Source organism: Scomber scombrus, chromosome 23, assembly GCF_963691925.1.
Source record: "Scomber scombrus chromosome 23, fScoSco1.1, whole genome shotgun sequence".
In the NCBI taxonomy this organism is placed as follows: domain Eukaryota; kingdom Metazoa; phylum Chordata; class Actinopteri; order Scombriformes; family Scombridae; genus Scomber; species Scomber scombrus.
Window position 1 is genome coordinate 21,007,696 of NC_084992.1, and position 142,770 is coordinate 21,150,465.

At 39.6% G+C, this 142,770-nt stretch overlaps 3 protein-coding genes across 3 annotated transcripts; 2 read left to right on the forward strand and 1 right to left on the reverse strand.

The window, feature by feature from the left end:
• Positions 1-33,133: 33,133 nt before the first annotated feature.
• pde5ab (phosphodiesterase 5A, cGMP-specific, b) lies at positions 33,134-91,822 on the forward strand. Its single transcript, XM_062444846.1, has 24 exons — positions 33,134-33,198; positions 36,697-36,786; positions 36,892-37,046; positions 37,095-37,234; positions 37,556-37,729; positions 45,513-45,602; positions 47,034-47,105; positions 47,639-47,728; positions 47,823-47,960; positions 60,732-60,799; positions 67,894-68,002; positions 68,092-68,176; positions 69,616-69,791; positions 71,648-71,707; positions 73,825-73,971; positions 77,987-78,112; positions 79,007-79,101; positions 79,232-79,319; positions 82,326-82,426; positions 85,067-85,144; positions 85,500-85,563; positions 90,537-90,611; positions 91,282-91,365; positions 91,598-91,822. The coding sequence occupies exons 1-24, from the start codon at positions 33,134-33,136 to the stop codon at positions 91,715-91,717; spliced, it is 2,490 nt and encodes an 829-aa protein (XP_062300830.1). The 3' UTR covers positions 91,718-91,822.
• Positions 91,823-94,972: 3,150 nt separating this feature from the next.
• On the reverse strand, positions 94,973-98,177 carry mad2l1 (MAD2 mitotic arrest deficient-like 1 (yeast)). Its single transcript, XM_062444989.1, has 5 exons — positions 98,018-98,177; positions 96,829-96,975; positions 95,872-95,992; positions 95,400-95,503; positions 94,973-95,306 (listed from the first exon to the last, which is right to left on the reverse strand). The coding sequence occupies exons 1-5, from the start codon at positions 98,079-98,081 to the stop codon at positions 95,134-95,136; spliced, it is 609 nt and encodes a 202-aa protein (XP_062300973.1). The 5' UTR covers positions 98,082-98,177; the 3' UTR covers positions 94,973-95,133.
• Positions 98,178-129,539: 31,362 nt separating this feature from the next.
• arsj (arylsulfatase family, member J) lies at positions 129,540-141,427 on the forward strand. The gene is made up of 2 exons (XM_062444926.1): positions 129,540-129,850; positions 140,000-141,427. Exons 1-2 carry the CDS (start codon positions 129,540-129,542, stop codon positions 141,393-141,395), a joined length of 1,707 nt encoding a protein of 568 aa, XP_062300910.1. The 3' UTR covers positions 141,396-141,427.
• The last annotated feature ends 1,343 nt before the right edge of the window (positions 141,428-142,770 follow it).

The window sequence follows — 142,770 nt, forward strand, 5'->3', positions numbered from 1 at the left end:
AGTTAAAAGCAGATTTGAAAAACTGCATTTCGCTTTGTTTAGTTGAATACATAGCAAGTGGACTAATTTAATGTTAAACTCATCACAAACAACTCACTGATAAATAGATTGACACCCTATTTCAACATTTATAGTGGTATCAAGACTTTTTGCAGTGTATAATATCATTTTCCTCTCTTCCTAAGGTGGTTCTCTCTTTCTATGCTTTCTGTCTCTGTAGAAAAACTCCACACTATGACAGAATACCAACTTTTCCAGAAAGTCAGGATGCAAGTTTACCTGAAAATATGAAGAGCAATGATTTGCAAAAGACAAGAGGAGTTTGGCTAAGGTTCTATGCGGCTTCCCATTAGGTAAGAAAATCTATTATTTTGAATGAAAGAAAAGTCACTCCTGCCTATTCTACCATAAATACAAATAAATAAATAAATAAACATTCAGCCATCCTTCAGTTCAGGTAATGATTATTGTCAATTCAATGTTCAGTCATTCATTTCATTCTCTCTTCACTGATTCATTCTTGAGTCTATACAGTGTCAGAAAATAGTGAAAAATACCCATCAACATTTCCCAAGTATTTGTTCTTTATTTTTTGTGTCACACCAACTAAACCAACACCCCAAAACATCCAGCAAAACATATGAACATATGAAACAGAGAAAATAAGCCTTCATGCCCTTTGAAGACAGGTGAGACTAACCAGCAGTCTCTTTGTCTAAGCCTGGCAAGGTTGTAGGGTGTTTGGTGCAGGTACATGACAGCTAAATCCTAACCTAAATATACTACAGTGTGATTTACAGTGTTGTCAGTTTAGATTGTAGAAACTGTTCCCTGGTGGTACCTGGATAAATGTTCCCTTCATCTAATGGTCATGAGGTAGGCTTCAGAAGTCATTATGGTCTCCAATCTCAAACACCTTTTATGTTATTATAATTCATTTAAGTAATCTCTAGTTGGTTGCTTTGTGGAGCTAGTATATGCTGTTTGTTAGCTCAGGGATACAATGTACTGTATACAGTTATATGTTTGCTTTTAGTTTGGTAGGGTGAGGCGTGGTCTAGTCCTGCTAAATCACCAAACGCTTAAAAACTCATGAATGAGTTGCAAATTGAGTTTGTGAAATTTGCTTAAATGCACTCTTGGTCCCTGTAGTCAAAGGCTGGAACATGTCTTGGTAGTTCCACCCTGTCTCATAGAAATCATGCTCATATACTGTTTAAATAGGTGGCACTGTGGTGCAGTGGTTAGCATTGTCGAGGGTTCTGGGTTCGTACACAGAAAGGCTGGGGCCTCCCTGTTCTCCATATGCCTGCGTGGGTTTTCTCCAGGTGCTCCAGCTTCCTCCAACAGACAAAAAACATGCAGCTTAGGTTAATTGGTAAATCTAAATAACCTGTAGCTGTGAATTTGAGTGTGAATGGTTATCTATCTCCATGTTTGACCTGTGATTGACTGGCGGACTGACCAGGGTGAAGAACACTTCTCACCCAATTTCAACTGAGATAGGCTCCAGCTCCCAAACAACCCTGTAGAGCAGGCATGTCCAAACTATTTCATGAGTGGCTGTGGGCATGCAGGTTTTTGTTCCAACCAATCGAGAGTGCACATGATTCGACCAATCAACTGTCTTAAGACTGAGATCAATTGATTAAATGAGAGAGAGTTGGAATGAAAACTTGCAGCCACTTTACAGAATAGTTTGGATATGTGGTGGATATGTGGAAAAATGTTACATGAATGCAATCACTGACTTGATTAAGGCTGTTTTCAAATTAAAGAGCTACACTGAGGTCAGACTGAGGTGGTCAGGATTGTCCTTGTCCTCTGTGTTGCCCCAAGATGGTGCACCTTTGGTTTTGAGAGCTGGTAGCATGGGTCCCATTGCACCTTGTTTTTAAGTTTATTTTTACAGTTCAAATGAATTCTAATGTAGTAAACTGCTGACTAAGTTGTTTTCTATACCAATTGTATTAAGAGATTCCACTGCCCCCTAGTGCCCATAAAATAATGCAGCTTTAATGGCAGTGATGTAGGACACTAGCTAAGGTTAAGTCATCAAATTGTGACACCGACTTGGAGCTGCTTTAAGTTCATGGAAAAATCTAGTAAATGAAGAACTCAACAAAATCAAAACAAAAATAAGAAAGTAAGAAAAGCACGCCAACTGAGACAAAACAAAAGAAATCAGTAAGTAAACAAAAGCAGGAAATTCAGGCAGAGAGGCCCGAGAGAGGCCAGCACAGTGTTTAAAGAAGCTGAGCACTGAAGTGTGATTCAAATGCTAAGCAGGCAGAAAAAAGATCTGTATCTGTCATCCTTCCTCTCTATGAAATGGAAATGAGCCCAGAAAGATGGAAAATTCGGGGGAAAAAATCTAATTATGTGTAAGATAAAAATGTGGAAGAATGGAGCGTTTTATGCCTCCCCTTTTTCTCCGCTCTAATGAATTTCATATTCACACATCAAAACAGTAGACCAAAGTGGAAGCTTATAATGCAGGTATATGGAGCTGAAAGACTTTCGGGGAAGGGGGGATGTTTATAGAAATGAAAATAGACTCACAGAAGTGTGGACTCAAAGTGCACACACACACACAAACACACACTCACACACACACACCAAACGTGTGAGCCCAGTGCCTCTAATCAAACCAATGAATACTCTACAACATCATAAAATAAAACCATAGTCAGATATAAATCATCATTACAGATGTTAATAATGAGCAAAGAGTCAAATAAGAGATTTCAAACAGACAATCAAACATGAAAATTGCCGTTATATAATCAAGTCTAAGTTTAGCAGGTGATGTTTAGTATTATCACCATGTTACTTTAGTGTGTTGGCATGATAATGAGGGTGTTGGGAATTCATTTTGGAGATACTATATTTGGTCATAGATCGAAGTACATGGACTTTATTCCGATGGAACGAAACAAAACTGATGAGCATTGATAAAAATCAGACAAGAACTGAACTAACAAGCACTAGATAAGACTCAACAGAACAGACTAAATAAAACGGAGGATCCAACAGATACTGAACAGAAAACGTCATTACACAAAAGGCTTAAATACACAAGGGGTGATTGCAAACAGGACACAGGTGAGTAGAACAAGACAGGTAAAGTTGGAAAGACACGTTAATGCCAGAGTAAAAGTGGAGATCCCCATGATTCATCAATCGGGGGAACACAAATGTCTGACTCTGCAACATCCTCACATTGCAATCCATCTAGTAGTTTTTGAGATATTTTAGTCTGGAAAGGAAAATTGTGGCCTAAATGACCAACATCGCAATATAGAGCCCTGCCACCAACATGACTATAAACCTTAACGTCAATGGCAGTGATACAAACATTACTAGTGTGTAGTGTGTCTACTACCAGTGAATGCCTCAAACACAGACATTCGATAAGAATAAGTCACACTGATCTCCTGGAGGAAGGTTTTCTCATAACTGTTGTATATCAGCATCTGTTTAAGATGTACAGCTCCAACGGACAAAGACTTGAGTATTTAGTAGCTTGATTTGTTCATCTAACACAAATGTATTGAATGGCTTTCACTTTGCATTCCTGTTACACTCCCTAATATGACTTAGGATGAGAAATCTACAGTAACTCATTGTTTTGAGATCATTAAATTCAAGCATCTTTTGGTTGGCATGAAACGTCTGCAAGTGAACTCCATTAATGAGGTCCACTCACTTTATCCTACCATGAATAGAGAATGAAGAATGAATGACATCATTCAATGTTGGGGAAAGAGAGAAGCAACTATCCAAAAATGGCAATGGGCATCATCCATGTGCACTAAAAATAATTGAACTTGCAGGTCAAATCAAGAGGTTGTGACTGACGAACAATAAGACAAATATTAAAAGGGGCACTGAACCAACTGATCAACACTTCCTTTAGTTTTAGAAAATGATTGTTAGCTTTTTGCATGATGGTTTGAGAGATGTTGTAGACTGATGAGAGCATATGTTTAAATCAAAATGTTTGGAGTACAGCTCAGTTAAATAATTCCATTAGATACTATCACAAATCTTTCAGATTACTAATTTAATAATGCAGCTCAGTTGTCAATTATCATAAGAAAAGGGTCTCTGACTTTTAAGCATGCTGTTCAGCCCTTGATAACAAAGACCTCTTATACAGTCCAGATGGTGTTAGTGCTCATCTGTTTTCTATTAAATGTCTTACTGCTGTATTTTAAGATATTTAAGTGAGTTTTTTATTTTTATGCTAGTATGTCCCATTTCCTGTCAAAATCCAAATTCTGTATATTGATTCTAATCTCATCTCTTGTGGTCACCATGAACTCTCTTAGCATAGCATGATGCATCACAGTCAGCTGATAGCACAGTGTCCAACTGTGCTTTGTATCTTTGAGTAAACTCTGATGTTTTGACTGGCCGAGCTTCCCCGAGCTCACCTAATCCCTTAACGGGAAATGATGTTCTGGCCGGCTTGGCCATCGGCATGCTGGGTAAACAGACAGGAGATGCTCTGGTTGCCACTGGAATGACATTTTTCATACAGTAACAGGAACAAGGTGTACATTGCTTGCTTTTGTAGAATTTGTATGTATGTATTTTTTTTTTAAACTAAAGAAATAAAAAATATTTAAAGGACCAATATGTAATATATTTACTAACTCATAAAATGATTGTGATATGTTATCAGAGATTAAGGCGACGTGCTAGATTGATATTGGTTATATTGGCTTCTCTGACTATAATACAATAATAATAAAGTCAGTATGTTCTCCTTTGAGATTTCTATTCAAAGGAGGAATGTCTGTTTTTGTTTTGGACTGTATGATTCGGCCCACTGCCTATTCAACCTGATCGTGGTGTTGGCTTGTAATTTTAACACATTACATAATGCAGTGTTAAGATGTCGTGGTCATTTCATGTATGACTTTGAGATCAGGTTGATGCCCATTTCAACACCCCAGGTTGCCACATATGAAACACTTGCACACACAAACACAGTGTGCTGGAGCCATGGAAGCAAACAAACTAGATCAACTGAGATAGATTTACCTGACGTAAAAACCCACCTGAGTTTTGAGTCTGGGGGAGGGGGTATTTTCCATTTGGACTGCAGACAGCATTTTAAACACTTGCTGTCAGTGTTACATATGTCTACTTTAAAACTAAACAAGAACATTTTAATTCAATTAAAAATGTAATATTAAAAGGTATGAGCACTACATGAGACTGACATACATTTTAATTCATCAAAACTGATATTGCACAACAGACAATAAGACATAAATACATGTTTCAGCACATTTGGGGACAATGTTCCAGGTATCAACAAATTTGATCCACTTTCCAAGATCCAAGTCTTTTTTGACTTTTTTGTAGGGTTGCACAGATCCAATACAGTCATTTATAATCTACTGTATTTATTGACATGTATTTATGTTTTAACAATCTAACAACAACAAACATTCTTTATGATTATTAGAATCTGATCTGATAGTAGATCTGATGATCTGATTCTAAAGAGAAGCACCACTTCAAATAGCAGATCACACCTTTAGTGTTTGAAACGATTGAAAACAGGTTAATAGAAAGGATGGGTCAAAGAGACTGGCTGTTTTATCCTCACTGAACTAATGCAGCGTTTTGTAAAAAAGCTGAAAGAGGCGGTTGTCGGTTCTATACCCATTTTGTCTGAAAGCGTTTCCTGTCTGAGCCTTGACTGACCTTTGAAGCAAAGCTCTTTTTTTCAGCCGCTTTAATCTCACTGCTGCAGGTGGCCACACACACACAAACACACACACACACACACACACACACACACACACACACACACACACACACCTGGAGACTGACACACATCTATACAAACTTGAAAGCAGGGGTGGATGCATTCAAGGAAAATCACGTGTACACACACATGCTTATGTCCCTTTACACAAAGAGAAATGTGCATGTTCCCTATGAACCCACAATGTTACCCACAAATACACACACACACACACACACACACACACACACACACACGCATTCAAACTACAGCAAGACATTTAGTCCTTATAATCGTTTAACTTAATTTCAGCCAAAAGTTGAAAGTAGAAAAAAGTAGGAAGTTGAAATATAATCACTGGCCACAAAAACATAAAGGAAGAGAGGAATACAGACTATAAGTAGCAGGGAGAAACCACTGTGGCCAAAGGGAGAGGACCAAGACAGGGTCTATGGTATATGGGTCACTGGGGCGAGGACACAAACAGAATAATTGTGTCGTTGCCAAAATTTCTGTTTCTAACAGATGATGGCTTCCCTTGAGATAGAAATGGAATTCTCTTCAAGCAAGAGCAGCTTTCATCTTAAATCACAGAAAATAGTCCTGACAGTTGCTATGACCCATTTCTACAATGAACCAATCGGAATATGACACGAAATTTCATGGGCTACTCTGGTGATCTAAAATATAATCTGGCATTCAATGCAGTCCTCTTTTCCTTGTAGACCGGGTGTACATTCGCTTCCATGTGCTTTTTTGAGGTTTTTCTATCCATAAAATTGCCAGTGCTGCGGCTAAAGTTTGTTTAAAGTTTAAAGTTGTCTTTGGTGAATTTTTATAACATGAGAGCATTGCAGATGGATGGTTCACCACGCATTCGTCGGACCATCTGACAGATCATGCAACCAAGACTTGTCAAGACCAAGACCTCTTGACGTGTCAATGACTTGCAAGACTGCACAGTGTTCAGGTGCCTTAGCTTAACCCTAACCCATGTGTGAAGATCATGGTTATAATTTTAAATGAGCAAATATTAACTAAGTTTAGAGAACCCAGCTAACGACTGCCACGCATTCGTTGGACCATCCGACGGATAAAAACTTGGCATCATGCAGTTGGACAAAGACTGCAAGCAAGACTTGACAAGACTTTTGACATACAAAGAATTTGCAAGACTGTCGTTATTGCACAGTGTTCAGGTGCCTTACCTTAACCCTAATCCATGGGTGAAGATCATAGTTACGATTTTAAATAAGCAAACATTAACTGTTGTAACTGGATGCAAACTAAGGTCCTCCTAATGAATGCAAATCCACCACCATGACCTCAACACCCTCACTTTCCCTTTGCGACATCAAGGACACACTTCTGGAACTGGACCTAAATCAGTCACATTACCTCCTCCAATATGAACTTAACTCCAAGGATACTAGGCTGTGTGACATGAAGTCTAATTTACAGAGAAAAGTTTAGAGAACTCAGCTAAACAAACACTAAACTAGGGAGCTTGTCCCAACAGAACAATTTTGTTTTCCATGTCCTCAGCATTGACCCCCAGAGTCCTAGTTGTTTGTCTAGATACCTAATTTGAGATTGTTCCACACCTGGGACGCTAGGTGAGTGCAGTTAAGTAGTTGGCAGGAGTTCAAATACAACCCCCCAGACTATATCACACTGTCTAATCATTGTTCTCCTACAGCAAATATGGGAAATGTATTTATTTGCTAAAGTCATGCAAGACAAAATCTTGTCCAAATGAGTGAAAGACAGCAGGGAAGGATGGGGTAAGGGTCCCCTGTATGGACAGCCTCTACAGGCCTGCACAGTCTCCAAGCAGGAGAGGAGGAGGAGAAGGAGGGGTATGGAGGGAGGGGAAAAAAAGAGGGATGATTGGAGGGAGAGCGGTGTATGTATCACTGGAGAGCCTGGTGAGGTCCCTGGCGTGGGACACAGGGAGCAATTATTTTGATCCTGTCTCAGCTACTGTCACTCACTTTTTAACACTCTTTTCCCAGTCAGTTCCAAAAAAGGACACAGGCTTAAGCCAAGGAAAAGGTGGATGGAGGGGGGAGGGGGTTGAAAAACGAGGAACCCCCTTGGTAGACTCCATCAGTGCATGAGTGTGTATGTCGAAGCTGCTGTAGAGGTCGCTCAGCAGAGCCAGAAGGACTTCTTCACCAACATGGGGTGAGTACGATACTTCAGCAAAGACGGGGGCTACCGGTTTAGACTAACCGCAACCACATTTATCCACGAGCTCCCCATCGCTGGGACTTGCAGCATGTGTGTTTGTGTGTGTGTGTGTGTGTGTGTATGTGTGTCTGTGTTGTGTGTAAGGGAGAGTGATGGAAGGAAAGAGTTTTGCGTTGTTTCAAAGAGGAAGCACTGATACTTATGGACTGTAATGAATCTGACTGCTTAGACTATGTGTGTGCGTGTTTGTTTGAACAGACCTGTTACTATAACTGGATTCATAACGGAACAATCTGACTGTAATCCCTTCTGAGGGAGACTTTAACACTGCGCAGAAAAGAAAAGTGTTGCTGGCATTGAAATAAAAAACACAACTTAAGAGGACTGCCGTCTCAATTCTCAAGGGGGAATTTAAAGTCCAAGTCAGCCTCACTTGTGTCCTAACTACAGTGGCACAGCTTCATTAAAACACTGCCGGACTGAGCGTGTCAACTCCTAACTCTTTGACAAGCCCTCATCTCCTTACACTTGGCTTTGGATAGGACGATTTTTCATATGTTGCAGTTGCCCGCCCACGCTGACTAATATAAATAAACACATGCCGTCACTTCAAAAAAAAAAAAAAAAAAAAAGTCGGCGCAGATCCCAGAGTCCTGCACAGCGCAGCATCAGTCCCAATGAGGCCGTGAGACTTGTGGGCTGAATCTGAACCACATCCAGGAATTGGGGGACAGAGTTCTTGAGCGCCCAAGCCAGGAAATCCTCGCCTTTGACCCCCCCTTTTTTTGAGCGCGGACTATTGTGATTGGCTGGGCTAGCCGAGGCAAGAAGAGACTTTGGCTTGTGGACTGGTCAGTTTTTATTTTGAACTATATGTGTGTGTTTGTGTACTCTTTATCTTCTCTGCTCTTTTTCCAACCTTTTCAAGCTTTTTCTATCAAATCCAGTCAAGATTCTTTCCCTCTTGCACCCCTAAGCACACATAAACATCTGGAATTTCCAAAACCGTCTCATATTTTTCAGCTTTGAGCCTTTCGATTCTTGACATTTCTCCTCTTATCTTCTAAAGCAGCTCATCACTTCTGTGGGCTTATCAGTGACATAAGCTTTGGAGAGGTCAGCATCCCAAATTGTTTTCTACCTGAGCCCAAGGATGAGTTTGTTCTGACTATATAAGGCATCTGTCTTCTCTCTCCTGGTCTCGCTCCTTCTTCTGCAATCCAGCCTGCTTAACAATGGAAATATCTCAAGGGGCCTTTTTGCTTATTTTGTCAGCACATAGGATCAGAGATGTTTATCTGCAGAGTTCTTTGGAAATGATCTGGGAAGTAGATGGGTGGATGTAGCACATAAGGCTAGTCTAGCTTTGAGCCTTGATATGTGCATGCTTGAGGAATTATAGGTTTGGGGGGAAATAAGGCAATGTGGAAAGTGTCTTTGCTGCTAAACCTCTGGAGTGTATTATTAGTATTATTTTTATACCCTAATTAGAACATCAAAAGATTGACAGCTTAGCTGGAATTTTGCTCCATTTATGTTGACTGAAAGCTCTGCAATTATCAGCTTACAATGACAAAAACCCCACTTTAGCTCCCTGCGCGTGGTTTAAAGCTGTACTATCCACTAGGCTGCTCAGTATTGTTTATAATAACAATAGATGAATCACAAACTCCATCCAACCTCATTTCTAGCAACGGCAGGCAGCTTTTCAGCAAATGAAAAGCTGATAAACCTCTCGTACATTATCCAGAGTTGGCATCAGACCCCTCCAGATAGACAGGCTCGCTCCTTCTCTTCATGGATTGTAAAAAAAACATTATTAACATAATACATGAAGTAAAAGAGTTCAATAGAAATACCTTGGCTATAATATGACAACTGTTTTGATGATACTATGGCACTCAATTATATCTGTTCATTATTTTTTGTGCTATAGTTTAAGGGAACAATTGCTGATATTAGTTTTTATCAGTTTTATTAGGTTTTTTTTTAGTTAGCATGCCAATTGTTGGCTTGTAATGTCCTGGCTAATGTAATATTTGTTCTCTGCTCTGCTGTATAAAGTAACTCTTATAATTCTGTATTCACACAACTTAAGCAGAACTGGGGAAAAAGAGTGTTCACTTACACAGCTAGTCTTTTCATTACACCAGGTAACTAGCCTAAATTAGTTAACAATTGCTGAAATATAATAATTTTCCGTTAGCATGTCAATTGTTGGCTCGTGATGTCATATTTGCTCTTGTCTGTGGTATAAAGTAGATGTAACAATGTTGCATTCACAAACAAATACAGAAAGACTAGCTGTTAGTCTGACATAAGAGTGTTCACTTACACAGCTAGCCTTGTTATCACACCAGCTAACTAGCCTACGTTAGCTACTCTTGTGCTTGCCGTTTGTAGCAGCCGATTAGAAAATGAAAGCAGTGCCTTTTTATTTAGCAGAATTTATTGTATTGATGTTAATATTCTGCTAGCAATATGTTCTTTGTAGTTCTTTTTACCAAATGGGAGATAGTAGCTCTCAGAAATGTCTCCAACTCAAACCGATGCTATGTTTAAAGACTAGCTAAGTTAAAGACTAGCTGGAAAAGAAAATGAAGCATCTGAAGAACCAGATATTTTTCTTGGGAGTTGTTGAAAATCAAAAGAGAAGTTAAAATACAATTGAATATCAGCCCTACATTCATCAGGTGGACAGAAACAAAGCATGAAATGAATGCCGATGTTGCTCTGAGCAGGGACAAAGCCACGAATTTAAAAAATATCGTGGTCGTGAATCCAAGTGGTAGCAAGTTTTTTGGTAAGAGATAAACAGTTACTTTTGGCGTTTCAAACATTCATTCTTTTTACTCTGATCTGTTTCTGCTGTGTCTGAAGCCTTTGCTATATTTCTAACCTCTGATTGGATATAAACACTCGGACCAGTCATGTCTGTTTATAGAGGGATATATTTGCTCTCTCTTCAGTGGGAGAAAACCCTTTTGGGTGTAACGGTTTGATTAATGGCCCTGCTCTTTGGCTAGATTTGGATTAGGCCTGCGAGCCCCGCTTGGAAGTTATTACTTTATAATGGGAACATGTAAGCAAAGGCCATATGCTTTTCATCACTCCAGGAATGACAATTGCATAATGAAAAACAAAAGGAAAAAAGAAAAGATCCAAAATGTACATACAGCCTGTGATGTTTGGAGATGAACAAGTGTCTGCATAAATCTGTGTTTTGTTGTTTGATTCACATTTCCTCTGTTCTTTCTCTCAGCCTCTCTTTTCTTGCCTTCTTTTGGTGTGTCTGCAGTCATTTACGTCGAGGTTACATGAGTCATTTATTCCCTCCGGGGGTGACAGTGATGGAGCCAAGTTCCCATTGTGTTCATCCCAAATTTCCATTTCAGGATGCGTGCTATTCCAAGCCATACTTGGTTAAAAATAAACCTCAAAAAATGAGATGTGATGTCGAAGAGAAACGGTGATCCAGGGAGGGTGAGGAGGGAGGAGAATGAAGTGAACAGATGTGGAAAAGCTGTTCCATGCTTCGTTTAGCTCATCTAGATATCCACAGGATGTGGCAGACTGTGGTACAGACAATTCAGAAAGGTCTTGAAACTGATGCTCAGGGGAGCAAAGACTGAGTTTTCATGCCTCAGTTTAAGAACCAGCACTGGCTAGTTTTGACATTGGCTCCAGGAACACGTAGATGGGGCAAGCGGAGATGTCAGAAAACGAGACTTACACTGAACAGACCATTTTCTCCATGGTACCTATCACAAGCTATAATAGCAGGACAGAGCCTGACCAGCTGGCTAATGTGTAGAATCTAGGACACGTTTCCGCTGCAGAGGTGAAGTGTCAGCCAGCCGGCGCCTCCGCGTTTATATGAGCTGGGAAATTGATTCAATAAATCTGGGAATGGGGGAGAATAAACAGAATCAGGTCCGCAGGAAGAAGGTGAATAATTTGATAGTTTATTATAGCCATGACCAATGCTCTCTGTCTCTGTCGGAGACAAAGATTTACACTCTTTATTTTTTTTGTTGCAAACTCTAGACAGCTTCTGTGTAGTATATCACTGATATTAAGAGTGCTCCAGACATGTGCTAAGAAGTTCAAAAAGATAATACTGGCCTTATATAACCAATTTCGTCCAATGGTATGTTTTTACACTGTCATGTTTACGCCCAGCAGCTATTTAGCATGCTTCAAATTTTTTGCATATTTGTTAAAAAATAAAAATAGTGGGGTAAATCATGATGAATGCCTGGTATGCCACAGTGATGTGAAAGCTTCAAACTTCTTTAGTTGCATGAGAATATTTTACATAAAAGAAAATGAAAACTTTTTCATGATATTTTAACTTGTAGTAGCATGTTAATATTATACACCATAGATCAGTTCCAGTTTTTGGCCACTTGAGGGCAGAAGCCTATAGCAATTTGAAAATCGTACACATTTGGCATATTATGGCTTTGTAAATTTGGCTGGTGTGTTAGCAAACAATTGGCTGTTAACACATCCAGCAGATACAAAGCAACATTAGTATTCATTTGGATTTGTGCTTTTATTCACCTGATGAATCTAAGTCCAATAGTCGTTCACCTTTAAGCTCTATTTTGGTCTCCACCAACTTCTAATCAAAATATGTGGCTATTTAGCTTAAAAGCTCCATTATGTACATTAGCAAGTTGCAAACTTTGTCTGTCTGCTGTTGGCAGGTGAATAAGACGTTGGGTTTATGAGACCTTTTTTGCCTAAAACAGCTGTTGTTGGTGAGAGTGAAACAAAATAGCAAAGAGTTGATGTGTTAACGATGAGCTAAAAGAGGCTAAAAAGGTCTGCAGAGCTGAAAGGATTGGCAGAGTCAGTTAATAACTGTCACTAAGAGGGACTCACATTACACATCTTTGACCTATTGTTCATACATAAATATTGATTAGTGTAGCGTAGTGTCCTTGGAAGCCATACTTGTATGGCATCATAGCAGGGTGCTGGAACCAGAAAAACTAAGTGGGTTGCAGCCTTTATTAATGGTATTAATTATACCTGTGGTTTTCAACAAAATGTCTGTAATGAAAACAGAAAAAAAAACTTGATTTATTCAGTTAATTGGAACAGATTTTTGTTCATATTCATGTCATCAAAAGCCTCTTTGATTTAGTTTACTCACTCTTTGTTGATTTGTGGCTGTGCAGCATTCAAATTAGAGCAAAATGGGTCTTTTTAAAGAAAAACTGTATCTGAAAAGTGATTTACACTTTTAGTTCAGTGGTGGCCTAAAGGTTAGAGAAGTGAATGTGTGACATCAGTTCAATTCCTGGACCTGCAAGATAAATCTGGGTGGGAAAAGTGCATAAACAACACTCTCATTATCAACACTGAGGTCCCCTTGAGCAAGGCCCTTAACCCCAGATGCTCCTGTGGAACTGCTACGTGCCTGGCAGGTCAGACTGTGGTTGAACTGAGCAGCTTCCAGGTGTGAATGTGTGTAATTGTGTGAATGTGATCATTATGTTCCTGCAAAAGAGTGAAACTTCCCTGAATAATACAGGTAGAAAAAAAAATCTATCTCTGGCAACAACTACCTGTATATCTACCTCATTCATTTTAGGGTTTGGTTTTCAGTTTCTTTGAAGTTGGCATTAGATCATCTGTGAGGTACCTTGTCTTTATATATACTTCAAAATTACATGGGATTGTCTGCCTTGTGGTACATCATCAGCAAGCAAACGATATGGTTAGAAGTAATCCATATTTTAATTTGCTTACATCATCAAAGTTTACAGCATCTGCAATACCTCAAACTGAAGGAAAAACTTTACTGTGAAGTCATTCCTGTTCTTGCCCCAACCCTTTAGTTTGTGTAGACACATGTGCTAAGTAGGTGGCTTGCCGCACTAATGAGACATTACAAACATTGTTGACCAGCCCATCACTCAGGTCCAACCACACATTAGTCTGTTTATTAAGTCTGTAGCAAACCCAGAGCCAGCTGAGCCTCCCAACAATGCCGGTGTCTTTGAGAACAAAATCACAGCAGTGGTTACTCCAAAGCTTAACATTCCTACAACTTGGTAAATGGTTATGTTATAGTAGTGTTGGTGCAGTATGTAATGCAAGTATGTATCTGGTACTGTCGTCTGTGGCTGTGTGCCCACTGTTCACAAAAGTTGAGTGGACATACTCGTGAGTCAACAAGAGAACCACTCTTGAATTCAACACAACCAGGAAAAGCCATGTGTAATTTATAACTTTAAAACTCTGACAGTGTGTTTTCTTCTTTGTGGCTCCTTGCAATTTTTTGTACTCTGTTTGCTCGCTGTGGTTTTTTTTATGGAGGCAGAAGAAGAAACGATTGGTTCAGGGGTAACGCAGATCAACAAGCCAATGGATGACAATGAGCCGCTCACAGTTGGCATGGCCACAGACCATAATGTTACTAATTCTGACGGGGATGAACGCCCTATGGGTGTGGAGGCTGGGGTGGTCAATGGGTGTGTATCGCTCGTCACAGAGCTGCAATTCTAGTTCACATTCTACAGGGTTTGGCAGAATCATCCAATATCAATGTTCTTGTCTGGTAATGGAGTTGGGGTACTTAACACAATCAACAGAGGAAGGGATTGGGGTTCAGTGGGGGTCCACTGCTCATTTAAGAATAGGGCTTTTTAGTGGGTTAATCCTGCCATGCTAACTACCACAAGATAAATTCAATGTCCAAATAAATCTTATCTGTGAGATCCTAAATATTAAATGTTTGGGTATCTGTTTGTTTGATAGGTTTGTAGATTTGTCAGTCAGTATCAATGACTCCCTCCTGTTTTAGTGTTTAGCAGAACATGTGAGCAGAACATGTGGTCCTCTTGCCACTCTCTTAAGGGTTGTTTCTGCCAGCCCACCCCTTCACAGCTGAGTGCCACCCAACTCGGCGTCAGCATCCAGAACAGACCTCCCTGGGCGGTGATGATTATGATGGATGCCCAGGACCGGCTCTTCCCCAACACGTTACTTAACACCTACTGCTGGCTATTCATCAGCAGCCTGCCTGTACCAGAGCTAATCCAGTTACCAGGGCAGGCGTTGGAGCACAGGAGCCCACTGAGGGAATAGAGTGTACTGGTGTATATTTTCATCTAATAAAATGCCACTGAAGGGTGGCTGCAGTGATTTATTCTGTTTGTGACCAGTGGGGAACATATTTTGTAAGCAACATCTTTTATCTTTTTTGCCACCAAAATTATGATAATGAAATGAAAATTACACAAGTTTTGCAAAGTTAAGACATTCATCAACATTAAAATACTCTTATGAATCATTTAAATTAATATAATAATTCGTTAAAATAACTTTTTAAAAACTGCATTATGCGTTTTTGTTTTTCTATGGCCACCTGGAGCACCTGAACATCATAAACACTAACTCATATTTTAATAGTTATAACACTAAATCCACTTTTTTTTTTTTTTTAAACTAAGTACATTTTACATAAGCCTACTGTTACTTTATTATTCTATCAAATGATTGTGGTCCTCATCTATAATGTTCATTGCAAATGCAGTTCTTTTCCTTTTTCCCATGAATACTGGGTAACTTGAATTGGTATTAAAATTATATATAGTAATATTTTAATGAATGTACTTTCAGTTAGTGAACATATCGCCTGACTTACTTAGCAAGCATTTTCCAACTTGGCTGCAGTTTTTACTCCAATTTTTTTCCAACATTTTTTATGTGGTATAAGCGTCCATATCCAGGTAGACTGCACTAAGGTTAGTTAACAACCACGGTTAAAAAGTTGAAATATGACATTAAAAGCAGCGTTGTTGGATATCATAGGTATTTAAAAAAACAAGTTACAATGACAGAAATATCTGCACTGTTGCACTGGTAAATTTTCATGAGAACAGCAATTCATATACTTTTGATATACTTTGCTTTAACGTCCTGTGAACATTTATGTGTCTGAGCACAGATGGAGAAGCTAATATTGCCTTTAAAGGCAGCCCAGTGATGCCCTATATATAGATGTAGTTATTTGGCAAGTTTCATCCCCCCTGTATAGCAGTCCTTATTCAATCACCATCCATTTGATACTCTATTTCTTACACTGATGAAGATGGGTCCTCTACAGCAGTCATCTCACTTCTTCAACTGTTTCTAAGCAACTAATGACCCTCGGATGGTTTTTAATCCTTATTTGGGGGGGTTGGGAGTCGGTAAAGTTTTTTCTGAGCATTGATCATTAACCCTCCTGTTGTCCTCGAGTCAAGGAAGGAAGGGAGGAAGAGGGAAGGAAAGGAGGAAGGAAGGAAAGGAGGGAGGAAGGAAGGAAGAAGGAAGGAAAGAGGAAGGGAGGAAGGAAGAAGGAAGGAAAAGAGGGAGGAAGGAAGAAAGGGAGGAAAGGAAAGAAGGAAGGTAGGTAGGAGGGAGGGAGGAAAGAAGGATAGAGGAAAGAAGGAAGGGAGGGGGAATGAAAGAAAGAGAGAAGGAGGGAGGAAGGAAGGAAAGGAAAGAAGGAAGGGAGGAAAGGAAGGAAGGACGGAGGAAAGAATGAAGGAAGGTAAGAGGGAGGAAGGAAAGAAGGAAGAGAGGAAGGAACGGAAGAAGGACAGAGGAAAGAGGAAGGGAGGAAGGTAGGGGGAGGAAAGAAAGAGAGAAGGAGGGAGGAAAGAAGGAAGAGAGGAAGGAAAGGAAGGAAGGAAGGAGGGAAGGAAAGAAGGAAGGAAAAAAGGGATGGAGGAAGGAAAGAAGGAAGGGAGGAAAGAGAGAGGAAGGAAAGAAAGAGAGAAGGAGGGAGGAAGGACAGACAGAAGGGAGGAAAGAAGGAACAGTCAAGACAGACGGGGTAAATTTGATCCGGGAGGACGACACAAAGGTTAAAAGTTGATGTGAGGACTGACACACTTTTCTGTGGAGTGGGCACAAGGACATTTGGGTCATCCTGGTTCTTACAATTTTGTTAATGAGCAAATGTGTAATGGTATGATTTGTAGTATTATTCCTGGTTCAACTTCATGCCATCACACTTGCTAATATGATACACAGCAAAAATCATTGACAATCTTATTTGAAGTTACACAAAAAGTGGCAACAAAACAACCAAAATGTAAGCTAATGTTTATTATTGCGTCAGCTCCCAGCATGGTAGATTGGACAGTGTGTATGAATGGTTGAATGTGGCTTTTAGTGTAAAGGGATTTGATTGGTCGGAAGACTAGCAAGGTATAAGTGCAGTGTATTTACCAATTACCATTTGTATGATTTCAGACAATGGTATTGGAAAATATAATCAGGCTTTACCTCATGTCAAAGAAACAGCTTGAGCTTGAACTTTTTTCTTTGTGTTGCTGTTGCTGTTTTAGTGACCTGGTGAATTGATCATTTTCTTTGCACCTCAGGTATCTGAAGAATTTACACATTCCCCCTAGAACATATGTTGTTTAGCATTCATAAGGTCAGGCAAGAAGAGTGTTTAAATGTTGTCTGTGTAGGTGTAAGCATGTGTACCTGCTAGAGGCATAAATATTAGATTCGTGTGTGGTAATATGTACGTCATGTTTGCAGAGACATACGGCAGATGACAACTACAGGCATATGAAAGCTGTAAAGTAATACAATGCAGTTTCAACTATAGGGATTATAACTATTGGGATATCAAGCTATTGAACAACTTTTACAATTCAAGGAATCAAAGATACTTTTCTCGAATTCAAGATTTCAGGAAGGTAGTAGATTCTGAGAAACCTGAGTAGTCATACCAAGATTAGGTTGCTACATTTATGAACGCATCCAATAAAAGAATAATCAGATCTCTTGATGTCTGTCTGCCTTTCCTTATGGAAAGCAAACCGCATCATTGATTAGAGAGCCTGTACTTTAACCTAAACTTCAGATGTTTCATAACTGCAACATCCAGTGGGTTCTTGTCAATCTCCAAACAAGAGGTTTAGCCAAAATACCTTGAATGTAGCTGACCACAAAAACATGTACTGACCTGTTTATGGTGTATGTCACCTGACATGCTGTATGTACCTGCAATGTGCCATCTAGTCTTTTTAAATACTACCGGGGTGTGCCAAAGTCTGACATTTTCAAATCCTTCACACGAAGAATTCAAAGCTAGATTATGTATATTTTCAAATTCTCTTAGATATGACAAGCTGAATTCACCACCAGTAAGAAGTCCTATGCTTATTTCAATACATGTACGATCGGGGGTTTTGTTGCTACATGTTGGTTAAACTTCCAATATGACCAGTAGCTCATGTGGCTCATGTTGCTGATGGCTATATTGCCATGTGACTGACATTGCTGACTTCCTGACTCATGTCCACTTTTGCTACTGTTGCACTATATTTCAACATTAACCAGCATCCTGCTACTGCCACTTGTAGCCAATTACATTCAAGATAGATTTACAAATGTATGTGTTTATTATATTTATGGGTATTCGCTATTGTTTTGCTATTCATTCATTCATTCATTCATTTTCCATACCGCTTATCCTAGAGGGTCGTGGGGGGGGGGGAGCTGCCATTGGGCGAGAGGCAGGACAGGTCGCCAGTCCATCACAGGGCCAACATATAGAGACAAGCAACCTACGGGTAATTTAGAGTCACCAATTAACCTAAGCTGTTTTTTGTCTGTGGGAGGAAGCTGGAGAACCCATAGAGAACCCACACAGAAGGGCCACAGGTTTGAAACTAGAATGTTCTTGTTTTGCTATATTATTTAGTAAATCCAGTTGATATTTGTATCTTGTTTGGTACTTTTTTATAGTTTTTTTTTAACTTTCAGCCGATTTTGTAACTTTGGGTTTGCAATTTCCTGTAATCATACTATATAGTCTATAAACTACAAAAATATCTTGAATCTTGAGGAATACTGCAGGGTTTTTGGCAGAGGATATTTTGATCAATTTAAATCTTTACTTTCTGAGAAAAAGGCTTTCATGTTATTCATAAGGTATTTCAGTAGGACGCTAACTATATTAGAGGTAAGAAAATGAGCTGAATCTCTGAAGCTATACAAAAACTTATCTTAAATTTGTGGTTAAATCTGGACTTTTCAATTCTACACATTTCAAATGTAAGTTTTCATCATAAATTATTTTCACCAGCAGGTTATCTATCAAAATCAATGATTCGATAACTATGGTATCTCTATTTTGACTTGAAGCGAGGTAACTACTCCTGCACTTTGCCTCGTGCTGTAATTATTGACTAGGTAGAGTATGTGTGTAAGCAGTTTTTACTGATCTGGCCTGTCTAAGTGCATCACCGGACACACTGTGTGTGTGTGTGTTTGTGTGTGTGTGTGTGTGTGCGTGTGTGTGTGTGTGTAGTAGTCAAACACCATCTGAGCGAAACCCTGAGGCGTCACACAACCACTCATATAAACACACACCGACACTCACACAGGCACACATGCAGCTTAATGAGTGTGTTTCCATTCAACAACATTAAATTCCCCCCTAGTGTTTCCACAGGGAGATTTTTCCATGTACACGCACACACACATGGAAACAAACACACCTGAATTAGACAGGTAGAAGGAAAAAAGGAACTGTTTTTCATATAATAATACAACATAATTATGTTGCCATGCAGCATTGTTCTCACTTTTTAAACGGTAGAAAGGTATTTTTCGGTTTCCATCGATCTTTTTCCCGCAGAAGATTAATTCTGATGTGGGACCGCCAGCTTCTCTTAACCACTAGCCAAGTAGCTTTCACCACTCTGTGTGATTTAAATTCTTTTTGATGAGTCAGGCTTGGTCTCAGACTGTGCTGCGGCCTCAGATGAATCAGCATTTTCTTTTTAGGTCAGTTTAAAGAATCATTAGTTGAATTTTATACCTTTCTTACATAGCTGAGAGGACAGAAAGTTGAGGAATAAAGCTTAGGGGTCTAAACTCCTAGACCACAATGGCTTCCCAGTATGTTAATTTCAAGTTCATTTTCTTCTCTTTGACATGTAATATAAATTATAATTAAGGTCAGTTGCAGGAATTCAGTGTAATAATGCCATCTTTCTTTCAAATACAACGATGAGGATTTGGAAAAAATGTAACCATCCTGGTGAAAACTGGTGCAGTTTATGTGTCTGTCAGCCCATTTGTCTTAGTGTTATTTTTTATGCTACCACTAGGGGGAAGCAGTCAGAAATGTTAAAATGTTACACATAGTGACTTTAATGTTATGAGGACTTATTTATCAGTATTCAGACCAGTTCTTATGGTACTTTGGGTGGAGCTGCAATGGAGATTCTACAATGAGCTGATGAATGATGCTTCTTACTTTGTTGGGAAAGTTTTGTAATGACATATTCTATCATAAAGCTATGTATAGTATTTGAAAATACTACTATAATAATACTATTGGTTGGTGTTATCATTATATTATCAGACTTGTTAAAAGGATTCTGTAAAGACACAAATGAGCTACAGCATTTATTCATGGCCAACTGTGCCAACAAATAGTGTTGAGGTTTGATAACATTTTTTGTGAATACGAATCCAGTATTAAATTCAGTCCTTTTGAATTTCCCCCTTAAGGAGAGTAATCAGTTTTAGGTTTCTACATTTGCAACTAACTAAAATGATTAAATGACTAAAATGATTTAAAGTTCAAAGATATGTAACCACCTTAAGTTATCTGAGAAGGTTGAAACACTTCAAGGTATTACACTTTTGACAATTGGTTACATGCATTTCTCAAAATGATTCACACAGTCAGCATAACAACAGTCAATATGGACTAAGATGTAAAAAAAATTTCATTGCTTTGCCACAAAATACATTCACTGACCACATCTTTAACCCTCCTGTTGTCCTCAGGTCAAGGAAGGAAATGAGGAAGGAGGAAAAGAGGAAGGAAGTAAGGAGAGAAGGATGGAAGGAAGGAGAGAAGGAAGGGAGTAAGGAAGGAGAGAAGGAAGGGAGGAAGGAAAGGAGGCAGGAAAGGAGGAAGGAAGGCAGGCAGGCAGGCAGGAAGGAAGGAAGGGAGGAAAGGAATAAGGACAAAAAGAGGAAGGACATTAGGAGAGAAGGAAGGGAGAAAGGAAAGGAGGAAGAAAGGAAGGAATGAAGGAAGGAAAGAAGGAAGGAAGGGGGGAAAGGACTAAGGAGGGAGGGAGGAAAAGAGGGAGGAAGGAAGGTAGGAAGGAAGGAAGGACGGAAGGAAAGGAGGAAGGAGGGAGGGAGGAAGGAAAGGAGGAAGGAAGGATGGAAGGAGGAGGGAGCAAAGAAAGAGGGGAGGATGGGAAGAAGGAAGGAAAAATTAAAGAAAGAGGGAAGAAGGAACAGTCAAAGGGGATGGGGTAAATTTGACCCGGGAGGACGACACAAGGGTTAAATTGGTTCCTCACTCACGCTCAACTATGACCAGAATTCTATGTATTTACAGTCCATTTTGTACATATTTATATACCGTTGTAAAAACTGTTAAAGGTAAAGCTAAATAAAAAATACATTCAAAACCAAACAGAAATGACTATATCATTTACTATATTTTTGCAAATTACACTGTAATATTCTACATTTCATTATATTTACATCTAAAGTAAAAATAGAAAAAAACAAGGAAAGCTGATTCCCATTTTATCTTAGCATCTATCCAATTGATTATGATTGTACATTTCATGCCATCTATATAAGCAGCTCCATACCACCAGATGATCTGATGTTCCTCTTGGATTGTGTGAAGAGTTTTTTTAAAAAGTGAACTCAGTATAGAGAAATGTGTAAAAAAAAACAAAACTAAACTGATAAGATAAAAATGTGGATATGACAGACGTGATAAGAAATAAAACTGTGTAACAAGATCACCTAAATCATTTCTCTAGACATGACTCACCACTCTCACAGCCTGGCTCCAGATCTTTGAATGACTGCCCACATCTTAGATTTTATCAGCTTCTTTTTTTTGCCTCTTTGGTCCTGAGTACAGACGGCTGCTTGATTTTAGCCATTATGGAATTAATGTTGATTAACTAGAGATGATATAATTAAAAAGGGTTCCATTAGAGATAGCATTCATGGGCATCGGAGTTTAGCGAATCCAGAGATTGTATTTACTGGGGACCCAATTTGGAAACCAACCCTACAAATAAGTGCTGTCCACCAAACCAATTGCCACTCACTTACCACTAAGATGATCATACATGCCTGTTAACTCATTTCAAAGTCAGCTTTTAGGCTATATTTTGGGCCAACATCTCTCAGATACTGTAAGTTTTTAAAGGCCTCAGCCACAGCATACCACCTCTTAGCAGCATACCTTCGGTATATGCTCACTCCGATACACAGCTGTCAAGATGAATCATGGGTCTCCACTCCTTCCCTCATCTTCTCCCACAACAACACACCGCTGTGCTACATTATCCTCGGAAAAAACAAACCGTCATACAAGTATGTTCCCGCTACAGTAGGGTGGGAATCGTTCGACATCGCCTTTTGGCGATCACCTAACAAAATGCAAAGTTCAAAATGTGGTCAGATAAACACTGCAGTACAATATAAGGTGAAATCTATACCTTGCAGACTGATAGATGTCTTCCAGATGGGAACATGTACTGTAAAGTTGATTTTGATAACTAATGGGGGCCATTATGGCTATGGAAACTACCATAAATCTGGACGGTAATTGAGATCAGGACAACTATCTTTCATGCAAGATAGATGAACGGGGGAACTGAAAGCATTCCCAGGCATGAAGCAAAAAGCCAAATTCCTCTGGGAGACAAACGATAGGAAAGATAGCATTGTTGTTTCACATATTTGTGGTTCAAACACAGATACATATGTATCATCTGTGGTTCAGACTTTATACCGTAAACTTATTAGATCCAGGACTCCACGAGGAACATGTCAGGTTTATGGCAAAAAAAAACAACAAAACATTTCATCAGTTCAGTTTCAATAGTTCAAGCCAACTAAGACTGAGGTCAAAATAAGCAAAAGTGTCCAAACTCATTTATTTAACCAAAAGCATTAACTTTTTTTTTTTATTGTATAAAACCTGTGGTAAGAAATTGGAATGAAGTTGGCTTAAAAGTTCTAACACAGAATTGGGTGATAATTCATTCCTTGTTTTATAAACAATCAAACCTGACCAGCTCAATTCTGACCGGGGGAGGAGAAAGATTCTATTGTTGAGGGGAAGAGAACAGGAGGGTAAAGGTTTAAGGCTAAAAGGCAGGTACACGAGTAAATGCTGCATCAATGATGCTGACCTCTCCAAGGTTCCACTCGAGATGACCATAATGTTTGTTCTCTCTTACACACTCCTGGAACACACAGACTCTTTTACCTGATTTCAAAGTAATGAGAAGTGCTGTACTGTATGTTCCCTGAGCTGGGATCTCACATCATTACTATTTAAAGTCTTCAAGGTGACGCAAATTTTCTTTCCAGCTGGAACACTGAATTTATTCTTTTTTCATTGCCTTGTCTGATTTTCCAGAAAGGACGTTGGCAATGTACTGTTTCACACACAATGTGCTTGAAACCAAGCTGTGGGTTTTCCTTACACGGCCGTGATTTTCTCTTCAGTTTTTGAAACACAGACTTGCGATATGGGGATATGCAGCTAAGATGGCAAATCCTTTCTCATCAAAAAACCCTGTGACTCTGCCCTCATCTGCATAACGCTCATCAAGAAGCTAAGAGGCCATGCAAATGGATGATAATGGTTCAGCCGGGTGGTTGTCATCATGCACCATTTATGCTCTGTGGGGGCGGAGAGGCAATCAATTATGGCATCACTCAAAAACTCTGATGACTGAGAAAAGGATGCAAAAGTCACAGCTAAGATACTTTGTGGCTGTTCTCAAAGTTAGTCTCTATCTGCCTCTATACACATCTTTCACATTCATACCTTCACCGAAGCTTTATATGAGGTTTAAGATGATGAAATACTGAAAACCCAAACACTAGATATCGTATGCCTGCTGCACCAGTCTATGAAATAGACATATATTCTAGATGTCTTGTGCAGTACTTAATATACAATACCCCAGAATATTAGTCGACACTTCAAGATGAAAATAACTGGATCTGAGGCGGAAATTTGATGCCCCAACAAATGTTGCCAGATTGCTGCTTCCTTATTGAATAAGATGGATCACTGGAGTACTGTGTTGATTCAACAGCTTTTCATAAATCATAAATCATGATATAAAAGACAGTATAGAAGGAAATTAATTTCGTTCTCCACCTCATTCACCTCACAATATTCACAAATTCATCTCCAATCATACTTTCAATATATTAATCTAACACATCTTAACTGTGCACAATGATCTCTGACTTTTAGGAAAATTACATTTAACATATTTTTCATTTGTAACATTTCTTAAAATAAAGAATGAGTTCTCAGTTTTGGCTTTTGCCAGATTTCTTCTGCACATGACTGTGTGTATGTATCCTGGACATGGTATTAGAACTCCTCAACCTCAACATTTACTTTTTGGAAATAATTTTCTTTGTTACAAAAAGAATCAAATTGCCTGATTATGGACATGTTGTCAAGCAGGTCCTACAAATTAAATGTTATTTGATAACAATAACTTCTGTGGATGCGGGGTTGGTGATACAGGTATTAGTTCTGGCGTAGACATTGTGATACATGGTGTATGGGAAAGAGGAATATTAAATAATCAGAAATAAAAATACAAATAAATCTCTATATGGAGGTGAGATTCAGTTCATAATAGAGAAGAAGGGCCTGGATTGTCTTCAAACTCTGAATCGAGTTATCAGTCCTTGTATAGGTCCAAAAAAAGCTCCCAATGGACTGAACAAAATATGCGGTCTCCAGTCCTTCAGGTCCGGTGATACAACAGTTTTCCAGTGTCTTAATATAATTCTCGAGAATGTGACCAAATCCACCACAATAACAGAAATAGTAACCATAGTAACTGTTTTTTTAAAAACTGCCTCGGCTTGTGGTCGTAACAGGAAATGAACAGCAGTCTCCTGTTTGTCCACCTGACCCACCATCTCCAAATGAGGAAATCTATCAACTTTTATATACATCATGTACATCATAAATGATGATTACACGAGATAAAGTCATGGGCTAAATAAAGACTGAACTGTGCCACTGCTCTGGGTGATAATTACTATGGCTGCTAGATTTCACGTGTCACTCAAAGGTAACTATTATTGGACAATGACATTACAACCTGAGGACAGTCTCCTTCAATCTAACTCCTGCTAACAAGATGACCTGCTAAAGGTTTATATTTCTATAATACAGAAGATATGAGCTGAGTAATAGAACTGTATTACATTTTTCAAGTGACTGGCCCAATCCCTCATGTTACTGGGGTTTTTGAGCCTATCCCAGCATGCAATGGATTAAAACCAGGGCAGCAAATGCTAATCCAAAATGTATTCAAACCAGTAAATTATTCTAATTATAGTACCACTGAACATTCCCACTTCCATAATGGTATTTTTGAAAGTATTCAAACGGTTCACCTCATAATAAAGAGGTTTATATTTCAGCACGAACAGATTGATTTTCTCATGTTTTCTTTTAGCTGCTCAGGAAATTACATATTAGTGTAAAACTCTGCTTTCCTCTTATACATTCGGACTCTTCCAGACTGTGCTTCGTGTATAAAATAAACCGAGAAAGTTTTTTTTTTTTTTTTGGGAAAGCAACTTGCTGCAGTTTAAGAAAAACTAAATGGTACTTCACCTCAGAATGGAGGTTTTAAGGCTTAAGGACAGATTATGTCACTTTGTTCAACTGCTGTCACTTTGCTTATATGCACCTGAAGACATTCCAGCGATTTCCCAGAAAACACACATTTTCCCTTTGAGCCCGGCAGAACGGCTCTGTCGCTCCCGCTCTCCTCCTGTGAGATTTATTCCTGTTGTCCCTGCGTTGTACTGACGCTGTGCAGACACAGGTCTGTGTTTTCTCAAACATTTACTGGATGGAGGGAAGCCATTAAACATAGCTCTGCTCACAAACAGCCCTGTTTTCAGGATCCACAGTGGTGCTGAAAAGAGGGCTTTTATCTCCTCAACTGAATATTTTTGAGGCATAATGCTCCTGACAGGGCTGACCATGCTGCATTGTGCTGCAGTTAAAGCTCTGTGGCTGCAACTTGAATCCAAAAAAGTACCAGACGGGCGTCGTAGACTGAAAGTGTTGGTTTCATCAGTACATTTTTAGATGGATTTTTTATCAACATGTGAAGGAGCATGACCATAAGTTCAAACATCCTCTGACAACATCCAACTACTGACGCAGACTGAGCTGAGTCTTGCTCAGGTATGGCTGATGGCCCAGACAGCTTTTTATTTCCTTCATGTTTCAGCCTTGTTTACTGAGCGGCTCCAGACAGAGAGAGAGAAACCTGAGGGTAAAGTCCACTGACACACAGCAAAGAATGAGCAGAAATATGCCCATCCTTTATTTCTGCCCATTTTCACTGTGTGTGTGTGTGTGTGTGTGTGTGTGTCTGTGTGTACACGCACGCAATTATAACTATCCCTGATTCATGTGTGTGTCTTTGCATGCCTGTCTGCATTTGATATAGTACCGTAGGCACATTATTATGTTACATAATGCATGAATGTGTGTGATATATGTCTCTATATATATACACATTCGATACAGTATTTTGTGGTTTGATTATAATATTGAGCAAATGATGTGTGTGTATATATGTGAATTGTGTGTGTATACTATATGATTAGGATTCCTGTGTGTGTGTGTGTGTGTGTGTGTGTGTGTGTGTGTGTATTTATATGTAAACTATTTTGCCTTTGATATGCAAGTAGTAGTAGTAGTTTTTTAATTGGAAAATACGTACATGCATATAATTTGATACAGTATCTTTTTGTGTGTGTGTGTGTGTGGGTGTGTGGGTGTGTGTGTGGCCCCTGTGTATGGACATTTTCAGGGCTAGTTGGTTTATCTGAGAACATTTCAGAGAGACTTGTTTACAACAGTGACCTGCTTGTGTCATCCAGCAGAAGGTTTCACTGTGTGTTGTGTGACGAGGGAGCGACAGCTTCAACCATCAACCTTTTATACTTGCAGTCGGGAGAGTGAGGTAACCTTGGCGATGAGGCCGATATTGTCCTTTAAAGTATAATTCTGGTTCAGGGGGTTTCATTTTAGAGTTTTGTCCATCATTTTTGTTGATATCTGGTAAACCCAGAAAAAGTTGACTTCTTCTAAAAAGATAATCAGGTTTTAAACAATCCTAATGGTTTCAAACAATTCATATATACACACATAATAAATATTGTATCTAGCCTGAAAATTGTGATTTTAGGTATTTAACACTGGCACAACATCACACCATTTTTAATTCCTAATGTTAAGCAGTAACACAGTACTTTGTAACATACTACAATAATGTATGTAATGCTTTATTATGTTTATCAGTAAACAATAGTACACTATTTTAAATTCAGTGATTACATTACTGCAGATGGAAATGAGCTGGTAGCTAAATCTGGTACAAAGCATTTTTTCTCTTTTTTTAGGTTCATGTATTTTGTACATGGTCCCTGGTATGTGCTAGCTTGTTATGGGTGCTAGCGGTGTAGGGATACAGTTAACCGCCACCTAAAGAGGACTAATGCAACTCCAAAGTTGTCTTATTTACATGCTGTTTCTTCTTAGCTTTGCTTGCTAATGTTAGCCACCAGAAAGGCTACATTCAGGAAAAGCAGCTTCACCGAGAGGATAACGCTTCACCCAGTCACCGCTAAGGTTAACGGTTAAGCTAACGTCACCTTAGCTGTTGATGGTCACCGTGGAACTCCGGGAGCTTGTTAAACCACAACGTCTCCAAGTGTTAATTACAGAAGATAAATGAGTCATTTTTTTTGTCAGTGATTATATTTTTCAAGGAATTCGTCTAACTCTCAATTCCTTAGATATCATTGTTGCCTTCCGGACACACCCATTGCACTTTTTATACCACCACACAAACATGGAGACAACACCTGTCCGTACTGCCTCTTTCTCACACACATGCACACACTCCCTGACTAGTCTGTCAGAGAAAACCTTTCAGTCACGTCAACTCAGATTTGACCACAGGGGACAAAGACTTTCTGCTTTTTGCGCAGCGCCTGCAGACATAGTGCTTGTTCCAATTCTGTACCATCACCGTTTTTTTTACAAGTCTGCTACGACATTGCTGTTATACTATGTTTTTATCCTTTGTGGTCATTGTTTAGACAGAGGTGGAGGTGCACAGCTGAAGAGGGGAAAACCTGAGTGGTACAGACAAGTTGTGACCAGCTCATCTTTGAAACACATTAAAAAGGAACTTTAGGAGTGAAAGAGCCTGAGGGACGTTACTTTGTGTGAAGATGTGTGAGTGTTACAGGGATGTAGTGGCAAGTAAACACACTTGAACTTACCTCTATTCAACGTTTCATTTGTGGAAGAAATCCCATTCTAAAGCTGGTGTAAATCTATAGGTAAAATCACTATTTACAATAGACCATTCTAACAGTTGAACTAATATAGGTTACAGTAAATTAATGGTATATGGTGGCATTATAGTTTTTAGCCAACTAAGGTGGACAATGTTTATAGTCTGTTTTTTCCACTTGTCTTTACAAATATTGGATTGATTGCCATTAACAGGCGTTCATTAATTCATAATAATTGACTTTGTAAAAGTCTTTCTCTAGTGCCAGGTTGACATTTTTGGTTATAATTGAAATATCTGGACCGCTGTCGAGTGCCATTAGCAAGACAAAATGTTCAGTTCTCCGTTGAAATATGTCAACATCTACTAGATGGGTTGGCACCACATTTTGTATGGACGTATGTGGTTGCCAGGCAATGAATCCCAATGACTTTCATGATCTCGAAACTTCTATTCTAGTGCCACCACAAAGCTGAAATTTTTTGGTCCAGATTGAAATGTCTCAACAAATGTCAAATGGATTACCATGAAATATGGTATAGACATACCTCCACATTATGAATTCCCCGTCACCTTTTGTTTAGCACTATCATCAGGTCAATATTTCAATTTGCCAGATACTTGAATACAAAACTAATGACACTCCCATCAGTCTCTGCGGCACTTTGTGCTAATTAGCAAATGCTAATATGCTAACGTATAAAGTAAAATGGTGACCATGGAGAACATTACACCAGCTTAAAGTCAATATGTAACATTAAATTGTGAGCACATTAGCATTTACTTCAAATCACTGCTTTTCCCAAGTACATCCTCACAGAGGTACTAGCGTAAATGTAGAATTTTAAATATTTGGAGGTTGTTTTTAGCAAGTAAAGGAAGTCCACTAAACCTGAATTAGTTTACATCTTCTCGGCAGCCATGTTTTTTGCCTCCCTTTGTACATACTTTGTATCTGTTTTCCCTGAAAAATTTCAAGAGCTGTTGATGAGTACTTAGGAGTAGATAACATACGGTCCTGGAAAAGCACTGTAGAAGAGAAAATGTCATAAAAAATAATGTTTCCAGTCATTTACAGTATGTAGGCCTAGAGGCTGAGCAATGCAAGAAAGCTACATAGACATGTTGGGGTGATCTCTTGGCATCGGACAAGGCAAAAGCTTTAGATTTTCATCAAAAAGGCTGCTTCAGATGGGTTAAAAAGAGCATACACAGCACAGAAAATGTTGGATAAAATACAATTTGAGGAAACAATACAATATGAAGAAACCACTCGGCTCTGCTGTATCTGATTGGCTTTCTGTGCAGCGATGGTGGTGGGAGGTATAGAGGGGGTTGGGATGCTACTGGTGTCTACCCCCCCCCCCCCCCCCCCCCCCCCCCCCCCCCTCTTCCCCTTGGGATGACCAGCCACCATCTGCTGGTAAGATAACACCACTGGCGGGGGCCAAGTGTCCAGCTGGGTGGACACTGGAGACTAGCGCAGCCAGAGCAGACACCGAGGCTGAAAGCCATTAGACTTCATCAATAAAACCCTGAGCTCCTCCAGTTATTTGATTCACTGGGTAATTGAAAAGTTAATTACTGCTCGGGTTTATTGTGAATTGTTTATTTGAATTAGCAGCTACACGGGGAAGATAAGGTCAAGAGATGACTGAATGAGTGAAGAATCAGGGTTTAAATTTCACTTATGAAATATTTTCCCACACCGAAGAATTCCTTCAATTTCCTTTATTTAGTTCCACCTCTCAAGTTTAACGACGGCTGATGGAGATAAAAATTGTATTGACATAATCTTTAAAAGATTTTGTTGTCATGCTTGATGTCAAGTGGAAAAGTCTTTGAAACAGCAGCTAATATTTGCCTTGTTTGTGTCTACTTTATTGGAGTGTGAGAAAATGAATCCATCTGCATCTTTCCGGGAATTGATAACTTGCAGATGGGGCTGAAAGGCTAACACCGCAGCCATCATAAATCAGCATAGTATAAACTTAATATCTGAACAGAAATAAATGAAAAACCTCTGTTATGGCTTATTCCATTCAGGATGATAAATGTGGGTCAAGGTGTAAAAGCCAAAATAAATCAATACAAATAAACAGTCTCTGCAGTGAGTTTATAATATTTTAGGACTGGTATGTTTATCCTCCATATATTACTACGATATTAAAATGTGTTTTGCATCATAGGATATGAATCTGTGGGGATTTAATTTCTCATAGTACAACACCAGATTTCCTCAACAGAAAGTTACATAGTGGTTAGTTGAGGTGATCTTTTTATACATAACTTTCTTTGGGTCATTGTTAATGGCTTTTATCCAAAGTGCTTAACAATATTTCTCATTCCCATTTACCCATTAACACTCATATTCACATACCCACTCACACACCAATGGCTGAAAGCTACCATTTAAGAGGCTGGCAGTATCAGTATCTTGCCCAACAACACTTCGACTGACAGGAGGAGTTGGGGATCGAACCACCAACCCTCTGATTAGTAGACAACCTGCTCCACAGTACCTCTCGAACTTCAGCCGTATAGTAGAAGCCACTTCTAAAATACATCAGGGCTACCAAAGAGAGCAGTACAATATATAGATACCTAATACCAAATCGTAACGTCTCTGAAACATTCCTATACCTATTGTGGTTTCTTAATACCAGGGACATATTACTGTAATGAGGCCCCAGACTACTGGTACCCAACACAAACCCTTCCTGAAACTTGGTAATATCAGGAGACCAGGAGACTAGATATTGTATTCTTATCTACAGCAACAATTTCATGTTTGTTTGTTTGCTTGTTTGTCCTTTTTTACCTTACCAGCTGTTCCATATCACTTGAACATATCATCGTAGGGAGGTAGGGGTTTTTTGATGTGTTTGAAGATCCAAAGTTTCTTAAGAATTTTACTTGACAACATATGGTCTTCATAGAAGTACAGCATAGACCCATAACAAGTTCTAAAAGTAATATGTAAAGTAATCTTCAGAATCTTAGGTTGTGTTCTTGGTAATCTACCAAATTAAGGTAGATTGAAGTATCCCAAATGACCTGACATCACCCTACGTTGATCCCAAAAAACCTTAATCTTTAATATCCTGAACAAGCACAAGTTAAACGTCTGCTATCCAAACCCTGATTTTACGTCAGGTTCAAGCCATTTTGTTGTGTAAAGATTCAGATTTCGGATTCTTGTCTCAAATGTTTGTAGCCTACCAGCCGGGTTCAGTTGGGTCGGATTGTAAAAAGTTATTCCCGGTTTCGGTTCAGTTTTAGGTCCCGGCATGAGGCAGAACTCCATTTGGTCACAATTCTTACAACCGTCAGAGGTTCCAGAAATTAACAATTTAGTTTCATTAGCTCCAAGAGCATTAACAGAAAATCTCTTCATCATTCTTTGGGAATATACACTAATGTTTCTCTGAAACCTAAACAACTTCATTGAGGTTCCGGTAATGCAATGTTCTATTTAAAGAACAGAAGAACTTCTTGACAGCATGGGAAACTTCCAAAATCTTTCCTTAGGGAATGTTACTTTTATGTGGGAATGCCCTCCTAACCCTTCCCCTAAACAGTTGAATAATGTCTTCTGTGGCTGTGGACAAGCTTTTGTCATATCTAAGAAAATAACCCCCTGATGATGTCATGGTGGTGTCATCAGGTTGTCTTGGTGTAGCTTTCGGTCAGAGATTACACATTTTGACAAAAACCAGAAAGCCTGTAATAAAAATTAGGGGTTGTGAAATTTTAAAGACGTGGGCAACGACAGTCTAACAAAGAAATGTTATTGATTGCATCATGGGAAATGTAGTATCCAGTGTTTCTTAAAGTTAGACTAATTTACTCGGAGTAAAAATCAGGACATCTTTGCCTCTGCTGTGTGGATTTTTATGTCTCTTGTGAGTCCGTCAACATTACAGGAAGACAATGCTTAAATTAAATGAGTACCACTTTAATCATTCCTATTCAAAATTGTACTATTTTTTTGTTGATGTACCAGGACACCTTAGAAAAGCAATACTGAATGGATTCTGGTCAACTGAAGTAAATTATACATCTAATTTGTATTTAATCACATTTGCTTTCACCTCTTCATCTACTATGTTCCCTAAATATGTATTGACACCATTAATGTAGATATTTACTTAAATAAAGCAATTTGAATTGGAAAAATAGATCTTTAAACAACAACAACAACAACTATACATTATCAGACTACTTCCATATACACCAAGCCATGTGTTTAGTTTTGAATAATGGTGCCTATAGTGTTTTTATAACATACAATATTCTCATAATATTTAGAAATATGGGTGTGTAAATGGTTTTGTAGGCTTTGTTTGGACTGTCCTTTATCATAAGGGTGCAAGGGTGAGAGAGGGGGGAAGCCTTTTGCTCTCTCTCTCTCTCTCTCTCTCTCTCTCTCTCTCTCTCTCTCTCTCTCTCACTGTCTCTCTCTCTCCCTCCCTCTCTCTTTTGAATCCTCCTCTAGTCGCTTCACCAACTAGGAAGCGCACAGTCACCGCTTTATGGACCGAGCAACCGGCTCCCGTGCAGCTCTCTCTTTGAGCGGCTCCCTCCTTCTTTCTTTATCTCTCTCTCTCTCTCTCCCTCTCTCTCTTTCTCTTTCCGTATCCATTTTTTTTGCACACCGGCTCTTCCGTGAATAGATGTAGACAATAACCGGAGCTCACAGTAGGAGACTGTTGTCGCCTTTTGCGCCATGGAGGACTGCTGTTCCCCGGGAAGCGAGAGGATGGAAGCGTGGCTGGACGACCACTTGGAGTTCACCCGCTCCTACTTTATCAGGAAGGCTTCAAGGTAAAATAGGGGGGGAGGAGGAGAAGGGGAGAGAGAGAGAGAGAGTGCGCGCGAGAGAGAGTGCCACTCAGTGCGCCACACTGATTGACTTTGCCTCCAAACAAACTCACTTTGCTTTTGTGTGCAGACTCGCAGCCAATCAGGAGCGCTTTAATTTCCTCTGCTAGTTTAGACTGTTTTCATTATAGGTATCACTTTACTTCTCTATGTAACCCCGCACTGATGTTATCTTACTGCAAACATCCTGTCCAGTGGAAGTGAATGTGGCTCTCTCAGCTCCACCTCAGATTTGGAAACCTTGTGCCACCCCCCCCCCCACTTTCCCCCTCCCCTCTTTGCTCAGGTAGTCTACCTGCAGGGTTGTGGATGTCAGACAGCTGCTGTAATGCACTCTGCTGATGGACTTCATTTCACCGTCCACCTCGCAATCAGTAATGGCTCGGGGAGTTGCACACAGCCCTGCAATCATTAACTTTTACTGCTGTCATTTATTCTGTTTAATTCTCAGTGTGTGTACTGTCGAATAGGTCCTAGGTGATAATTATACAAGTCGTCCACATAGTTGCCTGTGCCATGAATGTGGCTGCAGCCTCCTCACACACACACACACACACACACACACAGTGTTTTAGACGTTAGAGAGTTTGGCGAAGAGCAAATTAGCCGTTTAATTTCTAATGCAAACACAGATTCCAAATCAGTTTTCTCAGGCTGGCACAGCAACATAAGGCCTTTCTTTTCTTTCTTTTTTTTTTTACAGCAGGGATATCTGGGCTTTTCATCAGCCTGGCAGCACTTCAACTGAACACTCTAGGTCTGTTTGCTTTAGTGACAAACCCCTTCAGAGCCATTTATCCACTTCAACCACCATGGCAACTTCGCAAAGTTTTCTTTTCATCCAGCGATAGCAAAACAATCCATCTCCAACTCATCTCCATCTTCTGATATTTTTTCCCCATACTGAGTATTGTCAGAAGACATATTTCCTCCCGCACTGTTTTCCTCTCCTGCTGTTTTTTTGACCGCATTACAAAAACAAAAAAAAAAAGTGAGTGATTGGCTTGACGCAAGAGGTTTGCACACCTCAGCCATTCTGCCCGTTCTGGTTGAGAGGCATTTCTTAGAGAGGTATTGATTCAGCCACACCTCCCCTGGATACATTAGGGTTGGCTCTGTGGGGAGGCAGGGCACTCAATGGGAGATGGAGTAACCTAACTGGGTCTGACACACTGCAGTCTCTCATGCTTTGGCGAGATAACAGCCCATTCTCTTTGGCGAGTTTTTATTTGCCTGGCTCGGAGCCCAGGATACCATGGTGAATGTCATGGCCAGCGCCTTTTACCGTCTCCTCCAGGTTTTGGTCTTCAGCTCAGGTGAAAAGAGCCTTTGACTGGCATGAAAACAACCATAACAAGTCACCTTGCGGTCGATCAGCGTGTTAGAAAGCTTCTGTGTGTGTGTGTGTGTGTGTGTGTCTGTGTGCGTGTGTGTGTTCGCGTTGCAAGGGTTGATTAGACAATGTGTTGGCTGATTAGAGAGCTTCTCCATAATCACATCCAATTTAGGGCTCACACGCAAACATACACTCAGTCTGACACGCAAACACACACACATTAGATTTGTCCCAGTAAATACCCAATTTGGACAGTTTAAAGAGCTACAGCACACACACACACACACACATACACACACACACACACACACAGACAGGCAGAACTGAAAACAGATATCCACTGTGCCTGTAATCACCTTCATTACCTTTGCTCACTTGTATTTTATCTTCATGCATTCCACACTCTCCTGTCATGTACGTTATGCTTAGTTCAACTTGTTTGCTGGATTCTTGCTGTTGTCATAGGTATGAGGTGTTTTCTATTTGCAGCTGGAAGAGATGAATTTCACGAGGTTTCGTTTTTTTACTCGCAGAATGTTCTCTTGAGATTTAAGAAAAACATGTTCTCTGACGCAAAAAATATGCAGAAAAAAAGGGAATACATTTCCCAAAAAAGGAAAGGATTATTTGGCAGACAGGATGAGTAGATACAGTTACAATTTACCTTCAACTCAAGCAACGAGGACCAACGTTCCAATTCACCCCAGGTTTTTTTTGCCAATCATTTTAAAGAAGAAAGACTAGCCTCAAACTATCTTAATTTGACTTCCCTAATCTTTTCTGCATTTTATGTAATTTAATGATTCTATTCACACGATGGGTATTGAATGAAATACTCAGTTGGTATCAGTATCACTTTCACTTCATGATAGTTTTTTTGTGTTACTGTTAGAATACATTTTAGCATGTCAAAGATGAATATTTCAGTGTATTTGTATCTCAACAGGAGACACTTTTGTTGCTTCCTACTTTTGGTCCCAGTCAGATTGATGTCTGTGAAGCACCTGACTGGACTCAAGAGAAAAAAATAGTAATTGCCACTTGTGGCCACTGTCACCACAGTTCAGTAAATGATGTTAATTCTGACCTCAACAAAAATGGTTTCAAAACCAAATCTAATATAAAAGTTGTGACAGTGAGAAGTTTAGTAGCTATCCTTCTTCAGATACACAACACCTCGTTGGTCTTTGGTTGGGTAGGAACCAGTTCTCTGTACAGTAATGTTATCTTGTTATTTGGTCAAAGTGTAACAACATTAGCTTCGTATCCAGGTAATCCTGTTGTCACATGACATGGCTCTGTGTGTATGTTGCTCAGTTGGTCCATCACTTTGGTCCAGACTGAAATATCTCAACTTGTACCAGGTGGATTGGCAGCAGGTTTTGTACAGACATTGATCTTCCCCAGAAGATAATGTATATTCTAATTACTTTTCTTTTAGCACCTTCATGAAGTTGTTTTTTTTAATTGACAGACATTATATTGACATATATTAAATGGTTGCTGTGAAGTTTGGTATTCAAGACATTCATTGTGCCCATAGGATGTAATATGAAAGATTTCCCTGACTTTTCAGACTAAGTTAAAAAGAACCCAGTCCACAATTCACTGGTCAGGTTGATGTAGACATTTGAGAGATACAATTATACATAAGAATGGGATTGAGACCCTCAATATCAAAATTTATAATCTAAAAAAACTGTCAAAGAGAGACTGGTTTTATAAGCCAGTAGGTAAGGTGTCAGGTCAAGTCCACCTCTCAGCTAGTAAAGCCCTTGTTCCTCTTGTGTTTGTTCTCCTTTTCTTTGCACAAATAGTAAAGAACAGACAAAATGTTGTGCTGTCAAAGGATTTTGTACTCTGCCTGTTGTCCAGTGTTCAGTCACTCAATGTCCTCATTTTTGACTGTCAGTGTATGTTGTTGGAAATAGTCACTATGTACGAGGTTTAGGTTTTTAGGTTTCAGACAGGAAGGTATCTCAGGTGACCATGTCGGACACCTCTATCTCTGGTCATCTGTAACTCTTCCCCTAACAGCTTCACAGATACAGCATGTTGTACTTCGTTAAAGAGAGACTGATTTGATTTCTTCTCCGTTTCAACAGGGAGATGGTGAATGCCTGGTTCGCTGAGCGCGTCCACACCATCCAGCCATCTGCCTCCAAAGAAAATCCTCCACAGCAGCGGTCACACCAGTCCTCCACAGACACCGGGCCCCCATCTGTCTCCTCCTCTACCATCCTCCCACCTAACCTCAACGTCTTGGACAACCGCAGCCCTTCCCCGGCCACGGTTTCCAGCCCGGCCCCCGGCACCCCAACTCGCAAAATCTCAGCATCGGAGTTCGACCGCCCGCTCAGACCAATCGTGGTTAAAGACTCTGAGGGCTCTCTAACTTTCCTGAGCGACTCCGACCGTGAAACTGTCCCTCTCCGGGGCTCTGTGATGGGTGAGGGTGGTGTTGGTGGGGTAGGTGGGAATGGAGGTGGGTGCGGCGGGGCAGGTGGTGGCAACGACCGCTGCGCCAGGCTGCTGGAGCTGGTGAAGGACGTGTCGAGTCATCTGGATGTGACAGCACTCTGCCACAAGATCTTCCTCCACATCAACGAGCTGATCGCTGCAGACCGCTACTCACTGTTCCTGGTAGGAATAGGTGGAAAAGGGCGAGGGGTTAAAACTATAACTCTAACTGGTTTAACTGGAGCACTGAGATCAGCCATGTGAAAAGTACCATGTGAAAAGCTCCAGTTAATTACAGTTCCAACAATACCAAAAAGGGGCAAGGGTACAAAACCCCCTAGTTGATTTTGTAAAAATAAGTCTTTCTTTTTCTGGCTGTTTTTATAGTGTAAGCCCAGAGTAAGGGGGCAGACTCATACAATATAACATGTTATTTCTTTCTTATTCATCCATTTCCCTGTTTTAAATAAGTGGTGTGACCATATCCTGTGTGTGTGGTCTCAGGTGGGCGAGGACAGCTCGAACAGGAAGTTCTTGGTCAGCCGTCTGTTCGATGTGGCTGAAGGATCCACACTAGAGGAATCATCTAGTAACTGCATCCGCCTGGAGTGGAACAAGGGCATCGTGGGACACGTCGCCGCCACGGGACAGCCGCTAAATATCAAGAACGCTTATGAGGTGAAGACTCAACCCGTTTTGTTTTTTTCTAACATTAGCAGGGTTGACGTTGGTGCTGCCGAGGCCAGTAATGAGGTGGTTTGCTGTGTGTGGTGAAACAGGCTTATGTTGGCTTTGGGGGTTTATTTGATGGTTCTTGCTGACAGGGCAAAGACCTGAGGGGGATCAAAGAAGGGCAAGTAGGTCAAAGTGCTCCTCTGGAGGGTTCATCTTAGCCCCCGCCACCCAGACACACAAACACACACACACATACACTCCTGATTGGTCTCAGTTTCAGTGTATTGACCGTCTGAGTGATCTGGTTTCAACACAATATCACTCTCCCACTTCAATCAATGATCAGACCAATTTAACTTTCAAAATCTGTCACCAACAATATGTTTTACCTTTTGTAACATAAAACAGATTCAAATAAGATTATGCTTTAAAATAATAGTTTGGCATTCGTGGAAATAGGTCTCTTCCCTGTCTTGCTGAGACTAAGTTGAAAAGTTTGACCCACTCTCACGTCTTTGTGTTAAATTTGGAGCTAAAGACAGGAGACGATTAGCCTAGCTTAGCATAAAAACTGGACGCAGGGAGAATATTCACAGTTTGTGCAAAATTTTTAAAAATGTAGCTACCAACACCTGGAATGCTTAGGAATTAGACGTTATATCTGGTTTTTTTTGTTCACAAACAGAAATGTGTTTGAAACAGGGAGTTATGGCCTATGGCTAAGCTAGGCTAATTGCCTACTGACACCAGCTCTAAAGACATGAGAGTGGGTCAATCAATCTTCTCATCTCACTCTCAGAAGAAAGTGAATATACATACTTTATTTATTAATGTTGTAAATTAAATAAACATCTGATCAGAAAAATGTAATACACTTTTTTTTTTTTTAAATCTGTTCTCATATACCACCATTAAGATTAGATAAATTAGAATTATAACATTTATATCCAAACACATTATATTTAATATATCAATCACAATAAACTGGACAAATTTAATGGATGGCTTTAGCCTGAAGCAAATTTTCCCCCAATTCTTGGCACCGTGACTTCTGCAGGTTGACCTTTAACCCCTCCAACTGCCCCCTGAACTATAATTTGTATGAATTTTCACATTATTTTCCCTTGATTACATATTTTAGTTTAAATATAGTGAAATGTGTGTGCATGTAAGGACAGGGTGGAATTTTACTGAACATTGCTTCACTATTATGTATGTCTAAGCATGTGAGTGCATGTGCCTGTGCTTTTCCGACTGCACACTAACCCGCCTGAAGAATTTTGAGTGTCCTCAGAATGAAGCGGATCTGTGCGTAATGAGAGAGATAGAGGGAGAGAGAGAGAGAGAGAGAGACAGGGAGGCAGAGGGTTGAAAGGAGGCACGAAATAGAGAGAGGGAGTAGTTATGTGGTCATAATTAAATGCATGTGTGGTCATATCAGTTTGACTTTAGTACGTGTGTGTGTGTGTGTGTGTGTGTGTGTGTGTTTGGCGCACACGTGCACGCTTTCAAAAAAATGTCCTCCTCTACTATTAATTTTTACCTGAATGTCAGCAGAGGTATCTGCCAAAAGCATAGTCTGATATTCTTTATGATTATAATACGTGACAGTTTCAAGATTTCAGACAATGGAATTATCCAGTTTCACTTTTTCCAGTGGAAATCAACTCTTTGTCTTTCGGAACGTGTCCTTTTCTTGATTTCCTGTCTTGTTTCAAGTCGTGGCAGCCGTCCTTGAAAGCAGTGAAGTTCTGGTGAAAACAAGTGGAGTGACCTCACCGCTTCTGCAGGGTTTTTGTCGTAAACAAATAAAATGAGATTTTAAGATTGCGGGGACGCAGGAACATTTTCTTACTCACTCAGCCGTGCAGATAGTTTGTAGTTTTATTAGTCCAGGCTTTGAGATATCTGTCTCTCAGATATCTGCCTCTGCTCCATCATAAAAGAGGTGAGTGGAATTTTTTTTTTTTGTGGTGCTCATGTTACTGAAAAATTCCACTGTAAAATTTTTCATCCGTTTTTTTAATCTTCAGAGAGTCTTTTCAGAATCTGTGTCCCTGTTACTCTAAATAATCCACCGTGCACAATGTCACAGATTTTCATAGGGGATACTTCAACAAAGAAATAGTACTCAGACTGGTAGCTAGCAGGGAGCTCAGTTGTTAAGTATGTTGAAGTTGTTGAAATATTCCATTAAACTGTATAGTAGTTAGTAGTTTATTGCGAAAAAACCCAAGAAATCCATCATATGTCATATTTATATACATACAAGCTCATGATTTAATTGATTATTAGCTGACATTAACGTTAGCTTCAGTCAAACCTACTATATTTAAGTTTATATTTTATTCTGCCATAAATCAATAACATACTTGCCCAAAACTGGCCAAGTATGTAGCAGTTCAATTATCGCTATATTATAATTTGAATGCCACAATTTTTATTGGTTAATTTGAAGTAAACTACTGATATAGTGTCTCAATAAATGTGAGCTAAATTTGTCGATGTGTGTATTGAAAAATGGCCAAATTTAAAAATGAACTTCTGTCTGACTGGTTTGAAACAATAATGTGATTCTTGGAGGATATCACCAACAAATCAAGTGTTTGTGACATCATTGCTATAAATGTATCTTGTCAACCAGGAACAGAAGCCTGCAGTCGAATTTATTGAAAATTATTGAAGTTCGATATTTCTCTTGAATCCTTCAGCCCTGATCTGGATGTTCCAGGTTTTGCTTCACCGCCATGATAAAAGCCTGATAATGAAACTTCATTGTCTTTCTAGGACCACAATCACAAAACAGCATTATCAGCGTCTGACATCATTTTCTGTGTGTGTTTGTGTGTGTAAGATTTGCTGCTGTTTACCCTCCTCCTCTGATAGCTCTGTCATCTGGTTGCCAGCCAACCAGAAGATGATGATGATGATGTGTGAGAGAGAGCGAGAGAGAGAGAGAGAACGAGATGTATCGGAGGAGACGGGGCGAGAAAATGACAAATAGAGAACGAGAGTGGATGATGGGATGGTCCACCTGTGTCCAATTAGTTCTCTCTCTGTGCGTGTGTGTGCTGTATATGTGTGTCACCTTCAAAGTGAGTGCACTTGAAGGTTCAATGTGTTATTGAGTGTGTGTGTGCACTCGTGTGTTTCATGTGTGTAATTAATGCCTGTAAGCATGTATGAATATGTGTAATGAAAAAAGTGTGTGTACATGTGTGTTTGATTGTAGGTGAGTGAATACTTGGAATACTTGTGTAGGAGTGTGTGTGTGTGTACTTGGCAATGAGTCACCTTGTTGGTGTGTGTACGATGATTGTGTACATGTGTGTAAGCACATAAAAATGTGTTTGTCAATCAATATTAGTGTGTGTGTTTAGGTGTGTGCACATGACTCAGTGATTGTCAAACTTATTCATGTCGTTGACCTTTAAACTGATAAGATTAGACCCCAATTTGATAAGATTGCTTTTAATAGAAAGTGACCCATGACCTAAATAGTCATATATTCTGTCACAGTGTTACTTTTTGCTGGGGACCCCCTGGAACCCCCTCAAAGACCCTTGGGGGCTCCCGGACCCCACTTTGAGAACCACTGTCGTAGATTATCTGAGTGTACAGTAGAGTACACTGCAGGCTGTATTAGTGTAAGTTGTGTGTGTGTGTGTGTCACTGTAGAACCTGATACTGCTTCCAGGAAGTCCATCTGCGTCATCTGAGGGACTCCCCATCTCTCCGATTGGATCTTTAACTTCCCATTAGTCGGCTCAGGATTACAGTTGATTCAGCAGCGGGATGGGAAACAAACCCCCCTCTGCCTGTTTACATTAGTTCAGCCCTCCACTGGCTGAACCGACTAAGTGTCTGGCAGCGGCTTGGGCCAAACCAATCCACAGAAAAGCTTGGGGTGGGGGGGCGATGTTCTTATCAATGCCTTCACTGTGTGGTATCCAAAATGCAATCTTGAGGAAAAAAATATTCCCCGAGGGACTTGTCTATCATTGCCTAAATTTTATTATGATTTCAGCTGATCCCACCGCATATTTTCTTGGATTTTGAGATATACGCGAGAATGTCAACTTTGCGGGTAGATGGTTTCCTCGCTCTGGAGTGAAGGATGTTTTGGCTTGTGTCAGAGTGAGTCATAGTGAAATGTCATGGTGATGGTTTGGTAGCCAGGTGTTCGCTGATGCTTCAATGGGGCGTTTTAGCTAAAAAAGTATGTCGAAGAGAAAGTTGCCCAGAATATGTTGATTTAAAATGACTCATTCATACTGTAAATCTTCTAATTAAAGGTGGTATTTTTTAATAATGACCCAGTCTTAATCAGCAACAACTCATCATTTTGTGAGGTTGAAAAACTGTTGGAATATTTCAAATCTGGCTTTTCTCCAATGTCGTTTGTGATTTATTTGCTATTCTACGAGAATCTGGGCACGTCTGTTTACGAGTGGTCCCGATGACTCTAAATTGTGCTTGGAAGTCAGAATTTTGAAGTTCCCAGTGAGAAATTTCAACCGGAATGCCCCCTGAAGTCAGATTTCAGACTTGGAAGATATGAAGAACCTCACCAGCCCCGACCTCAAAATCCAGGCTGGCTGCCCCACACATCAACCTTCTAATTTCTATTAATCGTTACCCAGTCCTGTGTTAGACCTTTTTTAGCCAACTTCATTCAACTTTACACTTATTTTTTGGAAATGATGATCAACAGGCTTCATTTAAATGAGAACATACCACGTTTTTGAGTTTTTAAAAAAAAGCAGAAATTATGAATTTTTTAAGCTAAATTTAACATCAGAGGAAAATATGTTGATGGATTATCACAAACTGGTACATGCACGCCCGCCGATAGGGGGGGACAAACGGGTCTGTTGTCCCGGGCCCAGGGTAGGGGGGGGGGCAAGAACTGGGCCCACATTCAATTATGGAATAATTTTTCAAAATAGGCCTATTTGTGGAAAAAATGTGTAATATTTGAGTTACATAAAAGCTTTAAATTGTTTTCTTCCTAATTGCTCTTGAAATAGTGGTCAAGAACCCCCCCACCCCCAACACAAAAATGGTTTGGCCACTGATCAAAATCTGTGTCATTTGAAGTTCAGTACGCTAAAAATGTCCGGTCAGCCCAAGTCCGGTGCTCAGAAAAGAAAAGAAAAGAGAAGAAGAAAATAGAGGCCTTAGAGATTTTCTAAACAAATATTTTAAAAAAGCTGGTGACGGTGAAGCTGGAACTAGTAAAGTCAACGTAGAGCAAGGTAAGAAACAGCGCAGCCAACGTTTACCGGCAGCCTCGTAACGTAACCTAGCATGTCAGCTCTAATGCTAACGTCCATTAGCTTGTATAAAAGACTGATTTTTTAAAAGATTTTGTTGGCAAAGATGCTTTTATATAGCAGCGTATATGGCATGTGCTCTAACCACTCGACCACCTGCACATGAAATATTTTTTATTAAAAAAATACCTATATAATATCATTTTTATTTTACCATTATTGTGTTCCAGAACTCTCTTTGAAAAAAGGCATGAATCATGTCATGACATGTCAACATTGTTGTTCAATACACACATCTAGAATATGTCTGCCTCTTTGGGGTTTTTATTACATTTTTTGTTGACTGATTTACATTTCTGATTTACATGTGGGTATTGGGGTAGGATTTTCATTTTGTCTATATATTACCCAACATATCTATAGATTACCCAACATGTCTATAGATTACCCAACATGTCTATGGTGAACCTACAGTATGTTGACCAAAAATGTCAGCTTTTTTTTCTTTAAAAAAATAAAACTTGAGTTGAGAGGCATATTTCTGCTGGAATGTGAATTTTTTGTAGGCTATTATATTTAGTTTCATATACATCACATGTTGATTATAATGAGTATCAGTAGTTGCTAAAGCTTCTTTTTTTAGCTGTAGTTTTACAAACTACATTTCTCCAGGGGTAGAAATGTAGTTTGTTCAAACTACTGCCAGACTGAACTACATGTAGTTTTACAAGCTATGCTTGCAAAGTAGCTTCCCCAACACTGAGGAGAGGAAGAGCAGAGGAGAGAAGAGGAGAGGAAGAGCAAGGGAGAAGGAGAGATCCGGGTGCGTGGGGGCCCATCTAGGATTATCTCGTCCCGGGCCCAGGCAAGACTGTCAGCTGGCCTGGGTACATGTCACAAAGTTTACTCAGGATACTGTTCTGAAACCATTTCATAACACACGTGTTGTCATCGTAGGTCAAAATTGACCCCGTCTGGTTGGATATTTATAAAGCATTAAGTATGAACGATCACCCAATTCGATGAAAGTAGTGATGATTATACTTGAAGCCATCCATGTGATTTTCAGGAAATTAGATAAAATATATAGAAACTTTTTTTTGTTAAACGGGTCAAATTTGACCCGAGGACAACAGGAGGGTTAATGACAACCTTTTTAGATTTGATTGTTTTTACTGTCATATTTTAACACGGTAGCTTCTATATTTCAGTAGATTTTGTAAACAATTGTCTTGTGTTTCTGCATGTGCTGGTCCAGTATCATCTTGTGTTGCAGCTTTAACATCACATTCTAATAATACTATAAGTAATATTCTCTCCACTATCTCTGTGACTGCCACATGACCGCCTCTTATATTAGTCATGAAGCGCTTTTTCTTTAGAACTATGTTTTTTAGGATCTAACTTTTTTTTCTCTTTTGATTATGCCAATGATACAATCTCACAAACATTGAACAGGTGACATTCATCAAGCTAAAATGAGCAAGGAATATTAATAAAGTTTGTGCAGAGAGTTTGTTGAGTTTGATTTGGAACACTCATGAACAAACCTCACAAAAAAAAGAGGGAGAAAGTTTTAGGATAAGAACACCGCAATGTCCTTGCATGAGGTCCAATGTTTGTTGTTCTTGATTTATGAATATGATATTTATCTAAGAGAGAAAAAAAAATGTTTTATACAGTCATCAACCATTCTGCTGTCAGTTAAAACAAATACAAGCTGTATTAAGTGTCCTGAAGCTACTAAAAAATGAACAAAAAAACAATTTTTTCAAACTTTTCTGTTGTAAGTGTAATATTTCACATGTAAAACAGGGTCAACTTTCAACTTTAAAATAGACCTAAAAATCCTGCTGTGATAGAAACATAAGGAACATTTCTCCTGTCGTACAGATCCTGTTTTGTTTTGAGTGAAACTGGTGCAGTGTTCCTCTTCTAGTGATGGCTTTATACACACACACACACACACAAACGCGGCCCCCTTGAGTCTAGAGGATAATGGTAATGGACATAGAGAAGCCTGGTGTTTAAAGGTCAGCTGGCGGGGGGAAAGAGTCCTCTAAACAAAACATCCCTTCATCCAGAGATCCTTAACATGACTTTAGAAGACACGTCTCTCTCTCTTAAAGGAAGGTGTTTGTCCTCCTTGTGATGGCTACCACACAAAAACGATCTATGTTACACTTCTATTTTGTAGAGGAGTGTAATTTTTGTGTTGCGTAATGCATCTACTACAGAATATCACTTTTTTATGCAAATTGGAGCTGCGGTTGTCGTGAGTGTAGGTGGTTGAACTAGTGGAATACTGATGAGGTCTGAACTGAAGCCGCAGAAGGTTCATATTTTATCCAAATGTGTAGTCTCTCTTAGATAGAGTAATATAGAGTTACTGCAGGATTAGGGTCAGGGTTAGGTGATTATTAAAAGCTGATATCGGTCACAATATGTAAACAGTTTTATTTATTTAGAGATGGGATTGAATTCTGTACATATGCTCTGTCTCCCTCCAGGACCCCAGATTCAACGCTGAGGTAGACCTGATCACCGGTTACAAGACCCAGAGTATCCTTTGTCTGCCCATAAAGAACCACAGAGAGGAGGTAAGACGACACACACTGGAACATTACACACACACACACACACACACACACACACACACACACACACACACACACACACACACACACACACACACACACATATAGCTAGTGTTTAACTTACAGCTGTTAACCATAAACCACAAGCTGTAAAACAGTTATAAAAGGACTATTAGTGTTAAATAATACAAGCTTTACCCTTTTCTAAACTCAATGTCCACTTACTGGCTTTTACCTGTAACTTTCAACTGCTTTTCTTCTTCAGTGGATTGAGTTCACTTGGTAGTGATGGAGATGGGTTCATTGTGATCATGTATGTACTGTAAGTATTGAACACGAACATGAATTGAAACATGTATATGTCAACTGACCCATTTCCATGACAACTGAGCGAATTCCTTACACTGAGGAACACATGACATGCTGTTGAAAGCTCTGGAAAAAAAAAATATATATATTTTTTTTGGCAAACTACAATTCCCAAGGTATAGAATGAGAAGATATAGAAATCTTTTAAAAAATGTGGGCATTTTTGGAAATATTCTTGTTCTGTTTCTGCTGATCGATATCACTTGTACCAATATTGATCTTTAGAATGTACTGTCTGGCTGACTGCAGATAAGCATATTTCCTAAACTGTGTTAAACTGTTGTATTGTCCTTTAGCAAATTACACATTTGGCCATCACATTCATATCCAGTGTGGTGGAGACTTTATTGCAAAAGTCTTTACACCACTTTAGATCACTTCCAGTGACTTTCAGTAATCCTATTTAGTCAAAGAGGCCTTGCTGACAAACATTAACATAGGATTTATGATATTTTCCTCTAAAGGTCTCACTGAGAAACATCAGAGCACTGCCGTTAGGTTATCTACTCCAATTCTAGCTGTGTGATATTTTGTTGATAGTCTGGCTAAATATAATAATCTTACTTCATTTCTACCTCAGGTGTCAGCCGTTACTGCCATCTTCACTGCCAATTACATTTGTCTCCCTTTTCCACTGTGAAGCAGTAAGAAGGCGTAGAACTTGACTATAAGCTTCGGCACATGACTAGATTATTGCTACAGGGGTAAACATTAGCTGCTGGGCCCCTAGTTAACCCTTCTCCTATTAAATCCCTTGCCTTATGGCCTGTGAGGTGTACATCATTTTTTATGTGCAAGAGTTGAGAATGGTAACTCATTTGTAAAATATTATTTTGACACACAAAAGCCTCCAACTGGCTGCATCCCACTGCTTCACCTTTTCTAACAGCTCAATGTCTTTTTGCAATTCTCAACACTTTGAATTGATTGATTGATTGATTGATTGATTGATTTAGATTGATCTTACACACACTTTGTTAAAAGCATACTGGGGCATACATAAACCAGAATGAATGATGCTTTTGATCAACTCTCTCATTATTTTATCCATCTTACCCGTCGCAGGTAGTTGGAGTGGCTCAGGCTATCAACAAGAAATGTGGTGAGAACGATGCCTTCACTGAACAGGATGAAAAGGTCAGTAAAATTCATTATTTCACTTTTTTTTTTTTACTTGTGTCATCACACTGCAAGTTATTCTAATCAAACTAAACTTATTAGAAATGATCATGGAGTGAAAATTGGTTTTCAGTCAATGTATCAGGATTCACTCACTATTGTAGAAGCAGCTCGATTCATTGGCACAATTTTAATTTTGCCTTTAAATGCTGATAAAGAACTACTTGTTTACAGTGTATAAACACCATCTTTGGTACTGTGTCTAAACTCCGCATCACTCGGCGGTTACTCTGAACTCTGAAAGTGTCGGACAGACTGGACTCTGTTACCAAACTTGGGTCTGAAGCCCCAGATACACTAAACTTTCCGCCTTAACCCCGATCCATCTTTGTCCATCTCTACGTTTCCACTTCATATCATCTGTCATCTTTCCATCTTAAATTCCTTTCCCCTTTCTGTTCCTCACTGATTTATCTTTTTTCCATGCATCATTAAAGTCTTTCCTTCCTCTCACTGTGGTGCTCAGATGTTCTGTTCCTTTTTCTCAACAGGATTTCTCAGCCTACTTGGCCTTTTCGGGCATTGTCCTGCACAACGCCCAGCTCTACGAGACGTCACAGCTGGAGAACAGACGCAATCAGGTGGGTGTGAGAATATATCAACGTAAATGTGTGTATGTATAGATATGATGTGTTTTTATGAGTCCCGTGTATGTGTGTGTGTGTGTGTTTGCAGGTGCTCTTGGATCTGGCCAGTCTGATCTTTGAGGAGCAGCAGTGTCTGGAGGTTTTACTGAAAAAGATCGCAGGAACCATCCTCTCCTTCATGCAGGCCCAGGCGTGTACTGTCTTCGTCGCTGACGAAAACTCCATGGTCAGCGCACACACACACACACATGCGTACACACACACAAACACACACACTCAAATACAACTTTCTCATACTAGTGTTTGTAATACACGTCACGCATTTGGTCTCCAAACCATACAAATGATATTTGTTCGGCACCAGTGATATATGTCTGGATTATTTTGAACACATGGTGTGTTCAGGTGGCAGTCTTTACCTTGTAAATGATGCCATTTTCAGGTACACCACCAATATTTGCCTTTAAATACCCCACAAGGGGTTTCCATACCTGAGCACAACATGACGGATAACTTGCAATAAACCCTAAATCAACATCATACTAAATACATCAACATAACATCTAGTCCTCAGCAGAACAACATGTTGTGGCTGCAAACGAGAGCAAACAGTGGAGTTTATGTCTGGTGAAGCCCATGTGACAGATTTACAAATGAACGTGCAAACACTTGGTCACATGATCTGTTTTATTAAAGGCTGCAGAAGCCTTTGCAGGTCAAACAGTCACAATGAAGGACACTGACTGGTTAAAATATTATCTCCACTGCAGGTTCAAAATTGAAGCATGTCTCCTTCAGTCAGTATAAAAGCACAGTTTTAACCCAGGTTAATATTATGAATCACATAGTTTACTGTTGTATGAATATGTAATGTCTTTTAATTCATTTGGAACCAATTATAGGATGTAGATAGTCTTCATTTGATATTTTAAAGGCAAAGCTTGTTAGCTGAACATGCTAAAATGTAGGCATGCAAAAGTCAACATATAAAAAAATGAATGAATACTTACACTAAATAGATCTAAATAGAACTTTGTCCCTACACACTCACACAAACGTCCTGGTGTGTTTTCAGAAAATTGCTGTGCAGTAGTATAAAGTAATACCTACAGCTGAAGCATTAATTGATTTTATATCAAAATCCTGATTTGATAGAGTACAACTGTGGTTTTAATTATAACATATTTAATCAGTCGAATGCAAATTTTAGATGCAATTCTACACAATTAAGGCAATGTCATCGTAGTAATATATAATGGAGTTTGCCAAACCCTACGGCTGATTTACCTTTTTGCCATTTTTTCACCTCTGGTAATAGCAACACATTTAAAAGAAAAGTAGAAGTGATGTCTTATCTCTTCCGATATATATGTTAGATTTTAACAAAGTCAAAGTTACAGGCACAGTTCCTTTATTTACTCTCCTACAGAAAATATGGGCTGATATGAGTAAATACTGAATAATTAATGACTTAGTAGCATAAACAAAGACAAATAGCATGGGGTGAACATTTCTTGAAGCCACTGTATGCATACATTGTGCAGCAAGACAATGAGCTGTCAGCCAAAATGAAAAAGTGACAAATGCATGAACAGAGCGAGTGAGTCTGAGTGAGCCAAGAGAAAAAGGGACGGCAAAGTGAAACGAGACAGTGCGAAGGAAGTGAATGATAATGATGTGGAGGATTTATGGAGGTAAACAAAAGAGACAGCAGGGTAGAGAAGATGCCTCTCAAGCTTTACTGTGGCACTGAAACAGTATTGTCATTTATTTGCTACCATAGAGTTGTTAGAATCACCAACATAAAACTTGCTTGCTCTTTCATCTAACGCTAGCTAGTCATTAGCAGGGGATTTTTAAAGGCTAAGTTTATTAATTGATTATAGTATTTACAAAAAACAATGCATAGGAGTATAAAATATAAATGCACCTGCAGTTTCTGTACCTTACCAAAGTTCAAATGATGTGTTAAAAAACACAGAAATCAAGGTTTCACATACAACAGTTTTGTAATTAGCTTAGCTTAATTTATTAGCTTATTAGCTTAGTTTAATTTCTTTATTTCCTTGACATTTTGTTCTTGGCATATTAACAATTTCCCCCTTAGCTGCCTCGTCTCAAAGACTTAAAATGACCTCAAGGACCATTCTTGAAGAGGGGCCTGTGTCAAATCCAGTTTGAGCCATTATTGCAGCTAATTTGGGGTTCTGCTGTGTATATTCCTACATTAATGGCAGTTTTTAATCCTGTCACTAGCTAGTATTCCAGTATAGATGTGTGGGAGGTTAATAAGTCCATGTTCTGTTTACAGCTCACATATTTGTATATTTTTCAATCATTCTGCGCACACAAGAATGTTTGTTCCACCTCTTGTGACCTTTTAGACCCTAAGCATAATCTGCTACTTACTGTAATCTCCAGAGAAACGTTTCAGCTGTGTGTTATAAAATATTTCAAAGTTGAACAAAAGTTCTTCTGGCGACAACAAAAGTGACAAAATCTTTAAATTAACAGTTTTCTTATACACAACAGAATTCACTGGCTGTTGTTGTGTAATAATATCTTGAATGTGGATACAGTTCATTAGCAGCCATGTGCTTCTTGACATTAGCCTGGCAGGCAGCTTGCTAGCTTGCGTTAGCTAACTCGCCACATGACAGAAACAGACCGCTCAAGACACTAATTAGTCCGCTTCAGTGTCTTTAACTCTTGTAATTAAAGATAAGTTGAAGCCAGTAAACACCAAGCAAGCGCACTAATGAGTGTGAAGAGTTAGCTAACCACTTGCAGTTACAGAAGTCCTGTAAACTTTAGCAAGCGTGTGTAAACTGTAGTGATTCATGTCATACTTTATGAGAGTTTATGTTGTGACCATAGACTGTATATAAAATGGACGTAACATCCGTGACCTCACCCATTGGTTTGTGGACTGCTGCTTGGAAGCGAATAGTTTCGGATCTGGGCAGCGTCATTTTGAAAATTTCCGGTGCATGCCAGGTAAAAAAACAAAACAGGGATTCTACTTATATGGGCACCAAAACGGTCGCCCCCTGGTGGCCTTTTGATAGAATGCAGTTTTAAGTTACTTCCGCATTCGCATCATTTCAGAGGACCAGAACTCCCCGCCTGGTTGTGACTCAAGACAGTTAATATACCCAGTTACCTTACTTTTTACACATATTGTAGTAACTCATTTTTCATGTTGTAGTCATTTGACACATAGCAAAAACATAGGTGCATATCAAACTTATCGAATTCATTGATTTTTATTTATTGGTCAGCCCTACATACATTACACATACATAAATGAATATTTTAGTTTGTGCTGTGAATACATTTAAAGACAACTTTGACAAAATATAGAATAGCCTATATCATTACTAGTGCCTTGTAAATCTTTGTAAAGCCACAGAATTCCATAAAAAATGACAAAATCAAGTACCGAACATATATATGTTATAATAGTTATCTGCTTTATAGTAAAGCTTTCGACAAGACAGGGAGTATTTGTTCTGAAGGTAACTACAATGTAATAATAACAGCTTTTCAAATACCTTTTAACATATCGGTACGACAATGGAAGACAGTTTTGTTTCACTTATGGCTGAAAAATGAAATGAGCAGCTTTCAGGAGCATTTTGAGGTATGTCAGATTGACACTTCAGCGAGTGGAAATGCAGCATTTCTGCTCCGCAAATCAACAAGTTTTATACACAGAGCAGACGGGACAGTGGCTGGCCGTGTTTTAAGGTAAATACAGTCCGTGCTTCTTACTGACAGTCTCTTTCACTTTACTGACTCGCACACAAGCGCACTGTTAGAGGGGCATTAACATTTGTTTTGGCTTGCCCTCCTAAGGGGCGTACAGTACCTGAAAAACACACACACACACACTTCACATTCACACACGGGAAAACAAGCGCACAGGAAAAGGAAGCTAATTAACTGTCATATACCGACGGAGATTGATAGAGGAGCTTGGTTACAGTACCCCCCACATCTCGATAGATGCAAGGCAACTAAAAGCCAACTCACGCCTCAGATCACCTCCAATCTAAAATTTAGATTAAACCACAATGTAAGCATTTAAATCCAGTATATACAAAAACAGTACCTAGCTCTCTTAAAACATTTTTCCTGTCCTGTAACCTGAGAATACTGAAGTTAGTAGCACCTTGAAACAAATCTGATTGCTCTGTTTTGGAGTCTGTTAAGGAGTTAATCGGAGTCTGCTTTATTGGTACATAAGTAATAACTAATTGGTTTAGAATTTGGAGAAATTGGCAAAATAGGGTATTAGAGTTGATGAAAGGAGATTTACATTTGTACAGGATTTCCAGGTTTAGACTATGACTCAACACCTTATGCTAGTACTTACTTTTACTGTGATTAGATACAAGAAATCTCTAATCACTGGAGCACTTATACTGTAGTACTCAACTGGGACATGCTTCAGTGTAAAAGTTCATTCTTTACTCTGGGAACCCTAATTTGACAAAATAATTTTATCGTTGTAGTGTAATTTAGGTATAATCACATTACATGTTCTATCCTCTCAGTTTGTATTAAACCATTCATTGGCACCATCAGAACTGCTATTGTAAGGTAACTCATGAGTAGCTATTGCATGCACAGGTTCAGTTTCCTGTCTTGGTAGCATCAACAGCACTGATTAAATCAGTTACACTCTCCCCACAAACAACTTGGACTTCTTACTTCAGTAAACAAGGTACTTTACAATGCTAAGCTGCTAGAGCTGGCAGCATTAGTGCCATTTAGTGATGTGACTGAGTTACGTTATGACCAACAGGGATGAAGATGGAGGAATACCAACCTTTGATGAACAGCCAATACAGTCATTGTACTACTCCTTGGAGACGAGTACTTAACAAATGTATTCAACAGTTCAAACAAAGATAAAAACCGTCCTTGGTGAAAGCTCTGTTCTATTGGACGTTAATGCCGTTAACTGGTGGAAAGCCAACATGGAACGATTCCTGAGGTTGACCATATTTGTGCATCACCGATACCAGGTATCAGTGCCATCAGAGAGTGTGTTTTGTGCAGCCTACAACACACCCCTGACAATGTAGATAAGCTAATTTTCCTAAATACAAACCAGTAGACCAGTAGTGTTTTTCCACACTCAGAACTCACTCCTGATAGATATGTTCATTTTATCAAATACAAACCAGTTGGATTTAAGTTTTTTATTGAGCGGTTGGAAGTATTTTTTATTTTTCTTTAATACAGCACTTTATGTTTATTTAAAAATTGGTTTGGTTTGTTTTGGTCTGTCTTGTTAGTCTAGAAATGGCAGTAATTGCGCCCCATTTGACATTGTTGTGTTTGGCGGCCCCATTTGTTGAATAAAGACAGGCAGACATGAGCAGCTGTTTCGAATAAAGTCCTGTTGTTTTATTATTTACACGCATCAGTTATCACTGCTAGAATTATTTAAATACAACTTGTCTTATAAATTATTATTGATTAATATATTATTGATTATTACGTGTTCAACTATCGATTAAGGCAACTGCACAAATTGGCAACACTACCACCTACTAGCTTTTTTCCCCTGAGTTTTCCACTGCAAGTTACAGACTTCATCAGCATATCATGGCAACTCCAAGTTGGTTTTCCAATTTCTCCAAGGTGCTCGTTGAAATGGTTCAGTTTCCTTAGTAGCTGATGATGAAGCTGAACACAAAAAGCTAGTAAGTGGACTTTGAGTTACATAAACACTTTAAGTTGTTTGGGAGTGATGTACATCTAACTTACTGCAAGTCATTTTGGTAAACACTTACACAACTGATTTGACTAATTAGGTCGCCTTTAACCAAAAGAGAAGATTTGCAGTGGTTTGCAGTGTTATTTGATTGGAGACCCTACCCTACAGAAATGAGAGTAGCCCTTTGAGAACAGCTCAAATTGAATCTAGCTCCCAACATTTGTATACAGATATAAAAAATAATAAGGCTCCACACTTACTTCAAATGAGAAATTGTATAATTAGCATCATAGGAAGGTTTGAAATGAACTTTTCCTTTAGGAAAGGAAAGTGCTACTTTATCACAGAGGTCACAAAACAGAAAAGCGCTCCCTCAGGCTTTCTCTGTTCTTTGCTGTATTTATGGAGCGAGTGGAGTGGGACTGCAGGGCGGTCGAGATGACGGCAGCAGAGCTCTGCCATATTTTGGACCGCAAACAGCAGTGGTTTTGAAAGGAAGGTGATTATTTAGGGTGATTCTGAGAGGGAAAAATACACATGTAATGAGACTGCCCACCCAGAAAATAGAGGGGTTCTTCAAAGACCTCCTTGGTAAGGACACATTTAAATATATGAACACTCTAGTTTTCCTGTAGAAAAAAACCTCCAAAACAACAACAAAAGTAAAAGTAAAAACTGGTTAAGGTTCATATCAGTTTGGAGATGTGAAAGTCGGGGAATTGCACTCCTGAACACACAAAACATCTGCGCATCTGCTTGATTACACCAACAGCTGGATAATTGAGTAAAAAAAATCTTGCAGAGGATTAATCATGTTGCTGAGACCTTTAGGAGTGTGGTTATGTAAACATTTTACAGATCAATTCAAGATTTCTTGTAAAACACATTATATGTGAAGGAAAATAACTGCTGAAAACATGAACTGTGAACTATATAGTAATGAATTGAGGACTGTTAAACTGCGTTTCACCTTTTCTGCGTTCAGGATTTTTTGAGCGGGCCTGAAATGTTGGCTCCATGATGTAACAGGGTCATACTAGCATAACAGCTTCCCTAACACTATATCAGAATCTACAGCACCTTAGCGTCAGCTGGGTGTGTAGTCTGTTGTCCTTGCACATGCAGTTCTTTCATTGCAAGCTTAGCGTTAGCATATGCTCCAGTCACAACAGTAGATGTAAACTCTTGGCAGATAGAAATGAGGTTTTATAGGGAAAGATTTGCATGCAGTACATTTTCTGCCGCTAATGGTTAATTCAGGTTTGTTAAAACTTATTTTTATTTTTACAGTTTGGGTATCATTTCTATTGGTTCAGTCAGAGACACTTGCGTCAAAGAATCGACTATTTGTAGCAAATGACTGTAGCGCGGGAGGTAGAGTGGTCCGCCAATGGCAAGATCGGAGATTTGATTCCCAGCTCCCCCAGCCCACACGTCGATGTGTCCTTGGGCAAGATACTTAACAACCAAAATTGCTCCCAAAGGATGTGCCAATGGTGTATGAATGTGTGTGAATGGGTGAATGTGACATGTAGTGTAAAAGTGCTTTGAGTAGTCAAAACTAGAAAAGCCCTATATAAGTACAGTCCATTTACCATTTACCATTATTGGACGCCACTCGTCAGTTGGTAGCCAAGCAGGAACTTGCAACAAATGAGCAAGTGATTGTGAAGCATGAATAAGGCAGTCAAGTCAGCTAATTCAACTGTGAACAGGGAAGGAAAAGGAGAGAAAAAACAGTGCATACAGCTACGGTAAGTATAATAAGTCAAACTAGGACATCGGTCTGTAAACTATTAGGGATGTTTATAACAGAGAGTTTGGGTGTTTGATTAAAAACCTGTCTGATCATCGGACTCCTCATATTTCTTGGCCTATTTCTTGACCAGTGAAGTCACCACATACCCAGATATCTGCAATTAACTTGAAGATAGAGATGAAAGCTATGAAAATAAAGAAGGTCCAGAACAGCTGCCAGATGGACTCGAAGGTTAGACAGTTTAGTCAAATACTGCTTTAGATTGTCAGTATTTGTTAAAGGACATGGTTGTCCTACCACTAAGATATAGAGGACTGTCATCTACTTCTTGATGTGACTCCAGTTACTTGTTTATTTTGATGAAATATTGATGGCGGGGTTTTTTAAGGTCCATGAACGTTCCATTAATTACAACAGACAGTTCAATTCCAGGCACTTCTTTAAAGACCACAATGTGTTCAATATTATAATATTCTCTTTTTTCATTATTGTTTTAAACTACTAGGATGAATAATGACATCAAGATGAATATATTTTGGACACACTGCACACACACATACTTGAACATAAAAACAAGCCATTCTTAACTGTAGTTTGACTAACAATTTGACACATTTATTACTGACAGCTATGAGGCTTTTAAAAGAAAAAGATTCATAAAACAAAATCTGCTGTTTGGACTGTCAACTTACCCCAAATACATGAATAGTGTGTTATTATAAGTAAGCCACAGCTGTCAACTCCAGCGAACTTTATCGCCCATTTAGCAGCTGATATGCGCGTTTGGGGATCAACATGCTTTGAAATTGTTTTGTTTAGTTGTGTCATTATCAATCAAATATCCAAACATGTGTAACCGTCTGTGGATTTTCCAACTTAAACAATAACTTTTTTTTCTTTTTTTTTTTCTAGCATGACTAAGATTTTCCAATACGCAGGATTCAGTGTCACTGTATCCGCACTTACCTACATCACTGTTGGCTCTCCAGATTGCACCCAGTCGTTTCCGTCCTCACCACCAATCCTAGCAACAAGAGTTACATTTTTATAATTCATTCCGCTGGGCTGAAGGCTGACTGCACCGAATGTCAAGTTATTGTAAATATCGGTTTCACAAAGTATCGACCGTATAGCCAATTCGCCATTCAATATTTGTGTTTCGGTCTGGGTTAACTGGATGGGGAAAGGCTATGCTGTTGAAGTGGTTTGGATTAGGTTACAAAACATTGGTCTTTAAGTTTCCTGGGTATTTATCGTAACCAGGTTAGCTCCATTGAGATGACGGCTTTTTTTCAACACTGTGCAGGCCATGAAAGCAGCTTTCATAAAGCTGCAGAACAACTTTAAACAAGTGATAATTCAAAAAAACAGTTCCTACATCTTAAGTAGTAGCTGCAGCTGTAGCCCCGCAGATAGTTTTGGTTTTATTTGTCAGTGTTTTGAGATATGTGTCTGAGATTTTGCACCTGTGCTTTCCCTGCTATGACAAAATGAATCCATTTCATTTGGACATATTAAAGAAACATGACTTGAAGCAAGATTTATTCAGAGAGCATAATGGCATGTGAAGTACGAGATGGGGAAGAAAAGCCTTCCAAAGGGGTGATAGGAGAAGGTTTTGGGAATACCTCACTGTAAAGACTTACCACTGGAACTACTTTTCTTATGAGAAAATAGTGCCAATAAAAACTGCTGACAGAGATTATTCAGTGTAATGGAGGACACTGTTTCTGCAAAGGCACGTTGCTGCTAAATTTATCTGCTTATTATCCACGTACAACATATCCAATGAAATGCCTGAGACAGATGCACTGGCACAACATTTTGGTGCAGACCATCATGATTCCCAGATGTTGAATCCTACTGGGTTTGGTGATTTCCTGTCTTTTTTCCTCTGGTGGCACCGTGAGATTGTTGCTGAGATGCATCACTATTGAATGGATTCAATGGATTGGCAATTTGGGGTTAAGTAACTGATTTTCTGATTAGCGGATGGCCGCTCTACCTCCCCTGCCCCAACATTATGATATGACGATTACTTAATTTCTCAGGTAGCACCTTCATCGGGTCAAAATGTTTATACTTCTGCTTGATTTGTTTGTGTTTAGTGCTGATTAGCAATGTTAGCATGCTAAAACTAAACTAAGCTAGTGAGCATGGTAAACCTGCTAAATATCAGCATGTTAACATTGTTATTGTAAGATTGACATTAGCATTTGCTCAGTGTTTTAGTACTGCTGCACATAGCTGTTAGCATGGCTGTGGAATGTGGTGCAAATCTTAGATTTAGCACAAATTCACAGAAAGATGGAAGTAGACACAGAGGTTGTCAGACAAATACAGATAGAACTGGAGTGTAAGGAAGACGCTGAGCCTTCATTGTTTGGAGGCGGAGGCAGAAATCTCAGTGAGAGGTATCAGAAAACCAGGAAGAATGTAATTTGTAACTCGGGTGTTATCAAGATGTTTTATTTCTTGTATGCACAAAGCTGAATAAGCCCTGTTACAACACAGTTCATAAGACTGCGTCTGTGTGTGTGTATGTGTGATTGCCCCTTCCATGACCTCAGGGTTGCCAGACCAGCTGTCTCTCTTTCTTTTATACCCCTCCCCCTTTCTCTCTCTCTCTCTCTCTCCTCTCTCTTTTCCTTACTAAACATTTACTCTGAGATTAGAGACTTTTACTGGTCTTATCTGCCAAACAGCCCTTTGTATACAGGTGTCAGCATTTAATGTCTGTAGTTTCTCAAGTGGGACCCACAGGCCTGTGGATTTTAACATAACCTCTCCTGTAGGAAAGGCGCTTTCCTGTAGTAATTCTAGTAAATGACAGCGCTGCTCTTAAAACACTGAGCGAATCAACAATAACACAAGAGGTTTTTAAGATGTTGGCCTGCTTTGGCTCACTTCATTTTACCGGAGTGTGTGGCATCTATTTGGAAGCGCTGCCTTTGGTTATGCTTGTGTTCAATAGATCCAGTATAGCACCAGTCAAAAGTCCAGTCTTTCTAATCTGTATCATGATGTATTTCCATATGTAAATGTAGCACAGAGCATGCCTACAGGTGTGAGTCCATGACATAATCCATGCTTTGTTTTTGAATGCATGGGTATGACGTGTGTATTTGCATGCATATTTGTGTGTGCACAGTGTGCGTTTTTTGCACGATTGTAGAAAAACACAGTTTGTCCGGGTGTCCTAGTGTGCGTGCATGAATGTGTGTGCGTGTGTGTTTTGTGTTTGTGTGTGTGTGTGAATGATATGTGATAGGGGTTTGACATCTGGCTCGCCATTGGGAGTTCTGTTTTGTTCTTCTGTGTTGTTTAACTCTCCCCCTGTAGAAATAAATCTGGAATTGGCTACAAGTCTGCAATATATTAGACAGTGTGTGTGTGTGCGTGTGTGTATGCGGGTAAACATTGTACCAGTCTTTGCAGTTTTTAAACCACCTGCTGTTTTCTATTCGCTCTCTCTCTCTCTATATGTTTTCTCCCTTTCTATCTTCCAAAACAAACCATATGACTGATTTGACTCATATTTGCATTTTCTGATCAGCAACCTCTTTGGTTAAGATGCAAAAGAACGTGGTCGTGATTAAAACAGCCACGCTAGCAGCTCTGAAACATGCGTGCAATGAAAATGTTAACATGCAGATGTTTGAAAGGTTCAAAACTTCCAGCAACACATGTATCAGAAAGAACTTCTTATTTCGAGACCAGCTCATTATGGCTGATGGCTTTCATTACAGGCAATGCACCATGGGAGTAAGTGAAGATGTTGTCCTACTCTCCTTCTACTCTACAGTTCTAAGAGGCACTCACCATGGTCCTCAAGCACAAACACAGCTGTTAGTAACATCTATATCTTAAAGGAAATTTGCTAATAAGAGTTACACACAAGTAAAACTACAGCTAATGAAATTAGTTACCAAATGCTTGGCCGTGAATCAAAGTAGGCTATTTATGGGTAGAGGGTAGATTTGGTACAACTCATCCTTTGGGGAACATGAGTTCTCATGGCAGAGAAAGAAACAGGGGGGTTGCTCAGCTGTAATTGCCTGTGTACAAAGATGTTACCAGGACAAGGGGAGGACATTTTTTATCTTCGTTTGATAACCTTAAAAGTAAAGTTAGACCTTGCTGTTGTCTTCCCTACTCACTTTAAAAAAAGACAAGAGAAAAAGATGAGAAAGAGAGAGCAGCTGTGGTCAAGAGAACGAGATGAATGAAGAAAGAGAGTGGTGGTAGTGAGAAATCAGTAATTTTATGATTGTTTCACAGCGGTTACGTTCTAGGGCACAAACACGCCCACGGCCTAACATACCTCCGCTCAACCCTGGGGGGGGGGTGCACCGCAAAACTTTGGTTTTGGTCTGAATATGGCCAGCCTGACATAGGCATGCAGCACTCTCTCATGTGCACCCCAAATGTCAGGCTGGTAAAAACGGATATGTTTTGACTGGCATTCGGCCCAAAACCATATTTTTTAGCGAGAGGTTACCTGCTAGGAAAGCATTTGGACGCGTAACCGGTGCTGTCATTTTACTGGGGAGGTCTCAAATTTCAACTTCTTTCTCCAATGACCACTACTAAACACACATCACAGTTTGTCGTGTTGTAGATTGAGAAAACGACTAGAGGTCTAGGATTTAACACAAGCTTACAGCAGGCCTCACGGACATGACCTGTGAACCATTCCTTTGTCCTTCCTGGACATGTAAGATCCTTCACTGACACTTCCAAAGATTATGAGAAGACAAGCTTGATTTATTTCATTATTCCAACACGCAGGGGAAAAAAATCCATTATCTCATGTCATCCTGCTATAAACCCTCCACCTCGCCAGCAACCCCTATTAATGTCATAACATTGCGGAGTCCTTTTTCTGTTTAAAACAGCTTTATTATCCTCACCTAAGAAAGATCAGGTTGAACTACTGCAACAGAGTGAAGGTGTGTGTATGTGCACGCAAGTGTAGGGAGCAGATTTTTCCAATACGAAGAGGGCTCGTCCATCTTTAACATCCTGTCCCCACCTCTTAAAAATGGAAAAAAGGATCCTTTGCGAGCGGTTGGGAGTTCAGGTTGAGAGAAAACAAGTCCCTATAAGGGGGGGAAAGGCAAAAGGAGCACTGGAATGTCGAAATAAACTCTCCTTCTGGCAAGGCTTGATGGATAATAGATCAACATCCCTTTTTTTTCTCATGCTGGGAGACGTGCACGGTACCACTGCTTAACTTATGCTATATGGATTTTTGTATTAAGTTGTAACGGCTTAATTAAGAGGGAATGAAGAAGTTGATATGTCCAGATAACACAATGGGTAGACCTGCAGCAAAGCACAACTACATTTTTATGAGGTTCAAAACTCGACTAAACCAAGACCCATGTGTTGTCGACTGATCCTGATGGCATTACGCCGATCACAAGTCACCCCCCCCAACATGTCCTACATCACTCAGTCATTAATATCTCAGATAAATAAACTCACTTTTATTCTTTTTACAGAACTCCTTCTCCAGTGTGTTTCACATGGAATACGAGGAGTTGGACGAGGTCCTAGACGCCCCCAAAAGGTAAGCCGATCACCCTCGACCGAAACCCGTTATTAAATTAAAAAGTCTTGCAGATTGGCCTTGAGGCGTACTCCAGCTGTTCCACCGGTTATTAGCGCTAATGTTTCCTTTCATTTGCAAACAGCCCTTTTCGTCTCCCACAGAAGCCCTTAGATGACGTTCGCGTAACCGACACTTGCGAAAGGATTCGTTACCATCTCATACGTTCAAAGAAAGAAAAGCAGAAAAAGAGAGGTTGTAAGGCAATGTTTTGGCAGTAAAGGAACTCTTCTTGTTGTGCCCATTCATTCATTTCCAATTGAAAGAGAAAGACAAGAGTTTCAAGGGGTTTCAGTCCAATACTCATAAGTTTGCCGTGCTGATTTGCGGACCCTCAGGATCTTTTTTGAAGTAATCCGCCTCCTTCACCTGCCAATTTCCCAGACATTCAATCGTTGGCTTTGGGCTCAAAGCTCTTGTTCTCATTAGCTGAGCTCGCCTGGCTTGATGCACTGTCTTTAGGGTCGATTTGACAGCTCCTCAATCACAACCTGTTTATCGTGACAAAATGGGCCCTTTTACTGTTTCGGAGGCAGTTCCAGACCTTTTCCAAGACAGTCTAAAAATTGTCCGTCACGCACAGAGTTTTTTTTTTACGTCAACATACATTCTTATTGCATGTGACAGCTCTATTAGTTGCATATGTGGAGTAGCAGTTCTTCCACAGTGGATGGAGCTGTACTGTAAAATCCTTTTTAGCCAGAAAATATGTGTTCATGTTACCTGTGTGTGCTTTACTGTATAATACAGTTAGCAATGCCACTTAAAGGGGTCATGTGAGGAATTTTGGAACATTACATTTTTACATTCCAATGAAAACATGACTTTCTGCCATTAAGAGAAACTCACTAAAACCTTTCTTCCTCTGGAAAAGCAGTGTCCTATTTCCTGTTTTGCGCCATTAAATAATGATCCACCCTGAGGTTTATTATCCACTAATCTAGGAATTGTGAATATTCTTAAGTGACGGGCATATTTCAGATGTAGTGCTTGTTAGATCATCAACAGCATCTTAAACCCCATCTTCAGAGACCCTTTCCACATTAGAAATGGGGGTAGGGGAGCACATACACAACAAAAGTCATGACTTTTCTTGTAGGATAGTCTGAATAGTAAAACAGGCTAAAACCTAAAATACACAGATTAATTAATAAAATAAAGTTACAATTAAAGCCAGATTAAAAAGGTAGGTCTTAATATCAACAGTCTCTGTCACTCTCAGGTCTTCAGAGGACCATAGTAATAAAAGGATGCCTCTCCGTGGCTTTTTGTTCAAACTTTTGGTATAATTAAAAGGCTGAAGCTTCCAGAAGACCTGAGGGTTCTAGAGGGTTCATAGGATAAAAGCAAATCAGATAAATAGGCTTTATAAACCAATAAAAGGAGCAAACAGGTAGCAGAGACTTCTTTCTGGTCTTAATCAACACACTTTCAGCTGAGTTTTGAATTAATTGTAGTTTAACTATATTCAGTAGGGTCCAAAAGTCTGAGACCAGTCTTGAACCCTACTTGATCTCATGGTCTTCATTAGCAGTTTACTCATAAATACTGTGACTATGACTTTTCTATGACCTTTTACTGCACATTAGCAGTATATAAAAGCAGGAAACAGGATCTGCTGTGTACTTCTTTAACTATATTTGCAGTAAGCAGAACATATCCCACTCATTACATATAAAAAATAGTACAATTACCTCTCCTTTTATCCTGTTTCTCCCCTTGAAATAATAATTGTGCTGATTATGAGTAATTATCAGAAACGGGAAAAGGAAAGCACAAAAGAGAAAGAAAGAAAGGACTCAACAGAAAGAGGGCAGAAGTGCAGCCAGAGCCGCCCATCAGAGAACCAAATGATTTAAGCATTAGCAGGATGAGTAGAGGGTCAGGATAAGGAGAAAAAGGGATTGGAGGAGGCTCCAGCTGCAGAGCTTCCTGACATCAACTCATGCTCCAAGCCAGGAGGAGTGAATAAGCTGTAATCTGATTTAAGATCCTGTGAGATAGAAATCCTTCCCCCCACATCTCCTGCCCCACTCGTCTCCAGGGTGGCCTGGCCTCCCCAGTTGCTACGCAGCATCTAAAATTCAATCTTAATCTCGGCCCAGGCAACAGAATTGGATTGTGTGTGTGTGTGTGTGTGTGTGTGTGTACAGTTGTGTATACTGTATGTATGTTTGTATTGTCTTCCCAATATATGAGGCCTATATAATGGTCTTTTATTAGATTTTGACCAGTCAGTATGGTCCACCTGAAATAGCAGATACTATATTCTTCAGTTTGATGGATTACTTATTTGTAGTAGATACTCTACCTGTACTAGAATGTCTTAACCTGATAGTAATGGATCTGATCCACACATTGAAAACTGGACCACTGCTTAATTACATTTGGTGAAGTTTATAAGTGGTATGTAGTTATACTCTGTGGGGAAGCAGGGATAATTATAAGACACACTTTTTTCAGCAGTAATATCTTTTGGAAATGTAAATGACTTACCTTTAATTCTTCTACAGTCTCCACTCAGGACGTACACAGTGAGGAATGGAGGACACTACTTGTTTAGTCAATGTGACATGAATAGCATCTTAGCTGCTAATGTGAAGTGTGGCAATACTGAGGTCAAAAAAATGATCAAAGTCATGTCCATGTAAGAAACGATAAGTCCATATATAGACATGATGATGCTGATAATTATGTTATTGTACGAGAAGTCGAAAACGTAAGTATTGTGACAAGACTACTCTTTGCCATTTTACAATATGCGTTATGACAAAGTAGAATTTTCTGGAAATCAGATGCTGAAATGAGGCTTACATAGTCTGTTGCAGGCCACGTTTCGGCCTTTGTTGTGGCTCAAAAACTGACACCTGCTGTATAGAAAGGTTTGGTCCCATCTAGATCCAGAGCATCTGCAGATTAATTCCATACCTGATATGTTACGATCCTCCAAAGCTAAACACAAGATGAGTAAATCCCCATTTTATTAACTTCACCTTTATCTTGATTGTACATACCTGGTGGAGATCTGCATTCTTCTAGTTGCAGTATGTCCTCGTATTGTACATTCTACTGAGAGAAGAGTCACAAACCACGTTTTCCATCAGGTGTTATTGACTCTATCTTCACACTAATTCCGGCTCCTGACAGAGATATAGCTAGGAGACATAAAGTCAATAAAATCTGATAGAAAGCGCAGGTTGTAACCATCGTTTTATTGGACTTGTCAGAACTTGTAAGGTTCCTGTTTTAGAAGGAGATTTAATAGGATTTTCTAAGGAGTGAACAGTTTGACTTCATTTAAACCGAGTACGTGGATTCTCTAAATGAAGGTATTGTTGCAGCGTGCTAGAACAGAGCTCACTATGTAAGTGGACAAACAAGATGGAAAAAAGTGAGTACTGAAAATACCAACACTGTCAGGGATGACACAAACCAGATGTCTTATCTTGTCTTGTTCACCATAGCTTCTCGTTTTTTTTATAGACTGCTCTCATGGCTGTTCTTCCCCTGGTTAGATCTAATAACTGTCTTTAAATACCACTGTGTGTATGTGCTGAGAGGGTTGTGATACGGCAAAACCGGGCAGCTGCAACTGGGCCAACGAGGGAGGGGAGGGCCCTACAGGATGTTGGCTTTGACCGGCTGGAACCGCAGGAGGTTTTTTATAGTGACATTAACCCCAGGCTACAGCTTCCCAACGACACGGTGTCTGTTTCATTGAAACAGGAAGTTCAGTCAAGCCGAACGGCAGAGTGTTTCCAGTTGACAAAAGTGGGACGATTAACTTTTTCGGGATTTAGAGTTTGATTTTGGTATCTGAATTGAAAGCCAACGTACTGCCGTCATGGTTCTTGGTGATGCCGGTAGCTATACTGTGGCCTCATTTGCGTCAATCACAGAGAGAGGGGGAGGAAATGTGGATTTTAGAGTGTTTGGGTGATTAAAGTTGAGCACAAATGCACATACTGTGCCGTATGTCCATCTGAAGTGTGTGTGTGTGTGTGTGTGTGTGTGTGTGTGTGTGTGTGCTGAATCGAGGCCAGTCTGGACAGCACATATTGTTATAATTAGCCTGAAGCCTTAAAATCATCCAGCATGAAACTTTACTCATGGATAGGATGTCGGAAACCAAGAAAAACACTAACACACACATTTATCTTTTTTCTCCCTTTTCTTCTCCCAAACACACACACACACACACACACACTGAAACACACACTTTGTATTTGTCGTTCTCTCTGTCATCCACTAACACACCCTCTTATATTCACTCCATCTCTCCCTGAGACACACACATACTGTCGCACCGCAGCACGACAGCCAAAATCCATTGGCTTTTGCCTCAACTTCATGTTATGTTTACATATCCATTTTCCATCATTTATCATGCAGTATTCTAGCTGAATCTGTGGTTGGACTTGGAGCAACTAAAGATAACAAACAGGCTTATTAAACGCTGACAGACGTGACTGACGGCTTAGCTCTCAGGCCTGAGCCAGAGTGCAGGGTGGACTCAGGTGCAGCTTCCAGAATGCAGTTCTCTCATTAACCAGCAGATGTTTTTATTATTCGGTGCTGTTAGCCTAGAGCTTTAGGAAGCAGGTTTATAGTTATAGTGATTGCTGGTGTAAAGGAACAGCTGGGCATAATAAAGGGACAGTCAAAAACGATCACTGAAAAGTCTTCACTGAAAGTTAATTCAAGTTACAAGCCACAATGAATCATACACAAACCTTTTTTTTTATCCACTCTGTACTCACTTATTCAATAAAACTTAACCGACTACAGCCACACCAGCTGCTCTGTGAAGCTGGGTTAGGCACAGCTAAATGCTAACATCATCATTCTAAGATGCTAAAAATGACAGTGTTAACATGCTGATGTTTAGAGAACATGTTCACATCTTAGTTGTGTGTGTGTGTGTGTGTGTGTAGTGTGGTAACATCTGCTAATCAGAACTAAATACAATGTACAGCTGAGGATAGTACTTTACATGTTTTGCAAGTATTTTATCATAAACTAAAGTATGGGACAAAAAATGTATCTTAATGATTGCACAAGATGAAAAGTTATGGGATCACCATCAGGTGAGAAAGGATAAGAGAGAGAAGCACATTGGAAAAAAACAATCAACATTGAATTTAGTAAGACCCGGATGGGAGGATAGCGGGTCCAGGGCATGAATCTGTCATCCAGACATCTACAACCCCAGGTTACCTGAAACCAAATCACCAAAATAATTACAATCTATCTTATGAAGACATTAATGTCTGTGCCAGTTTTATGGCAATACGTTCAATAGTCAAGAGATTTCAAATTGACTGACTGGCCGTTACCATCATCCCTACAGCTATATCACTAGCATGGCTATAAAGGTATTCCAAGAAATACTCATCTCATGACCACTTTAATGTTCACTCTTTTGAACACCTGATGTGGTCTTTTCTCTATAAATGTGTTTCTGTTCCAAATAAGTACAACTAAGAAATCAGTATAAGCAGTGATAGAGTGTAGCGATAGTCTAGATAGATGTATAATCAGTTGACAAAAAGGCTTTAATTTACAGAAACTCACCACTAAGTGAAACTTAAAGCTCCACTAATCATTATTTTTGTACTAATATTGGATTAAATCCAACTCATTTTAGCCTGTTTTAGCATTGTTTTGGTTTTACTGCCCGTGAATGATACTTTTTTCGATACCAATTTTACGAAATCCAGATTAACAAAAAGAAAATTACATTATAGTACCAATCTTTATTTTTATTTTTTAAGCTCCTTGGCATTTAACACACTCAAATCAGTTAAAGTCTGGACGTTGCACCCAGCGTGTGCTGTCACTGTAATGACATTCACACATACCAACCATCAAAACTTGCAAGCTTGCACATTGGTTAGTTTTAAAGTGAAAGTGTGTTGAGTGTCATAAGCATTTATTGTTTTATGACTTTGCTGTATGACAGCTGTTTTGTGAATATATTGTCCGGTAACGTTAGCTGAGTCTACAGCGGCTTCATCGGTAACAGGAAGTTGAAGCGAAACATGTAAACCTGATGTTAGACGAGACAAAGCTGTATTAAAATGTCAAAGATGATATTGCCTATCATTTGACATCAAAAGGCTGGTGAACGGAGGTTAAAGTAGCAAAGCAGTCTCTGTGTGACCATAACACTGAACATAACAGGAGTCCATAGCTAACGTTAGCTAACATTAGCCGGAACTCATGCTCTTGTCAGCTGTTTGCCAGCTGCCAAACCACCAGTGTTTTGATGTGAAATGATCGGCAATATCATCATCTTTGACATTTTAATACGGCTGTGTCTTGTCTAATATCAGGTTACATGTTTTGGTTCAACTTCCTGTTACTGATGAAGCTAGAGCCAGATGTTCTGGACAGCTCTACTCATGCTAGATATCGAAATTTCGATATTCACATTTTTTTTGATACTCGATAGTATTGAAGCAGTGGCAGTCGGTGCCATAAAAGTAATGAAGTTTGGTAACCCACCAAGTCATAAAAACGGCTTTAAATTTAAGTTTCTTTTTAAAATCTCCTTATTACATTATTGTTATTTAAATGTAATTAACTTTCTCTACACTCTGATAGCAACATATGTATTCTTTATGTGATGCTTATATAAGTGAAAGATATAAATCCAAGATATCATGTTTTTTAATGGCTGCTTTATCAAATTCACATATTATAAATGTCTTATTCATCAGTACATACATACTTACTCCCCCAAATTCAGACATATTTGCGATCTTTGGAAATATTGGATATACATTCAGATTTAAATTGTAGTGTGTTGGGTTAGAATAATCCATAGAAACACTCCATAGAAACATGGGTTAATGTCATCAGAAATTTGAAGTGCATCTCTCCTCAACAATCAACCATAAGTGTGTTCAGTGCTACGGCTCAAACATTATGAATTTGTGTATAAGTGGGTGTAGCAGGGTTTCAGAGGTTAATGTATGGTGTTTAGCTTTGTGCTTAATCGCATTGTTCATGGTGGATGATGAAGCTATTTGTGATGTTGTGTTTCTCCTCAGGGACTGTGATGTCAGTCAGATTGACTACATGTACGCTCAGTACGTTAAAAACACCATGCAGCCTCTCAACATCGCCGACGTCACCAAGGACCAACGCTTCCCCTGGACGGTTAGAATTCTTCTCTTCTCTTTTCCTTTCTTTTTCTTTTTTCTTTCCATTTCACAAAGTGAGTAATTATACCTCTTGTCCTCTGACAGAGTGAAAACCCAGATCATACCAGCAACCAGATAAAGAGTTTGCTCTGTACACCCATCAGGAATGGCAAGAAGGACAAAGTCATAGGTAGGATCTGTCTTTCTCTACTAAACGTGGGCTTAAACATCCTCTTTTTCATCTGTTCATGACAGTAGTTTAAAAAAGTTTCCTTCAAGGTATTTGAAGACCAGTTTCAGCCCCATATAATGGCATATGTATGGTTAAAAATTTGAGAAAGGTGAACACAGCGATGATTGATAAGTATTTACATTGCCTTTGTGGTTCTCCATTTATTTTCCAATGCAGTGATGAACATCGGCATCAGGGGCTACAGGCTTTCAAAATGTTACATCTTACATTAAGCCAGCATAGCATTACCACTTGTATTATCTGTCCATGAATAGTCCCGCCACTCCATCCATCACAGTGATTATCATCAGCATAATTAGCTGATAGCGGCTCAGTTAGTTGGATATGAAGATGACTAATGACCGTGGATGTCCCTTAGTGATCAAATAAAACAGGTCCTCCAGACTCTCCTCCAACCTTGAAGAGACCCAGTGACAAGAAGGATCAAAAAATGTATTCAATTTATTACAATGAAATGTTCTTTGTCTTTCACTTCCAAAAGATTAATTCTCACGACTCACTAATATCTGCTCCATGAATACATTAGCATTGGAGATATTATGCAATATTTTGTTCCATCTCCTTATAAGGCATTGGTTTAACAAAAACTTAAAAACAATAATTGTATCTCATTTTATGATAATGTTGCTAAGCACTCAGGGTATAAATAAGCTTCTGGGCCCCCCATTAGCCCTCCATTCTTCCATCACTACGTTTTGTTTTTCTACATGCCTCCACTAACTGTCGATCAGAGGAATAGCATGAAACTGGCATCATTACTGCATTCAGTAGGATCCAAAAGACTCAGACTTTTGGACAAATAATATTGTCAATATACAGTAGGCTTCAAAAGTAAGTGGGGAAGTGGTCTCAGACTTTTGGACCCTACTGTATGTATCCAACAAACTGGATGCTACATTCTAAGGTGGTGCCCATTCATGAAAGTGGTTGTTAGAGACTTCCTGTTGGCCCCCCTCCACACACTGATAACATAAAATAGGTTACTAATACATCTCTTTGAAACGTTTCCAATTTTCTGGGACCCAATGGATCAAATTAGGATAATACAAAGAGTCAATTTTGGGTCTTTGTCATGCTCCTTCACTTTTTACATCCGTTTCTAATGACTGTCATGTGATGCTGCAATTCCAGTTGTGGCCACTAAACGAAAATAACTTCACAGCTCGCACTATTGCTGGGGGCGCAGTGTGCTGCCTTCAAATAGGGTTGTGTTTACCATATTGTTGATGTTATAATGTGAACAGTAAAATGATTAGTCAACTCTGAGATTCCAGTCACTTTAGCATTTCCAACATTAAGACAGAAATGCTACATGAAAATTATTACAAAAAAATTAGACCATTAGTATCATTGTATGTTTTTGTGTGTGCATGTAGGTGTTTGTCAGTTGGTGAACAAGATGGATGAACCGTCGGGCAGCGTGAAAGCCTTCAACAGAAACGATGAGCAGTTCCTGGAGGCATTTGCTATCTTCTGCGGACTCGGTATCCAGAACACACAGATGTACGAAACAGTGGAGAGAGCTATGGCTAAGCAGGAGGTCACTCTGGAGGTCAGCCTCCAGATATACACGCACGCACACGCACACACACGCACACACACACACACACACACACACACACACACACACACACAGACACACACACACACACACACACACACACACACATCATAAATCATTTTGCCTGTGTGTCTGCATGTTGAAGCTGTAGAAGTCCTGAAAGTGTCTAATTTGGATATTTACTCTGTGTATGTTTGTGTGTGATTACTGAGAAGCTCTCTAATCAGCCAACACATTGTCTAATCCAGTGGTTCTCAGACTTCTTCGCTTCAAGGACCCCTAAACTGACACAAATTAGACCTCAAACCCGATTTTATAAGAATCCCATTTGATAAGATGTTTAGATGTTTTGTTACAGAAAGTGTATGAAACTCATGACCAAATTAGTCACATATTCATAGTCATTTTGCTACTTGCAGTTGGATAATAAATGATTCCCCTTTTTGCTGGGGACCTCCTGGAACCCCCTTCAAGGACCCATGGGGGAAAAAATGATATATTCAATTTGTGGCCAGCCCTTTAGTTACCACTTAATTACATTCTCCCCTCCTATGTTTTCTTTGTTTCTGTTTCACTAGTTATCCAAACAGTACATATAATCCCCTTCTGCTTCTGCTTTGAAAGATTACTCCAAATAATCAGTTTTAATTTCAGACCTTGACAGTGAGGACATATTTAAAAAGAAAAGGTATTTTTGCCAATTCTTATATCGTCAAAGGTCTGGTGTTATGGTAAAGGTTAGACTCAGGTTTAGGTTAAAGTTTGGGTAAGAGAATGCATTATGTCAACGAGGGTACTCACAAGTATAAAAGTAAATGAAAATAGAGTGTGTGTGTGTGTTTGTGTGTGTGAGAGCATCACTGATAGAGCTATTTGTGGGTGTGTGAGTGACAGTGATGAAGCGAAGCAGAGGGATTTTTCAAGCTGCTTCTTGACACTTTCCTGCTTTCAGCCTCCGTTACAGACAGTCAGCAAAGCACGCATTTATTATAACTGAGCCCACACACACACACACACAGTACACTAATACGCCCATGCAGTCTCGTGTACTCGTTCTCTTTACTCCTCTCAGCCACACACATGCTTACACTCTCTTGCCGTTTTCACCGTGTGTTTGCCATGGCAGAGCTGTCATCTTCAGGGTTTCAGAGGTGACGTCTCCTCTCGGGTGCAGCTGACGCCCGCCTCCTCTGCCACTTTACCCAGTCCGTCCAGGCCTCACTCCAACTGGTCTGGACTGTTCTACCTCTCTCCTGTTTAATCTGCCTCTGGGTCTCAGTTCAGCTGTACATGGCTGCTGAAGCACTGTTCAAAACTGTGTCATCCACTGTGTGGAGAGAGTTCCAGATGGCTCCATAGGAACGCTCAGGGAAGTGGCTGTGTGCTATGCTCTTTATGGTAGATGGACCAGATTCTGTCATGCCTAGAGCCGTGTATTGTTAAAAATAAGATGATACCAGTACCGACATCAGAACCCTTAGTACCAATAGGGTACTTAATTCAATACCCATCATACACAAACACAAATAACACTTTTTTAAGCTTGACGTTGAGTCATGATTTTAATCTATTTTTGTTTGAAGGATGAAACTACACATTTAAAAACGTTTCAGCACAGCCCTCTGCCTATAACAGGCATTTTTTCCCAGCATCCAGTTTGCTTTGTCAGCAGGTAAAGTAAAGGTGGAACTAATAACATTAATGTGGCTTCCAGTCAAGTAATTATTGCAATACAAGCATACAGTTAATTATGCTAATTACTGGTTAGTCACATCTGATACAGTATGATATTAAAAAAGTCTGTATACCTCATCTCATTTGAGGGTGTGTGTTTGTGTGTGTTGCAGGTCCTGTCATATCACGCCTCTGCCGCAGAGGAAGAATCGCGGGATCTCCAGGTAACAGCGGTAAATAACAATTTATTAATTAACAATACACACAATCACACTGGCATGCACGTTATTATCACTGGTTATTCAACACACAGCCAAAGACACACAAACAAACAAACTCAAGCAAATGTGACACGTGATATGGAGTCAGCATTGCCATTAGTCAGCTGTTGTCAGTGAGCGCAAATGAGCTCTTGCATACAGTAAATGTTTAAGTGTGTGTAAATGTGGCTTGAGGGGCATTTCTTACAGCAGCTGAAGGGTGCAAAACATGGCTTGATAGAAGAATACATTTCATGAAACCCAGTAATATAAATCTTGACATTTAATAAGTACTGATTCGTAATGTTTGTGTTTGTTTCCAGATGCAGTTTAAGTCATTTTTGTATACACATCACATGTGTTTGTACCACCTCTCAAAGTAGTTCAAACTATCAGATTTCCATCTCTTTTTTTTTTAATCACATTTTTATTTTCATTTTCATTGTTTTGCATGACAAACAACAAACATCCTTGCAATACAGATAACAGGCCTGAACCAAGGGAGAAAAATCAAAAATAAGATATAAAAAATGTTTTTTATATAAATATATATAAATAAAATAAAATAATATAAAGTAAGAACTTTACGTACTTATATATATAATTTATATACATAAAATACAAAAAATAAAACATACAATAAAATACAAAGTAAAATTTCTAAGAAAAGGGTACATACACCTTCATGTAATGAGGAAACGGTGTGTGGAGAACAAATAGGAATAAGTTGTACTTCATGCTTGGGTTGATACATGGTGAGATTCTGCTGTTATTGAGCTCAGTGGATGATCCTGTGATAAGTATGACACTAAGAAGGATTTATAATGTATACAGAGGGTTGGACTCTCTGGAATTACCAACTCTCTAGAGGTAGCGCCATTTTTCATTGATCTGATGCTGGAGGAGCCACCAGAGTCCACAAGCGCTAACACACACACACCAAAGAGCGCACAGGCTGTGGTTTTCTGACTCCTTTTAAGAAGCGCTTAAACATAGTGTGCCTTCATAGTAAGACGAAGTTGCTGCAGCATGTTTTAACCATAGATATAGCCTGACATCTATCTAGTAACAGCTGGAGGAAAATAAACACATCAGATAGGGAGCATGATGTGTGCCCCTCTTCACACACCAGCACTGAAACATGGACTATTTTGTGAGGCCGTAGTAGATGGAGAAAGTGCCTTGGACCAACTATGAGTTTCACATTATAATGTAATAAGTTATCACGGGATAATGTGAACGTTTTGTGATAGGTTTCACCATACTGATTTTTTTTTTTTTTTTCTGGCATGGTAGAAGTACACCTCCATAGAGAAGATATACGAACACAGACATAATTAAATGTTTTCTCCTCCAAATAAATTTGACTAATTTGTATAATCCTATGACATGTCTTTGGCAATAGCCCCGAGTTTATCCGGAATTACGTTAGCATGAGCTATAGCTGAGAACAGAACAACAGAATAGTGCCAGAACTATGAAAAACTGCATTAAAGTAGAATGATGTTTGAAATAAATATCAAAAGCCTACCATGATTATATTGTGTATCAGAATACAAGCATTATTTTTGATGGAAACCATTGCAAGCATCTCCAAATATGAACAAATCACTGCAGCCCCCAAACCACCCGCACCAGTCACAGCCTTTAACATCACATGACCTGTGATAAAGGTCCTATTCTGTTCTCCTCTTCTTGCGATGAAGTGGCTGAACTAATAGCATAACCTGATTAAGCGGACTCCCATGGGTGCTAGAGAGAGGATGTGTCATTCGGTATCTAGGACACAGGCTGGATTTTTTCGGGTACGTTCTACCCGAGAGACCGCTACATACTGTATGTGTGACACATCAGGGGAAGAGAGACCATTCATAATTGTGTAGTTAAAGCTTCTACTGTAACTGGAGCAGCACTTTCATGTCAGTTTTGTGATGAAAAAGTGAGCAAGAAGTAAGATCTAAAACTAATTACCATCATCAGTCCAACGAAATAATGCAGACAACACACTTTTTATATTTATGTATGTCACTACATCAGCCTCACTGCATTTCCTAATGTGTGTTTCTGTGTGTTTCTGTGTGTGTCTAAAGGTAGCCACAATCCCATCAGCCCAGTCGTTGCGTCTGATGGACTTCAGCTTCAGTGACTTTGACTTGTCGGACACTGAAACCACATTGGCTACCGTCCGTATGTTTGTGGACCTCAATCTGGTCCAGAACTTCCAGATGAAGCACACGGTACGAATTGACCCAGGATTTTGATAAAGTGGTAGTATTAAAGCAGCGATTAAACATCAACTACTATATGCAGTTGCTATACCATATCCATGTATTTGTTACTCTGTTGTTATAACTGTTTTTTATTACACTTTATTTTGGACTGTATCCTTCTAGTGTCAGACTCTGTACATACATCATTCTGCACAGATACCATCCAACTGTAAGAAAAAGAAGAAAAGCACATTTTTCAGTGGATGGGGACTAGAGAAATAGCCATTGGCTGTTACTGCAGTAAAACTTTCTAACAGTTGAATTGATGATGGAAACCTTAAAGTAATAATGTAAAAGCACACAACCATAGAGAATAACCAAATTACAAGGAAAAGTGCAGTATCTACAGGGACAGATTGAACCTTTTAAAAGCCCTGAGCACATTTTTTACAATTTTTGCTACAAACAGCTGCTTAGATTGCTTGATATGCTTCAGGTCTACTATGAGTCCTTTTATCAACGCTCATCATGATGAGAAATGAAATAACTGGAGGAAAGAAAAAGGGTGGGCGGTAAGGAAGGATGGGGTTTGGATAGAGGATGGGGGGAGTTTAAGGAAGGAGTGTAGAGGAAAAGGGGTAATGATGGGGTTATGGTAACGATGCCTCCAGAAGCTTCTTCTTTTTCTTCTGCATGATGAGCTCCTGCAAATGTATGCTTTTAATGATGAGGTCCATTATCTGTTCTGTCGACTCCTCATCTTTCTGGGTCCACATGTCTTCTTGCCTCACCAGTTCTCTCTCCGGCTCTCGAGTCCATCTGATGATGTCGTCTTTTATATTGAGCTCTTCTGTGAAATACTCCACCGTTCCCCTCAGGTGTTGGTGGTGCAAAGTCCCTTCACTGAGAGTACGCTCTTTGCGCTGCTGTTTGTAATGAAGCTTTCGTTTGTAACTCACTTCTTGGTTCAAGCGCTCCATTTTAAATGTGTATTGTTTCTCTCTCTTCTTTCTTCCATTGAGCTCCAGTCTCATAGTCTCTTCCTTTTGGGAGAGCTTCTTTCTGAAACTCTCTTCCTTCTCCAAGAGCTCATGTTTAAAGCTCCCCTCCTTCAAAGAGAGCTCTTCCTTTAACCTCTGCTCTTTTTTCATGAGCTCCACCTTGAAAAATCTTCTCCTTGGAGGCCAACTCCTGCTGGTGGCTTTGCTCCAGTGCCTCAAGTTTAGTTCTTCATTTTCCTCCCTCTCTTTAAGGAGCTGTTTGTGCCACCAGCTTGTTCATGAGCTCTTTTACTTGCAGTTCAGACATTTCAAGCCTGTGCTTCAGGTCACTTATTAGACTTAAGTCTTTTTCTTCGACAGTGTGAAGAATCTTCTTCTGCTCAGCGGTCATCTTCTTGATGATACACACAGCATTCAAATTCTTTTTTTCCAGCTTTTGCTGGTTTTCCTGGAGGCAGTCCATCTCCTTCATTAACCTCTGGATCATACGGGACTGATCCTCCATCTCCCTCCTTAAAGTCCTGATGAAAAACAAGGAGAACCAGTTTAGTCAGGTTGGCACTACTTAGTGTCTCATTTGCCCGCATTTCATGTCACAAACAGAGACCCTGTTACTTAAAATAAAGCTCTACTACATTCAGAACAGGAGATGGTACATTTTCCCCAAAAGACTGCTTCAGGACACTTTTCGCTTAGAGCTGAAAATATGAAAGCTGTGGGCTGAACAAAAAAAAAAGATAAATAGTCATTAAATTATATGATAAAGTTACAGATTACTACAGTATCCCCAATATGTTTAAACAGAAGAGGCTTTAAGATAATGAATATCATTGCAGCACAGAAACCAAAGTCAGAACAATAAACATCACAACATACTGAAGACACTTTAGTTTGTTGTGCTCATTACGTCATGGAACAAGACAAGAGCAGCTTCCTGATTTATTAATTGCAGAAAACAATCAGCTTCTCATTGTCAGCAGCAATAGACCATTAGAACATGAGTGTATTTGTGTGAGTGAATGCACTTAACAACTGAGTTAATATTTGTGTATTTGCTTGCATCCTCAACTCAAAGACCACACACACACACAGCATCACGATTCACCTAAAACACTTCCCCTCCAAAAATCCCTTTGCGCACTCTGCCTCCATTACCACCGCCTGACAGACCCAAGGCCCTCTCTCTCTCTCTCTCTCTATCTCTCTCTCTCTCTCTTTCTCTCTCATCGGCGCCGGCACCGCCCGGTCGTTGGCAGGTTTGGCTCTCCTCCTCCTCAGCGCACTCTCCACGTGAAGGGGTCCTTGTGTGTTGGTGGCTGACCTCCGGAGTGCCTGCGGAGAGAGGCCTCATAAAGAGAGGCTTTGATTGGAGGAGATTAGGGCCCTCCAGCAGCGTTGGCTGTCAGTTTTCTGACATTCACGCCATGAGCTGACCACCCCAGAGCATCACAGCTTGGGTTTTTAAACTGTGCAACATATTATTATCTAATTACAATTCTAACATATCACATGTCATGTAGTCATTCATTATAATCTCTAACGAAAGTATAATCATCCCTGTGGAGGAAAACGAGCCATAATTTTATTAACTGAATAATGGTTTCGGGTTCTTATGATGAACATGGAGCGCAGGGAAGACGAACAAAGCACAGAGAGCATTGATTCGCTGGCAGGGTGCTGAGTCTTTACTTTCACAAAGGGTAAACATCCTGACAGTCGAGTCCCTTTGCTCATCACATTTGCTTTTTTTCTCTCTGCTGCTGTTATTTTCCACCCACGTCTAATGTTTTTTTCTTCTGTTCAGTCATACAGTTGGTGTCACGCTGCTAAAAACAATGAGTTTGACTGATTTGGAAAAATTGAAAGAAAACTATTTTTATAAACCATGTTTATATTTTTTACATGCAGAAATATATAAAAAATAGTGTTGTAACTGAATGCAAGGCTGGATTACCTACCCTGGATCCAATAACAGGGCCAGATTAACCTGGTAGAAGGGCCAGGGGCAAAACCTTAATGTTGGGCCCCCCAACTACTATGCCTGTCACAATAATTATTGACGTATCATACAATACATGGACATGACCTAGATCATTTTTGCTGACCTCGATATTGCCCATTGTGTTTACATACGTTTTTGTTTACGTAAGAGAGGTGCGTAAAGGAGTGTTTAGTCAAGAAAGAGAGAGAGAGCGACCGTGTTGCCGCTAGCGACCGGAGCAGAGAGTAACTCTTCTGAAGCCAGCAGCTGTGAAAATAGCAGTCAAATCTGTGTTCAGTTTAGGTTTTTTATGAGTAAATAATAGCTGCTGATTAAAGTTAAGGGGTTAGCCCTGAATTTAGCAACAATGGGTTAGTCTAGCCTGGCCAGGCTAACTTAAGGTGGACCAACCTTTAAGGTGGACCATCTGTTCTCATTGTAGTGACAATCTCAGCTGCTGAGTCTCTTCTGAATTTTGCTGCTGTGGTGGTCCTAAATTGGTTTTATGTGTATATGAACTATTTTACTCATAAAATCACTTTTTTGTGAGCATCACGCTCACCTCAACATATGAAAATGGCTCCTGACATTTCTTAAAAACTCTGAATTCTCCTAAAACTCTTCACACCCACTATCAAACTGATGCTGGGTGGGTGGGCTATGTAAGGTGAAACTAGGAATCTTGGGACTTCCCAAATAGGCAATTATGGTATTTGAAACAATATCACCATGTTAACTGCAATTGTGGCATAAAATGGTCTTAAAATGGCAATAATATAATTTATCGCGATTATTTCTGAGAAAATATAGTGTCCAACAAAGGTAGTTATCTTGACAGGCCTACCACCTAGTACCCTCACCCAGTGCATCCAGTACCCCTCTGCTGGAATAATACCTAATTTGTGTTAATTTGATTAGGGACATACACCATGTTAGCATACTATTAAATAGAATAATAAAGCTCTTAAATACTAGCTTTGACAGCGTTGTGCTTATATTATTGACTTATATTACACATTTAGATCATTACATGTATTTCTGCACTTTCCCTTTCTTGTAGAGTTTATGCCAGTGGATTCTGAGCGTGAAGAAGAACTACAGGAAGAATGTGGCCTATCACAACTGGAGACACGCCTTCAACACCTCCCAGTGCATGTTCGCCCTCCTCAAGTCTGGACGCTTACAGGTCAGCACAGCCAATCAGTGCTTCGTAGGGTTGGGTATTGTTTAAAAAAATGACGATACCAGTACCAATCCATGTACCCAGTGATAAGTGATACTGATACCCATTCCACATTTTGTGCACTTGCTTTTATCCGGTGTAACAGGCGTGTAGTTTAATCACACTTTAGAGTGTTTAGGTGGCATCTTAGCTGCTGAACTGCTAAACGTGCTAACTCAACTTCACCACGACTTCACCACCACAGATGGGCTGTAGCTAATGTGGCAGTGGACCAATCACATGCTGCGTTAAATCAAGTTCTCTCTTTAAAAGGTTCATGTTCCACAGCTCGCTCTCACATCTTAAATGTCTGCTATTTTCATAAAGACACCATCTAGGGATATTTACAGTTTTCATTACAGTTACTGCTTACATTGGCATTATTGCGCAACAATAACATCATTTTAAAGACATAAACAATAGATAAAGCCGTGTGATGGAGGAAATCAATCTAAAAGCCGACAGCATATTTTGGAAAATGGTCAGCGGTAATGTTGAACTCACATGATTTGTAGCTCATGGGCTGAATTACACAAGACCTATAATGAAGGGTTAAAAATGTTTCGAAGGATCTCCCACACCACTAAGAGTAACCTTGTTTGGAAAATGCTGGATGCTCGTGGTTTTCCTGATATGAAGACTGTCACGGATACAAGTCTGGAGATATCAGAAGCAACCATGCTGGAGCTGTGTCCTATGCACAAACGTCATTGCTGTCCATTCCAGCCTGCGAGTCGAGCACGCACACTGCCAGTAATGTGTGCTGAGTTACAACAGCAGCAGCCATTATGTGGATTTTTTTTTCTTTCTTCCTATTGTTCGTACCTTTTCATAATCCATCCATCCATCTCCTGACAGAATAATCTGAGCGATCTGGAGGTCTTGGCTCTGATGATTGCAACTCTCAGCCATGACCTGGACCACAGAGGAGTCAACAACTCCTACATACAGAGGTACAGCAGGAGAGGATGAGTCACTGAAGCGTATGTGTGATTGTACTGTATATGCATGTGTGGGAGCACACTGCTTCCACTCTGTTGGTTTCTTATTTCCTGTGTGTGTGTGTGTGTGTGTGTTGTCCAGGAGCGACCACCCACTGGCCCAGCTCTACTGCCACTCAACGATGGAGCATCACCACTTTGACCAGTGCCTCATGATCCTCAACAGCCCTGTAGGTGTATACACACACACACACACAGACACAGACACACACATACATATTTGAAGCTTTTGAACTATCCTTCATCAGGGATTGGTCAAACTAGAGGGAACATCAGTGCTGCATGTTCTCTCTGTTGATGAACAATTTGTGTTTTTAATCGTTTTTTTTACAATAACGGAGGTCTACGGCACAGATACTTATTGTTGGTTTGGCTCTGCACATGAGATTTATAGACTATCAGTCTTATAATATTTATATTAACACTGAATCAGAGGACTTTGTAATGTGCAAGGGGCCGCTCATAGTACTGACAACAAAACCTGTTCAGCCTATTTTACTTAATTGTCTTTATAAAGAACATTTATGATATCATTCCATGATTAAGACTCAAATTGGACCACGAGTACCAAACAGTTATTACACTAAGCTGATGCCACACATGACCAGCTGTCTGCACTTTCAGTTACATGTGATTGTAACAAAAGAAGAGCTGTCACTATCATCATGGAAATGAGTATATTAACAAGTAGACAGAGGGAACAAAAACATCAGGCAAATCATCTCTTCACAGTGGGATTTTATCCTTGTCACAGTTATGCAAAACATGACATTAGTTGCCCTTTCGCAGCTGCAGCTGATTCAGTATGCAGCAGCGCTTGGCAGGCGACAGCGAGAGGCTCCGTCTCACTCCTCTCCTGGTGTCCCCACATGGCTCCCTGCCAGTCTCAGAAATGATTTTAAATCTTTAGTTTATAAAGCTCTGTGTTGTCTTGCACTTTGTACAGTAGGTCTCTGCTGAGGTCTCACCACAGCAACTTCTAGATGTCCATATTATCTCATTCATGTTCCCGATTCCAGTTTAGAGAGTTTTTAGCAACTGCCAAAAAATTCACTGTAGAAACTTAACATGTAATAACTGTGGTTTATGTCATACAAAAATGTAATAGGAACTAATAGCATGATAGCCTGCTCATATTTAATAACTATGCTAACAGCTCTGTGAGGCTCAACTTTAACTAAATATCAGCATGTTGATTTAGCCTGTTAGCAAGCTAATATTTGCTAATCAGCACTAAATGCAAAGTACAGCTCAGGCTTTGTAGGTATGTGGACATTAACATGATGATGATGCCAGAGGAAAAGTCAGGAGATTACAGTTATTACAAACCAAATGTTGTGCCAATCAATCAAGTCGATGTTGACATATCACAGCATGATAAAAAACATGAATGGAAACACTGGAAATTAAAAAAAAAAAAGTTTAAATGTCACATAAAAAGATTTTATGCTTGGATTGGGTGGTAAAGTTGATGCATCGCTCAAAACAAAATTAGATAAAGTGCGATGGACGCATATTTAGCAAAGAAATGATGATGTACATAAAGTCTGTACATAAACGTCCCCAAGCTCTCTTTAATCACTCCCACTGACGCATTTCTGATAAAACAATAGCTGATAGAAACGCACATTAATTCTATTTTTTTTTAAATTTCTGTTAAAATTTGCAAAAGATTTGGGCAAAAACCTAACAAGTGAAAAAATGAACTGCTTGTGGTGCTAGAACAAAGATTTGAGGGTGAAAAAACATACAGAAAAAGTTAGCTCGCCTGCTATGCTAACTTGGCTAACAACAACTCCTCTTAGGACATTTACTTTACGAACATTAGTGACACATATGTACATTAATTACACACATTTTGCTTGCAAAAAATATTGAGCACATTGTTGAAAACACATTTTTTATCCAGCCTTTTATCTCAAAATCTCTCTAATACGCTTCAATTTGTGTTACCCGTCATACATGCTAGACAAAAGCACTTTGCTAACGTTATGCTCCCTCTTGTGGTGAAAGTTGCGAACAAAAAACTGCAGCACAATATTTATTTGTAAACTACGTAAACAAGACATTAGAACATTGTATTGTATTTACATGTACTAATGCTGTTAGAGTTATATAACATTTTAAAATATGTTAGCGAGGAATATGTTTTTAGCATTTTGAGTGAACCCATTCTTTCATGTTGTAAAGTTCTTTATGACAAAGCATTGACAGTTAACTTTACTAGACGTATGATCATTATTGTATTTACATGTCAATTTTAAGCCTCTGATACGATACTTTAACATTTCACATCTAGCAATGCTGTTGATAGTGCAAGCTTCTACACAAACTGTGTTATCAGTGATGTATACGTCACCTAAAACTGTCATTTGACACAAAGGTCATCCTCAAACTGGATCAAAATGCAAATCACTTTAACCCAACACCGTCAGTGCTCTCTCCATATGAAAGCAGTGGCTCGATAACATGACTGTTAATCCTACAAGCCTTAATGCTGCTGCCTGCTTGCAGCAAGATCCTGGATCTTTCTGTCTTATTTATTGTGCTCGTTGTGCTCATTTTCCAGCTGCCAGCCAACCACAGAACACTGTGATGGCCCAATAAAATACAGTGACTTACAGCCTGCTCTGATCTTTATGGCCTCAAAACAAACTCTAAATACACTCCCAACTCCACAGCACCACTTACCCCCACTGCTGCTGGCCACATTCAGACACGTTCACATACATGTGAGCGCACGCACGCACACACACACATACACACACACACACACACACACACACACACATCCCCTTTAGAAAAAAAACCTTTTCACATGGAGGCTGATAAGCCTTAATGCAGGCACACACTCTATAAAGCACTTGAAACGGAAGGCACATGGAATAATATGTCAACACATATGCATATAAACACTTAAGACATGCAGTCTTGTTTAATTTATTTGTGTGTGTATGTGCTTTTGCAGGCTAGTGTTGTCATGGCAACCCCCTGGTGGTCTATCATATTGCAAACTGTGGTCAACATTAGTATCTCTATTCCTTAGAGGGTTGATGTCTCTCCCTGCAGTCTGCACATACACACACACACTGCCAAACTTTCATGTATGTACTTTAAGTGTAAATTATGAAAAATAACATACAGTGCTCTCCCTCTCTTTCTGTCTCTCTCTACAGGGAAACCAGATCCTGAGCGGTCTCTCCCTGGACGAGTACAAGACAACTCTGAAGATGATCGAGAGGGCTATTCTGGCCACTGACCTGGCCCTGTACATGAAGTAGGTACCAAACGTCAGGCCCAGATGGAAATATCCGACTGGAGTGGTCTAGAAGGAGAGGGGACTTACCGAAGGAGCGAAAGTCAATTTGGGCAGAGTGAAGGAAGAGAATGGTGGAGTGCTTTGACTCGGGGTGACTGAGTTCACAGCACTTGATTTCACCATATGGACCACAACAGTAAAGAAACACATCATCTACAAATCATCGAGAAGTGCATGTTAGGCACATGATGGTTAAAAGAATGTGTGTATGAAACCAAAACCAGCACATTGCAGAACTATATCGCTGGGTAGCTTTTAGCCAAAGTTTTTAATTGGCTTTAAAGCTACTGATTGAACTGGACCTCTGTGTTGTCAGGTAGAGTTTCCCACTAAGTTGCCCATTACAGTGTGATTTAACACTAGTAAGATAGTCAAGGCACATTACAAGTCATTCAAATTTTACATACAAGACACAAATTCGAATATAAAATGTTTTCAGGTTGTCAGTCTACGTCCCGGTCTTGTGAACAATATCTCAGGAACACCTAGAGCAGTGGTCTCCAACCCTGCTCCTGGAGCGCTACTGCCCTGCATGTTTTAGGTATCTCCTCACTCTAACTCGTTATCAAGCAGCTGAGGCTCATCAAAGGGCTTGATAACGAGTTGATTATTAGAATCAGGTGTGTTAGAGTGAGGAGATACCTAAAACATGCAGGGCAGTAGCGCTCCAGGAGCAGGGTTGGAGACCACTGACCTAGAGGAATTTCTTCAAATTTGGCCCAAATGTCCACTTGGACTCAAAGATGAACTGATTAGATTTTCTCATCAAAAGTCAATGACTGTGACCTCACACAACAGGTTTTTGCCCATAACTCAAGAATGAATATGCTAATTATGAAACAGCTTTACAAAAAAGTCTTATAGGATAAAATGATGACTTTCTACACTGTCGCCCATAAAGTTGGAATAATTTGTTTTCAGACACAATCCTCTGTTTATTCCTATTTACATTTTCATTGTGATATGATTGGAAGAGATTGATTAATAAAGTTTTGAGAATATATACACTTTATGTCAAGAATGAATCTCATTGTCACAAAAAAAAAAAGTATTCCAACTTTATGGGCGACAGTGTATATCCAAAGGGTCAAAGGTCAACTTCACTCTGACATCATAATGTTCAGCAAAAACTATTTTCTGTTTTTTATTCAACACCATAGCGGTATTTAAAATCACTCCCTATTTACTATATAGTGCTCTACGTACCCTCTGTTATCTCCACTATATAGAGCCCTCAAATATTCCACCATGGAACAAAAAAGTAGTGTCCATGGCATGTACACTACTCTCTACTAACAATCCTACAAGGCAATGCTCCACATTTTAAAGATGTGAAAACGACCATCACATGACTCTACAGCTGATAGTGACGACACAAAATGATAATGATTAGTTTGTGTTTGAAATCTTGATTTGCTGATCACTACTTTGTTCAGATACTGAATTGGTGGCACTAATCTTGGGTGTCTACATTGAAACTGTGATGATTGTAGCATCTGAAGCATCGTTTACTGCAGTGGTCTCCAACTTTGCTCCTGGAGAGCTACTGTCCTGCTTGTTTTAGGTATATCTAACACACCTGATTCTAATATTGAACTCGTTATCAAGCCTGTTGACAAGCTTCAGCTCCTTGATAATGAGTTAATCATTAGAATCAGGTGTGTCAGGAGTGGAGAGATACCTAAAACATGCAGGGCAGTAGGTCTCCAGGAGCAGGATTAGAGACCACTGGTCTACTGCTACAACTTTCTAGAACAGAATCAGATTCATTGGCCAAACGTGTGAACACATACAAGGAAAATACACTGAATACCTTTTACTGAATTCCTCCAAAGTTTTCACTATAAATATTATATGAGCCTCGACAGACATAGATGTAAACTGCAACTTGACTGGTTGACAGAAGAATACCACCTTGAGGCATTCATTTTAGTCGATGGGATGGCAGTTTGTAGGCTGGAATACCAAAACAATGAGCTGAAAGAGGCTAAAAGGTTGACCGGTGGTGATAATTCTCACTATGGGTAACACCATTCACATTACTTTTAGTTACTTGATCCATTAATAATGGGAAAAAAATATTGGTTAGGGCAGCTTTAACGTGTGTTTGTACAACAACTCTAGACTAGAGGTTTAATGGCTGTTTCTCCAGCCTGCCTCCAAGATGTAACAATGAGAGAGCACGACGGGAAATATATATCAGCTGCTTTCATTGAGGGACTATTTGTCTAAGTGTTTTTGCCATTTTTAATATGTTTCTTCATTGTATGTAACCTTACACCAATACAATTATATTCACAATGCATTATGTTGCTATTTATAGAAAATGTTAGTGGGGTCATTTTTGGTCTCAGAAAAAAAAAAAAAAATTTCACCAATAGCTGAATTGCGTGAAGAGATTTTGAATTTGTCCGATGATCAGACAGAAATAATCCCTTTCCTCTTTTTTTTAACTTTTCATTCATCGATCTCTGTTATATTTCAGCTTTTATCATCCCTCATTCTGTCTAGACAGTGGGTGGTAGAGGAGGTAAGTAGCTTATATGTATGAGGATAATTATCTGCTGTGTCATTGTGTGTGTGTGTGTGTGTTGTCAGGAGGCGCGGGGAGTTCTTTGAGCTCACCAAGAACAGCCAGTTTGTCTGGGAGGATGAACATCACCGAGACTTACTGAGGTGAGTGAAAATCTAACACTACAAGCACATCAACTATGAGACTCATGCTTTGATTTTTAAATGAATATTTCAACATTTTGAGTGATGCGCTTATTTAAAAATTATAGTATACTGTGCACTATAATATTTAACATATAACTGGTTAGCTGTCCTTTACTAAACAGCAAATAATTCATAAAGTTTTCAGAGTTTTGAAGTCAAAATTTGTCAGATGCAGTGATTTTAAACACACAAAATACACTCATTTTTGACTTTCAGCACCATTAATGGACAGCGGTTGGACGTAGCCTGATGCTGTGAGGAGCTACTGTTGATGATTACTGACCAACGTGTGTTAATGTGTCTCCCCCTGCAGGTCAATGCTGATGACTGCGTGCGACATCTCGGCCATCACCAAGCCCTGGCCGGTGCAAAAAAGGGTAAAAACAATCTTATTTGTCTGACATTTGCTTTCTCTGTCCTTCCCTCTGTCTCATATTCATAAATCAGTCAATGGCTGTATATTTTAAGCCTTTGTGCTTTTAAGTTTTTCTGTCATTGTGCCTGGGTTAATTGTTGTCACACCACTGGCACATAACACTTTGCTTACTGTCAGTCATTTGACACCCACGGAAAGAAAAAAAAGTGTTTGATTTAAAAAACAAAAGAAGCTATTAGCTATTTGTTTTGGGCCATTTTGTAGCAGCAAATAGGCCCGTCATGATAACTACTTTTGTCGGACGATATATTGTCTCAGAAATAATCGCGATAAACGTTATTATTGTCATTTTAAGAATATTTTATGCCACAATTGCAGTTAACAGGACACGACTGGTTTAAATAACATATTTACCTATTTGGGACCCCTAGTTTCACTTTAATTATTTATACCATAACCAGCATATATGTTAGGGCAAGTGTGATGCTCACAAGTAGTTTTAGAGATATTTCAATCTGGTTCAAAGTGGTGGACCTTACAATCCCCCAGAGTAATGCCATTAGCAAGGTAAAAAATATGCATTAGTGACGCTTAAATAGCAGCTAAAACTAAATCTCTACTTAATGACAGAGGACTGAAAACTGCTGCTGATTTGCTCACTGTGGGCCACAATGTTTTAATATGTTTCACTTTGGACAACAACCCAATCAGTGATGTCACAACACCTGCTGAGACATCACTGACCAGGGTGTGGTCTTAAATGCAACATGGATTTTAAAGACGTGTTTCATGTGTGAGTTCTAACTTGTTTACTCGTTCCCTCCCTCCCGCTCACTCACACACACACACGCACACACTCACACACACGCACACACATATTTGTTTCATCGTTGTCCTAAGCCATCTTTAAGCTGTGTCCCCGTTGTTTCATCTCCCCGGTGACCTTCGTTAGTCTGCACCTCGTTAGAGACCGCAGGCACAGTAGAGAGAGAGGTTCAGACAGGCACACAATCTGTATGTGTGTGTGTGTGTGTGTGTGTGTTGACAAGTGAGTGCTCATTAATAAAAACAGCTGTGCCCCTGTCCTTATATAACACCTCTAAAAACATGCAGAGCAATAAACACACACACACACACACACACACAGAAATGCAAATATGTACTCTCTCACTTACATGCATATGCTAGCACCTCATCTAGATCTCATTATCATATTGTGCCTCTCATCTGCCAGGACTGGAACATTATTTCCTCTTTTCCCTCTGCAAAGAAGTCATTTTTTTGACTTTCGCAAGATTTTTCTTTCACATCTGAGCTCAACTTTATTTTTCTGGTTTGTGACTCTTTTGGAGTTTGGCTCATTAGTTACTTTACCAAGATAAAAAGAAAAGGTTTGCCACCAATATTACATCTTTGGTAGACATTTATAATGCTAATACATTAGCGCAGAGCAGATTAAACAACCATTTGTGGTTAAGGCTGCACTAATCAATATTTTTCTGTTAACTATTACTCAATTAATTATGTGTAACGTGAATTGTGGCACTTGTAGTGACAAACCCCAACAAAATTACAAACTCGGATCTGCAGTTCCTCTCAATATTACAATATTTTAGCATCTCTCAGCTTGTTGTTGTGGTTTCTCGAGTACTAACTTCACAGTTGTAATTGAGTCTCACGGCTCTCATCAACATAATTTCCAGTTGTTTATAGCAAAAAAGACAAACTACTACTCCTGTACTCAATCTGCAAGGCATCAAACAGACAAAGTTAGCGACTAACTGGTGAAAACATTTGAGTATTTTAGATTTTTAGTTTTAACAAACCAAACTTCAGGTTTTTCTTATCTCAATCTCAAGACTCTCAGCTTCTCCTTGGTCTTGGCCTTATACGACCAATGCCCCAAACAGTTTCACTTGATTGACCATACTGATCATGAACATATGGAGCAAGCCTGTGCACCTTTGCATCCTCCAAAATCAACAGTTTGAAATACTTTCATAAATCCACTAGTGGGTCTTACTTGCAGTTGTTGGACAACTAATGAACCACTGACCACAGTTGCAGTTATTTTAACATGGAGCCACGTTAGTTAACTCGGTCTGCTATGCGGACTTTAAAAACGTTGGTGTTTTGACTGACGTGAGGGTAAGTAAATAAAGACAAAGTTATTCAGCCTCACCAGTTAACATTTGCCTCATGCCTAGTGTTGGTTTTAGTCAGCTGTAATGAGCTCTCTGGCTGGCTGAGCCGCTCTATAGTACTGAGCCTTGATTACAGTCTCAATCAGTGTGCTACACATGGCTTCAACACACACACACACACACACACACACACACACACATAGTGATACTGATTGGAGCCCGAGGCTGCAGTCAGATCTCATTTACTTCTCTGTACACAGACGGAGACCATTAACTTAGTGTGACTACCACTCTTTTGGCAGACCTCTCCCTTTTTCGTCCTACTTCTCTCTTACCCAATTTTCTTTTGTTCTTTACTTGTGTCTTTACATAAATATTTGCTTGTTTCCTTCCTTCCCTTTTCTTCAGTCACTGTCAGTCAACTGTAACGTGTTCTTCTATGCCACCCTCATATATATTCTCAGTTGATTTGACACTGTTTGACACTGTTGATTCTGGCAGTGGCAGAAGCATGTCATCAGCCCAACCCTTTTCCCAAAATCTGCCTACAAGGATGTTCATTAAAATGATACCACTAACATTTAGTGAAGGGCCACTATGAGAAAAAAGCACAAATCTATTGAGAAAACTTCGTCCACTGAAGCCTGAGCTGAATAACCAAACTGAAAGTTCAGTATGGCAGATCTACCTGACTCATCACACATACATTTACACAGCAACATGCAAATGGCTATTCTCTAAAGGTAGCATGGATGTTGCGGCAACGTAAGAAAACATTTAGTGATGAGACAGTTGTGATGTTTGATGTTTGCTGAGACGTTACTTGAGGGTAAACAATAGGGCTGGGTATCAGTACTCAATACTTTTAAGGTATCGACCGAAATAAATTGATACCAAGTAGCATCAAAACGTCTCCCGTCAAACGATACCCGAAATCGATCCTTTTTGCATCCAGAGCTAGAAAAATATGACTATTTATATGGACTTGCTCAGAGCCAATCAACACAAGCGTTCTTTGATTTAATGCGACATGTGATTGGCCCACTGCCACAGTAGCTACAACCCGTCTGTGGTGGTGAAGTCACAGTGAATTTAAGTTAGCATGCTTAGAAGTTCAGCAGCCAAGATGCCATCTAAACGCTCTAAAGTGTTTCTACACTACACGCCTGTGACACCGGATGAAAGCAAGTGCACAAAATATGTAATGGGTATCGAATGAATGAATTGCTATCAGTATCACTTTAAGGTTACTTGGATTGGTACTGGTATCATCACCTAGTAAACAAGAAAAAAATCAAACAAATTCCAATGTCCACTTCAACAGCAACCAGAAGATCAGAAATATTAGAAGATACTAAAAGCACACCTGCTGGGTGTGACACTTCTTGAGACACATATAAGAGGAGAGAACAGCTGTAAAGGAGACTGGGAAACAGGTGGACAGATCTGAAACAGGTGGTATCAGCCACCACAGATGGCACCTCCGCCATGGTAGGAAGAGATGTGTGAGGAGGGGGGTACGGAAGAAAGAAGACAACCCTGACCTCATATTTCTCCACGGCATCATCCATCAGACTGTTCTGTGTGCCATTCTGCCAAAAGACTTTACTGAAGTAATGAACACTGATGAAACTCATCAACTTCCTTAGAGCATCGTCAACCCATCTTGCATTTGATGCCAATGACATACTATTGCACTGGGACGTTTCTGGTCCATTTGAGAAGAAATCTTCTTCTTTCTTCTTGGATCAGCTCAAGAGTAAGAAAGTAAGACAGTTTTAACTTTTTTTGCAAGATGAGCTCAAAATGGATATGGTTGCTTTTTTGGGTGACATCAAATCACATTTTAAGAAGCTCACTTCAAAGCTGCAGGGCCAGAACAATTCTGATTTTGATTGATGACAGCTGTCCGCTCCTTCCAAGAGGGAACTTGACATTTTCAAAGAAGATCTTCAAGGAGAGTGTGCACACTTGCCAAAAGTACAGGGTGAGAAACATTTTTCTTCCTATGCCGACTTCACAAACCCTTCACAAGCTGATTGGAAACTTCAGTAAAGTTTGACAGCTTCAGGTTTGGACAGCATCTCCTCCTGCTAAATCAGAATCCTTTTCTCATCAGAAGTCAGGTTTTCAAAGCAGGTGACACAAGCTTTCAAGTGGACAAATTTCGGATCTTTACAGCATGAGCTCTCTAATCTGCAAGCAAATGTTGACTGACTGAATTTTGACTGTGTCTGAGACTGTTTTCTCTGGTCTACCCAAAGTAGCATTGCACATCTTGACCATGTTTGGATCGTCTTACGGCTGTGAGTCAGCTTTCTTCACTAGGAACATTATCAAAAACAAGTACCGTTCCAGGTTCACCAATCACCACCAGCACGTGTATAAGAACAGCACTAACTCATTTCAAGCACAGATTCAAACTACTGACAGGGCCCATTCCTCTCACTAAGATAGGAAGTAGAAAAAAATGTTTGTTTGAACTTTTTCTAGAGGGGGAATTTTTTATTTATTTTATTCTGGAGTTTCTGTCAGGTTGTCTTTACTTGAAATGTAGGCCTTAAGTTCATTAGGCTGGGACTACTTTCATTTATGGTAAAGATAGCTATTTGTTAACGATACAGGTTCAGTGTGTATGTTAAAAATATCCTACTTTGAGGAATTGACAATAAATATTGTTGAAACTATATGGAAATGTACGTTGTTGATTTTATTCAATGGGTGTAGGGGTGGGCTGTATTTAAGAAACCTTGTTAAATCTTTCAGTTATCTGCTTTTATGTTTTAGATGCTGTGTTGTGTAAATCATCAGATTCTTCTCTCTGATCCAGATTGCGGAGCTGGTGGCCACTGAGTTCTTTGAACAAGGGGATAAAGAGAGGCAAGAGCTGAACATTGAGCCCAGTGTAAGTGCTTGTATATCACGGGGGATTTTGTGGCATCTTAAGCTGGAAAAGCGTCATTTAGGATATGGTGTGCCCCAGGGAGCCATTTTGGGTCCTTTATAACTTATTTCTTATGTGCTTTGCTGACGATACTCAAATGTATGTTGCTGTATTCTCTGGCAATTGTAACTGTCCAAATTAATTGTTAGATATGTGATTAAGAACAACCAAGATCATTTTTATTTCCGACTGGTGAGTAGCACCAGAAGGCTATTTTTGCTTATTGTATCTAAAACTATATCATCAGTTTTTAAATTATTGTTTGACCTTGCCCAAAGGTATGCCTCAAATTTGGTTTTAAGTCATGGTCATGAAATCCCTTGAGATGAGGTGGGCGTTTCATGCTAACTGTTCAAACTATTCAAAATGTTGGTTCTAGAAGTTATGACTCTGAAATAGGTGTCATTTCCCTGCAAGTGTGTGTGCACAGCCTAGGAAATAAATGTAGACGAAACAGTCTACCAAAAGAGCTTCATATACTGTCAAATGAAATAATGAAAGCAGAAAATGTTGCCATTTGGAAGCATCTGAATGCAAGCTCAAACCTGACATATTCTGCCTTTTATCTCATTTGTAGTATAGAAAAACTTTATTAATAAACCTAATGTCATTTCTTCAACTGTACCTTCAGGACCTGATGAATCGTGAGAAGAGAGATAAGATCCCCAGCATGCAGGTGTCCTTCATTGATGCCATCTGCATTCAGTTATACGAGGTAATTCAGTCTAGTGAATCCACAGTCACCACTGTTAGTGCAAAAGGCAATGATAGACATTCATACTATGATTTCCCACTTGCTTAAAAAAATGCAGATAGTCCATCTCACATTAAGATATGGGTGTAAATGTGAAGCAGGTTGTTAAATGAATAAACATGTATTCAAAATCTGCAGTATTTAAAAAGTCTATTTTGTCTTTTTAAGTAAAATGTCTTTGTTGCTGTCACAGACCTTGGCTGGCATGTCGGAGTACTGTTCCCCGTTGCTGGAAGGATGTCAGAAAAACCGGCAGAATTGGAAGTGTTTGGCTGAGGAGTGCGAGAAAGGCCTGGTCAACGGCTTAGTGTGATCCAATTGCTAGTTTGGCTTTCAACCAACACATTTCCAGGGCTCTCCCTGTCCTGCCTGGTCTGACAAAGTTTCATGAAATTAGCATGATCTATAAAATGACAAATGACAGGCTTTTACGTACAGAAAGTGTCTAAAAAAAATGATTAACCTAAATGGAAAAGATTATGTGGTGAAACACCACTAGATTTAGTTTGACAGTGATATACTAACCTTTAGCTTCATCAGTAATTCAGTTTAATATAGCTTGGGTCTTATTTTCATTGTTTTGGCGATCCTTGATATCGGTAATAATAAGATTGTACTTTCCAACTTAACTGCTGAGATCTGGGACATACAACATCACAAAAAACATGTCGTATGAGTTTACTACCCTGTTAGCAGACTTTTGAATGGTATGACGTTTTTAGCTAACGTAAAGTATTGCCTCACCTAGCTACAGGATATCCAGGCTAGGTTTACTTAATCGGAAGAATAAACAAAGGCAAAAAAAAAGAAAAATTTCCCAAATTATTACCTCTAACATCCATTACAGTTTGTGGACGATGTCTTCCGACTTTCATGCACTGTAGTTCTGTGCATATATGGAGCACTCACTCCTGCGCTAACTTATGATTCCTTTTCAAATAAAAGTAATTTTCGAAAAGCAGATTTCAGAAAATACTTACCGAATACAATGTTATCATAACCGATAGAAATGATGGCCATACTATAAAAACAAATAATATCCAAGTTGTAACAAAATGTTAATGTTAGCTTAATGTAACCGTTAGCTAACTTTCAGGTAAGATGAATTTGATCGTCATTTCAGAAGTCATGCTCATTTCACCAAACTTTGTGAGACCTGTCTTCTCACCGTCACCATTCTTTCATAGCTGTCACTTACCAGACAATAACAGAGTCAGTCAGCACTAAGCTATATTTATTACCATAGCCATTTTTATTTTTGCACAGAGTGGCTTTTGTCTTGATATCTCACGTACACTATCTCACAGGTAGTGAATTGTAGAGACAATTCCAGTGATATTGAGTTATTATTCCAGTGAGATACAGATATTTACCATATACTATACACAATAATCTGATAAGCTTGTTAAATATGTCTTCGTTCACAGCACACACACACTACAAGAGTTTGAGTCTTTTGTAACATTTTTTTCACTCATTGTCTTAACTATTGCATATTTATTTTTGTTTTATATATTTATTAGAGTTTCTATATTGTACGGTCATTTTCTTGTCAAGAGCACACAATTCTTTATATAGGAAATATAGTTTTCATACTTACAAAAAAAATCCCATCTTTGCTTTTTTGAAGGACCTTTCGTAGGAACAACTTTCAGATGACATTTGGAAATGTACTGTTTTTTTTTTTTTTCAAAAACAGCCAAAGACTAGGCCTGTAATTTCAAATGGAAATGGGTCTAGATTTTTCCACTGCCTTGTTGTTATAAAATAGGACCAATTCACAATTAAAAGGAAAAAAATGATTTCATTTGTCCATATCTCTCTATACCCATTAATGCCTATCTCCTATAATAGGCTGTTTTTACAACCCATTTTTATAAAACTGAATGATGGAATAAGCATTACCTCGGACATCTCTGCACATCACAGCCAAAAATAGAACATAATGAACTTTTCTTAAAACCGACCAACAAGATGACACAATCTGGCATAGCAATTGGCATAGATACATCATAACATGACCATAATCAATCTGTAAGCTTGTTCTCAGCCACTTTCAGGCAGGTTTAAAAACAGATCTGTAGAATGGAATATGGTGAGAAGTTCTCTCCATATGAAATCATTCAGAATGTATCAGAGCAGTGCTAAAATAGTTTAACTAAAGGCTAAAATCACACATAATTACACAGACCAGAAAACACTGCTCAACAACTTTTTAAAGGTTAAAACCCTTCTAATGTATTGAAATTCTGCTGACTCATTCCCATACATTTCAGCCCATAGAGCAGTGGTCCCTAGTTTTGGAGTCATGTTAGTCAGAGGTGAATAAAAGAATCAAAAAGAAATCAAATCTGTAATAGAAACTTCCATTTTCCCCCCCACCATTTGTCTTGTGAAATGTAACATAGTTTCACCTCTTCAGGTCTCTAACAATCACATTTCAGTCAGTTCCAAAAGAATATCGAGACTTGAGTCCTAGTCCACATTGAGGTTATGGGGTTTGATGATGGATGATGGGTCACAAGAAGACATGGCTTCATGTTAAGGGGTAATAAACCAAATCGGTTAGGAACCACTGCCATACAGAATAGTGAAAGCACATTATCTGCTTACTCTACAACCACTGTCAAAGTACCCCACAAGAATAAAATTGACTTTTTAACAATCCAGTCAATCTTCTCTGTTAAACACTAAAGTGCTTGAACAGTGGTCCACAGTCAAAGACAATGGTTGGACATTGTGAAATACACATCTAGGAATTATTTGTTCCACTGTCGGTTTAAGTTGGTGCATAAAAGGGATTAAAGGCAAAAAAGGTGTCATTTACTTCAATGCTCAACAGCCATCCTTCGGATATCTTGTCTCTTTCCACTGTCCTCTCTTTAACATGTTCAGTACTCAGAACACACAGTAACTCCTGCCACCTAGGTGCATTTTATTATCAGCAACAAACTGACCCGACAACCTTGTCTTAAAGCACTTTTTGTAGACGCACATGCTCTGAAAGCTCGTTTGTATTTGTGGCTGTGTTTTGTACTTGGAATATGTCTCCAGGACTGTAATACCTGTCGCCTGACCGCTGTGCTTCTTTACAGGAACAAAGTATCTATTATTTCTTCACTGCTGCCGTGTCTGGGTTGTTAAGAGATTATTTTTCTTTTGTTACATGTTCATAAGAGGGCATTAGTGCAAAGGTTGTTTTTTTTTTTTTTTTAGATAAGAGACTTAAGGGTGTCTACTGCAGTTGAAGTAATGTAACATGCTGTTATGGTACCAGTATGAAGGTGTTCCACATCTGCAACTTTCGACACCACTGAACACTGTGAGCCAAGTAAATGGTATGTCCCATTAAAGAATAATGCTCATTTTCTATGTGTCCTGTATTGTTCTGTACTTTGCCATGCCATGTGTGCTACTATAGAACAAGCAGTGACTGTGTTGCACTGCCACCTTCTGGTCAAAAGCAGGAACACCACAAAAAGAAACATTGGTGATAGAGCCCAAAAACATTTTTTAATGAGATTTATAAAAGTTTTAACATATAAACATCTAACTTCTAAAAGGAAGGTTGACAACACAAAATAGAAAAAAGACAGTTCCTAACAGATAAATTGCTGCTACAGAGAAATATTCACATCAGAGTAGAGAGAGCAGAAAGACATGGTGAAGTTCAGAAAGGCGGTGTTATATACAGCTCCTAGGGTTCAGGGGAAGCCACAGGTGGAGTATTTAAGCAGAGTCAGTCTTCTTGTACGCCACCATGCTGTTCACCTTGTGGATGGAGGTGGTGAAGGAGCGCAAACGCACCTCCTCTGATTGGGCGATGATCTGCGGGCCGGACTCTTCCCACTTGTCAGGAACAGCCAGGTCTTTGTCAGTGTATACCAGGAGGTCGAACGCACCTGGAGAGGGGGGGGTCAGAGGGTTAAAAAGGATTACTGGACCACTGAGGAAAAGGTTGTAGAAAGAAAGTATACTAAAATCTGGTTACTCACATGGCGTCTCCAGCAGTGGCAGGAAGGTGACTGTGGCTGTTATCTGTCTGATGACTGAGCGGATCTCGTCCTGAATGGCTTTAATGGACTTCTCTCTTGGAGCACTGGGAGACAGACAGACAAGAACTCAGTTAACACACACGATCAAAAGACAATCCCCAGCATCTGATACTTTATAAGATTTTTTTTTTTTTTTTAAACAGTCCTGCATTGGCAACATAATATGGGCTATTTTTATACTTTGTGTTACAGTGGATTTTTTAGAAGCCTCTGAAGCAGCTGCCGCAACTGATGAGGTGTGTGTGGCACTGGAGGCGTCATGAACACCATCTGCTGGGATTCTAATTGGACTCCAACTCAACACACACTGTATAAAACATTCTATCTTATCTTCAATTAAAGTAAAAGTAAAATGGTCTCAGGTACTGTTGAATAGGTTTCCTGAACATGTAGACAATAAGGAGGAGCAGACCTGGTTTCTTTGGCTGACTTGTCACACTCGATGTCAAACTGCCATCTCTCCAGCACCTCGTTGGTTTCCAGGCACGTGATCACCAGCACCAGCTTCTGCACTGTGCACTCAAACAGCCAGTCTGCAACACACACAACAAAAGAGCTGAATGGGATGTAATCAAAGGTGCAACGAATAGTCACGCAATGGGAACAGCAGAAAGAGGAGAAAAGGAGAACTGCCGAACATCTTTGAATTTTCAGATAAAACAAACATAATAAAAGCTATTTGAAGACATCACCTCGGGCTCCTCTAACAGGCATTTTCACAGTTTTCTGGCATTTTATAGACTAAAGGATGAATCCAGAAAATAATCAGTAGATTTATCAGTGATGAAAATAATTGTTAGCTACAGCTCTACATCAAATTCAATACTGCCCTTCTTCAGTTGGGGGTATAAGGCTGTCTCCTGTTCTTTTCAATACAATAAAAACATGTAATAAAACATTCTACAAATCTAATCTAATCTAATCTCAGAAAGAGCCATAATACAGTCAAGGAGTGTACTTGTATTTAAATTATGCAAATATTTTAGTCTGCAGCAGCTTCATTGTATAAATAAACATATTAAATTGTTGCGATTTGGTTTGAAATGTCATTAAAGTTTAATGCACGCCGTTTTGGTTATTAACTACACATTTTATTGTGGTTTTAAGCTTTGAGTTTCATTATGTTCAAATGTGATTTAATAAGAAAATCCCCTTTCTCCTACTGTCCCAATTATCTCTGTGCATTCATGTCATGTGTAACAAGTAAACACCAGCTGGAAACAGACAGTGTGTGTAATGATGCATTAGACTGGCGTGCCAGCTGTCATATAGGTGTCACTTTCCCCATCATTCTGTTGCCTCCTACAGTGAAAATCTGTTGGAAAAAAACAAAACAAAAAACAAACACGTTGGGCTTCACTGTGGCTACCTTTGAGTTGAGCCACCACATCGGTCAGGTAGGTCTTCAGTTTGGTGTCAGTAGTGAGTTGCAGGCTCATGCCATAGTTGGTGACTCTGGTGAACGTCTCTGGAGGGTAGATGCCTCGCTGGTACAGGATGCTGTTGATGCCGAATGCTGCAGATTCAAATAAGAGACGATGTCAGAGATCTGTGTGTGTGTCTATCAGGTTGACTAACATTTAAACACCTAGCTATAAAGTGACCTGTGGCTGATCTGATCACAGAGGTACAATCGCTCAGAAAACAAGAGGAGGTGGTCTGGGCTGCATATTATTACATTAATATAACAGTGTGTACTTGATTGTGTCCTGGGCTACACTTAAGGACCACCTACTCATTTGTGCACCAATGATGCCCCTCCATCATCTGTCACTATAAATGTCATTCACAGTATAAATATATATAATGCAAATATATCACATTATTTGCATGATCAGAACCAGAACCATTAAGTAGGTTTGCACATACAAGGAAGTTACCTTAATGTGGTGGTTCATAACAGTCAAAATACACAGTCACACTGCATAATATAAAAATAAAGAAATAATTTTACTATAATATGTAATCTCATTATATTCAATCTGACATCTAACTAGATTCATTTAGATATCATGTACAGATTAACCACAGTTACAGCTTATAGCTACATCTGCCTCTCCTTACCATTAGCATCTGTAATACATTAATCCAACAGTAAGTTAACGAACCTCGTTCATAAAACCACTCATTGTCAACATATAACCGAAATACGAGCAAACGCTGCAAAATTGAGACCTATAATCCTTTATGGTCTTCTGGTAAATTCGGCATATATAATACACCAAAGACAACATTACTTAATACTATTTTTAACTGTAACTAAACACTTTCCAATGTTTTTTGTGCTCGGCTCGACTTCACCGGTTCAGTCCGTGGTGGGCGGAGCAACAGACACTAGCTAGCTTAAATGTTACTTTTAATGAAAATAACGGATGTTTGGTGGAAAGTACGCTCAAATGTAAATCTTTCCGACCAAACACTTTTTATGTAGATGTTATTATGGAGGTTGTCCCTCCGTGTCTCCGCCGCACAGGCCTAGCTGCAGTAAAGCATGCAGCGTGTCGAAAACGTTCATTATGAGCTTTTGAAAAGGCAAATAAGTCAGTTAAAATACTTACAGAAGAACTCCGCCACCAGCTCAGCGCTTCCTTTGATAGTGATACCTTTCAATGTGCTCGTCATGTTCGTTATACTTTTACTTTATCCTCGATAATAAACCTTTCTTTTGTGTGTCAGTGTGTTTTTCTTTGAAGCTTCAACTCCCCGCGTCCAGTTTGAAATTTGTCAGCACTATTGCGCATGCGTGAGGATTCGTCACACTGCTGATGACGTATACCAAATTGCGTTTGCACTTTTTTGACACTAGGGGGCAGTGCGCAATAATAACTCAATATCATGCTCAAAAACTTCAGATAACTTCCGTTTTCAATATTTAAGGTCCTGCACAAAAAAAAAAGTCTCCACTGTTGAATAGACCCTGAAAAAGCCAGAAACTGAGCACAATAAGGCTCATCTACAGGACAAAGAAGATCAGATCTCCTCCCTACAGGATGAAAAACCTAGAACCGTTGATCCCTCTTGATGGCAAAGGAGAGGCAGAACTGCAGCAATCAGGTGAGGTGAAACAGCCAATTTATGATCACAGGGCTCAGAAAAATACTGTGACTCATGGGCATTGCATGAGCTCCTTCCTGAAAGAGAAGGAGGAAGGTCTGAACTAGAGCGAGGAGAAGGAACCCTTAATAAAATGTGACACTCTGGAGAAGGAGCTCGCTTTAGAGAAATAAAAAAAAAAAATCATAGCTTTATGCCCAGCAGGACATCTTCAGAGAGGTGTTGGTGACGGTGGACAAAAAGTGGCAAAGCAAATGTGAAGCTCTGGACAAAAGCTTCCAAAAGGAAGTCGGCCTTTAGAGGAGCTTCAGGGTGGAACCTTCAGACAAGGAGAAGAAGACAGTTTTTTAAAAGGAGGCGAGAAGAAGGGAGTTCTGCAAGAAGTAGAAGACTATTGATATGAACAGATACAGGAGAATTACAAGGCTACAGAGGAGATCAGTTAAAAGCATCCAGATTCAGTCACGTTGCTTTAGCTGCTCATGTTGATTTGGAAGAACAGCCTCGGGTGCTGGCATCACAATAAGAAACAAACAACTCAGATGCCAAAATGGTTGCAGCTGGTCTGAATCAAGATCAACTCACAGACCTCACACATGTAGGCACCCCAAAGGATAGAGAGAGGGGCATGATGGGAATGACGGGCAATGTAATGCGTCACTTCTTTAAGGTTCCCAGAAGAGAGTTGTGTCAGTTCCATTAGTGGACTTAAGAACTTCTCTTAATAACTTTATTTAACCAGATTTGTAGGTGTTTTCTACACAGGATAAATCACAGTGAGGATGAATCTGGAGTGGACATTTATGTATTGTCAAGGTGAGCTAAGATGGTGACGTCATCATTGCAGATAGAGTGTACTGGACATGGTACCGTATACTCTATCTGACAATAATCTGCAAACTTGGCATCCTTTGTATCGAGAAAAGGCTGCTGAGACCAACTTTAAACATAACTAGCATAACTAACAACAGCCTCAACTTGTCAGAGCTGACGTTAGCTAAGAACCTTCTCCATTGCTTCTGGGTGAAATAGCCACAGTTACAGTTCATACTGATACACAATCACAAGCTGCACACCCTCCACGTCCAACCTAGGATAGAGTAACTGAAAATGACCACATAATTGAATTTGTTTCAACATTTTACGGCCTATACTGTCCAAGAATGGAATGGAGAAACAAAACATTTAAAATTATTAAAGTATTTTTGTTTTTTTTATGTCAAATACAAAAAAAGGAAAAAACCAACAATTGGCAGTTCTTTCCTCAGAAACTGCCAATAGTTGTTCCCATGTAGATATTTTAAAGCCCACTCAGCTCTCCCCCCAGTGGAAACCCTGCTGCTCTCCTGCCAGCTGAAGGAAGTGATGACTGTATAAACCCAACGGCAGTGAAGTCATCATAAAGAACATATTTCACAGCCTAGCCTCTCACTCATTGACAGGCATGTTGCTATTCGTCACTGGCCTTTCCAAAAGCCCCATATACACTGAAAAAATGGAAACACTATAGCCCCCCTCGTGAGAATCCAGATGGTGTAGAACCGAGTTTTTCCTGTTTAAGCCGGGTACGATCTATTATCACTGACGTCTCAGCATCAATATTCATAACAAACCTGTCAAGTTGCAAAGACTTCCATGTTCTATCAGTTTCTATTAGTCCTATTCATTTTAATGACTGAATTAATTCGCTGCAGTGTGAGGGGAGTTTTGTTCATTATCAGAGTACTACATTTAAATCTCATTATCTTAAGAGTTTCTTGGGAATCATATTTCGCTGCTAATGGTTTATGACAATTTACATTTTTGTACGTCTGCTTTGAATCAAACGCTTGCGTTGTCATACTTCGCCAAAAAATACAGCCAATAAATTTACATGTGCCAGCAGTAATCTAATAAATTTATAGGGGAGTTGTGCAAACTGTGGTGTTGATTGGTTTGTGGTCATTTTTTAACTCAAGCCCAGCCTCCACTTTTGAGCCAAGTGTAGCAACACTGATTCCAGTCCAAGTGTGAGACGGAACTGGTGTCACTTTATCAAGTCTCTGGTTGCTGGTTTTAAACTAACAGCTCTATGGCTTTACATAGGAAGACCTCAGCACCACAGTCATGTTTCATAACAGAGACTGTGGGTGCTGGCATCAAGCCTTCTCAAAGAAAAGCCTCTCTTTCTGTCTGGCATCGTGAAAATGATATATATCCTCTTCTTGACTGTTTTCTGTGCTTATAAATGATGTGATGAGTTGTTTTTCTTCAGGGAACAAACCTCAAGTCTAACTATTCAGCAGTGTCGGAGAATTGGGAGAATTTAGGAGACAGACAAGACAGACAGATATTGGCCTTCCAATAAACTTCAGACAGTTATTTTAGTTAACCTGCAATAAAATACTATTCTCTTGAGTCACCCAAGACTTTTGATCATCTTTAAAAGTCAGGAATGTATCTCAAAACACTGACGACGTGTGCAGTCCGGGTTAAATGTTAGCAGTCAAACCCAATTCGGTCATACAGGCTTCTTCTATCTGTTAAAGTAATGATATTTTGTCTTTCAAACACAGGTGTCCTTACGTAATTGTTCCATATTTGGCACACAGGGGTTGAATTGAAAAGCAATGATATAAAGGAAAAACTGTGTTCTCAGCTATGTTACAGATGTTAAAATGTATTTTGCTATTGAACCTTTTCAACAAATAACAATGCTGACATACTGTATGTGCAGAATATTCATAATTGTAGCCATGTAGATGTCCGTGTCTTTTTTTTCTTTTTCTTTTTTGGTTACTACCACTAATAGTCTTCGAGGTTGGAACTTTCAAATCCAATATGTTGGAGCTCAAAGAACCCTTAATAACAATGACTTCATTTTCAATAGTTTTGCCATAAAACAGTTAAAGGAACGGTTCTGCATTTTGGGAAATACGCTTGTTTTATGCTAATCTACCTCTTGGCTTTTCTTGCCATCTGTGAGCTAACACTGTGTGCATTTCACACACATTTTTCAGTCATGTGTCTCACACATGGCCGATCGAGCAGATATCTTCCTGTTCGTATCAATATTTAACCAATACAGTATTTGCTTGCACTGTCTTTTGTTTTCCACGCGTAACTACGGTGACTAGCAGTTGATAGCTCCCAAAATATGGGTGATGTATAAATCTGCTAATGTGCTGCTTTGCTACTGTATGCAGGCTGTGTTAGACACATTGTTAGCATGGTGGTTGAAACAGGAGACGGTTCAAGTAGTTATAAATCAGTTTTGGAGAGGGTAGGCCTCCAGAGAGCAGCCTCGACTTTTGTTGGGTGCTGGCTGGGGTACCGAAGCAGGAGGACCCTTAGCTTACAAGCAGTGTATGGTGTACCAGGGACATGAAGCCCTGGAATATGGTGACCTAGCTGAGACCTTTGGCTTTACTGTATGTACAGTAGTGTTTTCGACTGGCAATAGACAACAAAGTCCCAGAGGCTGGAAGAAGCAGGTTCTCTCTTACCTTGTTCTCTCTAAAGCTTAAAACAAAGACCCACAAATACGTCTAAAGCTCAGAAATAAATTGTTGCTTTTTCATTGTCCACCATTTCACTGATGTAATGACTATTTGCTTCATATTTGACACACTCTGAAATTCACTGAAAGATTTTGTGTCATGTGTTTTATACTTTTTAAGATGTTCTCTTATCACTAAACACATTTTTACTACTAGTTCTCACACAAGGACTTAGATTTGCCTCTGTGAATACTCCAGTTAGTTCAATGTGTGCAGACTTGTCAGCTGGTCCATCATTCACAGGCAGACATTTGGCTCATTTCTCACAATTCTCACAACATGCAAAGCAAAAAATCCTCATTATGGCCTTTGTAACCATTGCATTGCTAATTACATATCAACAATCCAGCATATGTTTAAGTGTTGTCCCTGTACAGTGTAATGAGGTGTTTGCAGTACATTCCTGTCCCGTAAGTCCTGCATTTGTCCTACTTGGAGCTGACTGGCTGCAGCGATGGGCGTGCAAGTGCTCAGCCGGCTGGACCCGTGCCTCATGTTCCCTGGCGCTCCACATGCAACAGCTGGAACTCTGCAAATGATTTTTCATGTCTAAGTCACACGCAAACACACACATTCCTGCTTTCCTCGCAGCTACGCAAACCAAATGTGAGCACACTAGGCTATACACACACAGAATGTATAGAGGATGTTATCGTTGAAGCTTTTGACCTTTCCTTCTTTGTGCAGGCATGTTTCTGTCCATCTACGGCCTTTTGACAAGCGGTTATACAATTCCATGCCCTCATGTTGGTACAGTAATCCTAAATTGTCACTTAAAAACTCTTGCCAAGTGGAGTCATGGCTTTCAGCGTGTATATTTATCGTAAACACCTCAAGTTCATCAGTTTGAACTCATAAAAAGACTCTTCTTGTAAATTCCCAGGTTGCGTTTGTCTCATAAAGACACAGATTCCGTCCTTTTAACTGGTGAGTTTATACGCCGGCCTAAAGCCCCATTACAGACTATCCAAACATGCAGGCCCCAGCCACGGACAGATAGCCCTCCAGAGTAAACAAGGTCTAATTGATGGTGGGTGGGATGAGAACATATACAGTTACTCAGTCATTGTCAAGCCACCTGCACCACATCCCCATGCAATAACTCCACCCTGTGCACATGCACGAATCTCTCAGAGGAATGTCAGTGTCCAGAAATGTCTGTAAGCTATAACGTTAACAAACAGCACACGCTCCAGATGCCAAGCAAGAAAACAGGTTTTATCGCTTTCTGCAAGGTCAGCGGCGGTGTCTTAAAGCAGACACTATGCATCTTTAAATATGAGCAGCCCCAAATTTATGTTAGAGGTAATTCAAATTTACCTTGGCTTGAGTGCACATACTGTATGTTTGTATAGGTGTACACAGATATGCTTTAGTTGAAACAAAGTAGTCTGTATGAAGTGTTGTCTGAACATGTCTAAAGGCAGAAGTTTATATAGTTGTTGAGGGTTTGTTGAAGGTTTCGGATGCTTTTTAAAAATCCATACATCAAAACCAGAATGGGAGAAAACCCAAATTACGGTCCAAAATCTTCCCTTTCAAAACAGATGCAAGTCTGCCAAAACCCAACCTAAATTCAATAAGATGACATCAACTGGAAGTGGAAGTGTATAACTATATTTATTGATGTTAGGTTTTTGGCGATTAGACTCCCCCTGGAGTCTAGACGCTGGTGGTGGTGGTCGACGGAAACCTTTGGATGAGTCTCCCTGGATATCATGGAGGTCATGTTGGTGATGGGGAGGAGTTTGGCCTGAAAGACAGTCAATGGCAAAAGTGCAGCGATATTCAAAGAATGGCATCTACGGACTGATTGACTTAACCTTCCTGTCGTCCTCCCGGGTCAAATTGACCCCATCTGTTTTGACTGTTCCTTATTTCCTCCCTTCCTTCCTTCCTTCCTTCCTTCTTCCCTCCCTCCTTCTCTCTTTCTTTCTTCCCCCCCACCTTCCTTCTTTCCTACGTCCTTCTTTCCTTCCTTCCTCCCTCCCTCCTACCTTCCTTCCTTCTTTCCTCCCTCCCTCCCTCCTTCCTACTTCTTTCCTTTCCTCCCTTCCTTTCTTCCTCCCTCCTTTTCTTCCTTCCTCTTCCCTCCTTTCCTTCCTTCTTCCTCCCTCCTTTCCTTCCTTCTTCCTCCCTTCCATCCTTCCTTCCTCCCTCCCTCCCTTCCTTCCTTGACTCGAGGACAACAGGAGGGTTAAAAAGTACAGGCAGGAATATCACTGGTCAGATGTGGTGAATGAAGCGGAAGTAATAGACCTCTATGGGTGGACAGTCACCCATAGAGACCTAAGCACAATCAGCCCTGATCTGAATTGACTCAAGGATAATTAGATCCAATCCAAAAAGTGTTCAACCCCAACTGACTGAAATAAAGGAAGAACACCAATAAAAACAGCAGTATGATCCTCCACCAATTGACAAATAGCTGTGAGCAGACATACATGTCATTTGTCTTGAACTTCACAGCTCATAATATCCAACTTGCCCTATAAAAACACATTTTTACTCTAAGATGATAATGACGCACCACATTATTATTAGTTGATAGCTAGTCTGCCTGGATCCATTCAAGTATTTGACATATAGACACACACACACCTGCGGTAATAAAACGACTCCGTACCTTGACCCAATTTGACTGGATATAAATTGGACCCTGTCTGACTCAGATCCAAGTTCATGTCTCGCTCACAAGCAACAGAGTTATTGCTCTCCACGCTAACATTTCATTACAACCTATGCTGACAGGTCACCAGAATTATCCAAAATAAGACAAGTAACTTTTTGCCAAACAAAGTTGGTTCTTATTAGAGTGTCTTTATTCATAAGTTGTTACAAAAAACTATCATTACCTTAACATAACTGATGTATTTTGGGAATTCGAGCCCTCATTTCTCGTAAAACAACGAAAGTTCTCCCAAGTACAGTCGTTCCATATGGGACTGGGCTTTTGTAAATCCTGCCAATGCTGAATTTACTTAATATTAAGCCTTAAAGCTTGTGGCAGGCATTATCCACAGTCTCTGGGCAAGCACTGTTATAATATACCAGTAACTGATGTTTTTGTTAATTTGCTTTTTTAAAATAAGATAATTCCCTTTGGAGCAAGTAAGTGCATTTGAGTTTAGATTATTTTGTCAGGTGTACAGTTGTATACAAGTGTAATCATTTAAATCTGGCCCAGCTGGCCAAGCCAACAAGAAAGCTGTTGTCTCTATTGCAAATTGAGTATAGTGCATTCATGGAAGTTTAGACTCCTGAGTTCAAATTTCCAAGAGTTCCCAAGAACCTCAGTTTGAACTTGGTGTACTACGTATTAGGAGGGACTTAGAGTGAATGATCTACCAGCTTCCACAGACATATGGATGATCACTTAACATAGAATTAAAATAATTTGATCGGTGGAGCAAGGAATATGGTCTTTTGCGAAATTTCATAGGATAGGACAGGTGTATTTCTACAGCCTAAAATCTTACCTAAAGTATTATTTTCAACCACAAAGATTTGTATAGAAAGATTACTAAATCATCCTTGCTTACAGGCTTAGACGGACAAAGGTGTGTTTGATTAAGTGGAGAAACAAGTAGGAATTATGTAAATATACTGGATTGACAGATGAATCAGTCAGTGTAGGTGAAGCTTTTATTCTCTTTGTCTATTCAACATATGCATGAAGCCTTCTCTATCCACCGTTCTGCACCTTCTCCCCCACCTTTGGCTTGGCCCCACATTGCCTCCAACCAACTCCCCCTGCAATACGATCCCTCCACTGCGAGGTTCCAGGTCGACTCGTCCTCAGCCACGATGTGTCTTGACCTCGCCTCTTCTGTCCGCCTGCACTGCTCACTTTTGGCAATGGAAAGCTGAGTGTATGCAGATTCATCGGGCAGCTGTCTTTGATTCTATATGTGTGTATGCGAGAGCATATGTGAGCGCTTCCATCCAAGGACCAGATGTACCCAAACAGATTTAAAGTTCTCCTTAAATATCCTCCAAAATTAGGGCATTTTGCTTGTTTTAAGATCCAAATGAGTATTTACTCTATATGCAATGCACCCAAACAAGGACACAATCAAACTATGACATTAGTATGACCGAAAATACTTAGGTCTTAGTGTTAAGATTAGAAACAGCATTAGTTTTATTAGGGTTAAAGGTTAACATGATGTATTTAGCAGTCAGGGTTAGTGTTAGGGTTAGGGGTTAAGGGTTCAGTGTGCTTGAAACGAACTAGTTTGCACGTCATGTCATCTGACCATGCCTTAAAATAGTAGGCCAACGTGTTCATACCTATTCCAAATGGGAATACTCAAAGGTGGTGTGAAAGCCTCTGCTTGGCTATATCCCAATGCCTCAAAGAACCTTCTCCGAGAACTCTTTCGCGTGTCTTTTTTTCTCTTGACACAAATTAGGATTACAGTTCACACTTGTGGAAAATCTCTCCTGAAAGGCAACCACTGTGTTTTACTTAGAGAAATACAAATGGAAAAATGAGGGTAGTTGTATGGATTGTTCGTTAGTGTCCAAAAGTAAAAAATAAATTGTATAATAGTAGCAGTGGCGGTAACCAAGTACTTTGTTTGAAGCATACTGACTTCCTGCCTTCGTCAATTAATGTAGCCAAAAAATGTGTATTCTTACATTGAGAACTCCAGAACTCACACATTTTTACCCTTAGCAGCTGCTATTTGTCTTTCAGCTCGCAGCAATGAAATGATTTTATACCTTCGCAGAGTTTCCAGGGTGTATTATCATGGGCCTTGTGGACTACTGCTGTGAAAGGGTGATATCTCACTTAATTTCTCATCTTTCTTTTACAGGGGTTCATTCTATCATTCTCCCAGTCTGTCTTGATTTGATAGATATCCTTTTATGTAGGAATATTTCTTCTCCCTTCTCTTTTTTCCTATCTGAATCTAGCTGTTTATTTGTACATCTTGGCCTTCCGTACTTTTCCATCAGTCCTGCTAGTCATATTTCCCATGGACCGTCATTCTTTTATATCTGCGAGCTTCCTAGAGCTCACAAAACTGATTTATATCCCTCGGCTCTGTTGACGACTGCGATAAACGTTTCATGACAAACGCATCTGTGAAGCTCTGAGGGCATGGCCGTAGAGACAGAGGGGAGGATGGATGGATAGATGGGCAAAAGACCGACAGACAAAGGGGGGAGGAACTGAAGGAAAAGGGCAGGGCTTGAAACTTTAGACAGTTTCTCAGCTCTTCTGGCACATCTGTCCTTCTTCCATCCCTGCAGCGCTGATGCAAACGCAAGGGCACACATACACACTCACAGACACACATTCAGCTGGCTCTGTTTAGCCACGCTGCCTGCATGTGGATTACTGGATCTCCCACTGTGCTGCCATTATTTAATAGCAATTTTGAGTGCAACATGAAGTGATGTTTATGTGGCCAAACTTCAGACAGCCAAATGTGGCCCATAACATCAACCAATGAAATCATGCTTTTATAAAAAAGCATAACATGTGCCATTTGGTGGTTGCTGTTATCCAAAGCTTATTACAGTGAAACAGTCATTTTACATAGTATCAAAGAAAAGCTAAGCACCATTATTTTGCTTTATATTAAAGGTTTTGACAGTGTGACAATGACTAAAGTTGGTCTTCCATTAGTCTTTACCCAGTTTGTACCACTACATCACTGGATATAACGCACAACGTCTGGTTCCACTACTACACACATTTGTAGCATAAGGTACCCAAAGAGGAACTTAACCACTAACTCTTGTAGACCATTAAGGCCATCTGAGCTACAACTGTGAGTGTGCTTGTGTATTAATAAAGTCATATGTAGGGTTTTAGTCTTAATTAACCACCACATTACTTTTACGAGTATAATTAGCAAAAGCAATGAAGACCATTAGCAGCACTGGCTATGCTAAAGCCCTCTTTAGCTCCTTGGGGAGTCTTTAGTCTCTTTAAGGTCTATTTTTCTGGCTTGTGAACATAGTGGAGCCTTTAGGAGTTAAAGGGCCAGATACACTTATCAGGAGTTTGTGGAGAACAACATAGAGTTAACAGAAGAGTGAATATTGGAGTTAAATTCAACAGTTTGACATAAACATGACTCCAAATGAAGGCTAATGTCACTCTGTGTCTGCTGGATGTGCAAGTAGTATTTTTCTTGCACAATGCAGCTTTTTCCAGATGCAGGTGTTTCTTATAAAGCCTGACTGAAATAATAAATAATACATTCTTCCTCTTACAAATAAAAAATAATAAGTAATAAAATGCACACATGTTCAAGTAAATTCAGAGGGCTTGCTGCTTCAGCTTACTTGGTCTGGTATGACCAGTAGCTTATTGAATTGACATTAAGGAGTCAGTTTGCAGACTTTATGACATATCTGTACCTGTGTTACTGTTACACTCTATTTTATCATGTCACAGATAATCAGTTCTTTGGTTTTATCATAAAATACGGAAGTCAACATTGGGAGATGCTTGTTATCTCTCAGTGGTCCCATTCTGCTCTCAGTCAGGTCGCCTGAAGAGAATCTTGGGAGATGAAGGAAAATGAAATATACTATTTTCCTTTAAGTGACATTTGTGGCCACAGTGGCAAGGTACACAGACTGGCTTTAAAGTGAGAAACTCAAGATGTGAATTAGAACTCGAGGCAGTTTATTATAACAATGGAATCACTGAGTATTAGTTAAAGATATGTCAAAGTATCATCTACAAACAATGGAGTATTTTTCAGGAGGAGTACTGTTCAACCTGTAAAAACAATTAAATACTGTTTTCTGTGGCTCTGGAAGAGCTTTGTTAAAGCTGAGAATAACCCTGGTGATGTCACAGTGATGTAATCAGGCAGTAAGGGACTAATTTTAACACCATTGAGTATCATTGGGGAAAGTGTAGGATGCAGTGTGTTTGGAGTTTGACCCATATTAGGAACTAAAAGGGTTTCTTTGCTTCTTTTTCTATTTTGACTCTAACTTGTGTGAGTACTACATTAAGTCACTGGAGTAATCGCTCATGAAGATCTATTTCTGTGTTGAGTAGAGATGCATGATTGCTTTGAAGTTAGGGATCTAGACAGTTTTACTGCATTAGATACATCAACAAAATGTTTCCCCAAAAGCAGTTTTCCCCGAGATGTTTATTCTCGGCAGGAAGAAAAACCACCTGAAACAACATTTAGGGCACACTAAATCTTATCACAGAAACAAAATCATTTAATTAATTATATTAACAACCTGAAACAAACTGACATATTGGGATAAATCTTGTACATGTTGAAGATATTATTGTTCTGTACTGAGCAAAAAAAAAAAAGAAGAAGAAAAAAAAAGGGTTTGTTTACATCCAGTGTTCTGTGTGTTTTCAGTGATATGTCAAAGTAATGTCTGACCAACGTCACTAGATCCATCACACTCTGAGGTATACACACACACACACACACACACACAGCCATGTTATCATTGCAGTGTTGTGTATCCAATGCCAGCGAGTGCACGGCAGTGAAAAAGCTCTTTTCAACATTTTAATGTATGGTGAAAGAAAGTCAGTGTGCCGCGCAGAAACACTGCTCATTTATTTGTGTCAGAGCAACCAGACTGACACACACACACACACACACACACACACACACACACACACACACACACACACACACACACACACACACGTAAACACTGACTGCAACCCCAAGCCCACCTCACACACCTCCAACCTGGACCAGCATGCACTGGAGCAGCTAAAAATAGCTAAGCGGGTCCACTGTGGGCTTCCTTTGTGTAGAGTTGGTTGGGACGTTATTAAAAAGAGGGGAGGTGTAATTACCCCTAAATCCCTGCACCCCCACTCCAAGACCCTCAGTCACCAGGGCTTTGCTGACCCACTTCTTTTCACACTATCACACTATCTCTAAAATTTAAAAATGTAAAAATAGACTCATACATGCAGATGAAAAAATGTTGACAAAGAGAGAGACCAACTATAATTTTAATTTAATTCTTTCATTCAAGAAAAAAAAAACATTTCAAATAAGCTTATTCAAAAAATTTAAAAAACATTTACCAAAAAAAACTCAATTTTTTTAGTGTAAACATTACACAACATAAGTAAAATAACAGGCAATATTTTACTAACCCTAACCCTCATTCCCATAGTTGCCAGTTTTGTTAGCATAGTGGCCACTAAAGCCACAAATAACAGCTACAGCATAATGGTGAATGCTAAAACATAGTGTAACCTTCCTCTAAAGTTAGAAAAAAGTCATTAAGTCAGTGAAGTGACTCATTAAAGCCAATTATACAGCAATATATGTATTTAAAGTTTTCAAATATTAGCAACCATAGACAGTCAAACCATACCAAGTGAACCTTTAGCTGCAAAACCCCCTGAGCGTGTTGAGTTGCGTAATGGTGTGCTTTTCATTTATAAGACAAAAGATCAGTTATTTGTTCTTTTAAAAAGTTAAACTCAGATTTTTTTAATTATCTAACCTCTTTAAAAATGCAGCTCTCCTTGTATTCCTCTCCCTCCATCATTGGGGCTAGAGCTACAGGCCTTGTTTTGGTGCGACACAACAGAGTCTCTGTGCAGCTCTGGCAGTAGGAGTGGAGGAGGTGGGAGGAGGTGGGAGGAGGTGAAAACGGATGCTTCCCGGGGGAACCGGCCAATTCATTGGACACCAAGATCTCTAATCTTCGGTGGTGAGATTCACCAGACTGATCGGTGATACGACTTTTGCCAACAGTTGTTATAAAGTATGTGTGGCTATGACCAGCTTTTACCTTCAAACTTATCTAAGCTGCTGTCAGAGCTGTTCAGTGTCACATTACTGATATTGGTTCATATGGTTGCAGTTATTGGTTTTTAAGGTATTTAAGATAACGTCAATGATGATGATGATTTGTAATATCTTTGCAAAAAAATAACCACCAAATAGTCCAAATCTTGTGTTTCAGAAGAAGAATCCTCTCAGCACTTAGTGAGAGCTCAGTCTATTAGATACAGCGCTCAGGGGCCAGACGCAACACAAAGACACACATTTAAGCAAAGGCACATCTGCTCCGGTGCAAAATGTTCCAGTTTTAACAAGAAATAAAGAGCGGGTGATTCATGGTTTGCTATTACTCTGAGTCACTGCACTTCACTTCACTTTATTTGAATGTAAGTCACCAAGACAGAAGAAGCATAAAGGAGTATGTGGCTGTCTTACACAAATAAACAGGTAAACTCTACAGAGAACTCGGGGGGCAGGTCAGCTAAAATAGTCCTGCGGTTCATTGTGTACAAATGAATTCAGATGAAATTTGACTTTGCACTGCATTTGAAGACTAGCAGAGATATTATTCATGACTCAACCTTTGATCACATTTGTGTTAATTGAGTTCTCATTTTCAGTTTTCTGCTAGTGCATTTAACAGCTTGAACTCGTTAAACTCTTTAAACTGTCCCTGTAGTTTCATTCTAGATATTTACTGTAATTAAGAGCTACAATTTTGTGTCTATGGTACCTCAGAAATGTTTGTAAAGCCCTGATATAATATTGTCTAGCAGCATCTATTGAGCTTTATGAGATTATTGTTTTATTTTGAATTTTAATGGCACCATACACAACCTTATTTTGAAAATCTATCATCCTAACACTGAGATATAAAGTGTTACTTGATTTTTAAAGGGCATAGCCACCCTTTGGAAAATATGTCATAAAATGGTTTTGTATGGAGGCTGAAGTGGGACAATTTTGTAGTGTTTAATTACAATCAATAAAACTGATACATCCTAAATGTAGGATCTCTGATTGGCCAGCTGACCTAACAACAATAAAACATTTCCTGAAATAAGTTTTTTAAAAAACGGAGACTTATTGGATAGACAATTCAAGGTGGCAGCTCATTCAGAAAACAACACTAACGCAAATACGAACACAGTATGGCTCTCAGTACAGTACAGAACTTCAAATTTCTACTGATAGTCTATAAAGACATAATGGTTTGGCTTTCTGGTATATTACTGTCCTGCTCACTGACTACAGTCCAACCAGAACCCTCAGGTCATCTGGTTGTTGTCATCTAACTGTACCCAGGATAGGATCCAGGTCTTCAGAGAGAGCTTTTACTTACTTTGGTCCCGCTCTGTGGAACAAACCGCCACATGACCTGAGATCAGTCAGTACTGTTTCCACATTTAAAAATAAAACTCAAACCCTCACTGACTCAATTTCTTACCTTTCTTGCTTTTATGCTGATGTTAACACAATTATGTATGAAAGTTGCTATACAACTCAAATGGACCTGACTGGACTGTATACTGAACACTATATCTTCTCACAGACATTTTGCCATTACATCTTTCTTATTATATCCAATTTTATTTTGCTGTCTGTCCCACACACACGCCTTAAGGTCAAGATTTGGAGGCCGTAGCCCCTAAATTATGCAACTCTGCCCACATACTTGCAGTCTACTGACTCTGTGGATTCTTTTAAAAAGAGAGATATCTGTTTAGACAAGTGTTTGGGTAACCAGTATGTACCAGGTCAGCGTTTTATGTTTTTTAATTGTGTATTGTGTGTTTTAGTCTTGCAATTTTTAATCATGTGTCTTGATGTTCCCTTAATCTACTATGATATTGTTGTTTTTTTAAGTTGTTTTAATGCCTTGTAAAGCACTTTGTTACTAATGTCTATGATAAGAGCTGTACAAATACAATGTACTTACTTAAATCTTGTCTGTTCTTGTTCAGCAATGTTTGTTCAAGATTTTGTGCTTTTGGTTACTCACATGTGATGTTTGTCTAATTTAATCTTGAAACTGCATTACAATTTTTGGCCACTTGGGGGCTTAGAACAAAATATATAAACACAACATCTAATATATTATTACCATATAAAGTTATGATAAATGTGTCAATGATATAACTTGTATTGACACATCCAGCAGGCACAGAGCAGCAGTAGCATAGATCTGTGTTTAAGACTAATATTTTTGTTCACCTTCTAGCTCCATTTTTGGTCTCCACCAGCTGATGAGAAACACTTCTGACTCTTTAGCTGCTAAATCGTCTGCTATGTTCACCAGCTAGTCTCCAACTGTTTTTATCTGCTGTTTGCTGCTGGGTGGCTAGCGTACAGTTGCTAAGTTGTTGTTGCTAGGTCTGTTCAGCACTATGTGTCTAAATCTTTGGGCATAATATTTTTGTAAATAAGACGGATATTCATTATATTACTATTTTCTAATTACATTGCAATATATTGATTGATGAATTGCACCTGTTGATTGATCGGTAACTAACATACTGTATAAGGTAAACTATATATATGGATTCCTTGATTATATGCTAAGTATAACAGATGAAAAGTTTTCAAAATGTTGTATCTGTATTAGCTTAATCTTTTTAAGTGCATTAATTCAGTGTGTGGGTGCATTCTACTTAATATTACTTACTCAATGGCAAAACAATGTTATGTTATGAGTAGACAAACATAAGATTATTCCTCAACCCTATCAGTCATTCAAAGGCTTCACTTCACTTCATGCCAGACAGAATACACCCCTGCAATGTTTATACAGCCATTTGTGGTCCCAACTGTGGTCAACAAAATATATTTTCACTGGTAAATATTTAAGTTAACTACATGGAGCAAATGAAACAACCCAACAGAAAGGAAATCGGACCAGTTTAGTCACAAACTATGCTACTGAAAGCCAGCTAAGCTACTGGATTAGATGATTTTATGCAATAGTATCTCAAAGAATTTTAAAGGGGCCATGTTACACCCCTTTTCCACAAGTTCTACTTTTCTACTACATCATGATGTCGATTTGTAATAAGCCTGAATTCATCCTTATTCAGATCTGTCCACAAGACAACAAGCAAACAACTATTAAAATGCTTGTTTTTTTCATAGAGTTCAACTCGATCAGGGCTACGCTCACGTTGTAGGTGCTCCACACTCAGACTTATTATATCTAAAGGCATAAATAAGGCATACATACTGTGTGACTTTAGAAGGATATAAACTTTTTCGCCCTTAGCTGAGCTTCGTCCAATGTGATGTAAGAAGGGGCATCAAATTTGAATGGCTTGCTGAATCACAAGGGTACAGAGCAAGCCAGTCCACACCAGACTGACTGGGTGGTCTTATTGCACATTTTGAGTGTTAGTGGGCACATCAGAGACCCAAATACATATGCACAAGCACTGAAAAGGTGATTTTTTCATAATATGACCCCTTTAATGTAGCAAACTGTAGGCTTCTGTTTTATTCCTTTCACTCTATTTTTCCATCTGCACGATGATCTAGTTCCCTGCTGTTAGATAGAGACTAGGTTTACTGAAGGTGCAACAAGAATGTGTGTGTGCAACAGACTAACTGCTTGACATCTGTCCAGCGGTGTGACCTTTGACACACTAAGGGCACCGTGGGTCACTGACAGGAAGTGTGTCGAGGTCAATGGTGTGAAGTGAGCAGTGGAATCAGCTGCATCACATATGCAGCTACCTGTGCTGTCTTTCAGAAACTGTGTAAAAGAGAAGGACGAGCGAGCCTGAAATAACAGATTAGGGTTATCTAGAGCATCATAAGTGCAAAATGTTGTATGCATAGGGAAATGAGAAGCTGTAAGAAAAAAAAAGAAGAAAAAAATCAGAAAGAAAGTTGCCTGCACAGCCCCACATCTCTAAACCATCAACAAGAGTGACATCTGATGACAGTCTCAAAGTACCATTTGCGGCCTTGCGTAGCGACTTCCCGCTGGGCCACAGGAATGATAAAAATGTACAATGTGGTAACAGCGTTTACACAAACCAACACCAATGTGCCTTTATTTTTGCAGGTTTGGGCCCCACTGGCCAATTGGAGTTGAGTGGGGGAATGAGGAAGTGCTACTCTACATACAGAAATAGATTCACTAACCCTTACTGGGCAGTAAGGGTCTCTTAGGGTTCTTCCTTTTCTTGCAATATAGCTGATATGAATATCAAGTGAGTCAAAATTCCTTCACTCATCTTTGCAGCTTTACTTCTAAAAGGTTAAGTATGCTTCAAACAAACTAGTTTCGTCCAACAGTGTCGTGTTTGAATCTGTTCTGAATTTCAGGAAAGAAGCCTTCCATCACACAAATAATCTTAATGGAATGGGTGGTACAAATTGGGAACATGGCATTCACTTTTGGACAGTCTTTCTTCAAAAACACTTAGGATGTTGCTCTCGAGGATACACGGAAAAAGTAACAAAATAGGAATGAAAGACCAGAGCTTGAGAGAGTAGTTGTAATCATTCACATTTTCTCAATTGCTGCATAAAAAAGGTCTGGTTGTTGTTGTCTGAATGTTATTAAAACATGTCAAATGCAGCAACCCCTTCAATTCTGCTATCACAAAGGGGGTTTCCAACTTAACAATCTTAAGATTCCTTTTTTCATATTCAGAGTTTAATGTCATAAATGTTCAATCTTGTTCTCTGTGGTCATTTAATTACAAAGTTTTTGCTTTGGTCATCTTTTGAGCCTGATTATTTCAGACTCTCCCATTGTGTCTGGTGGTAATATTAAAACAATGATCTTACATATTTGACTAAGAGCCAGCTAGTATTGCATGCAACACAGAAGACTTCAACTTCCCAGGCAGTGCTGGGACTTCTATAACAGCAAAGAGTGCCCCTCCTCTTCTATGACGAGTAAGGTCTGAACTTGATGGGAAACATCATGATCTCCATGATGTGTCCATGATGTTTTATTGCAGACCTGCAATATGTTTGGTAAATACGTTCTATAAAGGCTTTCGTGGTTTCATGATGTGATGAAGATCATATCTCGTGTTTGAAAGTTACACAGCAGCCACTAAATGGACTTTGGTGTGACATTGTTTTAGTAACTGCTGTTTCCAAAGTCAAGACTGAACTTAAAGCTCTGAACATTTACCTTTTCCATGACAACTGAGCTAACACCAGTCGCTGAGGAGATCATACCATATGATTGAAAGTCCCAAAAGACGTATTAAATGAACCTGGAGATGAGATTGTTACAGCAGCTACATTTCTTACAGCATTAATGTCATCGCTTCAACAACACAGTGATCCCATACAAACCAATCTGTTGCTCTGAATATCACCTTTTATCAAAAACAGTGTTCTCAACTACTTGTTTAACTAATTCAAACTAATCATACTTTGCTACTTAACACTCCCTCCACATACACACTATCAATCAATCAATCAATCAATCAATCAATCAATCAGTCAATAAATGATCCCTGACTTTTAATATAAAAGACCTGGAGTAAGTTTGCTTTAATTGGAAACAGCAACAAAGGCTTATTAACACATAAGCAGATTAGAGATCAGGCAAGTTTTTTCTTAAAATGTGTTAAAATATAACTATACTGCTGGAAAAAATGATAAATACAGGCTTCTAATAATAGCCTGTCTCAAATAAAGGCCAGATACCTAAGGTGCTTCCTTAAGCCAGTGACATACCAAGACAGAATCAATTTGTTTGACCAACAGTGCAAATAACACAATGTAACGTTTACAATTACAAGGCTTGAGTTAAGTCTGAGCTTAATTGTGAGCTCAGTCTGGTTAATAATAAATATTAATATAAGGCCAAGGCTAATTCATTTTCAACCTATTTTCAACCTGTTAAACCTCCAAACAGGCTTGTCAATTTAAGCCATATAGCTAACCAGTTAACCTCTCATGAGCATGATTGCAGAAAACATATAATTCATATACTGACCAGAGTTGGTCTTGTTTTGAAGTATTTTTGTGAGATTTTCAGGCAGTAAACGGGGGGAGTGACATGCAACAGTTCATCAGACTTGAACTAGGGACGCCACAAGGATGACCCAAGATTTCCTTGTTTGATATATAAGTCAATGACGTATAAGGATTTGCAACAACTCAATTTTAGAATAATAAAAACAAACATATCTAATGCAGTAGTTCAAACATTCAGAATGTTGTGTACCTGAAAATTCATATTTTAAATTGGAAATTAAGTGATTTTAGTGGGTTTTTTCAAGATTAATTGGCACTGGCCTTAAAAAAAGTCATGTGGTGCGACCATGATTCATCTTGAAATAAATTAATTTACTTAACACGCTTCACATCTTTTTTCTTTTTTCTTTTTACAAGTTTTCAGTAATATAACGTGTTTGGAAGTGGGGTTTTTTTGTTTTTTTTGTAAATGATGATCTTTTATTTATATAAGACATTTCAAGATGAATCATGGTCGCACCACATGACTTTTTTTTTAAGGCCAGTGCCAATTAATCTTGAAAAACCCACTAAAATCACTTTCAAATTGTAATATGAATTTTCAGGTACACAACATTCTGAATGTTTGAACTACTGCATTAGATATGCTTGTTTTTATTATTCTAAAATTGAGTTGTTGAAAATCCTTATACGTCATTGACCCAAATATTGTCTGTTAGCTAAATACTTGCAGGACTAATCAACCCTCTGCCATGTGCGTGATAGCTTACACTGACATTACATCAAAGACAGCACCAAACAGGCCTACTGAGCTGTGACTCACATTGTTCAGATCTGCAGTAATGGGTTGTGTTGGCTGGCAGGACGTGCCAGCTCTTTGTGCGCTGATCTTGGATTCATCAGCTTGGCAAAGCCTGAAACACCCCACTCCACTTCCATCTGCTGCTACACCCACTAAACAAGATCAATATGTTGGTGAAGACGCTGGGGGATTTGTGTGTGTGTGCAGATGTGTGTTCAGAGAATGAGGAGGGTTTGCAACAAGGACAGTAGATGGATTGTTCCTCAGCATGGGGGGGGGAGGTTAAAGGGTGATGAAAGTAAATGTCAAAGAGGTTTTCGTGTTCTTCCCCATTGCCTCATCCTTCCTTTTGTCATCATCCCTATTCCCCCCAATTTTTCACACACTTATTGAATGTCCGGAATCCATCTTTTCTTAAAAGCTGCCCTCCCTCACGCCTTGTCACTGAGCTTATGTTACTTTCTTCACTTTCATCAGCTTCTTCTGAAGTGGTATACATCTCTTTTCCCAGCCTGTTGTTTCAATGGCATTATATGTGGGTCACAATTCAAAGCATGCAATGGAACAATTTGAGTGACTGAGCAGACAAACCTGAGAATGTCCAAGGGTTTTAGAGAACAGAGCAAGGATTTACAACCCAATTGACCAGCCAAAAATATGAATATTGGACATTTCTGTAAAACCTTGTGCTACATTCAATGTCAATGTTTTTATAGCTAGTGCCAATTTTTTGGAAATTATGTATAATTTTTACAATATCTGTGCATGGCAACTACAGGATGACTAATGTCAGGGAAAGATTGTGTTTATGGCAAATAAAGTATAGTTTCATGATATGCCAACTACAACACTTTGGAGAAGTTAGGCTATGGATACATTAAGGCAACTAAACCCTTTGGTTAAAGCTGGAGTACACCTCCTTACCCTTACTTTCTGCCTTGCTGGGCACACTGCTTGCAGCATTGGTATTGAACATGGGTACTGGAAGAAAATCACGAGGCATTGATGTGTCCAGTCATTCATTGCAATACTGGGCTAAAGTTTGAAAGAGGGCAAATGATTACAGCTGAGCAAGAGAAGTTATTATTGTGTGCTTAAGTGAATAACAGCAAACATTCTAACAAATGTATTAAGCATTGAACATTTTTCTCAAATTAAATTGTGACACCAATGTGATTCCATACAGGTCTACCCTGCAAGCATTGAATTGGGACCTCAGGACTCACCTGGAGGTGCAGCCTGTCATCCCAACTCCTCAATGAACCCCATACCCTGCCTCTGTTTTATCCTTTAGCACTTTGTCTTATGTTTTTTTGTTCTTCAATGCCATCAGGGAAATTGGCATAAAAATGAAAGACGTAAAGTTTTCAGATCTTGTGAAGAGGCTACCAAAATCTGGCTGTCAAACCAAAGAAAAACAGTGACCTGATGCCAGAATCATCACTCAAGCCTCAAGAGTGAACATTTCACCTGACAACTCATTTCATGCTTTGCGTCTCTTGATGGATGTTAAAAATTTTATAATGCCGCAAGGACATCAGCTATCCACCAAGGTACATTTTACTCTGGGACCCTCTCAGATGGCTTTCCCGTGTGCTGGAGGGACCTGTTTTGGTGAAAGGGGGGGGGTCAAGCTAACTGAAATTGCGCCAAGTAAAAACAGGTCTTGTTGATACAGTCATCTGAGCCAACTGGATAACACATTAAGAACCAGCTCTTCTAGCTGGGACTGCACTGGGGACCAGCTGTGCACGTGGCCAACTGAAACCACAGAATAACAACAGAAGCTAAAACTAATAGATATTACATTGCCCCAGTGGAAGTGATTTACCTGACCGAGGCACTAACTTATTCATTATCCAGTCGTCTTAGTTTAAAATTATTAATGCTGTGCTGCTAGGTCAGTGGTTCAGGCTGGTTTTGAGTTGCAGCTGCTTGGTTATGACATAATGTGGCTATGAAAAGGTGTTTGGTACGAATGTTAGCTCACCTGTGTTTTTCTTTGACACAAGAGGACTATTCTCTGTGATGGTCTGGCCAGACATATTCGGGTCAAAGGTTAGTTCCTGAATCAGACCACTGTTGACTGCTCCCTTGTAAGGGGATCTTGCTGTCTTTCTTGCACTCTCTTCTCCTGCTCATCCTTTTCTTATTCAAATTTCCATTGAAGGGTTAGGCTCACCCAAACTACACTAGAACATTTTGTCACTCGGTGCTAATAGTGTCTCTCCCTGCAGATAGTTTTTTGGTTTGATTCATCCAGGATTTGAGATATCTGTCAAACAGAAAGAAAAAAATGATATACTATAAAGTCTACTGGAATTTTATTAAAGTTGCAATAAGTAATATTTTTATATTTAAAAAAAAAAAAGTAATTACAATGTTTGATATGAAAGGGAACACTCACTGACAAACTTTAGTGTCAAGGGTCAACTTTGCTGTTTAGATACAGTTTCACTGTCCAGCACCAAACAGCATGTAGAAAAAGATAGTGACTATTAGGTTAACACAGTGGAGCAATTAGCTGCATGAGTTGGTGTCGATCATAACAGAGCAAAAAACGAGATAAATTATTGGACTTACATTTGTGTGGAAAGACAAAGTGGAAGGAAACCAAGCGGGTAGTTCCAGGTCTGAAATGTGAAGCCATGTGCTAGTGATTTAAACTTGCATTCTCTCTAATGGTCAGTAGGGATCGATTCCACTGGCTCCAAAAAGCAGTCTGATTGTATGGAAGTGTATGAGAAATTGACTTTTCACTTGATTTATTACTTCAGTTAACAATTGTCTTTATGAGTTAATGGTCTAAATCACTACTTTCAAGTCTTCAAGATGTTCATTTTATAAATTAGGGTCCCATTTAGAGTAAGATGGACAGAGATAAAGCAGATTATGTTTTAGGGCCTGGATATGTTGTGATTGACAAGTCGCTACCACGGTGAGGACGTTAGTTACATCGTCACATCCCACGTTTTGGATGAACCTCTGCTATGTTTTTTTAAAGTGGCCTATCTACCTCGCAATCTGTTTTGTCTGTCTTTATCTTTGGCCCCAGCCACCTGTGCTACAGGCTGTCTCTCGCCCCAGCTGTGTTATGCATTGACAAGTCGAGGATGAAACAAGCTTGGCCACTTTGCAAGCATACCTTTGCTTCAACACTTGCTACCTGAGGGGGCAACCAGTTTATCTGGAGGATACTGCTTTGCTCAACACTTTATCATTATCTTCCCCTCATCTACAATCACTCAAGGTGTCAAGCCTATCATGGATATAATCATGTTCATCTCTGTGGCTTGGAATTTCTTTTGCGCTTTTTTGTGTATGACGAGGAGGATAGTTGAGTTGACAGGTCTTTACTCCTTCTGCTGGTAGCACAAATTTGACTGAAGAACTGTACGAAAATTACTGGTGTGAGTAGGAATTCAGGTAAAGAATAGGCAGAACCTTGATAAAAAAGTCCTCCTGAGCATGAATTCCATACAGCCATACTATATTTTTGAACACAGACCTATTAAATGAACAGTTATAACTTCTCCCTGAATAAGTGAATGGGCACAGGCACCAGTTCTGAGGTAGAACCTTAACCCTTGCAGATTTGGTCAACCTAGTCCACATTCCGAATAATAACAATGCTTATATACAGTAACTGTATGTATATACATTATGATTTTAACAAATAAATCTGTAAAGAGAAGAATAACATAAATCTTGAGTGAGAATAAGTTATAAGACTCCTCTATTCCCCCCTGAAAATTAGACCACTCTTATTTTCAACAATAAGAAATACATAACCTCTCCTCCTATTCCAACCCCCCTTCGCCCAATGATTTTCATACAGTCCCTCGTTCTTGTATTTGACACTAAGGCCCTTAGCTCATGTCTGCAAATCTTGAAGCCATCCAAAAAACCTGCTTTTTGTTAAGCATCAACTTTGTGGTGGCAGGTGAGAATGCTTGTTCTCCTTTACCTCAGCAGAACAATCGAAGCCAAACAGACCGATTCTATCTGGAGAGACTCACATGCTTGAACTCAGCCAAGCAGGAACAAACAGGGCCTATTCTCTCAGCCCGGTGAGTTCTCTGTGCCGGGGCATGTCTGACATGTAGACAAAGCTGTCGGCCGTCTGTTAAGATTGCGAGCCAGCGATTGAGATGATATTGTGAATATCATTTCAAGATCGTGTTACAAACATCCACATCAAGCACCGGCTTCTGACTCGCTGACATTACTGTATCGAGTTAATCAAAATATCATATCCAAGACTTGCTGAAATAGGTTTCCTCTCAACAATGCCTTCTTTTGTCTAAACGTGTGCAAGTTATTGCTGAACTTAAATGACTGGTAGACATGAAAAGTTAGCAAAACAGCTCATTTCTGCCCAGTCAGGTCTATAAAACCCAGGAGCTGGAGCTGACTGCTAATTTGTTGTGAAGCGCTCTGCTGTTGTTTTTCTTAATCGCTCTTCATTGGGACCGCCTGCTGCTCATTATAACTTTTAACACCCCACATGTTGGATCAGCCAGACATTTTATTTGAGTGGATCTGCTGAAAGGTCAAAAGATCACATAGCCTTCACTTGGGGAGATCAGCTGACTCATTAGATTGGTATAAGCAGAGAATTAGTTGCTTCCAGATGGTTTGTTTGATGGTATTCTGGAGAAAAGAAACAGAGGACTAAAGCTGCATCAGACATTGAGCAAAACAGTGTTCGGATTGAGTTTGTCTTCCTTAACATAGATATATATATATAGATTTAACTGCTTTTACAAGATGATACTGGTGTTGAGTATGGCAGGAGGTCTTCTTTGCCCACAGAAAGTGACAAATGGAAAAATCCTAAACCGTCTACCTAACATCAGTGAGTTAGCACGATAACAAACAGCTGAACTCCCCAGCATTAGATCTCAAGTTTTTCTTTGTTCTATCATACTCTTTGGTATATAAATAGAATGCCTCCAGGATATGGTGGAATCTGTTTGTGATTATACACAAAGGTTTTTGAATAGTTTTGCCTTAAAAGCAAATATTTTAATATTTAAAGTTGAGTTTAGGTATACCAACATTTCAGGAATACCCTGTTCATGGGCATTTTTGTTGGTAGCTTTTTTTCTTTTTTCTGCAAGGTACTCTTGATGGACTTTCGAACCTGTGTTGGTTAGTGCAGTTAAATCACACTCTGGATGGGTTTTCCCCTTGGTATGACTTGTTTAGGCAGCTCTAAACACAGCAATTGTACTCTGGTGTGGACCACAACAACCGCAATGGGACCCTTTTTAGGAAGTGGTCTCCATCCAGTCACAAACAAATTTTGGAGTGTTTTTTTGTGGTGAGAAAACGATCTGACTGTAATCTGACCGAACTACAGGGTGCACTCTGCAACTGTGAACTAAACAGCTACCGTAGCCAAGTGTGCTTTGCCTATTTGGATGTGGATGAGTGAAATCAACAGTTGCTAGCAGCTAGCCAGACAATGAATTAAGGTTTGACCTCGATTATTGCAATGAAGAATGTTGCCTTCTCGCTATTTGATGGTTCCTGTGGTTACATTCTTGACCCGTCTGACCAATGAGCAAAGTGAATGTTCTCACATGGTTTTTAGTAATGCACTGTAATTTGTTTGAATTTTTTCTGCATGAAAAGAAACTGAACCAAGGGGAGAACCCAAGTTAACCAACTCATCCACTGGTTGACCAGAGCAAACAAATTGTGTCTTGCTGAGTTCAGATCTGCCCAAACTAATGGTACCACTAGGGAAAGTCCAATTCAACCAAAATAAGCCATGTTGATTACTTTTTGAAAATACCCTAAAAGCAACTTGTGATCTTTGCATTTTCATTGTGTTGACTGATAACATTTTAAATAAATAAAACCATTGCACTGATCATTTTATGCTTAAAAAACAGGTATATGAAATTATTGCAAGATATTATCACGGAATCATGAATTCCTGGTTCGACTGATTAAGGGCACATCGGACACATTGGAATTTGCTTTGAAACTATACCTTTCACTGCTATTTAGAGTCACTAATGCGTAATCATTTCTTGGACTCAACAATCAAATGTCAACATAGCTGACATTCCCTATCTGTCTGCTGATCAAGGGTTATCTGCTGGGAGAATGCACTGTACTGTAGCTATGTAGACTCCACCTGCCCCACTGACAACTTGGCCTGTGTCTCTCTGGAATGTCTGACACAATAACAGAGTGCGGGTGAGTGCTACAGATCATGTGGGTAATCTATAATCTCCATGTCAACACTAACCCACTGACAGCACTCTCATTGCACACTGTGGTCATTCCACTGTACTGCTTTAAACTTCAGGAGTGCATGGAAATGTTGACATACTTGGATACGGAAATGCAGCCAAAAGAGTTGCAGTTTTTACACTGGCAGGACATTTTTTTGTATGAGTGGAAATGTTGCTGCTGTTCATACCTGGCAGAGTTGTGGCTCCTAACACAAAAAGGCTGCTGCTTTTGATAAAATGCAGATAACATTAAAGTCAAACAGAATTTGAATTCTCCTCACCTTTTATATAAGAAAAAATAAACTATTATGACATTACAGCTATTGTGCTAAGTGGATTAAACAGTTCTAGGGAATATTTGTGGAAACAAATACTCTCTGGCTCGCCATTAACCTTTGCATCGGTTGATTGACAACTGAGAGCATTGCTAAAAGACATGGTGTCAGCTACCATTGACCATTGAATGTATTAGTACAAGGCATCCCACCCCCACCCACCCCCTGTTTTGAGAAAGCTCACCTAGCTCTTGCTGTCAATCACAATGTAAACCATCTTTATAATGTCCAACAATAGCATTTCACTTGGAAAGTTGAAGCTATGAAGCTAGGCTAACTTCCACTTTGAAAGTGAAAGCTAGTTAGCCTGGTTTGCTAACATTGCTAACTGATTCCAACCCAGACATTACTTTTTGTTCATGTCATTTTAACACCTGCCTAGTCACATTCTCCGGTACCTATTGTTCATCCCAGATTACACAAGGAGGTTTTTAGCTAGCATTAGCTCTGTTTCATGTTCTGTAGTGTGGATAGAAAAAAAAAAAAAACATAAAACATAAAATGCATCTGGACAGAATATAAAAGCAACATATGGCAAAATAAAAAGACATTTAAACATGATTAAAAGAGAATAAAATTTAAAGTGCAGTGTGAGATATTAACCCTAAAATTGGGATTTAATAAAAAAAGCAGTCGCAAACAGAAAAGTCTTTAGCTGTGATTTAAAAGGAATGAGAGTTGGAGCAGACCTGCAGTCTTCTGGGAGTTTGTTCAGGTATAGAGAGCATAAAAAGAACACTGCTTCTCCAAGTTTAGTTTTTATAATGTTGCTTATTACAATTCTGACCCATAAGTAACCGAGTCAAGACAAACACCAAGAAGTTGACGTTGACTCAGTTTCATGGTTGAGTTCAGGGATTACAGTAATAGTTGTGTGTCAGTTTGAATGTAACGCCCTAAAACTGACTTCTGTGGAATACTTAACAAATATGGGCATCAAGAAACCTATTGAAACTGAAGAAGTCTGTTGACACATAGTTTGTTCTTCCACTGCAGCAACCTGACACAGTATAAAAAGTTTCTTTCTTAACAATTACGTCTGGAATTTAATTAGGCTATCCATACGTAATATGGGTATCCCCTGCCACCCACCCACTTAAATACTTTCTATCAACAAAGCATTTACAGTGAAGGATAACTTTCAGGTATGTACCGAAAGGCCAGAATATTACCTCTCTCCAGTGCCTTGCCAATATGTGCTGGGCATGGGTAGAAGGGTGGGCAGCAGTGTGTGCGGGCACTTTCCCGCTGTTTTATGCATCCATCCAAAAAAACAAAGGCGTTCTTGGAAACGGGGGGGCCTGGCACTCATTTGGTCTGAGCGCCTGTGGGATTTTTACGCTCGATGGCACGCACTCGCACTAAATCCTGGCCTGGCCCTCAATATCCTGTGCCACTGCATCATAATAGTGGGTTGTGGTGATGAGTTGTGACTTAGGATGAGATCATCCAACTCCTTAAGCATGTTAGAGAGCTTGAGGTCACGTTTTGGAATGGGCTGAATTGTTTCTGAGTGATGTCCACCTCCCTGTGATAGCATGACTAAGAAATTGTACCTCTCCTACAATGCTGAGGACACATTTTGTGAATTGGACTTAGTGTCCTAGAAAAGTGGGAGGAAATATATACATCTCATTCCAACCATGCACTGTAATGATTGATACATTTATGCTCATTCTGGTTACACGCGTAGACATGCTGGAGACACTCTCCTGCTTTGCTGTTTGCTCTGGACGCTGCTAGCTGTCAACGTTGTTTTTCCGACCAGCAAATTTATTCATCTCCCAATACCACTGTGCTGCCGGCTGTGTTTGTTCATGTGTGGTGCATGCATGCATTTCCAGGACCTTGAGAGTCATCGCATGTGAGGGCCTTTCACAACCACACTGTACAGGCCCCCAGACACCTTCTGCCCAATTCAGAGTCTCACAGCAGGCTTCTGTATATAGGATCATGCTAATATGGGCAGTTATAGAACAGCACCAGGTAGATGTTGTTGCTGCATCACCTGTGAGTTGCCAAACACCCTCAATGAGATTAAGTCTGTTTTAGACACTGCAGGATTCAGGATTAAAGATTTCTCCATATCTGCATGCAAACTACATGTACACCATGGGTATCGTTTAAAAATGATGATACCAGTACTAATCCAAGTACCCTTAAAGTGATGCTGATACCAACTGAGTACTTCATTCGATACCCATTCCACATTTTGTGCTCTTGCTTTTATCCGGTGTCACAAGTGTGTAGTGTAGACACACTTTAGAGCGTTTAGGTGACATCTTGGCTGCTGAACAGCTAAACGTGCTAACTCAAATTCACCACGACTTCACCAACACAGACGGGCTGTAGCTGCTGTGGCAGTGGGCCAATCACACGTCACATTAAATAGAAGAACACTTGTGTTTATTGGCTATGAGCAAGTCCATACAAATAGTCAGATTTTATATCTCTGGGTGCAAAAAGGATCAATTGCAGGTATCGTTTGACGGGAGACGTTTCGATACTACTTGGTATCGATTTTTATCGTTCAATACTGTAAAGGTATCGAGTACCGATGCCCAGCCCTACTTGTCACTGTTCGGTATTAAAATGAAAAATATTTATTTATGAAGATAGCATAACGTTACCTTGGCCAAAATAACAGAATGTTAAATTGAGGTAGATTAGATTAGAGAAATGTCCACAAGCATCCTTGTTCACTACAACTCTATTTGAAAAACTGAGAATAAACGTCTGACAATCTGTTTATGGAATGGTAGCCTTGGCTCTACATCTTACACCCCCCCCCCCCCCCCCCCCCCCCCCCATGTACTTATATTTCAACAAAGAGGATGTGAAATATATCTCTGCAGTTCTGTTTTTGTCATGTAAGTGCCTTTTCTCCAGGGCTGAGGCATAAATCAGATGCCCAACTTTCAGGAGTGTAAATCCAGAAAAGGAAAACAAATGAGCCGACTCACAGAGGAGGTGCAATGAAAACAGATCAATTCTTTGACTAAGACTCCAACAGCTCCATCTAATCTCATCGGTGCCGACACGTCGAGTCAGTGTTTAAGATTGATAACATAAAAACAGTGGTGGAACAAGAACTCAGATCATTTACTTTAGTAAAAAGTAACACAATGTAAACTACTTAAAGTCCTGTATTTAAAATCCTACCAAAGTAAAAGTACAGACGTATTACCAGCTAAATAAACTTTAAGTACTGACGTCAAAGTGTTTTGCAGAAAATCAGCTTTTGACTGATATATTAAATGAAAGTAACATTTTTATTGCAGATATTTATAGTTGTAGCTCAAGGTGGAGCTAGTCTGAACTTCTTTATAAAGGTCACAAGATAAATCTGAGAGGTCGTGACATGATAGATGAGGTCTGATAGAAGAAAAGATTTGGACTCATCTTTCAGAACTTTTCTTTTTTATCTTTTGCATTTTTGAGCAACTTTGAGTTTTACCTCTTTGGGCCTCGAACAGAAACCACATGAAGGGAAATGTCTCTTTGGTAGAACTGCAAACAGCTTAAAGACATCTGAAACATGACACAAATACACACTGTTCTCTGTAAGAGAGGCCTAAAATGTTTAGGAACCACTGGTTTAATCTTATCATTCTAGTGTATTTTATAAGCTTATCAATATGTTTATATAAAATTTTAATCTGGAAGTAACTAGTAACTAAAGCTGTAAAATATCAAGGATATTTTTTTGTTGTTGTTGTTTTTTTGTTTGTTTTTTTACAAATTATCTAATTTTATTAATTTATTTGTTTATTTGCTGTAAAGCACTTTGAGCTACACACCTGGTATGACAGGTTTAAAGTCTATTTTAAGTCTACGTTTTTATATTATTATTATTATTATTATTATTATTATTATTCTTTTTATTATTATTATTATTATTATTATTATTATTATTATTATTATTTTGTATATAATATATGTAATAGAGTAACTCCCCTCTGAAAGTGAATGGAGTAGAAGCATCAAGTAAAATACTCAATAACAAATAGCTTCAAATTGTACTTAACTACAATACTTGAGTAAATGTACTTACATTCCATCACTGCCATAAAGCGAGGTGATGTTATTGATGGTCCTGCATTAATATGTTGCTAGTGATATTGGAAAAACTGCTTTTATGCATTGATTGCACAATCAAAAAACCACACAGAAAGGTAAATGTGATTGTGTATATGGAGAAGTTTCTTTTACATGTCAACAACATGTCAGCATGTCACCTCTGCAAAACAAGTGTCCAGATGGAAAAGTAGCATGGTAGCAGTGATGCATCTGAAAATGTGTTCCATAAACCCAAAGTCCTGAATTTTCACCAACTCAAAACTTAAACAACTTGAATTAAAAAACAGTTAATAAAAAATAATAAGAAATAATAAAAAATAAAAAGACGGAAATAAAGAAATAACTCTTTGAAGCATATCACACAATCTAGTTCAGTGGCTCCCACTGACAACAATGGGGTCATCTGTCAGCACAAAGGTTGATTACTGACTCAGTTTTTTTAATTGAAGTTAACCTAAACAAGCAAAAATAAATGAAAAATGAAATATTGGGGTAGGGGTGTTCTGGGGAACCTTTTATGTGATGTTCTTCATCTTGTGATTACATATTCCACATTCTTCCAAATGAATGAAACAATGAACTTCTTCTGAGCTGAAGAAAATACAAAAAACAAATACACTACTTTCTTTTTGACTAATATGTGAACTAAAAGAAGAAAAAGGAGGAAGCAACAACAGCAAACCACACATCACACAGTGGCTGAATGACAGATTTACGCAGCGTTGCCTGTCTGTTAGTAGTGTTCGAGCTGCTCGTGAACGCATCTTGATGTAGTGTAGCAGCAGCAGAGCAGAGGACTCACACATGGACCTGCCTTCTCTGACACACAGCAGTATGTCCAGTCAGTCCTGTGTGCGCTGTCTGTGAGGAAGGACCGCTGTCAGGCAGCATGGAGGACATCTGCTGCGGACACTCTGCACCACCTGCTGACCTCTGCGTTACTTTTTGGGAACGTTTGCGCGTCTTTTGACAAAAAACTGCGCATGAATGACAGACTGTTTTTACGCAGTGGCAAACATCTGTGCGCTTTTGTGAACTCGTTTTAAGCTGTGTGTGCAGACTCAGGTGTGTGTTGTAGAATCAGGAGATGTATGTGTTTCCCACGTTCATTCACTACTAGTTTTTTTTTTTTTTCCCCCCACAAACCGCCGAGCTGTCAGTGGTCTGTGTTTGGAGAAAAGAACTAAACACGATGAGAACCCGATTTCCAAGTGTTGCTGTTCCCCCTGAACATGTGCAACACGCCGCCGGACGCACAGCGCGCCAAACCGACCGACACTAACTGCCCCTGGGGGGTTTAAACCTGGCTGAAACATGTTTATCTTGTGGGTCCCGGTGAGTTTATTCCTCGGGTTCATCATTTCTCAGACGTGGAGCATTCAGATGTCCTGGGAAAACTGGAACGCCGAGCTGCGCAACCGAGGAAATGGATTCGACAAGCCGAGCTCTCAGCCTCACATCGTTTTCATCCTGGTAGATGATCAAGGCTTCCGGGATGTTGGGTACCACGGCTCCGAGATCAAAACCCCGACTCTGGACCGGCTGGCCGCGCAGGGAGTCAAACTGGAGAACTACTACGTGCAGCCGCTCTGCAGCCCGTCCAGGAGCCAACTCATGACCGGCAGGTACAGTGCAGCTGTTCCCCCAACCTGATCCCACATGTGTGTTGGTGAAGTGTATTCAGTTCTTCACGAAGGGAGTCTAAGTAGTTTTTAATGCATCTCTCTGGGAGGCTTGAAAAGAATTGATTAAATAAAGCTGATTGTGTCATATAATGATCATGATCAGACTATCTAATAACATTTTATTATTAACAATATAGTTTGAGTGAAGTCAGTAAAATCTGCAAGATGATTGAATGCATGAAGGTAACAAAACCTTTAATTTGTTTTTCTTAGTTTTTATATCATGTTAAAGATGAACACAGTACAATAGATATACAATAAGATCAAGGGGATGACATCATCAGCAGGGACTGGATGAAAATGTGCAGATACATTTAATTAGACAAGAGTTTAGACCTCTAAGAGATTTAAGTCATAACAAAAAGGGGAATATGATACAGATACAAACAAGGTTTGTTACCACCCTTCATCCTGATCTTTATTCAGTCCAGTGGTATAAAATCATCTATTTTATGAAGCATATAAAGGACAACTGTGCTTCATTACAACATGTGATATCACTAAAAAGAAGTTACACATTGCAAGAAACACAAGATGTTATAAAGCGTTTGGATGCCATAAAAGTTCATTAAGTTGCATCCGTGAGGATCTTCAGGAGGTAATATCACTGTTTAACAAACCTCCAGGTTTTGGTTCAAAGTTAATTCTTTACTTTGGAAGCAGTTGAGAAAAGTTACCCATAAGGTCCATTCGGGATAAGCATGTCCAAACTATTCCATAAAGGGCCGGGGTCCTGCAGCTTTTTGTTCCAACCAATCAAGAGAACACGATTTGACCAATCAGCTGTCTGAAGACTGAGATCAGTTGATTAAATGAGTCAAGCCTGGTGTGCTCCTGCTTGGTTGGAATGAAAACCTGCAGCCACATGAACCTTTATGGAATAGTTTGGACATCACTGATTTAGGAGCTGTTCTGGAGCTTTCTGTCACATCACATGGTCTTCATCAGCAGATCTTGCTCAGCTTTAAAGCCAACATCAACAAAAAGAAGTGCTGAGTAAACATCTGCCAATCATGATAACTGAGCAACCACATGTTGAGGAAGATCATCCTTCATGATTGAAAGCTCCGGAACACCTACTAAATGGACTTTGTGGTAAGATTCTTTTCTCCTAAATTCTTAGATTAAGATACAGAAAGAAGAAAGTGATGTCAAGTGTTGACATTTTGAAGTGTTGAAAGTTTTTTTAGCAGTTTTTACCACTTTCTAGCTTTTTCTGGAGCTTTCAACTGCATCTCATGATCTTCGTGCATCTTGTGGATTGACTTTGCTTAGCAGAAACATACTAAGCTGTAGTTTGCTTTGGAAAAAGCCAATAAGTGGCCTGTGAGGGACTTTTTTTTTGGTAAAGTGATTTTTAAGAGTTTGTGAAATCAGCGCGCTGCAGCGTTACCCCAGCAACCTCCTCGTATTTTAGCAGGAAGCTATAAAGACATATTAAAGGGCGATGCTGGGTACCATATACAGTATTGAGGGGGTCTTGTCGGGAAAGGGTGGGAGGTGAAGTGTGGTTTGGCTTTGTAGTTTGCTCACAGCATGTTTCACATCAGCAGTTTCCTTCTTTCTACATGGCGCTCTACAGGGCCTCTCCTCCAAGCGCCTCCGCCATCTGTTCCGCTCCTTAGCAAAAAAACGGAGGAGGCTAGCTGGGCACCGATGTTTCTTTGGCAGGCGTCCGAGATAATAATGAGAAAAGTGCAGCCACCTCCTCGTTCCTCTCTACCCTCCCAAAACACCCACGAGGAAATGTAGGTGTATATCCAATGATGTTTCCAGGCTTTTATTCCTGGATGTACGGGTGCAGGGGTGTATGGTTGAATTTGACTGAAAGGATGCCATCCATCCCTGTGTAAACATTAAAACATCAGGTGTCTGCGTCAGCTGGTCAATCACCACAACTCCCAGAACAAAGTTGTCTTCCTGGCACACTTGCAGAGACTTGTCAAGGCACATATCGGAAGGAGTAAAGGGTTCAGTCCAAGACAAAAGCATTTCATACAGTAAGAGCCTGATTAAGTTTTGAGAGTGTGTTTAGACTGTAACCACAGCAACCACCTGCCCTTGAACTCAGCTGCATGTTCACTGCATATAATCAGATTTTATTATTACTTAATTTATGTTTCTGTGCTTGCTGCAGACCTTTGCTTCAGGCCACTCACTGTGTATTTTTCTCAACTGTCACCCAGATGGACATTTACATTGCTCCATAAATAACTGAATATACACAGGAGACTTTAAGGTCAATATAAACATCCAGACGCCAAATTATATCAATCAGTCCGACTTGAATTCAATCATTCTCATGACAAGAAAAATAGGTTTGAAATGCCTAAAAGGCTAAAGGTCCTCCACCTCAGCCGTAACACAACACCTGCACACTGGAGTGAAAACCAACGTTTCCATTTGAGGAAATATGAAAAAAACCAAAGCAAAGCCTGAGTTCACTGTCGGTGTGAATAGATCAACATGGATTGTTTGACCTGGCTCCGCAACTCATGACTCGTAACTCGTGACCTGGGTTTTACATCGTGTTTGACACTGCTCAGATATAGGATGAAAGATACTACGGTTTCAATTTGCAAGTTAATAGCTTATTAACTTAAGAAAGCCACAACTGCGAATGCTCTCAACCATGAACGCTGTATGTATATAACTGAAGAGGATGGATACTTTCACTAAGAGATCAGATAAAGAAAAGCAATTTTAAAAGGACCACCATGCATCAAAGCATGAAATGTCTACAAAAATGTGTATGTGCAAGCACAGAAATATGCATATACACTTTATTTGGAGGATTCATAAAGCTCTGTGTAAGCATGGATCAGTTTTGTTGATCTTCGTCATTTTTGAAATTGTGCCCATGTGCACAAGTAGCCATAAATGGGTGTGGATATGCTCTTATTAGATGTTTCCATATAAATACATCTGTCTACTTTACCTGTCAATGAAAAGAAAGACCAAAGAAAGGAAACCCATTTGCAAGGACGTCCAACAGCTTCAGAGATATCGGACTATAAACTATCATCTGCAGTGATAGTGTATCTTAATCGTAGCCGTCAAGTTTATCATCATTTAGGTTGGATTGTTAATATTGAAACAGGCTTCACAAGGAACAAACAACTCATTCATCTACTTTCCTATACCAATTTATCAAGTTTAGGTTCATGCTGCTGGTGCATATCCCAGAATACATTGGGTGTATTCAGGTTAAACCCTGGGCAGGTCACCAATTTATCACAGAGAGGTAGAATTGTACTATATACCACACTCCACTATACACCATGACTGTGTACGGAAACAGAGTTGTAGAATACAAATGAATAATCTTACAGTTAGTATTGATTTGGTTATTTGAAGACCTTTAAAGAACTGTCCAGGAGATCCACACCATGGCTAGTAATAGCAGGACGTAATGTTCTACAGTCTCTATCTCTTAGGAAGTTGACAAGATTGTGTCAAAATTAAAACCCCATGGGGAAAACAGTATCCATGTCAAAGATGGTTAGCAATACCTTTCTTTCTGGAAAACTACAGGTATGGCCTTTTACGAATCGATAAGGTTACCAAAACCAAGCGAGAGAAGATAAACAGGACCTGGAGATCACATTAAGTGGTTGTGTACAGCTACTGTTGGAAGTGTAACAAAGCACTTTAACCTTCCAGTAACAGGAGCTTGAGAAAAAGATTTCCACGTTGTCCACCCCCTGGGAAACGCACCATCAGAAAAATTTCAACCTGTCTGGTTTTCTTTAGGCTGCACTGATGAGATTAGAGGCTTAAAGTGGGAGCTTTCCTTTAAGTTCAGAGTTGTCATGCTCTTCAACCCTGCAACCCCCCCCCCCCCTCCACTGATCTTTCCTGATCGAGACAAGTTTATTGCCAAAGGAGAGAGCAGAGGTTGCTCCTTGTGGCAGCCTCTAAAATTGAAAAAATGTTTGAGATATGCTTACTTGACCGACGAAACCATTCCACATTTTTTTGACGATGGAGCTCCTTTGTAATTTGGTAAGCAAACTTCTGGAGTGTCAATGATGATTTCAGAGCTTGAGAGCTATGTCATCTTACCTGTCCAGACAAATCCAGCAGGTGAACTCTCTGACACTCTACATATCATAAACACAGTATTTTAACTATTGCATTAGCTGAATCTCTAAGCCTTTGCACTCTTTTAGATTACACTTGGTCATATACACGCCTGTGGAGAAGATTGTGTAATGGTCCCGTTTATATCTCAGACAACTGTATCTGTATCGCAGAGATGGTCTTGATTTGTCCTCATGCTCACTCCTGCTCACCTTTTCCTTTGACCACAGGTTAAACACCTGTGGTCAAAGGTCTCACTCTTGTCAAGCAAAGAAAAAAAAGATTGAAAACTAAATTAAATTTCATTATCAGGCTCCCACATTGCTGAAAGAGCGACCATCCATCAACAAACAAAAGATGAAGAAAGAGCTTCGGGGTCCCAAGGCAATGAGGAGCAGACCTCCAGTAAGGATAGCGGCTGGATTGCAAAAAAGCTCCTCTGTCATCCTTGAACACTGAACTCTTATATTATACCCTGCTGGATTTGAATCTGGTCTAAACCACAAGGAGCATGGGGTCGTTCGTTTTTCTCAAGGCTGCTCTTTTTCACTCTGCTCCTCATCACCATAGCTCCATCTCCTACTTATTCACACACTTCTCATCTGTCCACACTTATCTCGAACTTGTCTTAGCCTCTCAGTCAACCCTCTCGTGTTGTTTCAGTGAGCTGTCACTCTTTCACTTGTCACTCTTTCACTTCCTTGCCTTACCCCAACACCGGTCTGTCCTAGAACTCGGGGTGAAGTTTGCACAATGATGAACAGAACAAGTGGTTGTTTGAGGTAATGAATAAGCAAGGTTCTTGGAGAATTTTAGGGTTTGGATTTGTTGAAAAGAAAACCTTGGGGGGAAAAAAAGGACCTTCATTAACTGTAAGAGTCTATAAAATTGAGAACATAAGAGCTCAAAGGCCAAGGAAGAAGCAAAACTGAAGGGAGTTATGCAGAGATAGCAACAAAAGTAAATGAAGAGCCTGTCGAAAAGAAGAGTTAAGTAAGATGAATTCTCCGGGGCTGACTTTGATTAAATGCAGAGCGCCAAGTTGTGGCTGCTTATTTGAACCATATGTGAGGAGAACGTGGAGCAGCATTACAAGAAAGGACTCCAGTCTGGGCAACAGGTCTGCTCGGGAACCTCCACAACCTCAGTGGCTGGAGCGGTGGCCAGTGCACTTGACTTGTGGGACTTGAGCGATTGCCGGCGCTCGGTGATTCGAGTTTAATGGCGTGTGTGATTTGTTGGCCTTGTGGCTCAGTGGTTCTGTAAATAAACCAGAGAGATAGCGTGATAGGAGCAGACCTTAAGATTGTAACTGTTTCATTAAAGGAATTCACCAGCACTCTATGCATGATAAGATATGGAATTGGGCCACTGTCTGTTAGAAGTATTTCCCGGCCATGTGCATGGCTTGAATCCATGCTGGATAAAGGATGCAAAGATGCCTGACCCCAGAGCTTTGGCCCCTGTGCTGAGGCTGCCCATTCATGCCCTGCTTGGGTTTAAAAGACCCTATAAATCAGTCACATTGAACGTGTTAAGGGACTGCAGGGAAACAGGAAGATCTCCAAGGAGCAGTAGTTACTACAGTCATTATTTTAAGGCCTCATAAATACTAAAGACCTAGAACTGTCCTTCAGGTGCCCCAAAACCTGTAAAGTCAAGACCTAGTTCCCTTGAATCCCCTCGTATGAGAGAAACAAAGTAGGGATACTACTGGAAGTCTTTGCGCTCCACCTTGTACCATTCTCAGTCAAGACTTTGGGCTGGTTTGACTGATTTGTGAAGGGATCACAGGCTGCACTTAGCATGACATTCTCATTACACGGCTGTAACCTTTTGGTATGTGAGCACCACCAAACCTGCAGGAGCTGCAAGAGCAGGGATAGGGGCTTTTAAGGGGTCGACTCACACACACACACACACACACACACATACACGTCTTTATACATTTGCAATTGCGTTCTTTTGTTATCCTTTCACTTTAAGTTTCACAAAGCTTTTCCCTCTCAATCCCATTGCCCTCTTGGCATTAATGCAGAAGTGTTTGACAAATGAAAATAAATAAAATGCTGAAATGGAAAAATGATCCTTAGTGGAAGATAATAGGGCATTTTACATCCAAAATTCATTTTATAGACATTTATAGGCAAATAACAAGACTAAATGTACCATGTACTATGCTTGTGGAAACTCTGGAGAGATTATGGAGTACAAGGTTTTATAAGTACTCACTTTTCATTGGGTTAATTATGTATTGTGTGGATTTTTTTCAGTAAAAGTGGAAGGAGTAAACAAGCCTTTTATGAGGTTTTTTTTTTTTTCTTCTGAAGAACAAATTCTTGTAGCCTGGCTTGCTTCTCCGGGTTGATGTTGCTGCGCACAAACACGTTCATTTCTTCCCTTCATTCCCATCCTTCGCTTAGTCCACTGCATTCAAATCTCATTGCCTAATGACAGACCAACAATACCTCCTCTATCCCCCCAATGTGCATGTTTGTAGTTGGGTTTCAGAGCTCCCCCTGCCTAGACCACCAAATGACAAGAAATTCTTCTCATCGCCATATGAAACCAAGACCCTCTCTTGGCTCCCATCAGGGATGGTTTGGTCTCATTTTGAATTCGCTGACCTGACCTCAAAGACTTTCAATGAATAGCAGTATCAAATTCAGAATTGTGCTGCATTATAATCCTTAGGAGTTAAACATTTTAAAAGTCCCGGGGACAAGCTTTGAAACCCGTGGGAATCGTTTTTTGCCAAGTTGTTGCGAACATTCCAATATCCCAACTTATTTCCAAAGGCTTTATGGACATCAATCCCAGATGGTATTTTGTATTAGCATATCACAGTTCAGGACAGTGTAATTGTCAGCAGACAACAAACAACTCTGCCACCAGGTTTGTCCACCGTGCCTCCGCCTTCAGCTGCAGCTGGAATTGTCAAGTGTCAGTGGTCAGGGTTTCCCCCAGGACATTGGTTAATGGAGGTGGAAAGAGCTGAACTGTCATACAAATGCATACTTATTGAGTGCAGTTCACAAAGTGCATAATGATAAAAGATCAACAACAAAAAAAGCACATTAACAGGGAAAAACATATCATTCAAAAGTGTCAAAAGAACATAGAAAGAGCATATGAAAGCAATTACACTAAAGTTCATAAATGTGTCTAGAGCCATGCTATCTTCTATGAATTAAATGCCAGCTTCAGCATGCTGACAATGCTAGCATGCCGATGTGTGACGAGTATAACGTGTACCGAGCTCTCCATCTTAGTTTAGCATGTAAACACTGCTAACATTTGCTTTCTTTTGCACTAAACGGCAACTGATGTTGGTCTGAATGAATTTGAAATTAGACATTTGAATAGAGATTCTAAACATTCATTGACATCTGACTTCAATGACTAGACAGACACCTTTGGCAGGGTTTCTGTGGGTTTTCACGACCTAAAATTTCCAAAAAGGAACATGCATGGACTGAAAATATGAACAACTAAGCTTTTAATTCAGATGATGATAAATGCTGAAGTTGACCGTGGTATTCTTATATCATAAATCTCCTTACATCATACCAAGGTTAAGTAAACTTCTCCTAACTGAAACAGAAGTGCCTATAAACTAAGATGATTGTCAGCCAGCTGTGCTACAGACAGGAGTATGTATATGTTTGCAGTTGCAGTCTGTGATTTTATGGGAATGTATTCTTAGTGAATTGTTTTTGTTGAACGTAGGATTTGAGTTGTAAATCACTGAATTTATTGTTGTGTTTGGACGGTTGTACGCGCCACACGGAGGTGTAAACCTTGAAGGACTTTTGCATTCTCGATGGAGAGTGCTAAACCTTAACACGTTCTGGTTCTCCTCCAGTCGAATCCTCCTCCTCTGGAAACCTAAACCAAACACTTATTTTCACTCCCTTTCCCTGGTGACAGCTTGACTGCACACCACTAACCTCAGGAGAAGAGAGAGAGAGGGAGGGAAGAAGGAGAAGAGGCATCTGGCTATGCCTCTCCTGGGAGTCTCACTTTCATTCAAAGCAGACATAGAGAGTCAGACAGAAATGAAGTCACAGCTCATTGTTCTGGTCTTCTGCGACCTGCCGCCAATGTCCCAGCTGGGTTACCTCGCTATGGGCCAAAAACACAAGTCAATCACAGTTTCAATAAATATACAGTTGGCTTGCTGTTTTAAAGTTACCCAACTATTCCCTCATTGATTGCATTTGCAGTTGCAGTAAGTAGTCTACTCAGTACTAAGTTGGATATCCTTTGGAAAGCGTTGATATCAGGGCCAAATTGATGGGTCAAAAGCTTTAGGTCAAATATGTAACATATATATCAAAGACCTATCTGAACCCAATGAGTGTAAATTCATTAAGAGACCCAATATAAGAGTAAGATGATGGACCCAATGATTTTTTACACCCCTTTCAAAAATGTTATCAACCATAATAGTGAGACCACTGACAGCGTGATGACTGAGCAGCTGCATTTGAAAGGACAGGCAGAATCATTTTTCACTGCATTTGCTCCTTTCACATCTCACCTACAGAAAAAAACAAACATTTTTCTTCTATGATGAATGTTATCAGGGCTGATGGATCACTGCATCCTGTCATTATCATACATGTTGAAACACAGACCGATTGCCACAGTGATAAAAAAACAGGATCCTACCTGGACTCAATTAGATTGAATGTAATTCATTTCAGACCTTGTATAATACCAGTGGTGGGATCATGTTTTGGATAGAAGGAAGCAGCTGGACCTGATCCTGAGAGTAATTGCAGAGTTAGGTGATAATTCCTTTTCACATCACACATAGTAATTTGCAGCAGCTTTAAATGAAGTTGGAAAAGTTCCCTATTTTTTGAATATCTGATAAAATGTCTTAAAATATGACCAAGTATTTGATTCAAAAATGTAACACTTTTTGATTATTGATGGTACACGTATTTCAGTTTGCACTCAAAATGTATTAGGGTGTGATACCCAACTCTATTTAGTATTAAGTAAGCCAGTGGGTCTGTTATAGGGGCATCAAGTAATAAGAAACCAAAATTGGACACTATTGCAGATATACTGTACTGTAGCCTAATGTAGTCATTTTGTGCTAAGTAGCAATAAATGTCAAATAAACCAAATTTTGAAATGACCTAACTTCCCTGCCAAACACATTTGCAAGTTTACCATTGCAATGAAAGGTATTAGAAAAATAACATAACTTAAACTTAAATATAAAAATTCTCAATATATTGTAACTGTCTATAACACATCATTATTGCTGTGTTAGCTTGCTGCCAAGATGGCTTACACAGCATTATTAACACCAGGTCACAACTCTGTTTCCTGTCTGGCCTTGAGTGACGGGTCTTCTGTTTTTGCTCTGGGCCCCCCCCCCTCCACCTACTATTACCCATCCAGCTCCTTTTACTGCACTGTTAGACATCAACTTAACATAAGCCTTCTCTTGGGTTGCCAGCCTATAAGCACTCTTCTGTTAGCTCTAATGTGTTTGCTTTGGACAGGGTCCATTGTAATTAGAATTGGATTGAATAATGTATCAGTGTGTAATTTCCAATACCAGGATTTTCTCAGTGACTAAACAAGATTTTTCCATCAAATGGTCTATGAGAGGAGTCCTTTGTAAGGGGAAATTCTAGTCTTTTCAGTGTTTAGATTATGATGTTGAAATGTCATTCAGTAGCATGTGAACATAATGTAAATAAGCCTATTATCCTATAATCCCATTAGCTGTAATGTCATGGCAGACTGAATTATCATGAATTGATGCTTCCATCTGTAACAAATGTATGTATTGTGCAATAGCTAATGGATGCAGTTCAGTTTTGAGGAGATTATATTTTGAGAAAAATGTCAATAATTGTTTTTCAGGTATTTTCTTTTAGATGGCCAGTTTTCATTACTTGCATATTTGCATATCAAAGTTGCATATTTCTTCAAAATTGTCAGTATCTCTGATCGGCTGATATCTGTTTGATTTTGTAGGTATCAGATCCACACCGGCCTTCAGCACTCTATCATCCGAGCTACCCAAGCCAACTGCCTGCCCCTGGAAAATGTCACCCTACCCCAGAAGCTCAAGCAAGCAGGCTACTCCACGCATATGGTGGGCAAGTGGCACCTGGGTTTCTACAAGCGTGGCTGCATGCCCACTCAGCGTGGCTTCGACAGTTTCTTCGGCTCCCTGCTAGGAAGCGGGGACTATTACAGTCACTATAAATGTGAAGGGCCCGGCATGTGTGGCTATGATTTGTATGAGGGGGAAGAGGCCGCTTGGGAACAGGACCGCGGCTTGTACTCAACCGTGATGTTTACAAGAAAGGCTATAAGTATCTTAGCCAATCATGATCCTCGCAGGCCCTTATTTCTGTACTTAGCCTATCAGGCTGTTCATTCCCCACTGCAGGTTCCTGCCCGCTACCTCGAGCGCTACAAGGGCATTCCGAACCCGCACCGCCGTAAATATGCTGCCATGGTTTCCTGCCTGGATGAGGCAATCCGTAACCTCACATTAGCTCTAAAACGCTATGGTTATTATGACAACACAGTTATGGTGTACTCCTCAGATAATGGGGGCCAGCCATTAGCAGGTGGTAGCAATTGGCCCTTGAGGGGTAGTAAGGCCACTTATTGGGAGGGGGGCATCAGGGCAGTAGGCTTCGTTCATAGTCCCCTATTGGTGAACAAAGGGACAAAATGTCGATCTTTGGTCCACATAACTGACTGGTTCCCTACACTGGTGACCCTGGGTGAAGGGACTTTAGATGAAGATCTAAATCTTGACGGGTATGATGTCTGGGAGGCTATCAGTGAAGGCCGCCCCTCGCCTCGCCAGGAACTTCTTCACAACATTGATCCAATCTACATCAAGGCCAAGAATGGTTCATGGAAGGCTGGGTATGGTATATGGAACACAGCCATCCAGGCTGCAATCCGGGTGGGCCATTGGAAGCTCCTGACGGGGGTGCCTGGCTACAGTGACTGGGTGCCTCCCCAGACATTCTCCAACCAGCGGTTGACCAATCGCTGGCATAACGAGCGTGTCCGATGGGACCGCGGTAAGTCCATCTGGCTGTTCAACATAACCGCCGACCCTTATGAGAGAGTGGACTTGTCTCAGCGCTATCCACACATAGTGAAGAAGATGCTAATGCGGCTTGCGCAATACAACAAGACGGCGGTTCCGGTACGCTACCCATCTAAAGACCTGCGTTCTAACCCTCAGTATAACGGGGGCGTATGGGGACCCTGGTACAAAGACGAGAGGGAAGAGCAAGAGGAGGATGAGAGATACAACAACCTGTTCACCAACCATCTCGGTAAAAGACGGTGGAAAAAGAAATCAAAGAGCAGAAAATTGAAAAGGAAGGTAGAAGAGTAGCCTGCCCCGTCTGTGAAAGACTTCAGTTGCTTTTTCTCAGGGATTGACACCTCTTTTCAGGATTGTCCTCTTTAGACGTTCTATTTCCAATTAGTTTTAACTTGACTCCAGTATATACTGTATGTGGATGGACCCTTTGAAATGCCTCAAGTAACTATGGAAAAGATCCACTCGTTTAAACACTACTGTCATGCCCAGACACAACTAAGACCTCATGTTAATGTAAAGGGCATTTAATGAATGTTTATTTTTCTAGATCTTGTTGCATGCTTGAACTGTTTTCACCTCTAGATTGTTCTGTAGATTCACATTTCACTTAGAGTAGGTTATACATCTTCATAGACAGTTGCCATACATTTTTTGGTGACAGAAAATAAAGTAAGACATAGTTCTATTATGTTGTTAATTACAGCGATACAGAATTGTGGAAACAGATGTAGGATTTATGTGATGTGTGAGTTGATTCTGGTTTTATAAGCACAGTCTGCCTTAACTTAGAATAAAAGATTTTGTTCCCTGTTTAGATAATGTCTGGTCTGGCACCAGGCCAACCTGAATGTAAGACAACAAACTAAATAAAAGCCCCAGACACAAAACTTTTTGTCTCCTGCAATCTCTCTAGCTACGTCTGGTTTGCATTTTTGTTACAGCTAGATTTCCTTTTGTTCTGATTACAATAAGTACTCTTGTAATTGGAAAAGCTGTAATATATCTTTCATATTTATAAGCTGAATCACTGCCACTAAGTAGATTAATTCGTGGAAAATACAGTGAAGTGGGATCTGAACAGTGATAAAGACCTAATTCCTTTCTTTGCAGTCCCTAACAAATGCCCGCCTCATCAGTCACGGTGTGCTGTACGAGCAGCCGTGATCAAGGGGAAAGAGAAATGGAACTATTCATGGAGTGAACATAACTCAACCTGTAAAACTATATTGTTCCTTCTCCTCCTCCTGTTGCTTGGCACCCGTATAAACAGTCACCAAATCCCTAGTTTAAAATGTTGATGAATGACTTGAGTTGTTCATGAGTTTTGCTCGTAGATGCTTTTTGTACTTTATAGGCCAATTAGGTATTTTAATGACTCTAAATTACTTCTAAATATCCTGTATGCCTAAAGATTTATAGCTGGATTGGAGCATGATATTGGAACATGTATTTAACTATTCTTATTTGCTTCCATAACTTGTCTATTTGTCTTCTTAATTAGCTAACCAAACAGTTTTCAAGAGAAATGTATTTCTTTAAGAGAAATAAAGATCCCCATTAGCCATTAGCTGATGCTCACGGCACCAGTCAGTCTTCAATGCAAGTCTATTATGAATAATTCAGTTTTGATACGATCTGCTAGCTTGTTACAAATCCATGAAACAAC

What these genes read in the sequence shown, in the direction of transcription:
- pde5ab (XM_062444846.1), top strand. Translation starts at nt 33,134, where the DNA reads ATGGAAGCGTGGCTGGACGACCACTTGGAGTTCACCCGCTCCTACTTT. An exon ending in AGCAGGAGGTCACTCTGGAG is followed by an intron (nt 69,792 to 71,647) that starts GTCAGCCTCCAG and finishes TGTGTGTTGCAG; the next exon opens with GTCCTGTCATATCACGCCTC. An exon ending in TCATGATCCTCAACAGCCCT is followed by an intron (nt 79,320 to 82,325) that starts GTAGGTGTATAC and finishes CTCTCTCTACAG; the next exon opens with GGAAACCAGATCCTGAGCGG.
- mad2l1 (XM_062444989.1), bottom strand. Translation starts at nt 98,081, where the DNA reads ATGACGAGCACATTGAAAGGTATCACTATCAAAGGAAGCGCTGAGCTG. An exon ending in GCTGGTGGCGGAGTTCTTCT is followed by an intron (nt 96,976 to 98,017) that starts GTAAGTATTTTA and finishes TTGAATCTGCAG; the next exon opens with CATTCGGCATCAACAGCATC. An exon ending in AAGTCAGCCAAAGAAACCAG is followed by an intron (nt 95,504 to 95,871) that starts GTCTGCTCCTCC and finishes TCTGTCTCCCAG; the next exon opens with TGCTCCAAGAGAGAAGTCCA.
- arsj (XM_062444926.1), top strand. Translation starts at nt 129,540, where the DNA reads ATGTTTATCTTGTGGGTCCCGGTGAGTTTATTCCTCGGGTTCATCATT. An exon ending in AGCCAACTCATGACCGGCAG is followed by an intron (nt 129,851 to 139,999) that starts GTACAGTGCAGC and finishes TTGATTTTGTAG; the next exon opens with GTATCAGATCCACACCGGCC.